General features: G+C 42.6%; 1 protein-coding gene and 1 pseudogene across 2 annotated transcripts; one reads left to right on the top strand and one right to left on the bottom strand.

Moving 5' to 3' along the window:
- Nucleotides 1-68057: 68057 nt before the first annotated feature.
- On the bottom strand, nucleotides 68058-136028 carry PGM1 (phosphoglucomutase 1). Of its 2 annotated transcripts, XM_063106919.1 has the most exons (12): nucleotides 135565-136028; nucleotides 101962-102124; nucleotides 101461-101607; nucleotides 99922-100047; nucleotides 97360-97550; nucleotides 95705-95859; nucleotides 93288-93403; nucleotides 83656-83791; nucleotides 81408-81591; nucleotides 78852-78986; nucleotides 74873-74982; nucleotides 68058-69149 (listed from the first exon to the last, which is right to left on the bottom strand). In XM_063106919.1, the coding sequence occupies exons 1-11, from the start codon at nucleotides 135808-135810 to the stop codon at nucleotides 74893-74895; spliced, it is 1689 nt and encodes a 562-aa protein (XP_062962989.1). In that variant the 5' UTR covers nucleotides 135811-136028; the 3' UTR covers nucleotides 68058-69149; nucleotides 74873-74892. The 2 variants fall into 2 exon arrangements, with proteins under 2 accessions (XP_062962989.1, XP_062962988.1); XM_063106918.1 differs by lacking the exon at nucleotides 68058-69149 and having other exon boundaries at nucleotides 74313-74982; nucleotides 135565-136027.
- Nucleotides 136029-138510: 2482 nt separating this feature from the next.
- Nucleotides 138511-140849, top strand: LOC134385051 (ribose-phosphate pyrophosphokinase 1-like; annotated as a pseudogene).
- The last annotated feature ends 3330 nt before the right edge of the window (nucleotides 140850-144179 follow it).

Here is a 144179-nt window from a genome sequence, read left to right as displayed (position 1 = left end):
GGAATGTGGGAGTCTTTCTTCGAGCCACCATTATCTCCACACATTCTCAGAGAGATTGCTATTATAATTCTCCCAGGCTCTTGACTTTTTAAAACACTGTCCCATTACACAGACAGTTCATCTGCTTTCCTCTCAAAAGAGCAGCATTCTCGGTTACTCTCTTTTCCCTTCAGAGAAATGTACTACACACAGATGACACAAATCTTTTGATCAACAAGCTTCCAAAGAGATATGAATTTGTTCTCCACAATCAGCAAGGAAGCTGCATACCATTTCTTTCTTTACTACAGATTAAGAAAGGTGGGGGGAATCCTAAAAATCCATGATGGGGAGGACTTCCTTTAGGAAAAAGAGTAAGAAAACATTTGCATGATCGTCCTAGGAAGTTGCAGAGAAATTGATCCCCCAGATTTATGCATAAAACACTGCAGTTTGAGCAGAGAGCACTTTGGGCTTTTCCTCTTGAATGCTGTATGCTTCTTTTATTATTATTTTTTTAATGTCATTGAACTCTGAGCTCTAGATTTATAACAACGTTAGGCATGTATTATTACCGCAGGGTTTTTCATCTCTGTGTAACTTATAGACTAGCTCAAAGAATCCCTGGGCTAGAGGGAATTATTTGGATTCCTGTTTACAGCTGAAGAAACTGAACAAGAGAAGCAAAGAATTTCCCACTGAGATACAGAAAGAGTCTGTTCGAGGGGCTCAGTCTTCAGGGTTCCAGAGTTCAAACGCCCACTCAGAACGCTACAGCAGGGGAACAGCCAGCCGTCTAAATCTAGCATGAAATGCTGGATTTTGTTACTCTCTCTATAATGCAATAAGGCATATTTGCGTGGGCAGGAACAGCAACAACAGAAAAATGTGGTCAGAGGGTAGCTATATCCAAAATCGTCTTTGTTATACATAATTGAATATGATATAAGAAACATAGTCATTCTCTTCTTCCACATACATTAGTAAAACCCTTGGTGCCAGAAACATCTAAATCCTTCCATTTTACTGTACTTAATAGCAACTTATTCTCACAATCTAAAAAAGAAATCATTTGAGTACAGTTGAACTGTAGACTGAATTCCTCTTGGAAGATGTGACTTTCGGTATAGGCAGCAAAAGCTCTTTGTTCATTAAAAAAAAGCTATGCTTCTTGGGCATCTAAGTTTATAAAAATTGCCAGTTGTAATACAGAAACTGTATTTCATGTGCAGAAAAACCCCATAATAGTGTTCCATCAGGTGTACCAGAGGTAACTAAGGGTAACAGAAAGAGAATGAGTTAGAAAACCAGGATAACCTTCATCTAGTACTGGGAAGTAATAATAATAGTCATAGTATCTACAGCTTAGTGGCCCCTCTATATGCATTTTCTGGATTAATCCATACAACAATTCTTTGAGTTCAGCATTATCACTTCCATTTTACAGATGAGACAGTTGAAGCTCAAAGAGGTGAAGTAACTCACTCGTGGTTACATTTAGTGCCTGTGTGGTCTTTTGGAATCAGGGAGTTTGGGAGTCTGAAAAACATTTACCAATTGTAGGGTGACCAACCCTCCTGGTTTGCTCAGGACTCAGGAGATTCCCAGGAGGTGGGATTTCAGTGCACACTAGGATGGCTGGTCATTCTATGAGTCGGGTGACCTTAAGAAAAGTACCTCCCCTCTCTGGGCCACAGAGGAATTTGGACTAGAATGATCTCGAAGTTTCAATGGAGTGCTGAAGTCTGGCTTCCCTCTCTGCAAAATGACGTAGGGTCATCTAATAATAACTCCAGGAACCCGTAGTGTCGTCTTTGCTCTTCCCATCTTTGTGACCGCACCATCACAGCAGAGTTCTTTCTCCTGGTTTATTCTGGAAAGCACCCTGTGACTGAGTCTACACAGAATCAACACAGTATCAGAATTCATAACAGCGGCTTTCCAGAATGGCCTGAATATGATGACCTCCTCTGGCCTTACCATCTGAGAGGGCACTTCACACACACCACGTCCAGTCCTCTCTCAGCCTCTGCTCTCCCACGATGCTTTCCTAGCATCACACAGGGTTAGTGGAAATCAAATGAGATCAGAGATGTGAAAGTGCTTCTGTAAACTGCAGAGATATATAAAAATGATTTTTCTTGTCGTCACATTTTATCTTCAGAACAATGCTGAGGAGCAAGCAGAGCGGGCACTTCTAGCCCATTTTATACATGAGGAAGTGGAGGTTTGGAGCCTAAGAGATGGGCCTGAAGTCACACAGCTAATGAAAACAGAAGTCCACTCATTCTTTTATTTACTCATTCACTCACTCACTCGAGCACCTCCTATGTGCCACACACTTGTGCCAAGCCCTGGGGGTGCATGGTGAGCAAAATCACAGTCCTTGCTTCGGGAAGCTTGCACTTGAGAAGTCAGAAAGGGACTAGATGTGACAGAGACTCCTGGGTGGCCTCCAAAATTTGTTCTTCCTTTCTTCCATGGTAATAGATTCTGGCTGGAATGTGACTACAACTCCCAGGCCACTTGTGTCTAGGCATAGCTATGCCACTAAGTTTTGACCAATGAAATGTGAGCAAAAGTGAGGCACACCTCTTCCACTGCCATCTAAAACTGCCCCCTTCCCGGTAGTCATAGTAGCACAACCAGGGCTGCTTTGTAATTGTAATCAGCAGTCTTGAAAGTCACACATTGAAGGTGGCCAAGCTGCCATCAGCACAATTCCCTGAATAACTAGAGTACAGCCACCTGCCAGCCTGAAACACTCACTGCAGAGTGTTACATGACAAACAGCCTCATTATTCTTTAAGTCTCTCTATATTGGTGGCTCTTTGCAATGGCAGCTGTTGTTACCCTAATTAACACAAATTACACTGAAGAGCCAGAGAGGGTTAGTGACTTGCCCAAGAGCACACGGCCAAGAAGCTGGTTGAAAACCCAAATCCTTTGACATTCGGTCCAGTACTCATGGACTCATAGAATCCAGGACTCATAGAATCCTGAGACAGGATTCTAGTGCAAGTGGCTTATTTGGGAGGTTATTTTGCGAACACTGGCTGGGCAGTGGGAAGTGAGATACAGAAGAAAAGAAAACACTGAGGCACATTTCCACCAACTGGTGCATCATCGTGCTAGGGAACTCTGGAAAACCACAGATCATGCACCCCAGAGTTATCCCACCTGGAGAGCAAGAAAGCACGGGTATTTATCCCCTCAGTCATTGGATGTCAGTGCTGGGGGGAAATGATAATTCTCCCTTCACTTCCAGCATGCAAGTACAATGAACTCCAGTGGCGAAAGAATGCCCAAAGGTTCACAGGATCTGGCAATTGGAGGGGGGGCCAGCATGCCCACGTAGTACAAGCTGGGGGGACACTGGCTGGTACTGATAGCACCTCCTCTGATGAGGAGACACTTGGGATGATTAAGGTAGCTGGGTCCTTTGTTGAATCACCCTCTAATAGAAAGTTATTCCTGACATCAACTTCCTATCTGTTTCCCTATAATGTTCCTGTTCTGAGGCCAAAGAGAAATAGATCCAACTTCTTGAATGTGACAGTCCTTCACAAGTTTTTTGGATAGCTATTATGACCCATTTCCACAGTCGTCCTCTCATGACATGGTCAGCTCTTTTGCTATCCTGGTATTGGAAAGAACATAGATTTAGGAGCCAGCTCTGCCACTTCCAAAGGGCGTGATCTTGGGCAAATTTCTTCCCTTGAAAAAAAAGAGAGAGAGAGAATAATGAAAACTGCATTTCACAATTGGTGTGAGGTTTAACTGAGACCATATAGGTTAAACCCTAGCCCAGTTTCCAGTACATGGAGGCCCCACAAAGGTGAGTTTCCTGCCAATGCCCAGTCAGCAGACTCTGGTTATGCCCCAGCTTGTCAGTACAAGATTTAAATATGACATCCAGAAATGGGCTTAAATACAGAATACAGAGGCACTATAACATTCCTCACCTTGAGAGGTTTAAAAAACTTGCTTGTCACTCAACCAGTTTCTGACAGGGTCAGGAGTAGAAAGGAGCTATTAGTGCATTCTGTATTAGTCAGGGTTCCCCAAAGAAACAGAAACAATGGATATATACACAGATACATAAGAGGGGATTTACTATGGGAATTGGCTCATGCTATTATGGAAGACAAAAAGTTCTACAAAAAGCCCTCTGCAAGCTTGAGAATCAGGAAAGCTCGTGGTGTCATTCAGCTGGACTCTGAAGGCCTGCGAACTGGGGAAGGAGAGGTGCCACTGTGTAAGTCCCGGAGTCTGAGAGCCTAAGAAGAGGAGTCTGTATATCTGAGTGCAGGAGAAGATGGCTGCTCCGGTTCAAGAAGAGAGATAGTGAATTCATCTTTCCTCTACCTCTTTCTATTCAGGCCTTCAACGAATTCGATGCTGTTCACCCACAATGGTAAGGACAGATCTTCCGTGTTCAATCCAGATTCAAATGCTAATATCTTGAGGAGACACAGTTACAGATACACCCAGAAATAATGTTTTACCAGCTATCTGGGCATCTGATAGCCCAGTCCAATTGACACGTAAAATGAACCATCACATACCCTAAGAATGCAGTCTCTTTTTTAGACAACTTTATAGAAATATTATTTCTTATGAGCTTGTACAACTAAAACCCCAAGGTCATTTCAGTGGACTATTCTGCTCTATCCTGCATTAGGTACAGTGAACTTTTTTAAACCTAAGTGTGGGACTTTCCATTGATCCCAGTTGGATTTCTTCTTTAGTAATTCCCTCTCCCCGCAACACCACACCTGCCTTTAGAGGAGACAAGACTACCTGAAAGAAGTCTATGATGCCTTCCTTGTCTCTTTGTTCACATCATCATTGGGTAGTACGTCCTCCAAACATAAGCAGGAGATGGGGGACATAGAAATCCATCTGCCAATCTTGCCACTTTCCAGCTGCTCTTTTAAGGGATGGGAACTGTGAGCCCACTAGATCGTTGTGGAGGATGTACATTGGCCTTTTCCTAACCTTTTTGACCTCTAATTCCACCGGTATCCGGAGGAGTAGCAGTTTAACAGATGGACCCAAGTAATGAGAGGAGAATCCTAAAACACAAGCTCTATCGCTTCTCGGCCTTTTGGCTAAGATCAAGTCTAAAACACAAGCTCTAGAGAATGTCAGAAAACCAGCCCAGTAAAGTAGCTAATGTGCTAGACTGGAAGGTTGAAGATTTGCTTTCAAGTCCTGTCTCTGTCACGAACTAGCCATGGGACTTGACCAAGTTTCTGTAACCTCTCTAGGATTCTATTTTCTCATCTAAAAAATGAAAGGAGTTGGCTAAAAAAGATAACCCTTTACATATGTTAAATAATAACAGCACCACATATGTCCTATCTTTCAATTCCCACAGGGAGGCTTTGTTGTTGCCTCTATTTTACAAATGAGGAAACTGGGAAACTGAGGCTGAAACAAGAGTGCCAATGATGAGATTGAACCTAAATCTTCTGACCACAAGCTCTGGGCTTTTTGCTTTTCACTACACTGCCTACCTCCCACGTTATCAAGTCCTAGAAACATCTCTTAGAAATAAGTCTGTACTTACTTAGAGTCCAGAATACACAGGAGGCTCTCTGAAAATCTTTTTCATTTGTTTTGGGCTATCTACAGTTTATGCCATTTACATGGAAGACAGCAAAATAGAATGATTAGGAGCATGGGCTTTACTAAGGGAAATCTGTACTCCCATGTTTATGGCAGCTCTATTTACAGTAGTCAAGATATGGAACCAACCTAAATGTCCATCAACAGATGACTGGTTGAGGAAATTGTGCTATATATATATACAATGGGATACTACTCAGCTATAAAAGAAGGAAATTCTGCCATTCGCAGAAACATAGGGGAGCTTGGAGAAAATTATGTTAAGGGGAATAAGCCAGGACCAGAAAGAGAAATAGTGCATGTCCTCACGCATGACTGGGAGCTGAAAAAGGAAGGAAGGAAGGAAGGAAGGAAGGGAGGGAGGAAGGAAGGAAGGAAGGAAGGAAGGAAGGAAGGAAGGAAGGAAGGAAGGAAGGAAGGATCGAAGGATTGAAGGAAGGAAGGAAGGAAGGATCGAAGGAAGGAAGGAAGGAAGGAAGGAAGGAAGGAAGGAAGGAAGGAAGGAAGGAAGGAAGGAAAGAGGGAAGGAAGGAAGGAAGGACAAAATAAAATATTTAACTTTCAGAAAGAGAGAATAGGACTGTGGTTATTAGAGGGGGTAAAGGAGGAGGAGGTAGGGGGTTAGGGAGAAATTGATTAATGGATACAAAGAAGGAGTACATTTTATAATGGTAAATATGCTAATTACCCTAATTCGATCATCAGTACACAAATACTAATAGACAACTCTGTATCCCACAAATATGTATGATCAATTATGTTTTAACTTTTAAAAAAATAGCAAAAAAGAAAGAAAGAAAAAAGCATGGGCCTTAGAGTCATTTACCAGCTGTGTAACCTCAGGCAAGTTAAAATCTCTGAGCCTCAGTTTACTCATTTGAAACCGGAAGTAATTTAGAAAATGGTGGTAATGAAAGAAGTTTTTCTCCCAGAATGTTGTAAAGATTGCTGGAGATAGTGCATGCCAACCATTCAGCTCACTGCCTGGCATAAAAAAGGGCTACAGTTACGATGGTTCTTGGGTGCATTGTGAAGGCAGTGAGAGGCAGTATAACATGGTAGTTAAAAGCGTGGAGCCCTGGGTTCAAATCCCAGCTCTGCCACATACTAGATGTTTACCTTGGGCTAGTTACTTACCCTCTCTGCTTTTGTGTTCTTATCTGTGAAAAGGGGATGGTCATAATATCACCTACCTTGAAAGCCTATTGTGAGAAGTAAATGAACTAATGCACTTAAGATGCTTAGATCAGTGTTTGGCACATAAAAAGCTCTTGCACATGCTAGCTACTGAGTTCCTCTTCCTCACCACATTTTCTTTCCTTCAGCAAATCCCAAGACCATGGTTGCAAACAATTGCAAAACTCCTTTGGAATATATCCTCATTTGCTTCAAACCCATGCCAAAGAAGCCAGCTCTCGTGATAGTCTCCTCACCTCTCACTTGGGGTTAGATCCCATTTGTTCTTGTGAGCGTGCACGATGCAATCATCCCTACTAACTTTGTAGGTTGCTGGTGCCAGGAGTCTCTCTGGAGCAAATAGCCCACTGGCAAGGGCCAAGCCATCTCTGGGGTGGACAGCAAGGGTTGGGAAAGCTAGCCGGAGTCAGCTGAGGCTTGTGCTGCAGGGCCCTGTGGAGTCAGAGTTACAATTTACAGATCCTTGACCTCCTAGAAGGAGTGGAAAGAGTGCTCTCTTGCTGATAGTAGGACTCCTCCTTAAGACTCCTCCAAGTGACAGCTGCCCAGATGGTGACGTAAGGTAGTTACATAGGGTTACAGCAGTTCTCTAGAGGCCCTAAATCTTGCATTCAGACCCTTCAGCTGGTTCCCCTCACTGCTAGTCCTTTGGCTCTGCTTGTTCCCCAGTTTTGATTCCTGCTTAGGGCGCATGTTTTCTGCTCTGCAAATGCACTCAGTGCATCTGGGAATGCACAAAAGCTCATTCCTTCAGCCTCTCAGACACTAAACATACCTTACAAACATGTGTCTTTCCATTGTCAAACAACACAGGATGGAATGTTTGGGGCATATGGTTTAAAGGAAACCCTAAGCAACAATCCCAATTAAAAATCACATCCTATCAAGAGAGGGGCTCAAATAAGGCATGTCTTCAGGTGGTGGTTGTGGTGATACTCAAGTGTGTCACACGCTCATCCTGTACACCGGTGGGAAGCATCTAGAACCTGGTGCCACCAACTCCTGAAGTCATGAGGGGCTCAGCAAAGCCATCTTCCTGAAACATCTATTTTATCTAAGGGAAGCAAAAATAAACCTTTACTTTTATATTAAGAATATTAAATATGTGTAATAGAAATATGAAATAATGTAACAGAATTCATAGTTCAAATGAATTTTTTAGAGAAAACAGAGGATTGAGTAATTATTTCGCATCTTAAGCTTTTCACTCCCCTCTGCCATAAGGAGTGATTCTATGGGAAAGTTTTTTAAATGTTGGGCCTTAGTCTTGGTCTGAAATGCAAGAGAGAAGGCTGCATAATGCAGAGGACAGAGCACTGGGGTGTGGGATCCAGAGACCTGCATGTGGTCCCAGTCTCTGTCACCTACTCGCTGCGTGACCTCAGCACTCGCCTCCAAGTCTAACAGGGAGTTTGGTCCAACAGGGATGTTAATCTTCATCCCGTCTGCCTCCCAGGGTTGCTGTGAGAATCAACGGAGACAATGCGTGTGAACAGAGTGCTGGAGACTGCAGAGTGTTCCACAAATGTAAGTTATTATGATTCGGCCTTGTTGTTTTTGGAAAGCTTGTTTCATTTCATATATCACATGTATTCTCCACCCTGTCCCCCCTCCAGCCGTCAGATCAAAAGCATTTGCCTTTCTCTTCAGCATGAGGAACCTCTGAGCTGACAAAAAGCAATGAGGTCACCAGGCTCGCTCTCACCCAGCTTTCCGTCTTGGCCATCGAAGAATCACGCTCCCTGCAAGGCTGGGCAGTCCAGCCCTTGCCACCCAGTTCAGGGGAACTTAGTCACCACTGTCTGAATTTCATTATGCAGGGCTCCAGACAAGCCGAGGGGAAAAGTGCAGAGGAGCGGGTCAGCGTCTGAAATGTGAGAGGGGCAGCAGTCTCTGAAGTGTATGGGAAAAGGAGGAAACTCAATACCGCTGCAAAGGGGAGAGGGAGCATTGCATCATGCAAAAATCATTGCCGGCGGTCAGCAGAGCTTACAGGTTTGGGGAGGCGGGCTCGCCCACTGACCCACTTGCAGAGGGGCTCTGACTGTTTTCTGTTCGAAAGTGAACGTGTACTGGGGCACTCTAATCCATCCATCTGGGTGTCCAGAGGGGCTAGAGATTGGATTCCATGCAGGTGGAGCTGGGGATGGAGCAGGCAGCTTGACTCCAAACTGGAGTTCTGAAAGGGAGCCCCAGAGTTTGCAGCTGGAGAGAATGGGCCCAGTTAATCCACCAATTATTCAAAACTACCGTTCACTAAGCACTTAATACATCCTAAGTACGTATTTCACTTGATCCTCACAGTAACCCTATAGGTAGGGATTATCATCCCCATTTTATGTACAGAGAAACTGAGGCTCACTGAGTCAAGTGACTTTTCCAAGGGCACATAGCTGGTAAGTGGCTGAGCCAGAGTCTGAGTCCAGATCTGCACAATTCCAGATTTCCTGCTTCTAAACTCTTTGCTATACCCCTCTCCAAACGGGAAGTGGAGCCATGTTGGGAATAGAATGGTAAGCACATCAAAGTATAAGCATGATGGGAACCAGGATGAAGGTCTGAATTCCCGACATGTGGATGACTTGTTTCTCTGGTCTGGAGGAGCATGAGTGTGGTTTTCTCTATCCATCTGTACTGTAAGGAAGAGTTGGCCACCTTTCCTAAGTAAGTCACCCATGGCTGGACCTCAGATTTTCTGTGGGGCTGGGTGGGGAAGAGGCTGCTGCCACTATTAAAAACAAATGAAAACGACTCAAGCAGGGACATAGGAAAGGGCATGAGAGGAGAACAGACTTCCTGTCACTGATGAGATTTGCCTTTGGTACTTTTATCAGCTATTTATTGCCACAGAATGCTGCATAACTAACCACCCCAACATTTAGTGGTGCAAAATTATAACCATTTATTATTTTTCACTCATCTAGGTGTTGGCCAAGCAACTCTGCTCATCTGGGATGGGCTCACGTGATGTTAACTGAGCTTGCTCATGTGTCTGCCAATAGTTGCAAGGTCTGCTGGAGAGGGCTGCTCTAGGATGGCTCAGCTGGGAATGCTCGGCTCTGCTTCACACAGTGTCTCATCTCCCAGCAGGCTAGTTCAGCACTGTTCTCACATCAAGGCAGAGGAGCAAGAGAGAGAATGGAAGTGTTCAAGTTCTTGGTCTTAGAACTGACCGAGAGGTCTTGTTTTCAAGACCGTAAGCTTGGAACTGATATGCCATCTCTCCTGCCACATTCTGCTGGCTAAAGTACGTCACAAGGCAGCCCAATTCAAGGGCTAGGGAAGTAGACTCCATCTCTTAACGGAGTTGCTGGCAAAGTTGCACTGCAAAATGCCTGAAGAATTGCAGCCATTTTTATAATCAGTCTGCCACAGGACTCGATATTAAAAGCAGAAAAAAGACAGTGACGTTTCCCAATATTCTGGACCATGCGCACTTCCCTGCCAGAAACCCTTTGTCCACTAAATGCTGTTTCCTTGTCCAATCTTTCTGTGTCTTGTTGGCACAATGATTCTACAATTGGGCAGATAAAATAATGTATCTCACTTCTCTCTTTAGGAGTACTAAAATTCAGACTGTTTACCCACTGACTTCATCTCTATAGTTTTTATGACTAACAAGGTTTTATTAGAAAGAATACTTAAACTTTCTCAGTGAGCCATCCCATCTAACCATACTTGTATAGGAATGCTGTCAAATTCCAGGAAGCAGATGTTCATTTAATAAAATGAATTTTTACTAATACTTCCACCCCACTGCTAATACTATGTTTGTGATCTGAATTTAAGACACTAAACTCCTGCAATTTATTTCCTACAATGTGGCTGAGATCATGGGCTCCCCAGAGGTATACCTTTGAAATCCCTTACATATAAAATTATTGGCATGATATTTGACATTTTTATGCCAAGAACTGACTGTTAACAGTGTATTGGGAAGAGCAGTGGGCTTGGAATCAGAAGACTTGGCTGGTGATGAAGTCAATGGAGCATCATGGTCAGGCGCACACTCTGATGTCCAACTGCCTGGATTTGAATTCTGGCTCCATCATATATGCTATGTAACCTTGGGCAGGTTACTTAACTCTCTGTGTCTCAATTTCCCCATCTATAAAATGGGGATAATGCAGTGCCAACCTCATAGGGATGATATAATTCAAATAAAATGTTGAGAGCAATGCCTGCACAGAGTACACACCACCAGAGAGTTGCCTGTCATTACTGGCTCTAACCCTGGCCGCATGGAAGACCTTGAGCAAGTTACCAAATGAATGTCATCATTTTTAAAATGGGAGAAACATTACCTGTCAAACCTACAGCATTCACCTTACTGGATCTTTCAACTTCAGACCCCAGTTGGGTTTTCCTGCCCCTGAAAGTCCTTTGGAACCAAGACTTGGCTCAGGCTGACCCACAAAGACAGGGCATTTGGAAGGGAGAGAGGGATCATTCTACTAGTTTTCTTTTATTTCCTTATCTCTCATTGACTCAGTGCTAGCACACTCTTCAGTACTCATGCTAGGTGCTATGCTCAGCTAATCTGCTCCACTCTCAGGAAGCCAGTCAAGGTACATGGAGGGGCTCCTTCTCACTCCCTGCCCACTTTCTGTTCCACCAGCCACTGCCATGGATTGAATGTCCCCCCAAAAGTCACTGAAGCTTGATCCCCATTGTAACAGTGTTAAGAAGGTAGAAAATCAGACTATGTCAGTGTTGAAAGGTGAGGCCTTTAAGAGGTGATTGGATCATGATGACTATGCCCTCATGAATGGGTTGATCCATTCAGAAGAAATGGGTGAATGGTTTAGTGGGTTGTCACGGAAGTGGCAGCTTTATGAGGAGAGCACATGAAGGAGCTCTTACTGTTCCCACCCTGTGATAGATATACCCTGTGTTGCTGTAGAGCCACCAAGAAGATCCTCACCAGATGTGTTCCCTGGACTTCCCAACCTCCAAAACTGTAAGAAATAAGTTTTATTTTCTTTATACATTACCCAGTTTCAGCTATTCTGTTATAAGCGACAGAAAACAGACTAACACAGCCACCATCTGAAAAGACAGAATGCCCACCCCAATTGACCTGTGGCCACTCTACCCCAAACATGTGACAAAAACCTAACCCTCTGACTCCATGGCTTCCCTGTCCTTGGAGTCATCCTTCCCCACCACGCTTCCCCTGTCTTTGACCCTGGGTCTGGGGACACTAAAGAGTGTGCAACATTTCCCAAGGGTTGAGAAACAACTTCTCTGTTGCTGGAAAGGGAAGGCATGGAGGGGCAGAGGCCATCAAAACACAGCAACATGCACTTTGATTGGGGGACCAAAAAGCAGTAATGTGCTGCTTAGGTACCTATACCAAGTCCTGGCGATGCTAATTACTTGACATTTGTTCAAAGTAGCATGTTCTTCTCCATCCGTACTACTGACACCTTAGTGCCACTCTCATCCTGACTCACCTAGAACATGGCAAACATTCCTTCCCTGCTCAACCCTCTCCCTTGATGCCAGAGAAAGTTTACTAATTAACTATTTCTCAGTGGTTCCCCAGCCCCTGCAGGATAGTCAAAACCTTGAATTTATGATCCTTTAAAGTTCATCTGTGGCCTTCCTTCACCCCCATGCCATGCCACTTTCCCATACACGAGTCTTGCTGCAACCAAATTGAACCTCTCCCCATGACCCTAACACACCATGCCCTTTCCCATGAAATGCCTCCTCCTTACCTTTATTCTCAGCAAACTCAGGCATCTGTCTATATGTCTCACCCTGAGGGTTACATAGAGTTGCCATGTGAGAAGCAACTTCATTATTGCATCATGGAGTATCTGCCCACAAAAATTTTGGGTTAAACCTCATGTTTGAAACAACTGTTGGTTTTATATGTCCCTGGCAACTTAAGCCAATGACCTGTCTCTCCCAAATGGCATCATAGATGTCTTTCTTTGTGCCTCAGTTTCATTGCTGTGAAGGATGAATATGTGTCAACTTGGGTGTTTTAATATTCCCAGGTTGGACATCTCCCCAGGTGCCCTTGGAAAAGTGTGCCTCTCTTGGTCAACTGCCATAAGAAATCTTTTTGCATGTCTCTTCTTTGGGCTTCAAACCTCTATTCCACACTGACATTACAGACTCTTTAAAAGTTCTCATTGAAATACATATCTGTAGGGTATAGCATTAAATATCCATACCTGAGTGCAATACATGATGCTTAAATCAGGATAGTTAGTATATTCGACATTACACAATGTAATCACTTAAAAGTTCTTTTTAAAAAATTCTTCCTGATATTGAATTAATGCTTTTAAAAGGCATTCAGTCAGTTATGATTTCTTATGTGGACCCATTGGGAAAAAATGATGATTATTTTGAAATACAATGAGCCCAGGGAGCTTCCCCATCCATAATATTACAGCAAACTTTAAAAACTGTAAATGTCTGAACTCAACTCAGTGAAATCTTCGGAATAAAATGTCACCCTCTGGGTTGAAATAAAAAACTGAGGCTCCCCTTCACCCTAGGCTTCCCATGGTGACATTTTTATGTCATATAGCCCTTATTTGAAGTGAGACCATCCTCAAACACACTTCAAACTGGGAGAAAGTCCACCCAGTCTTTTTCACAGGATGCAGTGTAGAAGGAATTGAATTGTGTTTATGTAGCTGCTGCTGATGATGATGGAAAACGATCCTGTGGACATGTGAAAATGTCAGGCTGGCTTAAAGACACTAAGTAGTGGCGGACTACCTGGCACATAGCAAGGCTTCAACAAATGCTCTTATCTGTTATGTGGGAGACCCACAGTGCAAAAGTGTACACACCCTGTCATTATCTCTATGAAAAACAAGTGAGGAAACATGTAAAATAAAAAGTCTGCTAGGAAATACACCAAAATGTTAATAATAGTTGCATTTGGGCACAGGAATTCTTTCCCTTTCTACTTTTCAATATCTTCTCATTTTTCTTTAATGAACAAGTATTATGTTTATCATGAAAACAGCATACGATGTTATTAAACTTTGGAAGATATTTTTAAGAAGCTCTACTCTGTCAACTCTCAGACTTTATGAAACAAATACTTTCCAGACCTCTGAAATGTTCTAAGAGAAGGGACATGAGGAAGACTTTATGAAAACTGACAGAGAGCCATCCTCTGGTGGTAAGGCTAATCGCCTTTTCTTTATTCCTCTCTCTCTCTCTTTTTTTTTTTTTTTTTTTTGGCAAGTAGGGCTAAATCAATGATTTGCAGCTGTGAAAGCTGCCACATTTCTTTTTCTTTTTTTTTTTTTTTTTTACCAAAAATTCCCATTGTCAAAGTTGCCTGTGTGTAATGAAAACATAAACATTTAGAAGTTTGTTATTATTTTTTAAGCAAAACAAAACTGAATTTATCCTAAAAAGCAACCAGACTGTGCGAGTCCATTTTTTTTTTAAAGTTCATTTTTTACAGCAGCAGATTTAGTAGCCAGAAACTGCTAGAATTCTCTTTACAGAATCCAAGCAACGTAAAGGCATTGACCTCAGTTAAACTCCTGACCAACCCAGCTAGCGAATAAAGTAAACAAAAATCCCACAACTAAAGCTTGATTTTATGCCCCAGCTGTGGGACAGGATGTGGATATTTTAAAACAAACAAACAAATGACAAAATGCAACCACCGCCACCAACTCCCAAGCATCAGAGTGTGGCCCCAGCTCCTTGGAGCAGCAGCACACATCCTTCCTTCTCAATGTTCTCCTGTGATAAATCCTTGATGAAAAGAGACACAGGGATCCTTGTCAGACAGAGCTGAGCTGGAGGTCACCTGGCATTAATTAAGAGCTTTGATGCAGGTGGTACGTGTGGAGGGACTTAGCACAGGTTGGTGCAGCAGGCTGACAACCTTGACTGAGGAGAACATCACTGTGCGATAGGCACGGTCCTGATATTTTGTTGGGAAAGCAAGAGGGAAGGGAGTTAAAATGATCAAGCACCCACCTTTTGGGGAGGGGGCAAGTCTTCTCACCTACCTTGTCTCATTTTATCTGCACAATAACCCTGTGAGGTGAGAATTATCATTCCCATTTTTCAGATGAGGAAACTGAGGCTTCAAGAGGCAAACTGACTTGAATGAGAGTCACTCAATAAGTTAGTGGCAGAGCCAGAAATAAAATCCAGATTCCCACGGCAATTGCCCACTAAGGATGAAATGGGAATTCCCTGGTGTAGATTTATTCCAGGAATCTCCCATATTAGGAATTGTCAGACCTGTTCCTTACCCAAAAGTTACCTGAGCCTGTGATGAAGAGGGTTTCTGAGTAGTTTAAGAAAAGGTAAGAGTTCTTTCTTAAATGGTACTTCTGCTGACAGTGTGCCCTATGTCAGTCTGTCACTATAGCAACTGTATATTCCCTGTAGAGTTGGTGATCAGGTCTCAGGAGATGAAGAGGGTGATTCTATCTTGTCTCTGAATCTTGTCACCAGATAGCACAGGAGCCAGTTCTTCTGGCTTAATCCTCAAATGGCCACAGCTCCCTTGGCAGGCTTTATTTTAGCCTGGAGGGTTATGGGGTTAGAAGATAATAGGTAAATATTTCAGGATCGACTCCACATAAAAGAACAGAGGGGCCTGGGAGAGGGTTTCCCCCAATCTAATCTGTCCCTGGCTGGACAACAGTCAATCTTTAGGACTGTGCCAGTTTGCAATAAAAGGACTATTTACTGCAAACTTTATCTCATTCTCAATAAGTGTTAAAATCAGGAGAAAATGCTTTTTGAAAAAACATATATTATGAGGAGATTTTTTCAGAAATAACATTACATTTTAAGGCACTCAAAATGATTTGTCTATTCTAAAGCCCCTTGTCTTGATGACTACAAAACTTTGCCTCTCTAGAATCTTGGCAGAATTTTAGACTGGGCACTAATTAATTTCGGGGGCAGGTGGTTCAGCATGTTGTCACTTGGAGTAAAGAGAGATTTTGTTCTTTTTGAAGAGAAAGAGCAGAGGTGAAATTAGATGATCTGAAATAGATGTAAAAATGTATCCCCCTGCAGCGGGCTTAGGTTCCCACAGCTGAACTGCTGATTCTGCAAGCAGGCCTCTGCTTCATAGGAAAATGACCCCTTAATTTTGGCTCTAATTTCCTTTTGGTTATAATTACCTGTTATTATAATAATCTTATTACCACACTACAAAACTCTAGAGGATAGAGAAAATATAAAAATCACCACTAATCCTATCACCAACCAATAACAACATTTTAGAGGTTTTTTTTTTTTCCTCTTCGAGTCTTTTTCCCTGTCTTGAGCTTCACTCATCCACTCGACAAATGTTTATTGAGCAACTACCAAATGTTGGACACTGTGTTCTTCTCTGTTGTGTAACATTGTGGTGAGTACGATCTTTTCTCTCATTATCACTAAATAGTATAAACAGCTTATATTTCTAGCATCAGAAAAGACTAAGACAACAGAAAATCACTCAAAATCAAACTTCATCTTTGAAGCTGAGCCTCTTGGGATATACTCAAGTTGGAAATTAACACATGGTCCGAGTCTGGTTGTTTCTTGTTCATTTGTGCCCTATAGAATGGGCTGCTTTAGCTGCTTGGAGAAAAATGTTGGTCACTTGTCTCTGGGCAGGTACACATCCCAGTCACACATATACCCTCAATAGGGAAGGAGAAACAGTCTTCATCTGATAGGAGCAGGTCTTTCCACTTCACACAACTCACGCCTTCTCTTACCTCCACTGACCTCAAGCTTGGGCAGACCTGAAGGCTTAGATACTGTTGCAGGAAAGAGCATAAAACCTCTAGGTGGTCTTTTCTGCCCCTTGAGCCATTGGAAGAAACAAGACAGCAGCCCCAGCTTGCCAATCTTGCCCCCTGTGACAGTCTGCCTGGAGCATCACTCCTGAGTCCTCGGCCCCCTGCACCTCCCACACTGGGATAGAAATGCAAAAGCCACCAGTCTTCTTGGGAATCTAACAGCCAGCCTGGGGTGCCCGAGTCTCCACCCCACCCCGCAGGAACTGCTACACTCTCTCCTTCTCCCCCTCCCCTGCCCCACTTCAAGGCCTTGAGCTGCTCCCCTCACATGTTCCTCAGCCCCCCACCCAAACCACCTGAAGGGGCTTGAACTGCTAGAAGGTGGAGAAACACTGGGTCCCCTCATAAGCCTCCTCACAATGCACAGGGGCTTATGAACACGAGGGCCCTGGGGAAGTGTGGGGTGTTGCCTCCTTCCCTCTCCATCACTCACAATTCCCACCCTTGTCCTTGTTCTTGGGTTGAAGCAGCACATGTGAGGACTGAAAAAATAGTCACATTAATAGAAGAGCCACAATGTCTCGATGAAGGCCATGAGTTAGGGACACTACAAGGTCCTTGATGTGGATCATCTCATTTAATCCTGGGGATAGATTGGTTGTTATCCCCATTTTGTACATGAGGAGATTTAGGCTTTGAGAGGTTATACGACTTGCCCAAGGTCACACAGCTACTAAGCGGAGGAGGTGGGATTTGGACCCGGGAAGTCTCCCTCCACAGCAGGGTTCCTAACCATTCTCCTGCACCACCTCCTGTGCCATTTACTTGGTACCTACTGCATGCCAGGCCATATGCTGGGCCCTTTATATGGGCTTCTCTCATCCTGAAATGGATTTGGGCCATGATGCTAAAAGACACCATCCTAAACATCATAATCCCAAATGATCAAAATCTCTAAAAATCAAAGTCCGCAGCATCTAAAATCCCCAAAATCACAATCCCGAAAGATTAAAATCCCAAATGTTGAAATCCCAATCTCTGAATTCTGGGCAAGAAATTAAAGCATTTTCTGGGGGGGGGGGGGTTGTTGTTGTTGTTTTTAACTTTTTCTCTCCCTTTTCTTTTTTTAGTGTTTTTTCCCTCACTATTTTAAATTATCAGCACCATTTTTTACAATTTGCCACGCTATATTTTTCATCTTCACACCATTTTTAAGCTGGAGGTGTAAATTGCATAAAGGCTTTTAGGGAGTTCTAATTCATTTTAGGCATTTTTTGCAAATTTGACTCCATGAAAGTTCACTATCACAACGTTGATTTTGTGTGTAGACATTGTGTGTGTATGTAAAAACACTGAAACTTCCTCAATAAATGAGATGTCCTTTTATACATCTGCATTTGCCAAAGATAAAATTTTCAAGACCTTGGGTCTTTGGACAATTGCATATGTGGTAGGGTCCCAGGGCAATTTTTGACTGATCCGGTCAAAACACTTAGGTTGTTTGCCACGGTATTTCAGATAACCACAGTTATCAAGCTGGGTGCACACAATTATCAACCATAGTAATGTGTGTTTCTACATCTTGCTTTTTGACTTATTTCAAATTATATTTGCCTGCTCATAACTCTTCTGTGTGACTGTCATTAATACACCCGAGTGTTTTTGCTTGCAAAAATATGTATTATTGCCTATTTTATTGTGTTAAGTGGCCTATGAAGTGTTGTTATGTTTTTATGTTTCTCAAATACATCTTCTTTTAAAAATGTAAATAAATGTCTTTTAAAGAATTGCTAAAATTATTTTTTCCAGAATTATATTTTCAAGATTTTTGACCTTTCAGGATTTTGATTTGGGGGATTTTAGAGTTTAGTGGTTTTAATCCTTAGGATTTCAACATTCAGGATTCAGGGATTATAACTGGCACTGCCCAAAACAACCCTGAGAGGGAGGGAGCAGAATCTCACAGTAGTAAGTAACCTTCTGGTGTCAATGGACTTTACCTAAGATCATTTAAATTTAATTAAGGTGACCACCTCTAATTTTGTACCCCCACCCTCACCCCAGGCTTCATGTGCCATAGTGCACAGAACGGGGATTTTAGGATGGGACAGACCTGTGTTAGAATCCCAGTCCTTCCACATAGCAGCTTTGTGATCTCAAGCCTCAGTTTCTTCACACATAAAATGGAGGTAAATGAAATTCCCTACTAGTGTTGCTTGGGAGTGGGTGAATTAAGTGAGATAATGCAGGTGAAGCACAATACCTGGTACCAGAGTCCAATAGATGGCAGCAGTTATTAGTAACAAACAGTTACTAATAAAGCGTGAGAGTCAAGACACACACTTCTTGGCTCCAAATATTTCCACTCTGACAGGAACGTTGCAGCTCAGGAGCCATGACAAATGTCCTGGTGATACAATCTGGGTTCCTACACAAGGGACAGAAAATCCCCTGTTTTTTGAAAAACTCATTGGCTTTTACAGGACGGGCCCCCAGAACTGAGAAATGTGGAACCTTTTCAAACTTTTCATAAAGGATAAACTTCTTTGTAGCGCCTCATCATAACCTTGCTGCAAAAGTTCAGTAGATGGGGCTCGTGGTGTGTTTGAAGTGAATTTAGAGCTATTTAATCCAACACCTCTCATTCTACAAGGGAAACATGGTATTCTGGTTTTGCTCCTTGCCAACTTGTTACTTTGAGCACTTTGAGTCGTACTGCCTACTCAAAAAATGAGGATTGTAATACGCCTGTCCAACTTACCTGAATGATATATTTCCTATGTTAAAGAAAAATGTATTCAATGATACTTGTTAAAGCACAGTAAGGAAGGCTTTCTTCAGGACCACCATGAGAGGTGAAGGGAGCTGTAATAGGATTTTGCAGTGGGGGAGGAGAGAGATTGGGCTCAACTCTGAATACAGCATGGGCAAGTGGGAATTTATAGTCAGGGAACAGGGTGGGGATCGACAGATGGAAAATTACTAAGAGGCACATCAGGAGTAAGGGGAATTCTGGCTAACCTGACCCAACAGGATTAGTGCTGCAGACAGGCCAGGCTGATCAGACATCACCTGGGAGATGGTGAAGGATGTGGAACCTGATTAGGTATCCAGGGTGGGGGATTCTTGCTAAAACTGGATTTTACAAGGAAGTACACGAACTGGCCCAGGAGAAGGTTCAAGAGCCTGACTACAGTTGGGTCAAGCAAAGAATTTTTGTCACCTAACATGCCTCCTCTCTCTTTTCTTCAATTTTCATGAAATGAAAAAGGCCCTTCTGTAGAGGTACTCTTGGGAGGAAAGCAAACTGTTTGACCCAGCACAACACAAATCCCAGGGATATTTGCATGAAAAAGGAAATGCAAAATTTTCAAAAGTGTGGGCACAGTGGGAGTATTTTGAATTGTGGATGATAGCAATGGCAAGAACAACTTTTTCCCAGTTCCATCTGAATAGGATCAAACCCTTTTCTGAGTAGTTATTTATGGTAACGTTAACCTTAAAATGGCTCCTAATTGGAAAGAGGACGGAGCCGGCATCAGCAAACCGGCCTCTGAAATTTAGTCTTGTCAACTACTAGCTCTTTGACTCTGGATGAGTTGATTGATCCTCTGAATCTCAGTTTCCCTATCTGTAAAAAAAGAAGAAAATAATACCTCACTGCTCATGCTGTTGTGAGGACCAAATAAAATAAAGGATGTGAAAGCATTTTGAAAACCCTTCATAGCTACAGAAATGCAAGACGTAATTATGGATTGTAATAATTAAAATCTAAGTTGTCATTGTTAACCATAATACTAACAGTAACCTCGATGTGTATTTAATTCCTGGTAAAAAGCACTTTCCAGAATGGCATCCAGCTTTGGTCTGTGGTCATATAGTTTACTAGTAAATACTTGCGTACGGGTGGCAAGCAATGTCCACAGATGTGTCTAAGCCTACAGCGACACCAGAGTCATCATTTCAGTGTCTGATTCCTTCTCTCTGAAAAACAGGAGAAAAGAGTTTTAAGAAATGGTGCACACTTGGCATGTTTGAAGAGCAGCAAGGAAGCCAGTATGGTGAGCAGAGTGAACAAGGGAGAAGGTGTTAGGAAATGAGATCAGAGAAGAAGGAAAAGCCAAGAACCTGTTAGGTCATTGAGAGAAATGTGGCTTTTCCTGAAAGGGAAGGGAAGCCATTGGAGGGCTTTCAGCAGAATAAGATGATCTAACTGAGGTTTTAGCTGGATCATTTAGGAAAGAGAGTGACAGCCAGAGAGGAGACTGTTGCAGTATCCTGACAAGAGTCATGGTGGTCCAGGGAGTAAGGGGAACAAGTGACGGAGCTCTGGATATGAGAAAGGGTGTGTAGGAGAGAACAGTGTCGAGGACGGTCCAAGGTTTTGGCCTGAGCAACTGGAAAGAAGACAGCAGAGCAGGTCTTCGGGAGACCAGGAGTTCTGCTTGCTGCTGTTTGGCTTTTAAAACATTGGAAGAATTATACTTTTGAGTTTGATAAATAAATTTTTCCATATGTGATTTTCAAAAAAGGCACACATACATAGAATATACATTATACTTTTTAAAGCCACTTCTCACCCATTGTCTCATCTGATCCTTAAAGCAACCTTGTGAGGTGGCTGCTACTATCCCCACTGTATCAGAGTTTGAGCAGAGAGGTTGATTCAGTGCGACTGATATAGAATAAGGGAGGTATGGTAGAAACTAGACCTTATGCAATTGTGTGGGCTCCTGGAGCAGTTTCTGTGTCAGTGCTGGTGGAGCCTAGAGTTGATACAGGTCAGCCAGGCTGGAAGTCAGAAAGAAAAGCAGGACATGAAGTGATGGAGAACAAGGATTAATTGGAACCCATGTGGAAAATATGGAACCCAGGAAGATAAACTGGAACCTGCATCTGTGTCTCGCCAGCCCCAACCTTCATGTTGTGGAGGAACTGCAGGAGAAGCTGTGGCCTTTACATGCAACTTCACACACCCTGGCCAGGACGTGAATAAGCTAAAGGATGATCTGGTAGGAGCCGAAGGAGCTGTGGGCCTGGGTACAGCCCCGCTCCAACAGCCTGAGCTGGCAATCAGCGACGATGTGTGCTACCACGGTGCCTGCCACCGCATGGCTGCTGCTGCTTTGCTTGCATCTTCCGAGTCTAGCATGCGTTTGTCCTGCTGCCAACTCTAAATCAGATCCACACAGGGAAGGGAATTCTGGGAAACACGATTCTAGCTTATCTAAGTTGACACAGTATAAAGCCACTACACCTACTTTACAGATGAAGAAAATGAAGACCCACAGAAATGACTCACCCAATCCGTTGCACACATTTCCAGCAGACTTAGTAGGACCCAGTTTTGCTGACCCTAGCCTACTGGCTTTAGCTGACATTTTGTGAAAGCTTGCTATGTGCCAGACCCTGAACTTTCTCATCCACAACAGCACTATGGAGTAGATATTGTTATCACCGGTTAATAGATGAAGAAGTTGAGCTCAAACAGGTGAAGTCAATGAACCAACATAACACAGCTGTGAAAAGGTAAGACAGATTCAAAATGTAGGTTGGTCAAACCACGAGCCCCACACTCTTAACCTCTGGACGTGTGGTCTTTCTCTCCACCAACCCCATGTCCCACAGTTTCCCAGAGTGGGGTATCAGGAGATGGCTCACACTAAAAGAGGCCCTGGCACCCCAGTTTCCCCTCTGTAGTCTGTGGTGCTGTCCTGGGGCTGGTTCCCTCCCACTCCAGGGACAGTGTAAACACATGGTAGGAGATGCTTCCATTAGTATGATTTAAGAGTTGCACTGCAGGGAACATGTGTTCCAAACATGACAGGGTGAAAGCACCAGAGCACGGGCTGTGACCTGGAAAAAGCCACCGGCTTGCGGCCACAGGACCACAAGGATAAAAGTCAAGCAAGTCCCCCCTTGATGCTGAGAAATGGCCCATGATTGCAAAGAGACCAGAAAACAGAGCTGGAGCAATATAACTGGGTGGAGACAGGGGACAGCCTACTGCTTTCATAATAAAACCTAAGATTTGTGACTTTAGAGTTACCAAACAACTCTACATTCATTTAATTCTCTTAATAGTAATAATAATTATAATAGCTGTATTACTTATTATAGCCTATTGTTTTAAGCATTTCACATAAATTAATTCAGTTAATCCTCACAACAAGCATATAAAGCAGGAAGTGTTATTGTTCCCATTTTACATATGGAGATACTGAGGCACAGAAAGGTTAGGTAACTTGCCCACAGTCACACAGCCCAGGGAATCTGCCTCCAGAGCTTAACTTCTCAACAGCCCTGTGAGGGAAGGAGAAAGGAAGGGAAGTTGGCAGAATTGTGGCTCCCATTTTACAGATGAGGAAACAGGTTTGGGATGGTTGAATAAGTTGCCTAAAGCCTCCCTGCCAAGCCCGGATTTGAAGCCAGAGCTGTTGTACTGCAAAGCCTATGCTCTTTCCACTCTGACACTCCATCATTTTAAGTTAGTGGCACATTCAGAACTTGAAACCAAGTCATCTAATATCTAACTCAAGCCCAACCACAGTTGCCTATGATTTGTTAGAAAGACTTATTTTCTCGAATACCCAAGAGGACTATTTAACTACTGAGGTCAGCCCAGAGGCCAAAAGCCAGGTGAACAGAAGGGTCCTCTCACATGGACCAATAGTGACCTTCCCAACTTGGAAACGTTTTTTTACGCCCTGGAGCCAGGAGAACAAACATAATCTGATTCCTGGAGATTAGGCAACCCCGGATCTCATCTATGGCCATAACTGTGTTCCCTTCAGTGTTCAGCCCCTTGGAGGCAATGATGTTATCACCCCCCTGTGATTCAACAAAATTTGTATGCCTGGCACTGGTTTATCAGGCATCCCTTCCATATGCACACATGACAGGGAGGACCCACATAGGGGAGTTCACACACAGTTCCTGCCTTCGGTGACTTTACTGAGTAGCTGGTGAAACTCCAGTTCCCCTCCCATCACCTGCCCCTAACCCCCAGATATCTAAATAATACCAAGAAACACAGCCACAGGAACCAGTGGAAGCTAGTAGGAAAATAACTGATAAGAGTTTCTTTTATCATTCACACAACGAATAATAACTAAAAATACATTGAGTTTCTCTTATTTGATGGGCACCATCTAGGCACTTTGGATGTGAATCACATTTAATCTTTCTAACACCCCTGTATGGTAGGTTTTATTATCTTTATTTTACAGATGAGGAAACTGAGGCACAGGAGGGAAAATGACTTTCTCAAGATCATCCTGTGAGATAGTGTTGATAATTTTAGAACCCAGATCTTCTGACTTCTAGTTCAGTGTTCCTTTAATCACATCATACTAAAAAAGGAATGCAAAGATCCTTGAATAAAGTACTTGCGCAAAGAAAAGATACAAAAAGGAGGTAGACAGGCAAATTAGTGGGAAGGTAGTAAAAGTACTTTACCTACCAGTGGAAGGCAGATGTGACAAAGACAGCTGCTGTCTAACAACAGTCCACATTCCCCTTCCAGCATGGAAAGACATTGCTGAGTGACGCCAGGCTGGAGTCTCTTTTCCCCTTGCATCTGGGCATGGCCGTGTGACTTGTTCTCACCAATGGCGCATGAACAGAAATGATATGTGTCACTTCTGCCAGAATATTTAAGAAGTGTGTGTGCCTTCTCTACTCCTACTTTCCCCAGCAACTGGTAGAAAGCACTGGATCCCTGCTTGGAGAAAAGCAGCACAGCCAATAGAAACACATATGTACTTGATGTGAGCAAGAAATGAACTGCTACTCTGTTGATTCATTTGTTTCAACGACTACCATTACCTTAACTAAATATAGCAGATGAAGCCAAAGTGCCAGGCTCTGAGTTGTTGTGGCACATAATTCCTTTCACTTCGCAGATAGTCAACATACTAATACAGTACGTATAGGATAACTGGCCTTTCTAAGAACTGGGAAGGCCCTTGGTAAGAGGCGAGGTCTTCAGTGGCCTGCAAGCACCTCCGGGGCTGAGAGCTGCCTCTTTGCTTTCTGCAGTAGACTCTCAATATGTGCTGGAATGGGATAACTCCAGGTTCTCCACACAACCAGAACGCCTGAATAGCTGCAAGACTGAAACTTAGTGGCAAATACCTTCAAACCAGTAACACGGGGAGTATTTCTAAAACATTTAGGAGAGAATCTGAACTAAGCCTTGAGCCTCTCCTAGCCAGAGAGACCAGACGAACACTATAGACAGCAATAGGGAAATACTTGAGAATTAAGTGACATTACACTTACAATAAAACAAAAGAAGAAATCTCTCAATACAATAACGTCGGGAAGGCCCCACCAGGGAAGGTTTCCTATGTGATGAATTGAAGTATTTCATTCCTTCTCCTAATCCATGACTATCCCTTGTATTCCCAAGGGATTTTTCTGGTGAGGAAGTTTTATGGGGAGAGCCATAAAATACCCTCAGGGAGAATTTAGGGTAAATGTTTTAACAGGGCACAGTAGCCAAAAGATGATACTAGATGTAGAAGGAAACCCAGATGATGACTGAGATGTCAGGAAATATAATTTTCTATTTTTATGTGGGGAGAAGTTTTTCCCTGAATTTCAGAAGCTGCAGTGAACTTGCCTCTCAGATAGTCTGTTTGGAAGCTTCAGCACAAAAGGATAGCTTTCTACTTGTTAGGCATGGGCATCTGGACCACTACATCTGGGACCTCTCAGCAGCCGGACTAGATCCCTCTGTCTAATTTGCAGCAGAATTCAAATTTTTTGACCAAGAAAGATATTCACTCACTTAAAGGCCTGTGTAATAAAATAATGCTAACTGTACGAGATGACGAGAGCTCTGCCGATCTTTACCACAGGTACTTTAAAGATATTTGTATTAGTTCATTTTCTGTTGCTTATAACAGAATGCCTGAAACTGGGGAATTTATAAGGAAACAAAAATTTGTTTCTTACAGTTTTGTAGGCTGGGAAGTCCCAGGTCCAGGAGGTGCATCTGGTGAGGGCCACCTTCTCAGTGGGGACTCTCCACAGAGTCCTGTGGCAACACAAGGTGTCACATGGCAAGGGCAGAGTGAAAGCACCACTAATGTGCTTCTTCCTCTTCTTATAAAGACCCTAGTGCCACTCCCATGACAACCCATTCATCCCTTAACCCATTACTCCTGGAATGAGTCAATCCATTCATGAGGGCATATCCCTTACAATCCAATCACCTCCCAAAGGCCCCACCTTTGAACACTGCAACTTTAGGGATCAAGCTTCCACATGAGTTTTGGAAGAGACTGACATTCAGACCATAGCAATATTTATTCACAACAATTCTGAAAAGCAGGTGTCGTTACTATCACTTTACAAACTTGTTAACTGAGGCATGCCAGTCATCCGTCTGGGAAATGGCGGAGTCTGGCTCCAAATTCAAGTGTAGCTAATGCCAAAACCCACTGTGCGCTACAGGTACTGCTTAGGTAATACCTCTCCTGACCCCAGATCCAACGTGCTTTCCTCCACATCACCACTGACTTGGGGGGAGGGAGGGGAGAAGAAAAGACATTTTTGCCTTAAATTACCACTCAGTGCCTCTACATCAGGATTTTGCTTTGCTGAAGGGATAGGGCTAAAATATCTATAATTTAAAGGGCCAGGAGATGCTGCATATACACAATCTCTCAGGAAACCTTTGGCCCCTTGCTTAGGAGCCTAGTTAATTCTGCTGCCACCACACCACAGACAATTGCATAGACTTCTATTTCACCTCTATCCTTATGAGCACAGTCCTAATTGTTCTGTAATCTTCTTTTACGATGAAGTGCCTGAAATACAACACTCTTGGCAGTTTAGAGTATAAAACTGATTTTAACACATTATTACATTTGGGGATTCAAATCCCATGGAAGCAGGTCAAATGTAGGTACTAAGCTTTGCTGTAGAATTCAGCTAGCAGAGTTGCACACATAAAGCTGCCTTTACGTTCCAACCTTTATGCCTCTAAGCCCAGCTAGACTGTTTCCCCAAGCCCCAGTGCTTGGGAGTGCCAAGCTCATTCTGGCTGGAAACCAAGTATGATTTCCTGAGTTCAGACCAAAATTGTTCTCTTCAGAACCCCTTGACATGTCTGTGTCACCCACTTCCCTTCCTAGGCCCCTCCAAATTCCTCTCTCTCTAGGCCAGCCCCTTTAAAGAGCTTTTTTTGCTCTGTTTTCTATCTTTGCCCTGCAGTATAATTATTTTAAAATTTTTCTATCCCTCAGGCATTTAAAACTGCCCATTTATACCAAATTTACGACAAAAAACATTATCCATAATCCTACCACTTGTCCCCGTCCTTGTTCATTTACAGACACAAGAGCTATGGAGTTGGTATAATCATACCATAGATACAATTTTGGCAGTTGCTATATTCCTTTATGGTTGGGATAGCAAATGGGTCTCATCTCTTGCCTTGACTCTGGTCAATCGGCTGAGGTGCTGACTTGAGAAAGAGCCTAGGTTCAGCAGGTAAGTATGCTGAGCTATTAGTGATTTCTGCATGGCTCATATCAAGGGGAGAAGGCAATATGGGAGCACACAGACACACCTGCTTTACTATATTGTCAACACTTGTGGTAGGTTGTCTGAAAACACGGCCTCCAAAAATTCTTCCCAGCCCTGCACAGGTATGCAGGTCCTGTCTGTTTTCTCTCCCCTTGAATCTGGGCTGCCTGTTTGGTTAGCTTTGACCAGTAGAATGCGGTTGATACTGTGACTTCTAGTCCTTACAAGGCCTTGCAACCTTTGTTTACTCCCTTGGGATCTAGCTACCATGGTAAAGAAGTTCAGATTAGACCAAATGAGAGATCTTATGGAGAGAGAGGGGGGCAGGACCAATCAGCCTCAGATGTTCCAGCCACCCCAGTGAGGCATTAAACATAGAAAGGAACCATCTTGGGTATTCAGCCCCTGCCAGACTCCCAGCTGAATGCATCCACACAAGTGACCTGGTCAATACCACATGCGCCAGAAGAACCATCCAGCAGAGCCCAGCCAATCCACACAATCATGAGAAATAATAAAATGTGGGTTTAAGCCACAATTTGGGAGTATTTTGTTACAAAGCAATAGTTCTGTAACACTTTTATCTTAATAGCTGATTTTTCTAATTTCTACCATCAAGTCACCTATTGCATAAAATCTTCCTTGACCCTTCTCTAGCCAAATGGAAACTGTAACTCTCTCTTTTGTGTCCCCTCTAATTCCTTACTTCTCATTGTTTATATGTCACTGTCTGGGTTTAATTCATATTTGTATCACCAACTCTGTAAGAGAGTGTCTGGCAGAGCAGTAAGAGCTCAATAAATGTTTCATGAATATGTGACTGACCACTGCAATGAGCCTTCCCTTTGCCTGAATATGCCTCCCTTCCCCCACTTCATGTACAGTACTGGCATGTCTCTCTCACCTCATCAAGTATCTTATCAGTAAGCACTTCCTCTACCACCATATCCAAAATAGCAACTTCCTCTCTCCCTCTCTATCCTTTTACCTCTTTTATTTTTTTCCATAGCACATATAACCATCTGAGAGCTTATATAACTATTTATTGTGTCTTTCTCCAGTAGAATATAAGTTCATAACATCAGGGACTTTTTTATTCAATGCTGTGCTCAGTACCTAGAGCAATGCTTGGCAACTACTACATGCACAACAAATATTCATTGAATGAATAAATAAATGAATGTATGTTTCATAACAAGAACAACAAATTTTAGTGATTTTCCCACTTTTCTTGCATTTCAGCTTGAGCCCTTATGGTGGGCATGATTAGTACACACCAATATCCAATTCTCCCCTCCTTCCTGGGCACACTGAAAACTACTTTTCCCAGCAATCTTGTGCCTAGGTGTGGTCACATGACTAGGTCTGGCCAAGGGACTCTGAGGGGAAGTGACAGGTAGCACTTCTGGGCTGAAGTGCAGCTGAGAGGGTGTGTGCTCCACACAAGCCCTTGCCTTGTCTTGTGTTGAGATGATGGAGCCACCAAATCAGAGGAATCTGGGATTGCTGAGCCACTGTATGGAGACCAGCTGTCCTGGAGAGTCGCCCGTAACCACAGGGGACTTTGCATGCATCAGAAATAAACTTTTGTTAAATTAAGCCACGGAGATTTTAGAGTGGGCTGTTACTGAAACACAGCCTAGCCCAATCTGATCAAACAAAGCCTATTTGGCTTAAATTCCTTTATGTTTGAGAAACAGAAGAGGCAAATGCAGAGGAAAGAGGGAAAAAATGAGATGTTTCCATCACCCAAATACTAATTTACAATTTCAAAGTACAAACATGTCTGCTCTGAGCCAGGCATGGTGCCAAGTACAGGCTAGTCCCTGAGAGAACAGGGATGAATCTGACTCAGTTTCTCCTGAGAGAGTTCATCTACCACTGAGAGAGACAGGCATGTTATGGAAATATGATGGGATACCACATGGGTATGGTGATACTATATATAAAGTGCTCAGGGCACACAGAAGGGGGGGACACTTTATTCTGACCGATTAGACACGGCTTCCATATTAAGGTCTCTCCGGGCTGAGCCAAACAAGGGCACTCCTAGAATATCTACAGGAGTGAGACTAGCAGGGACTGGACGGATGGTGGTCAGAGCAGACAAACAAGGGAAGCGGGGCAAAGCTTCTCTTCCTTCCTTGTCACGCTTGCTGCTGGCTCCTCTTTCCCAGTGCAGAAGGCCTCCTTTGGCTCTGCAGATCCTCCCCTAGGCCTGTCCCTACAGTCAGAGCCCTAAGCTGGTGACACTTGTCCCACCTGCTTTTCCATTGATTCACAGCCAGCTCAGCTTTGGAAGCAAGTGAAGAATCCCTTGAGAGGAGAAGAATCCAATAGGCCAATGCACAACAAGAACAGAAGTAACTTTCATTAATCCAGTGGCTACTAATAGCCAAGCATGTAAGACACATCCTATCTGATCTTTATAACAACTCTGCATCATGGAAAGAATTAGCCCCATTCTACAGATGAGGAACATCAAGATCAGAGAGGTTAAGTGCCTGGCTCAAAGTCACACTGTGAGTAAGTGATTGTATTGTCTGGTGGCTCTTGGAGGTCTGTATAGTACAGGCCTCCTCTTCTAATTCCTGCCCTGTGACCAAGCTCTGACTTAATATCTGACTTATTCAGCCTGCTGCTGAACCCTAGAGTTATTAATTCCTTCCTATGTGTTTGCAATGGCAAGGTAAAAACTTCCAACCACCTGCCATTTAATAAGAAGAAAAGTATTACTTTTAACTAAAAGGATGTGGTTATGACAGCAGGAACCAAGCAGGGTGGGTAGACCAGCTGATTGCAAGGGTCTCACAAACCCACGTTGCTTGTCTTCCTCCACCAACCTCATCTTGCTACTTCTGCAAAGTCCTTGAGGGAACAGCTTCTGGCTCTGAAGAGCAGCCAAGAAGGACAATTCAAAAGACAGTGTGCTGATGACAAGGTGTCCTCTGGGTCTACTGCCCTTGAACTTGAAGACTCCCCATCATTTCTCTGCCTGGACTGGTTTTATAGTTTCTTTAGGACCAAAAATACTTCAAAGTGGCTCCTTGTCCTTTATTCAGTAAGCCCAAGCATGTGATCCAATCGCTTCTCCAATCAGGAGTAATTAAGGAGGAGGTGGTGAAGTCAGCCATCTGGACTGCAGGTGCAGGTGGCCCTGGGAAAGGTTGAAAGGCTGCTGCCATCACAGCTTTGGTTGGCAGATGTACTAGGGAAGGACAAAGAATAAAAATGCAAGCATCAGCCAAAGGACAGAAGACCTTTGGAAACAAAGTATTTTTAATCCTTATATTTTGTTGAGACATTGTTAACCCAAGACCCAAGACATTTTGTTGGTCACAAAATTCAACTTTACTTGGGTAAAGGGCAGGGTAGACATGCTGTTCTAAGAGTTTCTAAGGACAAAATCTGGGGGCAGGAGGGGCGTTCGTCTTACTACGATTAAAATTGGGCCAAGACTTGAACCCAAATCACCCTTACTCCCAAATCAACACCAAAACCATGCGTCCTCCATTTTCCCCAGTGCTGCCTGTATCAGTGATGTGCTGAGAATGAGAAAATGTTCATTCTTCCCTTTCTGTGTCACAAGCTTCTGGGTTCTCACAGGGACCATTTGAGTGCAATGCTTTAACCAGTGATTTTCAATCTTTGATTTTGGCTACAAACAAACCAAAAAATAAATATTTATGTTTTTTCCAGGAGCGATAAATAGCTCACTGTGTCATAGGCACAGAGTTTCAATGCAGGGCAGGGCAGAGGGAAGAGGGAGTGTGTGGACTGAACAAGCCCCTCAGGTGATCTGGATACGTCATGGAGAGTAGTGCAGCATCTACACTACACAGATCCTGGTATCAAGCTATGGTCAGGGCTGGTCTTTGTGAGACAGATCTGTTTTGTTTCTCTTGTTTTTCTAACTTAAGTTTAAACCATTTTTCTTTAATAAGACAATTAAAAATAAACTCTAATTTCCTTGGATCATTCTCTGTTTCCTTTCTAACCTTGCTGGAAAATTAGACACAGCTGGGACCTACATGTACAAAAGGACATGGGGTTTGGGATCAGAGAGATCCAGACTCGAATTCCAGTTCTTCTCCAGGTAGAGCACTAAACCCCTTGAGCCTCGTTTTCCTCGTCTTTAGAACCAGATGATCCTATCAACTTTCGAGGAGTGTCTTGAATGCAATAAACAATAAATGGTGAGTTTTCTGGTATGCTGCCTCTCTCAGTGAATGTAACTTCACAAGAACATTTCCAAGAATTGGCCTAATGCATAGCATTGTCATTTGTAAAGCTGTAGCATATTCCATAACAATGCATCCTAATTTGCTCTGCCATTTTCCCAACACTGGGAATTTGGATTGTTTCCAGTTTTTCTTTCTTATGAATTGAACTGCTATGAACATCTTTAGACAGATGAATTTTCCCCCCTTAAGTTATTTTCTTGGAATAAATTCCCAGAAGGGGAATTACTGGGTCAAAGAGTAGGAACAGCTTTGTAGCCCTGATTATTTATCGCCAGAGGAATTCTCATTTTCTAAGAAGGCTGTCAGGTGGGAGAACCCTAAATATGTGGTAGATATTAGGGGCCATTTCCATATGCCACTGCTGTTTCTTCCCCAAGCCCTACTGAAAAACCATCTCCAGCCTCTCTCATCCTGCGATTGGCACTGAGTGGTAGGAAATATGGACTAAACAGAAAAGAAAGATAAAGACCTAGAATGTGTAGGAGTGTAGGGCTATGAGAATGAAGACTGATAAAGCTCTCTGCATTTAGAGATGAGGGTCTGATATGACCAATCACTTTGGTCTTGAAGTAAATGAGGCTGGGAGAAAACCCTTTGAACAAGTTAATGTTTACTGTTTTTATTCTACAAACACTTGTGAGCACTTCCCTTACATGTGCCAAACACTAACATTTATATGGCATCTGAACCTGTCTCCCGACCCCCTCTGTGGTGTGAGAAGGGTGAGGGGATTAAAGTTTGGCCCTGACTAGGGGCTTCTCTTGGGCTAAAATTCTGGGAGAGAGAGATCTTGCTTGAGAAACAGGGAAAGCAAAATTGAAGGTATGAATAGAGACAAACTAGAGGCAGATAATAAAACTGTGGTGCAGAATGCAAGTCAAGGACTGCTCTGATATGAGCAAATGAAAAAGTTAAGAGCAAGAGTGATGGGAGTGTTTATGAGGTTTAGGAGAGGACTGGGGGATAGATGGCGAACAGAGGCAACTTCCTAAAAGCTTTCTAATTGTGCTGTTTACATCTCGAATATCCTCACCAATATTCTTTTTTTGCTTTACCTATCAATAATCAAGAAAGCTGTATTGAAATAGTGAAGGATTTGTTAATGACTCTTTGTAAATCAAACCATTTTTGTTTATGTAGTTTGAAGTTGTGCTAATAGGTGCATATAGTTTTCAATTGCTATCTTCCTGACAAATTGAACCTCTTAGCATTATGTAGTGATTCTCTTTATTAAATGTTTTTTTCTTCAAAGTCTATTTTGTTTTGTATTGATTTAACCATACCAGCTTTCTTTTGGTTAATATTTTCCTGGCACGTTTTTTCTAGCCTTTGACTTTCAGATTTTTTTTGTTCTTCTGTTTTAGTTGAGTCTGTTATAGAAAGCATATAGCTGAATTTTGTTTGCAGTCTGAGAGTCTTTGTATTTTAACCAGAGAGTTTAATCCATTTATATTTATTTGATCACCATTAATTTGGATTTATTTCTACTCTTTTATTTCTATTTATCCTTTTTACTCACACTGCCTTTACATTTTTATACCCACCTTTCTTACCTTCTTTGGATTGACTGCATTTTTCTCAATTTTCCCACTACATGTTTGGAATTAATTAATTAAATGCTCAATTTCAATTATTTTTAATAGAGTTTAAATAATATTTTTACTTTTTTCTCAAAAAATATCATGACCTCAGAATGACTTAAATCTGATCACCCACTCTTCCAAGCTTGCATGCTATTTTTCTCTATATTTTAGTTCTAAGCTCTTTGTCTCCAACAGACATTAGACATCTTATTATTTTAAAAATTAAATACTTTCTTAGTTTTCTCTGCAAATTTACCAAAATATTTACTCACTATATCTCCTTGCACACTCCATCCATTTTTACCTGAAGTAAATTCTTTAAAAATTTTTAATAAGTGTCTACTGTTAGTAAACTTTCTGAGTTTTTGTTTTCCTTAAAATTTCTGTACTTTGCTGTTATTCTTGACTGAGAGTTTTCCTGGTTATGGAATTCTAGGTTATTTTATTTCAGCATGCTTTCTGGCTTCAATATTTTCTCTAGAGAAGTCAGTCATTGGACAAATTCAACAATGCAGAAAATTCAGAAAAGTCCTATCTTTTCTTTCTGACATTATTTCTTTCTCTCCACCTCCAAATATTTTTTTGATTTTTTTGAAGATTTGCCATTTTTATGTCTAGGTATTATGTATGTTTTGTTTATTCAGCTTGAAATTTATTGTTGTTTTGGAACTGAGGTTTGGCTTCTGTTGCATGCCTGGTCTCCAGGAAACAGACTCTAAGTAAAGACTGGCACACAGAAAGCTTCTTGGAAAGAGCTCTCAGGATAGGATCTGTGGAAAAAGTAAAGGAATAAGATTGGGAACAGGGTGAAATTGGGCTGTGAGTGAAAAAAAAAAAAAACTGCTTCAACCTGTCCTATGAGAAACTTTGGCATTTGAATAGCACTGAAACATTGTCCCAAATTGGGGCAATAGGGTTAAGCCTTCAAAACCCCATATCTGGAGAGTGATTATTAGGTATGGGGCATAAAGAAAAATTATGATTTGTAATCATGCATATGCTAAAAAAGCAAAAACAAAAACAAAACAAAATAAACCCACAGCAATGACTCATTAGGCTGAGGGCTGCCCTCAAGAAAGGTGTGTGACATTGGGCAAGGCAACTCTTCACCTGAGGCTATACACTGTCAATTGCCAGCACTCTTATGAGTACTTTGATCCTGAAGGTGGTAGGGGAACAGAATTGACTGTTGCAACACAGCATCCACTACAGTCCACCCCTCATGCTGCTCAGATCCACTTGTTTGGTGTATATCTTGAAAGCGAATCTTTTAGGATTCTAGTGAACCTATTTTTCTGGAGAAACTTAAAATAGGAAGGTTCATGATATTAATTACTATGCTACCTGCCGCATCTGGTCTCAAAAACAAAACAGATACTCAGCATCTCCTTCTTCTACTATCTAGTCCCCTCAGCCTCACCTACCACCCCTGCAGGTTAAGATGGCTTAGCTGGTGGGGGGACCCAGCCTCTCATCTTTGAGGGATCTGAACTCCTGGTCACCCTGCCCTTCTCAGGCAATGACTGCTACACTTATCTACTTACCACCAAAACTGGGCAAAGAAATATCAAGAAACACCAAAATGGATCACCTGGATGCCAAACATGTTTTTCCCTGTTTCCATTATGTAACATCAGCTCTACCACTTCCTGATGAGGAGGATGAATTATCCCTACCAGAAGCCTGAAGTGACCAGAGAGCAAGATGTAGCTTAAAATTTAATGGGGTTCTTGCTGTTTCCTCTGGTGGAAGCATGTTCCCCTCTGTGAGCTAACACCTCAAAACCTGTGGAGCCTAGAGTTGTGGAGTTGAAGCACAAATTCTGCAAGTGAATAGTTGGGAATTATGGTAAGGGGCTACTCCTACATAAACCCCTTGGTTCCCAGACCTGTGTGTTCAACCTACTGGGGATGCTACACCATCTCCATAGCTCTCTGCAGATTGGGCTTTTCTGTCTTGCCACTTATTATGATAATGCACCTTCCTTGCTTCTGACTGTCAAATGCCGAAATCTGGCCCCTGTTTTGGGGATCATACCATCCCTATTGGTTATTAGGAGCCCAGATCTCCTAGCATCAGCTCTGGTCTACCGACACTGAGCTTCTGGGTGATGGTGGTGTTCCTGTTGTCAGTGTGTTCCTCATTGCTTTGGCAAATGGTGTGTCTTCAGAGCCCATCTGTGGAATGTAATCTTCTGGTGGATTTACCAGCCTTACATAGTTTATTTATTACAGTACGGACACTTCTCTGGGCCATTAGATCTCTCCTTCAACATCTTCCATAGCAACTGGTATTTCAGCTTCACTTACTGTAGGTTACAGCCCTCTCCAACCTTCTAAGAGTCATTCTGGAAGTCTGTTAGCACTGTCTCCAAGGGCCCTAGCCAGGGAGAATGCTGCCATACCTATAAACTTTCTCTCGTCCAATTTTATGATCTGTCCCCCCTTGATCCAGTACTCTCAGAATCTACTTCCACAAATACTCTCCCAGCTTCGGCTGAAACATGTTGGCTAGATCCTACAGCTCCTCTGGGATATGGTTTCTTTCTTTTCTCAACAGGCCCAGTACTTTCCCAACTAAGGTGTATTGTGATTTAATCCTAATTTTTTTTTTTTTTTTTTTTTGTCTGATGGCTAAGAGGGGAGAAAATAGGCAGGTCATATATTACCTTGCAAAGCAAAGGCCTCTTCACTATGTACAAGTGTGGGGAGCACTAGCCTTTAATAGGGAGTAGTGAACTCCTGCAGGTGCAGAGAATTCAAGGGAATCTGGAGACTCAATATTTTCAAGTGCATCAACCCAGATGTCCTCCTGCATAATCAGGGTTTCATTCCTTCCAGTCAGGACTCAAACTTGGTGGAGTAGCCCTGCCTGAGTTCAGAAGCTCTAATACTCCTCGGATTAAATCCTGGGCCTGATCCTCAGCTCTTTCTGTTCTAGACTTCAGGAGATGAGAGTCTCTTTATATGCTGCTGAATATTTACCCTTAGCTTTTCATTATCTTTCCAAAGCATAAATTGCTCTCAGGCACATCCATCCAATTCCATTATCTTTATAACTCCATATTACCCAAACGCCTGACCCACCACTGTATTCCTTCCCCTTGTATATCTTGCCAGTTCCCCGTGGTGAACACTTTTATCAACTGCACTGCTACCTTGTGCCAGCAGCCATCTGGGTTCCACCTACCACCAGTGATGGCTTTCTTTTTGCCAGCTCAAAATTCAGCTCAAAAATTTCCAATTAACATCTGCATTCTTGGCTACTCCAAGAACCAATTGCTGCAGGTCAGATTTCCTGGGAAGCAGACTCTGAGATGGACATTAGTATATAGGAGACTTATTGGGGAATACTCCTAGAACAAACACCTTGATGGACATGAAAGAACAGAATTGGGCAGAGGGAGAAGTTGGCATGTTGGAGCAAAGGTCTCAGCTAATCCCAGGTGAAGCTCTGGAGCTTGGATGGACCTGCAGAGTAATCCTGAATTGGGGCAAGGAGGCTAGCTTGAGTCCCTGTGCATTCACCACTCATTGAATGCAGACTGCCCTCAGGAAGGGGTTGTGACCTTGGATGTACTTAACTCCTCCAAAAAGTTTGAAGTCAAAGAGAAGGAGAAAAATGGAGTCACAGCCTGAGGAAGTGGTGTGGACAAGGAAAGATTTCTTTAAATGAAGGAGATGTTTGCACTTTTTAGGCTAAAGGGAAGGAACTAGAGGAAAGGGAGTTTTTCAGCCATTAGGAGGTCTACAGCCTGGTGATGGTGAGACGGGGGGGGAGGTGATAAAGGAGAGGATCACACACTCTGCCTTTGTTGAAAGTGGCAACACCGTGAGAGAAGCAGCCCTGAAAACGATGGACCATTCAGGAAAAGTGATCTGTGCGTGAGTGCAGATGTGTGTGCTTAAGAGTTACCCATTAACCAATTGTGAGAATGGAGAGGTATGTCTGAAACTCACACAGTTGTGGGGAGACCTTGAAGGGAGCCAGATCTAGAGAAGAATCTGTGCTTTGAGAAAATTTACAATTAAAAAAATCTGTTGCATGTATTGCATCAGTATTTCCTAAACTTATATGACCACGGAACTTTTAATTTTCCTGGAATGCCTATCAACATGTCTCAAAACAGTTCTCAAAACATTCCTCAAAACACGGTTGGGACATGATAAGCTAAGAAATAACCTCAAAATTTTAATCAATCCCCTAAGGGCCAATTTATAGTCAGGACAGAAATGGAATGAAATAGGATGATGATACAAAACAAAACAAAACAAAAAAAACTTTCTTATTCAATGATGTGTCCATTTGGAAAACATTTACAGAGCATCTGCTATGTAGTAGATTCATCTGGGCACTAAGAACACAGAGATGACAAAGGCAAAGGCCCTGTCCTCAATGAGTTGGCAGCCTGTGAAGAGACTCAGAGGGGCTGTAAGTAAATATTACACTGAGTAAGTAGGTTCTTTGACAGGGAGGGAGACGCCGGTGGCCAGTCTGGAGCCTGTGCTTGTCCAGACATGGCCTGGACACCTCCCCTTGCTGAGAATGGCCCCGAAGAAGGACGAAGGCTGGCACTGGGCCTGGGGAAGGGGTCCCAAAGATTGCAGGGGGAGCCAGGATTTGGGGTAAGGATTTTCCTGGACCCACTCAGCCATTACCTGCTCATGGAATCTTGGCCCAGGCCAGCCTTTGAATCTCGCTGAGCTTCTGTCTCACCTGCACCACGAGGATATAATGATCCACACCTCACAGGGTCTCCGTGAGGATCAAAGATGAGAAAAGGGACGTGAAAAAATTACGCAAACTGTAAAGCACTCCTCCAAGAAGGATCTCATGACTTATTCCTTCACAAAGTACATTTCAAAGAAAGCTAAACAAACTCCCCCAAACTTTCCACACTCAGGGCTATTTTTATTTTGTGATTTTCCAAGCCTCAAAATGAAATTGAAATAAAAAAAAACTTCAGCGGCTGCTTTTTATATGGTAGTTTATAAGAGTCAGGATGAAATAGCAATCATGATAGCACAAGGCCCCAAGTTTACATTCTCAGAGGGAGGCTGAGAGCTGGGAGCGCTGATGACTTTAGGGAGGCAGCTGAAATCACTAACACCAGCCTGGCTCTAACTAGCCTGTGTAGTTTTAAGTGGTCTAATCAGTCCTGCTTTTCACAAACACAAATAAATAAAAATTGACATTACATCGGGCAACAATATGGCATGCCCTGTGCAATTAGAACCAGCTGAGTTTATGCACCCCACAGTTTACAGAGAAGGCAGCCATGCACTGCACTCTGGGGACAGATGTCTCTGTGGCTTCTTAACTCACATGTTCCAGTGCAGCAGTTCCCAACCCCTTGAGGGGATGCAGAGTTCTTTCAGATGGCTCCAGATCCATATGTTGCAACAGCCATGTCAATAAACTGGCTAAATACGGGCTCCCACGTATACGTAGGCATAATTTTCAAGTGTGCACACATCTGTTGGAAACTTTATTCTCTGGGTATTTTCTCAATTAACAGATACTAAGAGCACAACAACTGTGACGTGGGGGTAAAGTCTTTTACGTTAACAAAGGGTTCTCATGTTCAAAAGGGTTGGATCCCATTGTTCTAAAGTGACAAAAGCCCCAGAGTTTATTGAAATCAAGTTTGAGAATGCTGTGGCCTCATGGAAAAAAGGAACAATAGAGGTTGGAGAAAGGACAGGAACTAAAACCTGTTGTAGAAGTTCCAAAGCCTAGACCTGCTCTTGGAGCCAGAAGATTCCTCTGCACTATGATTTCTCTTCCCTAGTCACTCGGTCTCTGGTTTTTCAGCCTTGCCTCCCTCCAGAGGGAGGCTCCACACTCTCCAGTAGGACTGATCTCTGTAAAATACAAATCTGAATGTGACCCTCCCCAGCTCTAGTAACTCCCCCCTGCCTTGGGCACAAAGCCCAGACTCTCTCAAGTGGCTCCCGAGGCTCTAGGCATGTCCTATCCCACTCCCTTCCTCTCCGACCTCACCTCCTGCCCCTCCCCTCCCACTCTATACTCCAGCCCCCAGCTCTCGGCCTTCTTGAACACATCCACCCCCACCCCCACCCTGGCCTCTGCATGGACACGCATTTACCCCCTCACCTTTGCCTGAATAATGTCTGCTCTCCCAACTTCAGATCTTGGCCTTGGAAAGGTTTGCCAGAAATTCTCCCCTTGAGGCTGAGGTTGGAGTTAGTCACCTCTCCTGTGGATATAGCTCCCTGGAGTTGTGTCATGGAAGCATGAAATATGGCTAATTCCTTACCCATCTCTCCATCACAGACCATCAACCTCACAAGGTCCAGGGCTAAGATTTGTTCACTACTGTGTTTCTCTGGAAGGAGCTCAATGAATGTGTTCAGTGAACATCTTTCCTATTGTGTGACTTGATGAGTGATGTTCTTAGACAGCGGAGCCTCTAGCCCCATCCCCCCTACCGTCACATCAGCCCACATGGCCAACCACCTATTCCACAGCCCAGACTGTCCGTGGCACAGGTGCTAGCTCTGGTTCAAGGGCAGAGCAAAAACCCTCAGAAGGTTGTGGCATTGGTTACAAGCTCTTGGAAAAAGAGATGCATGAACTTTGGGTAAGAATGAAGAATGAAGAGTTGACTCGGTGGGAAAACCAGAAGAAGACAGAGAGAAAGTACTCATCACCTCAGCCCCTCTGGCTCTCCTCGGAGCCATTTGCTGACCAGGAGACTGCTGATATTCTCTCTCGGGGCTGTCCAGAAGCCATAGGATGCTAAGGGCGAAAAGGTTCCCAGAGAGCAGTAAGTTGATCAAATTTGCCCAACAAGGTGCAGAGCTCAAATGAGAACCCAGTTCTGTGATGCCCAGTTGCCTCCTCTTTTCCGAATGCAGTGGTGCTTCGGCTGTTTGCACACTGCCCTGGAGAAACTGCAACGAATCCCAGGAAAAGCATATGTGCCCTTTGGCCGGAGACTGCCTCGGTAAATACATATTGCTTCTTGGCTTGCAAAGCAAATATTTACTTAAAACCCACATAGCATGGTGCATAAGTTCCTGACAGCCCTGGGCAGTTTCTAACTCACTTATTGTTTATTTTTAATTTGTTTTTTAGTGCATATATTTTCTGCATTAGACCTAGGATAAACAGAATCCAGAGGCTGAGTGAACTGAAAAGTGGTTTAAAGTAAAAAACACTAGTCTCTGCCCATTACCTCTAAATTTCAATTTCTGGCAAAATCAAACAAGCTTAAATGGAGTCAGTGCTCCATTTAAGGGCAGGCTTCACAGCAATACCACATGCTGTCCTTTGGGAGATGGGCTGAAGAACCAAGTAGACACAAGTGGCTCACAGCACCGGCATCATATTGAGACTCAAGATGTCTCGGTCCTGGTTATGACCTTGGCTCTAACTACGTGGTGACCTTGAGCAAGTCACTTAATCTCTCTGCACTTCAGTTTCCTCATCTGTGTAATGTATTAATGATAGCTTTCTACTTAATTCACTATAAATAGACACCATTCCAAATTAAAGGTCAAGTTCAATATCTATCCACCAAGTATTTGTTTATTTATTTATTTTATGTTCTCTGGGCACACCGCCCTTCAGCCACCTTCAGGGGTTCAGCTGTCAGGAAGCTCTCTGAACCCCATCTCCACCAAGTATTTTTTTAAAGGCGTACTAGGGGCCTGGCTGCTCTGGGAACTGAGCAGACAGCAGCGAACAAAATGAAATACTGTCTTCATGGAGCTTGTATTCAGTGGATGACAGACAGATGATAAACAAAAAATAACTACTCGCAATAGGTCTGATGCTGAGTTCTAAAAAGAGAACTCACCATGATAAGGGAACAGAGGGTGATGGGGTGGGAGGTCAGTGAGAGGCTGTCTGATAAGGTGGTTGGGGGAAGAGGGTCCCAGGCAGGAGGAAGAGTGGGAGCAAAGGCTCTGGGTGGTAATGCTTGGAGCATTCAGGTAGGAAGACCAGGGTGGCTGGAGCACGGTGAGTGAGTGGAGAGGAATAGGAGATGGGGTCAAGGAGGAAGGATGGTGTAGTGTGCGTGAGCGTCCCTGGGGGTGCCGGGAAAGATGACCTAGAGATCCCCCTTGTAATAAACACTGGCCTGGAGTCTCACCTGTGTGAAGGGTCCCCTAGACCACAGTGAACACCATCCCAACCTGGACCACCTGCCTGGTTGACCATGGCCGTGTTCTCATTCACATGAGCTCAGCTCATGGACATTACATCACGTAAATTGTGCCTGACTTTTAGCCTTTCTTTAGATCAAAATACTGTGTTTTAGAATATTTCATCTGCAGAACTGGACATTGATGGGGCCCTTGTTAGATGCAAACACGAAGGATAGGGCAGCCCAGACATCTCTGCCTTTTTTCATGAGCAGGCCTTAGTTCTTTATGTGAAGTTTGGCAGAGGTTACCAGCCTCGATCCCTTGCCTTACTGTACTTTCCAAGAATAAGTGCCTTGTTCCTGGGTCTTGATCCGAGCCTAGGAACAGTTGGAAGCCCTGCTGGGCAGGCTGGAGCCATCTGCAGGCCAACACAGGCCAGGGCAGCAGGGCAGGAGCCCATGTCTGGTGGGTGGGCCGGTAAGGGCGGGCACTGTAGGGCTGATACAATAGGCCTGTCCAGGGCTCCACTGTGACAGGGAAAGCTTAAGCCTGGCCCAGAGAGCCCTGAGTAGGGTTCAGGGGGAAGAACAGGGAACATTTACATTAAGTACCTACTGCTTTCTGGGAAGTAGGTTAAGGTCTTTTTACGCACAGTCTCACTCACTAATCTGCAAAATAGTATTACCGTTCTATAGAAGAGGATACTGAGGTTCAGAGAGGCCAAATGAATTGCCAAAGGCCACGTAGCACTGAGTGGTAACTGGGAGATTAGAACTCACTGACCCCAAGGCTTGGGCCATGACTATTGCTTTGAAATGAATTACTTTATCATGAGACAGGGTCCTGTCTGGAGTTTGGTAGCTGAGGCAAGTCATCCTCCTTGTCATCTCAGGATTGTGGAGAAATGGCCAGATTCTCCAGACAGATTTGGGTTCAGGCGGGGGGAGGAGTCTGTGTTCCCTGAAAGCTCCACTAATCTGGCACTTTGAAAGGGATGTCCATGTCCTCGCCATCTGAACTCTCTCCTTCTGGGCCCCACTGCTTTCTGTGGTCTAGGCAGGGCCCCCGCACTGGGACACCTACCCCTTCGCATCCACCTCACACTGCCACCAGCTACCCAGGCCTGCCTCTGTGCCCCGCCGAGTGCGTCAGAAATGCCAGCCTCAGTCCCCGTGTCTCGCAAATCTGCCACACTGATTTGTTTTACTTCTTCCTTCTTCCTTCTTGGGCTCGTTGGCACTCTCTCATTCGCGGGTACCCTTGTTCTTGAAATAGCATCTGCAAATATGGAAATCTCTGCACTAGCCCCACATTGTTGATAGCTCTGGAGCTGTTTATAAAAATATCCCTGGCATTCCCTGCCCAACATGGTCCCACGTCATGCTCCACTGGCAGGCAAGCTTTGCCAGCCTGATAAGGAGCCTTTATGTGCCCTTTTGGGGAGTTATGACTCACATCACCAGCTTTCCTTCCCTTTCTAGAGTTTACATTATCCATAAAAAGGGTCAGTATAAAGGTCACGCAATTAATCCCAGTCCTGGCTTTTAAACATTCTCTGCAGGACACAGTTGAATCAGTGGTACCTTGTGGTCAACTGTTTTGATTAGAAACTAGTTAGCTTAACTGGGGACTCATTAGCTCAATGATTTATCCATTTACCTTGGGACTGGCTAGTTTAGCAAGGGGCTGGATATCTCAGGTAGGATCTGGTTGGGAAAATCATGGCTGGTTATCTGATACTTGAATTGGAAATTGTAGTTGGTTAATGTACTTGCTGGCTGATTAGTTCAACTTGTTATAGCGCTGGGCTTTGGAAGAAAGACCCTGATTTTTATCTCCCTGAGAGCAAGTCACCGTCACTCTGTCAGGTTCACTAACAGACTTCGGGCTTAACGCCAGGTAGCAAACATACAGGTGTAGAGAGTGTGAATGGATCCCTGCAGCACATCAGCATCACAGGAAAGACAGCTCTAAGCATAAGCCCAACCTTAGCTCGTATCTAGGACATTAAGTCCATGTCATCTTTGATCCTCAAGCAGGGCACCAATAGAGAGAATAGCGGTGAGGAGCACATGAGATCATGTTCATCTATGTATTTATTCAATGGCGTTTACCAAGCATCCAGTCTGTCCCAGACACCAGGTACCAGGAGTGCAGATAAGACAGTACTGTGCACATGTTTCATGATGCTTCCTGGCTGCCCTTGCAGTAAGAAGTGGTCGTGTGACCAAGGTCTAGCCAATGGAACACGGGCAAAAGTGATGGGCTACACCTCTAGGAGTGGCCTACAAAATCTCCTACGCGATCCTCCACAGTCTTTCTCTTGTCCTGTGTTTGCCAAAGCATGCAGAAGGTCAAGAAAAGGACTCTGAGCTCCCACAGGATGAGGGAGCCATAAAATGAATGGGTCCTGGGTACTTGATCACTGCATGGAGCAGAGGCCCCTCCTAACACCACACAGTTTGGACTCGATGTGAAGAGGAATAAACTGTTGTTGTAGTGAGCCCCTAAAAGGCAGAGAATGTTGCGGTGCTTAACCTCTCCTGAGCGATGTGCTGCCCTTCATGCTCTCAGCACACTTGCCTCTTCCTGTTCCAAGAAAGACAGGCCATCCATGGAGTCCTTCAACTCCCTGTGCTTCACCCTTGACTTGTCTGCATGTTTTCGCCCTTGCTTTTTCCATCCCCACCATCCACCAGGATGAATCTATCCACCTGGGTCCTGGATCCCATCCCCCTGTTTTGCATCTGCATTCTGTTGACTGTGCTCTGCCTAAAAAAAACAAAAACAAAAACAGAAAAAAACATATATTCAACTCTCCTCTCTCATTAAATAAAAAAGAGTCCATCCTAGACTTAGGTAGTTGGGATAAGTTACCCTCCTTCTCATCTCAGCAGTCTGGAGAGACACCAGATTCTCCAGATGTCTCTGGGGTTCAGGCAGAGGTCCATGTCCCCCACAGGACTCCACTGATTGGGCCCTTTGAATGAGATGCTTATCACCTTAAATAAAGCACATGGGAAGGTGTTTATCAATCTTGAATCCTCCTAAAGCAACTGACATATCTGTCTCTGACCTTTTGTGTCTTAGTCTATTCAGGCTGCTAAAACGAAATACCATAAAATGAATAGGTTATAGACAACAGAAATTTATTTCTCACAGTTCTGGTGGCTGGGAAGTCAAATGTCAAGGTAGATTTGGTGTCTGGTGAGGGCCAATTTCTGGCTCATAGACAGCACCTTCTTGCTGTGTTCTCATGTGGTGGAAAGAGCAAGGCAGCTCTCTGGGGTCTCTTGTATAAGGGCACTAATCCCATTCATGAGGGCTCCACCCCATCACCTAATTACCTCCCAAAGGCCCCGTCTCCTAATACTGTCACCTTGGGCAGGACATAGACATTCAGACCACAGCACTTGACAACCTAATTTCTGAAGAATGGGCCGCAGATTCTATTTCTACTTTACTGCTCATTGACTCCTTCACCCGCAGTCATCTGGCTTCTTCTCCCAGTGCTGTCATGATACTTTCATTCAAAGGTCACTAATGATTTCTAACTGTCATGTCCAGGAGACTTTTCTCAGGGCTCTTCCGGCTTGATCTTTCAGAAATTCTTGACACTTGACCCCCTCTCCTCTAACTCACTCTTGCTTAACGTTTTCAACTCTCCTCTCTCCTGTTTCTTTCTGTGGCCTCTAAATGGAGGTGGGCCCCCATAGTCTGCTCTCAGCCAACAATTTTCTCTCTAAATTCTCTTCTTTGGCCAGTTAGGCTATTACTAATACTACTACTAATAATAACTAACACTGCATACGTGAGGCAGGTATATTCCACCTAACCTTAGGAAGAACCCTATGAGATTGGCAGTACTATAACCTCATTCTACAGATGAGGATGTACATTAGGCCATTTCTGTTGCTTATAAAAAAATACGTGGAACTGGTAGTTTGTAAAGAAAACAAAATTTGTTGCTTACAGTTTCTGAGGCTGGGAAGTCCAAAGTCCATCTGGTGGTGGCGACAATAACCCAGGGGTCTCACATTGCAAGATGGTGGAAGCAGAGAGAGCAGAGAGAGAGACAGACTCTTTGTGCTTCCCTCTTAAAGCCCTCCAAACCATGCCTCTGACCACCATTTTTAATCCATTCACTGCATCATGGTCCTATAAACTAATCACCTCTTCAAGGCTCTACCTTTCAATTACCATAATAGGATTTCCCACCCTCTTAACAGTCACAGTGGGGCCCAAGGTTCTAATACATTTAACTTGGGGGACACAATTCAAGCTTTAGGGATTTTGGAGGGACATAATTCAATCCACTACAGGATGTCCAAGCAAAAGGTAGGGCTAAGTAGCCCATGCAAGGCCACACGGCAGGCGAGGGATGGAGCCAGACAAGGCCAGTGCTTTCCATGGGGTGCCTTTTTTCACACTTGCCCCATTTCAGAGCACTTGGCTTGGCAAGTAGAGGAAGAATTTAACCCCACTTGCTCCCTTAGCCAAGCCCTCTCATGCAGGGCACAAAGTACGAGTATACAAGGCACTTGTGGAGCCAGAATTCACACCCTGGCCTCAGACTCCAGAGATGCGGTATCAACCAATCCCCTATGCCCCTACTCACAGAGCATTGAGAGGATTAAAACTAAACAGATCATGGACGTATAGCACTTGGCTCAGAGTTTGGCACGTAAGAAGTACATGATATAAGGTGGCCACTATTGTTGTCATTATTATTCATATCACCATGCTCATCCACTTCCAAAGCTTCAACAAACTCATTCATCAAACATTTAATTATCTCTCATGTGCCAAGGAGTATGCTAGGTGCTGAGGTTACAAAGACAAGTAAAACACTGTTCCTGCCTCATCGAACTGAAAATCTAGCACGAGAGAAAGCCACATGAACAGTGAGCTAAGATAAAAACACAGCCAGTGCAGTAACAGAGGTGGTACAAAGTGCTGTGTGAGCACGAAGGAAAGAGGGCTATGCCAGCATGAGGGAGGGACAGGAACCCGGCAGATTTGGTGACAGCTTCAGAAAGTACATTTTACATTGTCTGGATCATTAGAGGCTGGCCCTTCTGGATCACTAGGAGAGACAATCCAGAGCAGTGAAACTGCATGAGCAAAAGTATGGAGATGGGGAAGTACATGGTGTATATGGCTTGGAGATTGCACTTGACAGTGGAAAGTCATTGAAGTTTCTAAGCGAGGCTGGGATGTAGTCAGATCTAGATCTTAGAAAGAAAGCCCTGGAATTTAGGGCAGGCTTATGCACAGAGTAAGTGCATTTTAAACATCTGATGGATGGAAGAATGAAAGAATGGATGAATGAAGGAATAAATGACTTGAAGGAAAGCTTGCCTCCTGCTGTAAGCGCTGAGACATTCGCACGTGAATTTCAAAGTCCTCTGGGGTGGTATCAGCATGTATGCTCATGTAGTTATTTTAATCCACTCTGGAACAAACTTGTACTTAGAGAATGTTAGCACTGAAAGAGTCCCTAATGGGGAATCATTCCTGTCCAATTCTACTGACCCAGAAGCTGAGGCCCAGAGAGGGAAGTGGCTTACTGAAGTGATTTGTTTTGTGATTTAGCCACAATTTTGGCTACTGCAGTGTGACCATCCTTGAGTCTAATGGCCTTTCTAAGTTTCTGATTTGATCAATCAAATCATTCAGGGATTCTATCGTCTCTTGAGCACACCTTTCATTATTCACCTCCATGCCTTACTTATCTGTCTGGGCCCCTGATGGAAAGCCTGTTTCTATATTCTTTCCAAAGACTATCCATGCTTGAAAGCTCTTTTCCTCCAGGAGGCCTCCCCGACTACCTTAGCATGAAGTGATCTCTTCCTCTAGTCATGGTTCGTGAGTACTTACTATGTGCCAAAAACTGTGCTTGGCAATTCACATCTTTTGTTACACTAAAACCTCACAAGAGCCCTAGGACATATGGGCTACTGTTATCCCCAGTTTACAGAAAAGGAGACTAAGGCACCATCAATATAATAAAAGTTAACCGTGCACCAGACAGTGCGCTAAATACTTTTCATGGATTACCTAGGTTATTCTCAACAACAACCGCATTAAATTTGTACTATTACTATAATTTCCACTTGAATGATAAGAAAACAAGGCTAGAGAAGTGAACTTGTTCGATTTCCATAGGGATTAGGTGGAGCAAACCCACATCCGTCTCTAGAGCCCCCTGGTTTCCTAGTGAGAGTGAGCATTAGGCCAGGGTCACCCCCAGCACAGGTAGAGCCAGGAACCAGCTGACCTGAAAACTCACACTTCATCCTCTGTTCAAGGCAGTCTTCCATTGCCTGACTGTCCATCCAAACTACTCCCTGGCTCTTTTCCTTGGTACTAAATTTCATATTTGTTCCCATGTTTTACTTCTCTGGCTGGATTGCAATTTCCTTCTGGACAGAGAATGTGCTTTCAAGATCTCATTATCCCTTGGGACTCCAACAAAGTGTCACCAACACATGGGTGCTTGTGCCCTGCTGATTAACTGATTGATTGATGAGACAACTCAACTATGGAAACAATCTTACATTTTCTCGAATGCAGAGATGTTTGTATAAATCAGCAAATCAAAGTTACAGTGCAGAAGCAGCGACTGCAGATCCTGTTCACTTTTTATACCTTATAAAGTAGATCCCAGAATAAAAACTTTAAATTTTTTTTTTAAAAAAGATGACCGGTAAGGGGATCTTAACCCTTGACTTGGTGTTGTCAGCACCACACTCAGCCAGTGAGTGAACCGGCCATCCATATATGGGATCCGAACCTGGGGCCTTGGTGTTATCAGCACCGCACTCTACCGAGTGAGCCACGGGCCGGCCCAAAAACTTTAAATTTAATGTCATGTGCTCAAATGAAAAATAAAAAACAAACCTTGAAATTTATATTGGAGATGGGTTGCCTTCTTTAAATACCCCTTTAGTCCCTAGTATACCACCAGGAAGTTGCTCTACAAATACTGCTAAACAATTGGCCTCAAAAGACACATTGTATCTTAACACTGAGGAATATTTTGTTAGGTTTTCAGTCCCCTAGACCCTTGCTATTATAGCCTAAATCCCATTGATTTTTACACTGGACCTGATTTCTTTATGTGAATTTTCTTCCTCACTAACATAGAACCTACTCCATGAGAACAGACTGTAAAGTTTTGAAACAGCTTTCTACGAGAAAAAAAAAAAAAAAAAAGATTTTACTGCCAGACAGACTTTATTTTTCCAGCTCCTACACAGGGAGGTTAGACACTTCCTGTTGGTTTCCTTTTCCAGGGCAGCTTTAATCCATCATGTTGTCGCCCCCTACTGGTGGAAAACGGAAGATGACTTGTTCTGTAAGATAAGGCTGGAGGACTTTTTGCCTTGTAAACCATTCGGCTGCCTTTGCACCTAAGAACATTTTGTTTTTAATAGTAAATCTGCCAGCCAGAGATTGGCACGTTATTCACTCACTTAAATAAAAATATTTCCCCAATTCTTAGAGCTTTCAAGGACTAACTATACTATTACTCTTACTTTAACTGTATCATATTCATAGCCTACAATTTCATTCTATGAGGGCTCCTCCTAAGGAATTCTATTTTGTTCATTTTTGTTTCCTTTGCAGCTAGCACAGGTCTTGAGACAAAGTAGGTACTTAATAAATGTCCTCTGAATATATGTATGTGCAAATTAATGAAAGCATGAAAGGGAGGGAGGGAGGGAAGAAGAAAGAAAAAGTAGAAAGAAAGAAAGAAAGGAAGGAAGGAAGGAAGGAAGGAAGGGAGGGAAAGAAAGAAAGAAAGAAAGAAAGAAAGAAAGAAAGAAAGAAAGAAAGAAAGAAAGAAAGAAAGAAAGAAAGAAAGAAAGAAAGAAAGAAAGAAAGAAAGAAAGAGATTTTCTATATGTCCCTCAGCTCATGGTAAATGCCAGAGAGCCACATTCAGTGTAGAAAATCATTTTGTCATCAATAAGTGCTTCAGAAATTTCAGCAGCAGATTCTAAAATCAGGGTAAAACCCCTTTTCTTCCTTTTTTTCCTTTCTCCTGTACCTGAGTAAAATTAAAAGCCTATCATTGTTTAAATTGGTGTCATTAGGCTCTCAGACTCTTAGGCTGTACTTTTCACTTTTTTCTTTGAGGTTCTCAGTAATTGCAGGGTAGCTGAGTTATTCGCTTTTCTAGAAGGCAGAATAAAGGGAACTAGCTGTGCATAATGGACATTTTCAGGTTGAGCTGTCCAGTGTCAATTCCCCTTTCCATTAGGAGAATACCTGGCATGAGTAATCTGGGAGGGACAGTGCCCTGCCTCCTTCTCCTGGTGACCCGGCAGCCACAGGCCTGGCATGTAAACCAAGACCAGCTAATTAAACACTTGTCCTAGACTTGGACTCATGTGGGGTTGGTAGAAAATGAAAGGTAACTAAAATTCTTTTATAGTAACAGTTATTGGCAGTAGGGGAACAGATAGGGTAGCTTAGGCAGGAGTAGCCATATCTGCATCAGGAGGCAAAGTCCCAGTCACAGCTCCCTGTAAATTACGGTGGTTGAGTTTCCAGCTTCTTGGCCCTCTGGAGGTGTCTTGGCTCTAGCCTCTGTTCCAAGCATGGTCCTTCAGAATTTCTGGAAATTCCGTGAGTCCGTATACTTCAAATCAATTCCTCTTTTAAGTTAATGAAACTAGAGTCAGTTTCTGTTACTTGCGTTTGAAACAATTTTAATTAATATGATAGAAATTAAGGGTAAAAGAGAAGAGAAAAAAGGAAGAGAACAAAGGAAAGAAGGGGGGAGGAGAAGAGGGGAGGGAACGAAAAGATCTTGGGGTTTTCTTCTGGTTGGCAAATGGGTGCCTAGCACATGCTCGAGCACAGTAGGTGCTCAATACAGTTGGATCAAAGAAAAGTCCCATGATAAAAAGTGAATATAGTGCAGAAGTGTTGTTTGGTAGTCTCTTTACCTGATCCCCATCTCAGCTCTAGGGGCCTCTAGGGGTCAGATAAACCTAAATCAGCTGGTTAAAATGCATAGTCTATAGACCAGCAGGAACCACCTGGCAACTTGAAGAAATGCAGACTCTCAGATCTTCCCCAGACTTACTGAATCAGAATCTGCACTTCAGCAAGGCCCCCAGTTGCTCTTGTTCACTTTACAGCTTGAGAAGCACCACTCTACAAGTCCGTGGGTAACTTACTTAACCTCTCAAGTCTCAGACTTTTCAGCTTTACAATGAGAATAATAATAATACAATCTAATCAATGTACAGAGTAGAAGCACATGAAATTGTTGATATTTAGCCATTTTGACCCATAGAAACAGCAATGCCATATGGTTCAGCCTAATTCCTGATTTTAGGATCAAATAAAATTCTCCACAGAAAGTACTTACCGCAGTGTCTGGCTCAAAGGTAAGATCACTGGTTAGAGGGTGGTGCTGATAAGATCAAGGTTCAGGGATCAATCCCCACAACGGCCAGCTGCCAATCATTAAAACTGTCCCCAGCGTAGGTTGTAGCAGAATTTTTTCAATTAAAGTTCCACATGCTCAGGACATGGGAAGTAAACTCCAACGATTCTTGGACAGAGGGGAGAAGGCAATGAGTTCATGGGCGTAGGGAGACAACAAATACGTAACTGAGTTCAATTCAACACTATTTTCCGTGAATCTGCTCTGGGCCAGTGACTGTGCTAGATGCTGGGGATGCCGAGGGGACCGCAGCAGACCAGAGTTCCTCCAGAGGGCGCCAGCCATGGATTTCGCACAAAGTCACCTCCACCTATCCTCTCATTCGGCTCTTGCAAAGCCTCGAAGCGGCAATTGGCTCCCTGTGTAAATGACAAAACTAAGGCGGAGAGGTTAGCACATGTCCAAAGCCAGCAGCTAGCAGATGATGAAACTAGACTTAGAATCTGGACAAGGTTAGCCAACCGTTGTGCCCGACTGCCAGCATATGTCAACATGGTGGACTGGAAGCTTCCTGAAGGCCGCAGCGCTTGGACGCATCTTCTTTCTCTCAAATCCTCTTGCGTTTTTTGGCCCCGCCCCAGGTCACCTCTTCTCACATCCAATTCTAATTTGATTAAACATTGCCTCCCACACCAAATGCCTTGGTTCCTAAATGAGGGACTACTTTTAATCCTGGGTTTAGGATGCAAACACAGTACCGTAGTCCCCATCCTCAGGGCATACTTGCAAGATCCCCGGTGCATGCCTGATACAGCAGCTAGTACCAAACCCTGCATTCCCATTTACTACACACGAATTTCCTTTCATTACTCACAGTTTTGCAGTTAGAAGATTTGTTCTTACATAGATCTTAGCAACCATAGCATACATTTTTTTTTTCTTTCCTTAAATTGAGAACTATCATCTTTTCACTTAAAGGGAGCACTCTACAGCTTCTCTTTGGCATATCCAAATGCCCAGCATTACTCCTCTTGTGCTTAGGGACCATTACTAAGTAAAATGAGAGTTACTTGAATACAACAAACACTGCAATACCAGCACAGTCGGTCTGATAACTGAGACAGCTACTAAATGACTAAATGGTGGTAGCATCGACAGCATGGATATGCTGGACAAAGGTGTGGTTCACGTCCTGGGCAGGACAGAGCAGGACAGTGCAAGATTTCATCAAGCTACCCAGAACAGTGCACTGTTTAAAATTTGTGAATTTTATTTGTGAATTCCATTTATGGAATTTTCTATTATTTTCATTCCCTGGTTGACTATGGGTAACTGAAGCTGCAGAAAGCAGAACCGAGGATAAGGGGGATGACTGTATGAGCCCGGCAGCATTTCGCGGACATCTGTAGAAAGCGTTCTGGACTTCGGTGAGTGATACCACGTTGCCTCTCCAGCTTCAGCTGGTTATAGAATTTTTAAGTCTTTTCTTCATCTCCATCCCAAGGGAGTCCCAAGACTCCAAGTCCAAGTTGTCTTATAGTTGTATCCAAAAATCTGGGGTAGGGGGGACTGGTTAGCTCAGTTGGTTAGAGCACGATATTATAATGCCACAGTCAAGGGTTCAGATCCCCATATTCCCCCCCAAAAAAGGTCAAAAACCTGGGGCATGGAGAAGTGCCTGCCCTTGGGTGCCCTGCCATTCCATGTTGCACCCATGAGTTACCTCGTCAGCCTATGCTGTGGCCATGCTAAAATGGGTGCAATTGTGGATTTATGCATTTAGTGGAAGAATCTAAAGTGCCTGCTGTGGCCAGGCACTGTGCTAGGGGCCTCGGATACCACAGCTGTATCCCTTCAGGCCTTCCCATTTCAGGGTGAACCTGCCCAACAGACTCGCAGACTCAGCATTTGTATCTCTTTGCCTTAGAGTTTTTTGTTTGTTTGTTTGTTTTTAATGGGGGGAACCTGCTGTGCCCTTGCACAGGACAGGACAGACAAGTTCTACAATTAACATCCCCTAGGGCAAAACTGTACCGGTGATTTGTGGGAGCTGGTGTATAAATACTTCAGCTCCCACATTCCTCAGGTAGGTATTTTACATTTGCTCCCAGCCTTTCCCCACTGGGGTCAAGGCCTAGTTTCCTATGATAGTAAGGTAATTAAAAATGCATTCTTTATTGGCTGCCCTCCCCTCTCTGTCTCTCCTGCCTACTCCCCTATTGGAGTTGCCCAGATCTTCTCGTAAATAAACCATTTACACTTGAAGTCTGCCTTCTAGGAAACCCCAGTCAAGGCAAGTTGTGTACAACACTTACCCCTGTCCTCAGGGACACACCAGGGACAATCACATGCTGTGCTTTGAAATCATTATTCTATAATTATTTATTCAGCAGTTATTATGTGGGGCTTGGGATTTCCTACAGATACATATCATAAATAAATACTGATTTTCTATGACTAAATACTACTTACAGAAACAACCTAATTCCTATTCTTGTCTACTGGCTGAAGCAGAATTAATGTACAGGAAAATTTGCCAATATTTCCACCCTTTCTAGAGTTCTGGTTCTCTCTTCAGTTTTCTTTGTTGACTTTCTGAAGTGGACTTCTTAAGGAGGCACTTTAAAAGTTTTTTTAAATTAAATGATAAGTCCCAAGTTCCCAGTAAACAGCACTAACCATGCATTTTTTTTTTTTTTTTTTTTTTTCATTCTATGGTTTTCAGAACTTTAGCAGATGGTGAGTTTCACAATCTGTGAGTTTCACAAAACCTCAACAGAGACTGACCTGGGCTACCAAGTGTTTTTCATTTCCACCGATAGTTGCCATCTTCTCCAGTGGAAGCAGAACCCATTTATGTTTGCCAGTTTAATCCAGTGATGTATCTATCGCCTGTGTAACTCAGCATCCTGGCCGGCTGCTCCCAGGCCTCCCCTGCAGGCATCTTCACCTGCCCTCTGGCTGCTCAGTCTAATCTGCCTCCCTTCAGCATCCTTAGTTCTGGCAATAAGAAACCCTGGTGGACAAAAGCTCTGGGGCTCCAGGACAGGTGCCAAGGTGAGCCTTGTACACTATTCAGAATTAGGCCATGACTTCTGTGGCTGCCTTCCTTTCCACCTGACCCTTGTCCCTTCCCCACAACTTGGGTGGGAGAATACTGCTGCCAGAACAATCTGGCAAGAGTCACAATGCTGGAGAGAATCCCCGGATGTGGGCAGTCTTGCTGGGGACCAGGAGAAAGCAGGCATGTGGGAGCCGAGCCTGCACAGGCACCTCCAGGATGTCCTGCACAGCTTCCTGGCTCCTGTTTTTCCTGAAAACTGAGGCAAGTGGATGAAACACTGAATCAAATTTGACCTCATCTATTTAGGGGGCATCTACTATGTCCCTAGCACCATATGAATCCCTATGTAGGGAGGAAGATGGTTAAGATTCATACGATGTGGTCTATGCATTTGAGAAATTTATAGACTTCTTACCAGAGAAATGATTTCTATACATTAAACAATTAATTAGCCTAAATCTCAAATCTCAGTTGTAGTAATGACCATCAATCCCTTTTTTTTGGCAGGGGTGGGGAGAAGGAAGAAGCAACAGGGAGAAGAGAGAAAATAACTTTTCTTAAGTATCTATCACCTACCGCATCCTTTACATTCAACTTCTCATTTAATCTTCCAAACACCTTTGGGATAGATATTATCATTATTACTATTCTAATTATTATTATTATTTCCATTTTACAAAGAAGAAAACACAGCTGAGAAAGAGCAATTTGGTTATACAAGTATTAAGAAGGCAGAGCTGGGTTTGAAGCCACATCTGTCAAATTCTAACTCTTTTGTTCTTATTATATTCAGTCCAGAGTTAGACTGAGTTAATTTGAGTTAATGTAGTGAGAGAAGACCTCAAGGACGATGAGGAATTTGAACGGATGTGAGAGCTGGTAATGTTTGGATGAGCAGAGGAGGGAAGTTGTTCTGAATGCGGGAAATAATATGAAAGGTGACGTGGTATGGAAAAGGATGAGTGACATCCAGCACCTACAGTAGGCTTGGTGCATGGAGGACTGTAGGACGGATGGGTGGATGGAAGAAGGGGTGGGTGAATGAATGAACAGACGGGTGGGTGGGGGGGTGGGGGGGTAGGTGGAGGAATGGATGGATAATGCCACTGCATATATGGCATGACAGCTGCTTATGAAATGTGAATACAGAAATGGGAGTCATTTTTAATAAGCATATCAAGATCTCAACTTGAAAAACAATGTTGTCCCTCAAGAGTGTCAGCTCCTAGAGTCTGTAGACATTTTGCCAGGAGGGTTTTACCTGCCTTTGTAGGTAGGATGGTGCATTAGTTAGGATCAAAGACTTTAATTTGAATTTGTACTTTTCCATTTCCTAGCTGTGTAACTTTAGGCAAGTTTCTTAACCTCTCTAGGCCTTGGTTTCTTCATCTGTTTAATGGGGATAATACCTTACAACATTCTTCAGAGGGGAAAATGAACCAATGCATGTAAAGTTCTTAACACGGTGCCTGGCATTCAATAAATGGTAATTAACTTTAAAGATAAATAAATACTGTGGAGCTGATTAATCTGAGGCCCTTTTGTGGCCAAGAGCCTACCTAAAGAGCATGACCTATCATTTGTTAGAACCGTTTTCAGGGAGACAGAAGTAGTCTAGATGAATGTGTGCTAATTAAGGCTTCTAAACAAACACAGGACAGGTCTGAAAACAGAATTTGGAGCCACCCAGATTCTAAAATCCAAGGATAGTTCAGCAGCACAAGGATGTCAGGGACTTTGAAGATAGTCCTTTTGAAATCTGAAAACACCCATTGTTTACTCACATGGCAAATCAGTGGACAGCAAAAGAGTCACATCACTCCACACAGACCCCTCAGGCTGTGGTCATTGCAGCTAGACTGTGGCCACAGTGTGAAGCCACGACAGAATTTACCTGGGGTACAGGACAAGGCTAGGGGCAGATCCAGGCTTGTATAGCCTGAAGCTCATAAGAATATGGAGACCTTCATCCAAAAAAGCAATAAGAAACTCTATTACTATTGCATATTTTACAAAAGCATATGACCAACGTGAACGCATTGCTAGGGTCCTTCCCAGGGCCTTGGAAGAGGCTAGCATGAGTGCGGGACCCTGAAGCTTAAGCTTCACCAACCTCATGGTACATCTGCCTCCAGTCATGGGAGGTGTGCCCTGCCTCTAAGCAGGACTATGTTTACCCTCAGTAAATGCCATCTAGTCTTGCATATAGACCCACAGAACCTCAGTACTGAAATACACTTCAGAAACTATCTACCTAGCCTACTCATTTTATATATAAGGAGATTGAGAAGTAAAATGTTTTGGTCAAGGTCACACAGACAGAAATAATTACAGCCTAAGAGGCAAATGAATTCCATGAGAGAGAAAACACCTTGGAAAGTTTAAGTATGCAAATCTAACTTATTCTTTTGTAAGTGGATATTACCCATACAAATGAGAACATTTTTTTTTAAATGGAACAGCATAACTATATAGATCTATAGTCTAAAAGCAGTTAAGAGTAGCTTTTAGTATTATTTTTCAAGTTTATGGCAGGGAACCCTTAAGTTGCTTTGAAATTGTCTACCACAATTGAACTATTCATGCATCCAAAAACTATTAAGCATTATCTTAGTTTGGGTACCCCTGAAAGCAAGAGCCCAGGACAAAGATTTGGATGCAGGGAGTTTATTTGGGAAGAGAGCCAGAAAGCAGGAGGGAGGGGGCAGGGACAGTAGGACAGAGAAGGAGGAACAGCCAGTAGAGGGTGTGAGCTAGTTACTGCCAGAGATTCCCTGAGGAATTGTGTAGAACGCACCTCAAAAGAGTTCCCCTGAAGACTGAAGGCTTTTTATCCATCAACTCCCACTTCCCATTTGCTGAAGGTTGTCCCACCAGCACGAACTCCCCAGCAATTCTGACCTCTGCCTGTACCTTTTTCTTTTTCTTTTCCCTTCCCTTTTCTTTTCAAAAGCCCTAAGAAAATCTTAGTGAGTAGCACACACAGAACTGCCCACCACATCTGCAGCTGAACTCACAAGTGGGCTAGGGGATGTGGCATGGGACATCAGGAGTACTTGCTACAAATACCAGCTACATCTCAGGAAACAATGTCTGTCCAACCCTGTATTTTTAAACCAGCTAATCCACCCACATGGTCCGAAGAGCCATGAACATACACCTCAAAGCCACATGTCAGTCATTCAACAGATACCAGTCACCTACCTGCCATGGCCCGGTGTTGTTTTAGGAACTGGACACAGAATAGCGAGCAAGACAGACTGTGTTGTTCTCTTTCAAAAGTTCGTACTCCTGAGAGGTGGAGGTGATAAAGAAAGAAATGAACAAACAAAGCACAGTAAAATTGTTTGCTGTAATAGATACCACGCATGCTGACAATTGCAGTATGGTGAAGAGCTGATGATGAAGTAGCTACTTCAGAATGATTAGCAGGGAAGGCTTCTCGGAGAAGGTGGCATTTACATTCACCTGAATGCCAAGGAGATGTCATGAGAATATTGGCAGGGGGTAGGGGATGGAGGAGATTCTGCAAAAAAGAAACCGAGTGCAAAGAGCCAGTCAGAAAGGAGCTTTAAGTGTGTGGGAACCGATAAAAGGCCAGGGTGGCTGGAGTGTAGAGAGATGAGGTTGAAAAGGCAGGTCGGGGCGAGATGCTGTGGGGCTTATGAGCGGGAGACAGAGGTTGGATGTTATTCTGAGTGTGCTGTGAAGTCGAGGGTTTTAAAAGGGGAGTGACATGTTGTGATTTTGTTTTTAAGAGTTCACTTCGGATACTGTGTGGAGAATGGGGTGGGACAGGAATGGGGTGAACGGAAGCCACTGCGGTAGTCTGGGTAGGGGGGGATGGTGCCTTGGACTGCGGTGGCACCAGGGGAGAAGGGAAAAGCGAAGAGTTTCAGGACACGTTTCTGAGGTCAAACTGATAGCACTCTTGGTTGCATCGAATAGAAAGAATTGAAGGATTACTTCTAGATTTTTGATTTGAGGATCTGGATGCCTGGGGATTATTTGTGGAGTTGGGGAAAACCAGGTGTATCAGTCTGGGTTCTCCAGAGAAACAGAATACGTGTGTGTGTGTGTGTGTGTGTGTGTGTGTGTGTGTGTGTGTGTGTGTGTGTGTGTGTGTGTGTGTGTGTGTGTGTGTATCCTATCACACATACACTGTTAAAAGAAAAACTTTAGAGAAATTAAACTTAACAGAGTTTAACTGAACAAAAAAAAAAAAAAGAAAGAAAAAAGATTTGTGAATCCGGCGGCCCTCAGAATCAAAAGAGATTGAGAGCGACCTCAGGGCTGCAGCATGGTCAGGTAAGATTCATGGACACAAAAGGGACAGTGACGTACAGGAAACAGAAGTGAGGTACCGAAATAGCTGCATTGGTTACAGCCTTATTTGCATCACTGTGAACCTGGTTTGAGCAGCTGGCTGCCTGTGAGAGGTTGAAGTACGGCTGCAGTGATTGGCTGAGACTCAGCTATTGTTACAGAAGCACACTCCTAGTTGGGTTTTCCGTATGTTTACATCCTAAGTTAGGTTGTTGTTTGCATGTAAAAACTCAAGTATGTGAGTACAGAGGCTTTCTCAGGCCAAATTTTAGTTTGATTTAACTATACATATATCCTTTACACATATATAAAGAGATTTCCTATAAGAAATTGGCTCATGCAGTTATAAGGAATCCAAGATCTCCAGTTGGCAAGCTGTGTAACTGTGGCTTTTCAGTAAAATTTATTCTCTGTTTAAATTGTCATTCTTTCAGTAAAATCCCATCACATAACTTTCTTCCTACCTGCTCTTTTAAGGTAGATCTGCTTCTGGCTCAGAAGTCAGGAGTTGTGTGCCTATGGGTGCTTTTCAGGATCCTTGGAGTTAGCTTGGCCCACACAAGCCAGGCTAGGCTGGTCGAGCCTGCAGACCTTTCTACTGAGCCTGCTCAAATGTCTGAAAACCCCAGATCCCACCATTTTCTGAGCCTGTAGAGGCATGCAGATGCTGTGCATCTGTGCAGATTTTTGCTCCACCCCTAACCACTTCCCTGTAAATGTACCATCTTTCCCACCATGGGCAAGACAAATTTGAGAAATATTTCCTATCTTCTCACTTGGTCACCTTGTGAATAAACCTTTTTCTCGAGTGCAAAGACCTGTGCCATGGTGTTTGGCTTTCCCTTGTGTGCAGGCAACAAACCTTTCAGTTCCGTAACAGCTGGAGACTAAGGATAGCTGATGTTATAACTCCAGTCAAAGTCTGAAGGCTTGAGAACCAGGAAAGCCCATGCTGCAGGTTACAGTCCAAGGCCAAGTCCGAAGGCACGAGAAGACTGATGTTCCAGTTCAAAGAGAAAAATAATTCTTTCTTACTCAGCTTTTTATTCCATGCAGGCCTTCAACAGATTTGATGAGGCCCACCCATGTTTAGGAGGGCAACCTGCTTTACTCAGTCCCCAGATTCATGTTAATCTCATTGAGAAACACCCCCCACAGATGCAAGCAGAAATAATGTTTAACCAAATACCTGGGCACCCTGTGGTTTACTGAATTTAGTTTGATTATACCCTAGTTTAGAGGTGGGCTTCTTAGACTTTAGTGCCTTCAGATCACCTGGGAATTCGGTGGGTATGGGGTGTGGCCTGAGATTCTGCATTTCTAGAGAGCTCCCAGGTGCTGCTGCTGTGCTGATCTGATCATAGTACTTTAAGTACTAAGGCTCTAGGGCAGACATGGACGTTTCTAGGTAGGCCTTGAAAAACATAACTGGGTCAAATAATTGGACTAAACAGTGGGTACAGCTAAGTTCATTGGGTTTCTTTACTTCGAGGACTTCTCAGGATTTCTTGCCTGCTCAGATGTCTTGTGACTCTAGGAGGGATCAATTATAGTCATCCCTGGGTATCTCGCAGGTACCCAAATCCACGGAAGCACAAATCCCTGATATAAAATGGCGTAGTACTTGCACATAACCTAGGCGCATCCTCCCTATCCTTTAAATCATCTCCAGATTCCTTATAATAACTAATACAAGGTAAATTCTATGTAAATAGTTGCTATACTATATTGTTTTTTAATTTGTATTATATTTTATTGTCATATTGCTGTTTTTCATTGTTTGGGATTTTTCCCCCCAAATATTTTCTATCCATGGTTGGTTGAATCTGCAGATGCGGAACTCACAGATACTGAGGACAACTGTATGTGTAGTGGGTCCCGAATTCGTTTAACTCCAGGGTCCTTGATCCCACATATTTCAATGAGTAGGGTTTTTTAAGTTACACATTGGGAAATGCTTTTCTGGTAACTCAATCCTTACCACTTGCTCTCAGCCCAAGACTTGAAGGAGAATTTTTAACAACGAGAAGGGCAGGATACTGTGTTCTTGGCTTCAGAGCTGGACTCTCCCTTCAGGCAAAGACTTGAGTCAGAGAGATTAACAGCTCTGGAGACTAAAGGGTGTGTATAGTGTAGTGGTTGGAGTAACACAAACCGAGGTTTGAATCTTTGCTCCACAACTTACTGTGTAACCTTGAGTCAGTCATCTTCTGTGAACCTTCATTTCCTAATCTGTAAAATGGGGATACTAGTATATACCTAACTTGCAGGATTATGGTGAGAAGTAAATGAGTTGCATACATGTACAGCAGTCAGTGTGTTGCCTAGTACACAGTAAATGCCCAATGGCAGCTCTTATTATTACAGTGATTCAAAAGTCACATTTCATATGCACCCCACTTTTTTTTACTGCAGTTTTTTATTTCAAGAGAGAGGGGGAGAAGGACACAGGGAGAGAGAAAGAGAAAGCGAAAACATTCGGCTTGGAAGAGAACACATGCTTTGAAGCTGACAAGTATAATTTGTCTTGAGACTGCCAAGCTCTTGAGTTGAGCCTTCATACTGGAAAAAAGAGACAGGCGAGATTAATCTGGGGCCTTCATTACTTACTCCATCTGGCCAGGCTTGGCACAGCCCCTTCCCTCTACAGACCGAGTCCTCCTCCAAAAGCCTCAGCAGAGTGGTCTCTAATGGGTTCTGACACGGCAGGAATGGGGCTCACACAGCACAGAGATAAGGGCCCCTGCACCAGGGCCAAAATGCTTCCAGCGCCATGGCCCAGATGCTCCAACCACAAAAGAAAGAAATGAACTGAAAAGGAGCCAAGGCCTCTGGGTTGGGGTGAACCCAGGAGCACCTGGTTCCCCACAGTGGGAGCCGCAGGGGCTGGGCTCATGTGGATGGGACCCATGATGGGGCATGTTCCAATGACCATGGGCACTTTTTAATCTGGCTTTATAGTCACACTAGGATAGGCAGGTGCTAGGGGAAGTGAGGAAGGTTGTTGTTTTTAGACATTGCTAGTAAAAACATGCTGAGGAGGCTTTCTCACATTCCCCCCTCTGCACATGTGGCCCAGTGGTGGGAGCTGTGGGGGTGGGGAGAGGAAGGGAACTGGTGTTTACTCAGCATCTGCTATGCTCCAGGCACTGTGCCTGCGGTCACCACACTGTTGGCTTAATCGCTCGGCACAAGACTGAGAAGTAGATATTACTGTTCTTTTATTGGGAAAAGGTAAGGGGTTTATCCTGGGTCAAACAGCAAATGATAGAGCCAGGATTTGAACAGAGGACTGAGGGCTTGCCGGTTAGCTCAGCTGCATGGAGAGCAGTCTCATAACACCAAGGTCATGGGTTTGGATCCCCGTACCAGCCAGCCACCAAAAAAAAAAAAAAAAAAAAAGAACAGAGGACTGTCACCTGTGGATCCATGTTGATAGTTGTGCTAGTTAGCACCTGCAGTATCGGCCTAAGGATTTGAGAGCACCCACCATCATGAGTAGGTAGGGACAGTCTTCCACAGCACCAGGAGGTACCAATTCTGGGGCCTGAGTCTTCTCTCATAAGAGACTAAAGTTTAAAGCCTGAGTAGGAGCCTTTGAGCCACCCTTGGAAAGACATTTCTTGAACTGAGGACCAAACCAGATTCATCAATGGGGGAAGGCGGGAGGTTGTTTATCTTGGATTGGGGGACTGCAAGTCTCTGGAACAATAGCTCTGCCTTTGAGCTGCTTTAAACGCACAAATCTTCTTCAAAGAGCTGGCCCTGGGACTTGGCTTCCATTGGCTCAAGGGGTCAAGGTCCAACTCCAAAGCTCCCAGGGCCCCGGGGAAGTAAGTTTGGGGGTCAGAGACTATGCAATACTGCCATCTCCTGGGAGCAAGTTCCACTCTGGCTTGGTCAGACAGAAATCCTACCCAGAATACCTGACTAAATTATGCAATAGACTCTCTACTGCCCCAGGGAGCCTTCTGTGGTCACATAATGAATCTGACTGCCAACATTTGTTTATTAGTTACAAAGCCCATGGAGATCAAAATCACGGGCTTCCAAGTCAAACATTGAATCATTCGGTTTATTTTCCACTTGACAAATGTTTACTGAGCACCTATTTTGTATCAAGCACTGTGCTAGGCACTTAGTACACAATGATGATCAAGACAAATGGTCCCTAACCTCATGAAGCTTATAGTCCAGGGGAAAACTGTCTCATTGTAAACTAAGAATTTGTTCATTTTTACTGCAATGAATGCTTAGAATGAAATGCACAAGGTGCTGTAGGAATATACAATGGAGAGGAGGATGGGGGGACCCTGGCCTAGTCAGGCAGTTAGGGAAACCTTCCCTAAAGACACGATTTATATGTAGACACCTGAAGGATGTGTAGCCAAAAACAACATGTGTGAAGTTCTTGAGACAAGAAGGAGCCTGGCACATTTGAAGGACTGAAAGAAGTTCTGTATTGACAGGTCATTGAGAAAGAGGGGGAAAAGTGGTGTGAGGTGAGGGTGGAAAAATAGGGAAAAATCAGCTCACACAGGGATTTGGTCCCATATTGGTCAAGTCTCTTTTTGTAACATGTGACGACATCCTAATGCATACTAGTTTAAACAAAAAGGCATTTATTGGTTCTTATATTTGGAAAATCTGGGGTTGAAACTTCAAGGTATGGCTGGATCTAGGGGCTCAAACAGTATTATCAAGACTTTCTTTTCTGCTAATTGTCTTTGCTTGTTTCTGCATTTATTAATTGGCCTCATTTTGTCCTACACAGATAGGCTCTGTCAATCTGGTAGGCAAATAGTCACTGATATTCACCAGGCCTACCTCCTTATAACCTATGAGCCAAAGGGAAGAGAAAGTTACCCCATTACCTCCAATTTAGAAAAAAATAAAAGTCATGGAAAGACTTATCAGGCCAGCTTGGGTCATATGCCTACCCATTGGACCAATCACTGTGTCCATAGGGATGTGGTACAATGATTAACCCAACCTGGGCCCTGTTCCTACTCCTGTATCTAAAATGGGGGTAGAAGTCAAAGGAGGGAGCAGGTCCTATGACTGACAGCCAGGATTCTTCTTCCCGCTTGTGTCCAGAAGTGTATCAGTGGTAGCCCTTCTATCTGCCTCATTTCTCTGGCTCAGACCTTCTGCCTCCCTCTCAAACTAGTTTGGGGTCCCCTTTAGTTATGAGGCCTCTGGCTGCCCCCAGCAGCAGTTTTTCTGCACCACATAGGCCCAACCTGGCCTTGGAATCTTACATCCTGGCATGGCCTCACAGGGATGATGTCCCTCTCAGTTTGCCCTGGCCCTGCACACTGGACCAGGACAGAGGGAACAGGGAAACAGGGAGCAGGCTCTGGGCTGGTCAGGCTGTAGCACCTCACGCAGGTGGCATGGCCTTGCGGAGCCTGGGCTTCTCTGACACCAGAGCCACTTCACCTACTTGCTGAGAAGGCCCAAGTCGAGCAAGTGCTAGAAAGTGGGTGTGGGAAGCCCCTCCTGACCTCCCCCACCCGAATGCAGAAGAGCATCCTCTGACTGTGCTCCAGGAACCTGAATTCCTTTTCACACTACAGCCTGTGGTGGCCAGGCTGGCAGCACTGAATACTGGCGCTGAGTTCTGAGGTGGAACTCAAATAACTATCTGACTTAGAAAAACAGGTCCAACACAGCAGTCTTTGTGAGAAGAGAAAAGCCCTGAGAAGGCCAGAAATACTAAGGGAGCGGGTTGGCAGCTCCACCCTGCCCTGCAGGGGGAGGACAGACAAAGGCAGGGCCTTGACAGCCATTGCCAGGGCAGGAGCCTCCACCTGGGCCCTGACAGGCCAGGAAAATAACCAAGGTGAGGCGCCCTTCCCAGGCAGCCCGAGGGCACTGAGAGAGGGCAGCAGCAGGCCCCAGGAGCTCACACGTGGGGGTGTGCCTTGTAACAGCAGAGACAGAAAGGCTGGCTCAGGCCCTGGGCTGTGTGCCTGCACAGGTGCCTTTGCCCCTCCGTTCCCACAGCTCTCGGTGCACACAGACCTCCACCCCAGTGCCTGGCACAGGGAGTTCCCACTGTTGGTTTAATTACGTTTGTTCTTGGCTATAGTTCAGTGGCTGGCCCATTGTAGGCACTTTGTTAATAGCTGCAAATGCACTATTATGGACTTGCACTTTCTAACTGTACGCAGAGGAGGCTGAACCCCTTCTCTAAAGGTCTTTCCTTTGCATACAGCTTAGAAGTGCACGTTTGGAGACCAGGGATGAGTTCAATGTCTAGCGACACCACCCACGGGTGGGAGCTTGCAGCAATTTATTTAATTGGCCTGTGTTCCCCATCTGTAAAATGGAGATATTACAGTACTCACCTCATGAGGGTGCTGTGAGGTATAGTGAGGTCACCTTTGCAAAGCACTTTAGCACCATGCCAGGCCCACAATCAGCAAACCTCAGACTGAGTCTATTTAGTGTCCACATATGCTTAGCTTCATAATTCATTTGCTCACTTAGGCCGTCATTAACTGAGTACAGAGAATTCAGAGCACTGTGAAGACACAGATGAACAGAACAGACTTCGTGCTGGAGGAGCTCACAATCTAGGGGTATTTGCTTTGTGTTAAAATAAGAACTCTACAGACACAAAAGGCCACGTATCATACAATTCCATTCACATGAAATCCATAGAGACAGAAAGTAGATTTGTGGCTGCCAGGGGTTGGAAGGAGGCGGGGAGGGGGAGTAACTGCTAATAATGGGTACCAGGTTTTTGGGGAGGGGTAGGTGAAGATGTTCTGGAATGGGATAGTAGTGATGGTTGCACAAAACCTTGGGAATATACTACAAAACAATGAATTGTACACTTTAAGAGGGTGAATTTTATGGCACGTAAATCATATCTCAATTTTTACACAGGGCTCTAGACTTGCCTGCCATTTACAGCTACCTGACCTTGGACAAGTAACACAACCTCTCTGTGCCTCTTTCTCCTCACCAGTAAAATGAGGATAAAAATAATCATCTCATGGAGGACTGAGGAAAATAATTCACTCATCATGCTGACTTTACAAGTGTGATTTTCATCTGCAGTATCACAAAATCATTCCAAACTGCCAATTCACCAAGCAGGACCCGACAAGAGTAAGGCCCACTACAAAAAAAATCTTTGAAAAACATACTTCTTAGGTTTTGTCACATCACACAGCACATGATTGACAGAAAATATCCAGATTATTTGGAATCTATTCTATCCCGTTACTCAAGCTCTAACTTCCAAAGGAAAGCAAACAAGAGCTTGACCCAATTAGCTGGAGCATTGACTCAAAAGTTAAATTTTTCAAAAAGACTAAAGCATCAGGGCATAAAAAAAAAAGAATTCCATCTTGAACTAATGGCAACTTGAATTAAAATTTCAAAATATATCATTTCCAACTATATTTAATCAATTTTCTCTACATTCCCTAGAAGAGCCCCAGGCATAAGGCCATACTTGGTGTTAGCGCTAATTATTACACCATAGGAAGTTCTCTGTCAAAGGTGGGGATAAATTCAATATGAGTGAAATAAGTGCTGAAGAAACATGAAAAGAAAGGACCAATTGATGGTGGGAAGGAGTTGAGGGTCAGAAAAGCATCTCATTCACTCATTCATTCATTCATTCATTGGTGCTTCGCAGTAATGACTGAGATGAAATCTGAGTGTTAGAGGTTAAGAGCCAGAACTTGATCTCCTGTGTTTTTTCTGAGCCCTGTTACTTACTACCCGTGTGATCTTGAACAAGTTACCTAAAATCTCTGCTCCTCTGCTTTTTTCATCCAGAAAATGAGAATGAAAACCATACTGCCTCTATTGTTATGAGCATTAAATGAGTAATGTTAAGTGTTCAATTTAAAAAAATCCTGACAACCTAGTGGGATAGGGGTCAGAACCAGATTTAAATTGACTTAAATCATGAAGAAATGTGCATTTTTCTTGCCCGTTTGAATTTGTAGACTCACTACACATCTATTGAGCCCCTATTCTGGGCCAGGCATTGAACTAGACCTTCAGAGACGATCTGTGAGGAGTGTGAAGTGGCATGGCCATCCACAGGAAAGAGTCTTACTCCTGGGTGGATAAATTAAGCAAATTTGTCCTTGTCTTACTTCAAATTCCCAAGAGAGTCTGACTATTCTACCTCATCTTTTTGAATCAAGCCACAGGTTATAGGTTATAGGTTGTTGACTAGCCAGTGGATTGGCTGCCCTTGAGTCAGGTGCTCATCACTATTCCAATCAGCTGAGGCCAGGAAGTGAGATAGGGGCTCATGGTACAAAGCGTGGCCACGGCCCCTCCAGCAGAAGCTAGTTTCCTTTAGAAGGAGAATTTGGTGGAGCAGAAATTACAACATTAGTATAGCAGGGAAAAGTTTTCCAGCAAATGGAACAGTATGTGCAAAGTCAGACCAATGTGGAAAAGAATGGGATACTTGGGGAAATCACAGGGGTGGAGAATGGAGACATTGGATCGTGCCTGGAGATAAAGCTGGGAAGAGAGGCTGGGCAGAGGCCGGCTGGGGTGGGCTTTGTCTTCTTGCTCTGGAAGCCTGGACAGTCTTTCCTTGCAGAGTGGGAGTGACGGTGGCAGGAGTCATTATCCAAGAAATGCTCACTGTGGGGCTTGCTCTGGGTCAGGGATGTACTGGGCACTACATTGGGAGTCCCTGGTCACTGCTGTCAGAGGTCACCCCTAGCTGCCCCAAAAAAGATATTTTGAAGGTAATCCTTCATTCTCTGGAAACTACTGTATATCAGAAAAGAAAATCCGTACCAGGCCTAAGATTGTTATCCTTAGGCCTGTTTGCAAGGTTGGCCCATTGTTGGCATCTGGGAGCTTGGATTTCTGCAGGGTTCTCACCATTCCCTAAATAGGAGTGGCTCAAAGTGCCTAAACTCTTTGTGCAAACAATGTAGTTTATGGTGAACACCTGCTTTCCTTCTGGAAGTCTGGAATTTTGTTGTTGTTAGGCAGAGGATGACGACATGACCAGCTCCCAATAAAAACCCTGGGTGCTGAGTCTCTAATGAGCTTTTCTGCTATACTACATTTCACATGGGTTATCCCAATTCATTGCTAGAGCAATTAAACGTTTCCTTTGTGACTGCACTGGGAGGACTCTGGGAAGCACGTGCCTAGTTTCCTTTAGACTTTGCCCCACGTACCTTTTCCCTTTGCTGGTTTTGCTTCATAGCCTTTTGCTGTAATAAATCATAGCCGTATGACTAAAAAAAAAAAAAAAAAGAAAAGAAAAGAAAATCTGCCTTGAGTGTGGAAATGGGAACATTAACATGAATTCAAAAGTTCTGAGAGGTACTGGTCCTTACGATGCCAAGCACTCCCCCAGCAGAGTGACCAGGATGACACTAGCTCAGGAAGATTGTGCAGATAGGGGACCCCCAAATCTTTCTTCCCTTCCATGAATCAGCCACATTACAAGGTCTTATCTGCTAGTGACACTTGGGACCCCTGAACTTGGACTTCTATTTTAAACTAGCCTTGCTTGACCTCTTCCCAAGTATCAGTCATGTAAATGTGTCTCCCCACCACCACCACCCATCAGTCAAAAACATGGGCACCAAATTATATTACCAGTTCATCTTGCTAAAATCATAATTTTTAAAAAATTAGAGCTGAATATAATTTTACTTTCCAAAGGAAATAACTGAGGTGTTGACTTTAGTTCTAGATATTACTTGGACTTTAGAGCCTGACCTGGGTTCATACCCCAGTTCCACGATTTACTAATTTCAATCTTAGGCAAATTATTTAATCTCTTACAGTCTTCATTTCCTCATCTGTATGGTGGGGCTAATAAAACCCACCTTTAGGGTTTTGATAGGATTAAATGACATACTGTAAAATAACCAAAAAGGTGGTCAATATATATAATTATGATGATGATTTATCACTAATAATAATAATTGCTAAATGTCATGTTTATTGCAAATCTACCTATTTCACAGCATAGTTGTGAAGATCAAATTAAAGAATGAATGTTGAAGTGCTTTGAAATGTGCTATACAAACTATAGGAACCATGATGTCAGATATGGGAGACTGTTACAGCCGAGGCTGCAAAGTGGCAGGTAGGCAGAGCCAAAGTGAGGAAAAAACTGGAGTCAAGACCTTAAAATAGTGAAATCATCCTTTAATTTACTTCTGAATTATTTTTAAAAAACAGTAAAATTATTTTATTAGTGTTTTGTGCTATTTCCAAAATCAATTGTGGTTTATTTCATTTAACAGTAACCACTAATTTTCTCCATATCAGGCACATATTTTTCATCAATTTACAGATTATCTTGTCTATTTTCAAATAGGCTTTCACATCCACAAATGTTAGTTAAATATTTGTAAAACTAAGAAAGTATGAATATTCCTCACAAACGGCAAATAGGTTTTTATTCACATCCCTGCTACAATTGATTAATATTTGTTGTTTAGCACATTGTATTGAAGTTTGTGACATATCTGGGCTTAGCAGAAACCGTGCAGCAATTGATTCGTTATGTCTGTCATGGGCATGGAATGAGGTGATAACACGTGTCCATACCTAGATAACTGACAGATGGATGCTGCTCTGGATTGAATGCCCCTGCTAAGCTCATTGAAACTTAATCCCCACTGTAACAATGTTAAGAGGGTAGGAAGTCCTATTACGGTAATTGAAAGGTGGGGCCTTTAAGAAGTGATCAGATTGTGAGGACCATGCCCTATTCAATGGATTAAACCATCAATGGTTTAATGGTGGTCCTGGTATAGTTATGATGGCTTTATGAGGAGAGGGAAAGAGAAGTTTAACCCTTTCCGTTGCTCAGTGATTTTTCGCAATGTAATGAATGCCCTGCACTGCTGTAAAGCCACCACCAACACGGCCCTCACCAGATGCATTCCCTGGACTTCAGACTTCCCACCCTCTAAAACTGTAAGAAATAAATTTTATGCCTTTATAAATTACACAGTTTCAGGTATTGTGTTATGAGCAACAGAAACGAACTAACAGAGATGCTCTTGGTGAAAATAATTCTGAATTAAATTCATTCTCATGCCTACATGACCCAGAATGGTATATTTACTGGGAGAAAAACACTAATTTGAGAATTGTGACAGACTATATTTTCCAAAGATGTCTACAATAGCTCCCATCTCACATAATCTTTTGCAATGAGTTCTTGCCACTTCCCCAAGAAGAGATAGAGTGTAGTCTTCCTCCTCTTGAATCTGGGCTGGCGGGGGTGAGTTGATGGTAACCAACTGGATATGGCGGAAGTGATGCTGCATGACTTCCAAAGCTAGGTGGGAAAGAAAAAGACAGATTCTACTTGGCGTTCTTGGTACACCTGATGTTAAGAAGCTCTCTTGGAAGCCAGCACCGGGTTGTTAGAAACCCACACTACATGGAGAGGTCATCTGCTGGCGTGAGAGTTAACAGTCCCAGCTGAATCCAGACTTTGAGTCATACCAGACATATGAGTGAAGGGGCCTCCAGATGATTCCAGCCCCAGTCATCCGGGCCATTCCTAGCTGATCCAATCTTCCCATGTAAGGGGCCAACATTGTGGAGGAGAGACAAGTCATCTGCACTGTGCCCTTTCTTATTTCCTGCCCCACAGAAGCTGTGACCTAACATAATCCTGCAAAAGCTTAACACCACTAGATTTGGGGGTGCTTTGTTATGCAAGGGTATTTCAAAAAGTTTATGGAAAGATTCATATTATCTTTTAATTCTATTTTTCCACAAAGTTTTTGAAGTACCCTCGTATAGCAATGGTTAACCGGAAAAAAATCCCAAACCCCCAGGGGTGGGTGGAGGTGGTAGGTCTGCTCTCTCCATCACAATTGTGTAATTCTGCACAGGCCATATAAACTCTCAAAATTTCCATTTCTGTATCTGGGATAATAATAGCCCTCCTATCATATAAAGATGAAGTCAGAAGGCAATGGAGACAGAGCCTTTCCAAAACAACACTGTCATGAAAAGCAAACATTGCTACTCTTAACTGGCCTTCCTGTCAACTGGACAGCTGCACTCAGTGAAAACAGTTATTAGCCCACACCCACGAATCCAGTCTAATGGGTCTAGGGGAAGCGTTCATATTTGGTGAAAACCAAACCAAAGCTCTCAAAAGTTCCTATAGGACAATCAGACAGACATGAGATAGTTCCCTGCCGACAATGATCTCACTTCTTTTGTATAATGACACACCAACTTATGGGAGTGCCTCTTGTTCTGATAAAGGAACCAAGAAGAGCCTCTCAGCCTTCCAGAAGTGTATGCTGTGTGCCCTGACAGTGTGAGGCCCAGGGCCTGGGTACCCGCCTTAACCCATCATGGGTTCCCTTCCAGAAATCTGCTCAGAGGGGAGTTCAGGGCTTAGGCCTGGCTTTGTTGATTGTATTCCTTGAAGAAAAATAACCCCTTTCTGAATTCAGAACTCTTCCCCAGCTACACCCCCAATTAATTTTTGTAACAATGGAAGATAAAATACTTTTAAACATTTAAACTAAAAGTTGAATTCAAAGTAATAATTATATATATCTCCCATCTGGTGCCAGTACCCGCTCCCTGACCCTCTCCCCTGGATGCTTTTTCACTTTCCACTTCTGAACCTTTACGAAAGAGTTCCTGGTTAGCAGGTTACTAATTGTGAAAATTGGTCAAGTCACTTGTTATCTGTCAAATTAAGATAATCCTACATAATATGTCAGGGAGGTCACAGCATAATGAAACACTCTGCCATGCGGCTAGTAGGTTTCATTCATCAATTCCAAAAACATATAAAGAGGTTTTTGCTATGTGCCAGCCATGGGGCTAGATCCTGGGTAAACACTAGTGAAGACAGTCCCTGCCCTCTTGGAGTTCCCAGGGCCGTAGGAGAAAGGGAAAATAAACAGGTTATTGTATTAGTCTGTTTCTGTTGCTTATAACAAAATACCTGAAACTGGGTGATTTATAAAGAAAATGACATTTATTGCTTATAGTTTCTGAGGCTGGGAAGTCCAAGGTCCATGTGGTGGTACATTGCAAGATGGTGGAAGCAGAGAGAGCAGAGAAAGAAAGGCAGACTCTCCTCTCTCTTCTTTTAAAGCCCTCAGAACCACGCCTCTGACCACCATTTTTAATCCATTCACTACTGCACGGTCCTACAATCCAATCACCTCTTCAAGGCTCCACCTTTCAATTACCAGAATAGGATTTCCCACCCTCTTAACAGTCACAGTGGGGGCCAAGTTTCTAATACATAAAACTTGGGGGACACAATTCAAGCTTCAGGGAGTCTTGGGGGACATAATTCAATCCACTACAGTTATTAACATCGAGTGTGGTGAGTGCCATGAAGGGGGACACAGGGTGCTATAGGAACTCTAGAAAAAGCTCCCAAACCAGACATCGTTGGCTCAGGAAAAGCTTCTGGGAGGAAACGATGTTTGAGACCTGAGGAACAAGTAGGAGTTGGGGTACAGGGGGCAGAGAGGAAAGGTGATTCAGGCAGAGAAGAGCAGGTAAGGAGGCCTGGAGGAAAGAGAGCATGGTATTTCCAGGGAACTTCAGGTGGTTCCGTGTGGTGGAAGCATGGAATGTCAGGCAATAATCAGAGAGGAGATGGTTTGTAAGTGACACACAGGTCATGTGGGCCTTTGTTACATAAAGGCCTTTGGACTTCAGTGTTTGGAACAGCACTTAGCTGATGTGGAGAATGAACCAGAGGGGACAAGAGTAAACGCCAGAAGACCACGAGGCAGCCCTGCCAAAACCCAGGAGAGGTGCCGTGACGCCTGCAATGTGGACTGTGGGCAACCCCCTCTGCTGTGTTTAGACCGCAGACACACAAGGGTGTGTCTCTTACACGTGCTAATATGTTTCCTGGAGGATTCTTATATGGCAAGGCCAGCTTCTGTCTAATGAGTTAACAGCAAATGCAGAAAAAAGCATGAATAAAGTTTGGGGCACAGGAGGCAGAGTGATTCAGTCCCCAAAGCCTGGCCTTGAAGGGCCAAGAAATGACTTGCCCCAGCACTGTGCTGAGCTTGGCTAATTTTCTCTATGAGGCAGGGCCCAGCCCCTGCAGGCCTGGCCATCTTCTGGGCCTGAGGAACCTCCCTAACAGCAAACTGCTTTTCCAAGCTGAGAGCTGAATTTCAAAAGAGAGAGGAAAATTAGCTTTCAGAGTTGAGCCCCAAACAGTTCCAATCCAATTTTCTCACTGTAATCCCACCACGCCCCAAAGAAATCAAGCCTGACTCACAGACCACATCAGTCCTGGTTGGCTAGGAAGCTTGGCCACCTCTCCAGGTTCTGCCTCCCGGCATCCTCAGGGCACATGTGTTGGGGTATCTCTCTGGAAGGCACAGAGGGAGGAAGAGGCCCTTACCCACCCCCACCCCCACCGCTCCCTGTCTCCAGCCACCTCCCTCTTCCTCTCCTGAGCTTTTTGCTCCTAAGCTGTAGCCAAGTGGGGTCAGGGAAAGCAGCTGAATTATGTTCAGCGACAAGGAGGACATTTTTGAAGCCATTCCAGGGGCCATAGAACTGGGATTGTCTGCAACTGATTCAACAGATGGGGAGGCAGAAAAGGTCATGGGAAGTGAACGAGAGTCAGGGTCACAATTCCAAGTCCACCACGCGGTAGCTGGAACCTGGGGCGAATTACTCAAGCTTCTGTAGAGCAACAGTTGCTTTGGTTCTAAAATAAGAATAATAATGTCTTGCTTGGAGGGTTACTGGAAAGCATCTAGTCCAACACCTGAAACAGAATGGGTGCTTGGAAAGTATGGATTCTAGCAGGAGGCTTTTCCTGCACAATTCATAACAATACAGCTTCTATTTGTGCTAGACTTGATTCCCCAGCTAGTTTTACTGGCAGCTTAAGGTCAGTGACTGTGTGTTATACAGTTGTCCCTCGGTATCTACGGAGGATTGGTTCCAGGACCCCTGAGGATATCAAAATCCATGGATGCTCAATACCCTGATGCAATGGTGTAATACAGTTGGCCCTCCGTGTCCACGGGTTCAATTGAAACTCACGGATATAGAGGGCTGACTGTATATCCTTTCTTTCCCAAGCATCTCACACTTAATGTGGGCCAATACATATTTCTTGACTAATATACCTAGATACCAAGATCCCCAGGGGGAACACATAGTGACAAACTAACAGAGTCTCTGGCACCCAAGGTACACAGTATCTTCCTTTAATAAGTAAAATACAGGGGCATCTGCACACCTTTCTTGCACCTCATAGAGGCAGTTTAGAAGTAGCCAGTCAGTAGAAGAGACAACACAAAGTAGTGGTGAACTGTGCAGGGCTAGAGCTGCACTTGTCTGGGGGCATCTAGTGCTTGCCAGTGGTGAGTAACTGGACCTCATCTGTAAAATATGAATATTCAGAGTACCTACCTCATAGAGCTGAGGGAGCATTTAAAGAGCATATGGAAATTACTTAGGATAGTGCCTGGCCTGGGGTTAACGTTCTATCAGTACTCCATCATCATCATCATCATCATCATCATCTCCACCATCATCACCATCATCAAAGCACAGTTCTGTTTCCTGGGCTGGATTCCCTTGTTAAATGGAACATTGTTAAATGGCAACATTGGAAATCTCACTTTAGATAAAGATCCCACCACCTGTAATGGTGAGTCTGCACTGGATGGGGGAAGGGTGCAGAGCTGGGTTGACTTTCTGGAATTGCTTACATGGCAAGGTGACTTTGTGGAAATGCCTTGAGAACCATAAAATGTATTACAAATATTAGTATTATAGTTTTTGTTTTTCTTATACTTTAAAATCTAGAAACAATAATGTAAATATAATGCTAGTTCCCACTTATTGGATGACCTACCATGACCTAGATACTGTGCCCACTACTTTTCACAGGTCTACACCCCATAAACTGAGAACTATTTCATCCTCATTTTAAGGATGAGGGAAATGATATTCAAAGGTCACTCAAGATCTCAAGAGTGGGGTTCAAACTTGGGTTTGTTGGCTCCCAGATCTATGATTTTAACTACTATGTTATACTTGGGGGTTGAATATAAATATTCTAAGATGAATAAGATGCCAGAGAGTTCAAGATTTCCAATCAAATGCCAGCAATCCTGCTTTCGGTTCTGAGAGTTTTGCCTCCGTCCCTTCGATAGGCATATCATGGCATCTCGCATCACAAGAGACCTGGCAATGCTCTGCTATTTAAGATTTCCTGATAATCATCTTCCTTTCCCTTGTTCCAAGTTAACCACATCAAGCTTAATTTGTCTACCTTGGAAGGATCCAGAGCAGTTGACCCTACTAAGATTTAAAATTACAATTCTTGAGACCATTTGGTTTCCTGGCTAGGACATCAAAACAAAATATAATACCCTCCACCCCCTCCTCCTCAAAAAAAAATCTGTTTTCTTTCTGAAATCAAAAAAGCACTCTATAGATAAGAAAAAAAGACAACAAGAAATAGTAGCTTCTTTTCCTTTAATATCCCAAAATATCTGTGTGAATGGGACTATGTTGCAAAACAAGGCAGAAATCTGTAGACAAGTACGTCTCACTCTGGGGAAGGAACTCATTGGAGAGAAGGCACCAGAAATTGCATCTTGTTGGATTACATGTAAACAGTAAATGTGGGGAAAGAGTCACTAAGGAGAAAGGAACTCACATTGTCACTTCATTGGCACATCCTAAGGATGAACAATGACCTCTCTCGCTGACACTCCACCTCTGCCTTACATCATAGTGTAAACAGTACCAGATGCTAAGGACACAAACACCCGCACAGCGGCAGTGCAGAAGGGCACAAGAGGGAACTGACATAAGCAGAAGCCCCCGGGTCCTCTTTCCGTCTTTCCCACACGCTCCCAAGAGCATCTCAATTGGCAGTGCCTCAGCAAATGCACCTGTCATCAACAACTGGTTAGTGGGAAAATCAAATCCTAAAAAGCCTGGTTGAATACATGTTGTTTCCATCTACGCTCTTCAATCAGATGACTTGGACGGGTTCTGGGTGGAGGGACGTACCGCATCTCTGGCCCGTCTTCTTAGGTGATAACCGTGGGTGCAGTGCGTCCTGTCCTTTCCTGGAGTTGGGACACCTTCAGAGCGATGGAAATAAGGGGGGCCAACATGACCTGAGGGAGACACAAAGAGAAGAACCTTCTCCATCACTTTCTTTAAGCACAGATCCCTAGCTCCAGCGCTAACTTTACCTCTGAGCTCCAGAACCATTTGTCTGATTGCCTACTCCCAGGTTTCCAAGGCCTCTTAGACTCTACAGGTCTAAAAACAAATACATGTTCTTTCCCCCAACACCTAGTCCCAGCATTCCCTATTTGCGTGAATCAACACCACAGTATATCATGTAAAGTGAACACCTAACAGTCATTCTTGACACCCTCCTCTCCACCAGCCTCATGCCCAGTCTATCAGCAGGACTAAGACTTTTCACTTCTGAATATCTCTCAACAGCACCCATTTCTCTCCATCCCATTGCCATAACTCTCACCAAGCCAAGGTTCTTTCTCTTAACTAAGTGCTGGTGCCTCCACATCTACTTTTGCATCCTCCAATTTGTTTCTTTTGCTGTACCCAAAGAAATCGTTCAAAATGCAACCCTCCCTTCCCACACCTCTCTTAAAGGGGTAAAAAAAAAAAGAAATGAATTCTGCTGCTTAAATAAATATTTTTTAATATTAAAAATAAATAAATAAAACTACTGATCTGGTCAAACTGCCCATTTTACAGATGAGAAAACTGATACCCAAACAGGTGAAGTGCTTTGACCAAATGACTCAATGGCAGAGCCAGGAGTACATTTTCTCCTGCTAACTGTTGCTTTCTCTCATCTAAATCTCCACTAACTCATTACATGTGGGTGAGAGGGAGAACTAACTCCACCTGCTGAGATCACCTTGCCGTTCCCTCTTGGGGTTTGGACAGTCCCAACAAAGTGCTAAGGCTGTGGCTCAGCAGCCTCAGAGTAGAGGAAGGCTCCTCCCCTGCTGGATAGTGGTACACCTGGGCATTGTGGGAACCCCAACACCCTTCAGTGCCATCCCACTTCCTGAGGACCATGACTCAGAAGAAATGTATCTTTCATTCATTCTATGTATCTACCATGTGCCAGCATTCATCTTGAGGATAAAAAGACAATTAAACACCATTTCCTTCCTCCTTTCCTCTGGCTCTATTTTCCTAAGGGTCTATGATGCGCACCCCATTGCCTTTGATCTAAGTTTCAGGGATGCCAACAATACAACAGGGATCTGGCAATGATTGAAGTTGAAGCCTGGCCACTGGAAAAAATGTAAAGGTGAAGCATTCTTTCACCTCCCCTTTTTGTAGTAAAAGCATCTCTACCATTCATGAAGTATCTGGTCAAATTCATAGACACAGAAAGTAGAATGGTGGTTAGCAGGGACTGAGGAGAGGAGGAGATGGGGAATTGTTGTTCAAAGGGTCTAGAGTTTCAGTTTTGCAAAATGCATAAGTTCTGAGATCTGCTGGATGACGATTGTGCATATACATAACACTACTAGACTGTACACCTACAAATGGCTATGATGGTACAGTTTATGTTATGCATTTTTTTTTACAATTTAAAAAAAAATTTAGACTTTTAGAAAAAGAACAAACTATAAGAGCTGCTCTTTCTCAAAAGTTAATCCTATGTGGCAACAACAGTGTTTAAGCATTTTGCATTCATTTATCTCCTTAAATCCTTATAACAACTCTATGAAGTAGATATTATTCTGCCATTTGGCAGACAAAGACTTGGAAAACTGAAGCAACTTACCCAGGGACACACAGATTTTAAGTGGCAAAAACAGAATTTAAAACAAGCTCTCTCTAACTCTGAAAGCTGTGCTCAAAACTGCTATGCCAGGAGTTTCCAATGAGTTTCAAAGGAATTTAATTAGGAGTTAGAAGAAAAAAAGTCTTTATGCAAAAATAAGCACAGAAAATGCTATTTATTTTATTTTACTTGTATATTAATTTTTAATAAAAATCGTGTATATGTAAGGTGTACAACATGATGTTTTGATACATATATAATACATATTGAACTGATTACTACAGTCAAGCTAATTAACATCAATCTCTTTACTCAGTTACCTTTGTTGTAGTGGTGGTAGTGAGAACACTTAAAATCTACTCTCAGTAAATTTTAAGTATACAATATGGTATTACTAATTACAGTCACCTTGTACATTAGCTCTCTAGAACTTTATCCTATGTAACTAAAACTTTGTACACTTTGACCAATATCTCCCCATTTTCCCTGCCCCTCTGCAGTCCCTGTTAACCACCCTTCTATTCTCTGTTTCTGTAAGTTTGACTTTTTTTAGATTTCACATCTAAGTGAGATCAGGCAATATTATCTTTCTAGGTCTGGCTTATTTCATTTAGCATAATTTCATCCATATTGTTGCAAATGGCAGGACTTCCTTTTTTTAAAAAGAGGGATGGGATAATATTCCATTGTATAGACCACATTTTCTTTATCCATTCATTTGCTGATGAACACTTAGGTTGGTTCCGTATCTTAGCTATTGTGAATAGTGCTACAATAAACATGGGACTGCAGATATCTCTTCAAGGTACTAATTTCAGTTCCTTTGGATATATATCCAGAAGTGGGACTGCAGGATCATATAGTGGTTCTATTTTTAATTTTTTGAGAAACCTCATACTGTTTTCCAAATGGCTATACCAATTTACATTCCCACCAACATGGAACAATGGACAGCCTTTTCTCACCAACACTTATCTTCCATCTTTTTGATAACTGCCATCCTAACAGATGTGAGTTGATATCTCAATGTGGTTTTGATTTGCATTTCCCTGATGCTTAACAATGTAAAGCACCTTTTCATACATACACACCTGTTGGCCATTTGTATGTCTTCTGTGGGAAAATGTCTACTCAGGTCCTTAGGCAAATGCTGTTCAAATGGATGTCTTAGGGGCTGGCCCGTGGCTTACTTGGGAGAGTGTGGTGCTGATAACACCAAGGCAACGGGTTCGGATCCCTACATAGGGATGGCTGGTTAGCTCACTTGGAGAGTGGTGCTGACAACACCAAGTCAAGGGTTAAGATCCCCTTACTTACCAGTCATCTTTTAAAAAAAAAAACAAAAACAGGAGTCTTTACTACAAGTCTTCTTGGAGACTTTCAGGTGCAGTGTGTGTTGTGAACTGCCAGGAAGGGGCGAATGCACAACACTTCCTAAGTTGTTTTGGGCTGTGGGTCTCTGGTTGGGGAGCATCTGTCAGGACGAGTATTGTGAGGAACACACTTGGGGAAACTTCTCTGTGCATCACTGCTTCCCCTTGGTTCCTCCATTTTGGTGGCTGTCCTCCAAAGTTCTCTGTCCCACCCCTGGCTCCCAGGGTCCTCTTCACTCTGAGATTCTTCTGGAGAATCTCTGGGGGTTGCTGGGGAACCCAACCTCCCAGGCTACAAATCTGCAGACCTTTCCATGTAGACACATGAAACTGCACCCCCTCAGCCCCACCAAATCTAGAACCAGTTTGTGTTCAGCCAGAGCTGGGGATCAGACCAAGAAAAGTGAGAAACAATCAGTGGCAGACAAGACACTAGATGAGGGGTCAACTTAAAGATAAGTTATCCTGAATCTGCCACTTACCAGGAGTGCAAACCTATTAACTGTGCCTAGGATTCCTTATCTGTAGTAGGGAGAAAAATAGAGTCTACCTCATCTGAGCATTAAATGAGTACCTCCATGTAATGGGCTTAGAATAGAGCACAGCAAATGGCACATGTTCAGATAATCATTCATTATTATTATTATGATTATGACTGTTGTTGTCTATTATTGTTGTCATGACATACTGAAAGAGACACGGAGGAGAGTGAGCATAGCTGGTGCTCTGTCAGATCATTCGAGAAACAGGTGTTACTAACACAAGCTCAGTGGAACCACTATCATTCTCTCCAACAAAACAAACTAATCAGGGCACAGGGCTCGAGCATTACCTGGGGGTCCTGGTTGATCTTGGCGGTGTCCTTCTCATAGCTATCGATGTACAGCCGAATTGTGGCCCCTGCACTCCCGGTGCCGCTCAGTCGGAAGATGATGCGAGAACCATCTGCAAAAATGAGCCGCAAGCCCTGGAAAAGATAAACAGAGATTTTTTCCTCCACATGCTGGAAGGGAGATTGAAGGCTGGCAAATAACGAGGGGTCCATTTGGAGGCCTAATTCCACCCATACTTGATCAGTCGAAGGATTAGGTCCTTGATAAATGGCAGCAGTTGAGTCTCTTGAGTCTGCCTTCTGTCAGCCTCTCTCCACATCCAGACAATGGGGGCTTAGCTAATGCGGGAGAAGCATTTCACAGGGTCAGGTGGGAGACCTGGTCTGTGATTCTGGGTAACAGGAGGGCTTCCCTCCCCTCCCCACTTCTGTGTGATTTATGACTAACCATTCCAGTTTGAAACTGAATAAGTATAGCTGCAAGATGCTGAATTCAACCCCCAAATCAGGAGGGAAACAGGGACAGAATGGGCTGAAACCAGAGCAGAAGATGTTTTAGGCAGACAAGGGGAAGAACTCTTTCCAAAACACTGGTAGAGAGCCTCAGAGAGAGAACAGGAGGCCACGTGTCCCAAATGGCACAGACCAATTATTCCTGACCCATCGAGCAGGATCCAGTGGTCAGTTTCCTGCTGATGCCTGATGATTCAAAGTGGGGTCCATGTGAGTGCAGTGCCAAGCCCACCCTTCTCTCTGCTGCCCTCTCCTTTCCCTCCCTGGGAGTAGCTCTGGTAATCAATGACCTTCTCACTTTCAGAGGAAAAAGTTGGGGGCTCTCAGGTATAGATTCCCTGGCCTGAGGGAAGAAGTCTGGGCCAGGCGGTTGCCTGAGGACCCTCAGTCTTTAAGAGCTCATCAGTCTAGCAGAACTTTGCACAATGCTGAAGACTGACTAGAAGGAAAGACACTACTTGTCCCGTGCTGTTTGCCTCCAATCCTGTGCCATTCGTTACCATTTGTTAGTGAAGACAGCAGATGAGACACACGGAGTACATGCCCCAGTTAATCACCACAGAGAGGATACAGTTCATTTCCTCTGACCAATTCTTGCTTTCTGGAAACATACAAGGGTTGATTTCCTTGCCCTACAGCTTTGACTTGAAGCTTCTAAATTCTTTTCACTTGATTGCAGATTCTATATCTACTGGAGAACATTTTCTCTCCTACCTGGTCTTCCATCTAAACGCTCAGGTTTTCTGATTCTAGAAAGTGGAGCTACTGCTTTCTTCCTTACAGAGCGCAGTGAGCAGCCCTGTACTCATGCCAACACCCCCAGCACCCGTACCTCTGCTCCCCTCCCCACCCCACCCCCCGCCCCCTAGCAGATGTCACATGCAGTACAGAGTGGGGGGTTACTTTTCCTGAACTTCTGTACTCTCTCTGAAAGCTTTCCTACGAGAGCTTCTGATCGGCTCTGCCATCCCCTAGGCCCCACTTTCTCTTTTTCTACACCCCTCTCCCTCTCAATACCAGGTCTCTCTTGTTCTAACTATCTCAAACATAATTGACAATCATCGTACTGGACCCCAAGTTCTCACAGATGGTGAAAAGGCACAAGGATGATAAGCCACTTGTGATAAAATTTGGAGGAAGGCAGACTCCAGAGAGAGGCTTTAAATAATTCCCACAGCCCATCGCCTCCAAACCCTGTCAGATACCTTGAGAAGGACCAGGCCAAAAATATGGGTCTATCAGGAAAAAGCAAACTGAAAAGGTGTGACAGAATCTTTGCCTCTTTTTTATCTGTTTCTAAATTACCAGAGGAGTCCATTCTGTGATCACAACAATGGGCAACAGAGCCAGAGGCGGGAGGAACTTAGGCCCTGAGTGTTTGTGAGAAGCCGGGAGAAGGCCTGAAGCATCCCCGGGTGCCCAGCACACAATGAGGGAAACCCTAACAATTCTGTCTGCATCTAGAGACAGTCCAGGTTCTCAACTATGGTGTCTCGCTACGCACCGCCACTGTCAGGTGGGCTGGGATAATAACAGTAATGTTTCTAAGTCTTACCTATTTTTAGGGGATGCCTTACCTATTTTTCTCTTCTTTTTTAAAAATTAGAACATATGAAAGAAACGTGTGTGATAATAACACTCTCACACTGTCATTCTGCTGTAATCACTTGGGAGAAAAGAGGGGAGTCGATATCTAAGGCCCCAGTTCACCACTGCGTTTAGATTCCAGGCTCCTTCCCACACATACACTTAATACACGGTTTGCATATAATTCCAGAGGGTGCAGAAATCCTTCTGAGTCTACGCTAAGAAGCTCAGAAGGAAGGCATGGGGGATTGCACGGAACCAGGGCAAAAACCATTCTCCCTATAAGTGCATGTGAGAGTCACATGTGACTCGGCAGAAAACCAGTTGAGAACAGCTACCTTAGAAAAACAGAGCACAAAAGGAAAATGACAAGGGAGCCTTTTTCTTTTTTTCCTTGAGACTTCAGAGATAAGGCTCTGAGGACTCTCTCCCACATACACATAAATCTATTCCTACCTGATTTCTTGAAATGCTTCCGTCCACCGGATCACTGTATTCAAAGTTATCAGCTTTCTCTACGGTGTAAACTTTGTCATTCACAGTGAACTGTTTCCCCACAAAGGAGCGATCAAGCATCAGGGCCTCCAAGTCCTTCATCATTTTGTTGGCACCCTCAGCTTCCACCTCCTCATAATCGTACCTGGAAGAAGTCACGAAGTTGAGCTCAAGGGCTAACTTCAGATCATTCCAAGGTATGACAATCAGCACTTTTGTCCCTCAGTTGTTTGGCCCTCCCACCAAACTATCTAACTTCAGAACAAGCTGGCAAAAAAAATATGGGCTTGTCAGTCAGTGGCGATGGAACAGGCCAGGGATAAAAGAAAGGGTTTGGAGGATTTCAGGGAAGGGTTACAGCCTCTGAGTAAGCAGAAAACACCCATGCTGGCATTTCTACAGATTAAGATGCTTCAAACGCTGTGGAGAGATACCATCTCACATTTAGTCACCACATCCTGAGGAGGCAGAATTAAAAGCAATGTTATCTCTACAGAACTCTACATCAACAAGCACATGACTCAGGCACTGCTCTTCCAAACTCCTTGAGCTTTTTTAGGTGACTGCTGGGACTGCTCCCAGTCTGGGAACTGCCTGAGGTTGCTGACATTTTGGCTAAGGAGAATTCTAGTCTCCACAGGAGCTTCCTAAAGCAAGGCCCAGTGTTCACTGACCACATGAAGGAGCCCAACACTAACTCTTAACATCTGAAATGCCTCCTTCCTTTCAGTGGGAGTGGATTCTGGTCCAGAGGAATTTGGACTCTTACAGGTGGCCTTTCTTGACCCAGTGGCACACACCTCTTGAGTGAGTTATTTTTTAGAGGCTCCAGACAGCAGAGTATATATTTACTTGCAATAGTGAAACAAATATGATATGTGCAAGAGGACACCTCTGAGACATCAGAAATACTGGGAATTCAGGCCAACCTATTCTGGCTCTAGGATTCTATGAATTAAGGACAAAACAGTCCCCTTAATCTTGGAAGTCAGCTCTCTCCCCCAGTTAAAATGACAAACAGCAAGAAATTACAACCAGGTGTTTGTGCTTTACCTCTGTGACCTTTGGGTGTTTGAGGGAAATGTTTTATATATCCTAGGCACAGAGGGGTGTCATGGAAAGAATCTGGGTGGTGAAATCAGACAGAACAAGCTATGAATCCAGCCTCCATCAGTTATTAATCGTGTGACTATATAGGCCAGTTGACACATCTCTCCGAATCTCAGCTGCCTCATTAATAACGTGAGACAATACACATAAAAGTGCTTAGCACTTTTGTTTAATAAATGGAGCTATCATGGAATCATAACTAATCAAAAATGCAGGTTATAAGGGTTTGATTTGTAATACTTGGTTAGCAGTTTCATTAGATAACTAATAAAATTACATTAAAAAGTTTTTATATGGAGACTTTTAACTAATTCGAGTGACCCTTTCTCTGAACAATCCCTCCTAACCTTATTTCACTTTGGCTACTGTTTATTTCGTAACTCATTTATTTATCTACTCAAAACATATGTACGCAGTGTCTACTATGAGTTAGGTGTTTGGGGATAGCATGGAGCACATGGTATTTTTCTTACAGATAAATTTATCTAATATCCTTTTTTATGGAAAAAAATTTCCATAATTTTGGTGCCCCAGAGTTTACAAAATACTTTCAGACTCTTATTTCACTTAATCCTTTCAAAACCTGGCCTGTTATTCCCACTTCTGCAGATGAGAAACCTGAGTACAGAGAAAGGTTAAATGACTTCCCAATTAGTAAGGGGCAGAAATAAAATTCTAACTATTCTTCTGAATCCAAATCCAGTGTTGTTATCATATCCACCTAATGCATACATTTAAAAATGCTTAAAAAGCATTTATTCTTTTGATTATATTAGCTAAATTTTCTAAGCCTCATTCTTTATGGCTGACATAAAAATTGACTTCACCTTGATCCTGGGCCAAATTATTTTTAAAATCCCCAATTGGGCTGGCTGGTTAGCTCAGCTGGTTAGAGCACAGCCTTATAACACCAAGATCACAGGTTCAGATCCCCTTACTGGCCAGCTGCCAAAAAAAAAAAAAAAAAAAAAAGCATTGGTAGAGGCTGGATAAACTAGGGTTTTATTATCACTTAAGACAGCAAAGATTTTGTATGCACGAGAATTCTCTCTGCCCACTTCCCCGCCTTACCTTGTATCCCAGGCAGGCTGGGGCTTACCTGGTAAAGAAATTCCGGCCATACTTTTGCCAGTGATCTTTGAGAATGTCCTCCACACTATGCTTGCGGGTGGCTAGGATGGAGAGCCAGGCAAGGACAGCCCACAGTCCATCTTTCTCACGGATGTGGTCAGAACCTGGTGGGGTAAACACGATGCAGTGAAAATGGGATTTCTCTAAATCACTTGGGGATAAACTCAACAGTAAGCATGCAGAACCAACTAAAAAAGTCTTAACACTTTACTGAGGACTTGAGTACATGGACGGAGTCACATATTGAGTAAAACAACACAATACTGAAAAGAAATTGATGTTTCCCGAAGTAATTTAGAAATTTAAGGCAAAAGCCAATAAAAATGTCAGTGGAATAATCTGGTGAAACTTGATATATCAATTATAAAGTATTATTATGAGAGGAGAAAATAAAATAAAAAATAAACAAACAGCAGAAGACCATGACCGTTATACATGATTTTCGATAATTAAAATAGTCCAGTAGCAATAATGGAACAAAAGAGAGGGCCTAGAAAGAGACTCAAGCTCATATGAGGCTCGAGTATATGATAAAGGTGTCACTTTGAAGCTGTGGAAAAAGAGTGGAATAATTTTTAAATGGTGTTTGGATAACTAGATAAATGGTTTAAAAAAATTTAGTTCTTTCCCCTACAAAACACCATGACAAGAAGAATTCCTGATGGATTAAAAATTTTAATGTAAAAATTGAAAACCTTTATGTACTAGAATACCATCAGAATAGTACAAATACTATTTTTAAATCTTAGGGGTGATGAATACATGTAAATTCGGTATGCAAAAAGGAGAAAAGTTGATGTATTTGTCTACTTAAAATGAGCATTTCTATACAATAAAACTGTTATTAGTAACTTTAAAAGGCCATTGACAAATTTTAAAAAATAGACATATTTACAATTGTAAGATAATGTTTAATACAGTCAATATAAGAAAAATTCTTATGTATTAATGAGAAAAAAAGCAAAACCTCAATAGAAAAATAGGTCAAGGATATAAATAAGCAATTCACCAAAAAATAAATACAGGTAATGAATTAACATAATGAAAAGCTGGCATTATATTTATGAAGAGAAATTAAATTTAAACCATAATGAGAAACTGCTACTTTCTTGACAAATGGCCACAGATTTAAAAATGAAAACACCCAGTATCAGGGAGGTATAAGGAAAATGGGATTCGAACATGATGCTGGTGGGAGTGGACAGACATTGGTGTAATCCTCCTGGAAAGCAATTTGGCAAAATATATGAAAGCCTTTAAGATGGACCTACTCATAGATCCAGCACTTCCAATTCTAGAACATCTTTCTTTAACCAATAAGAATTGGTTGAATAAACTATGACACATCTGTCTTCCAGCAAAGGTCCTTGCTAAACCAATAAGAATTGGTTGAATAAACTATGACACATCTGTCTTCCAGCGAAGGTCCTTGCTAAAATCTTTACCAATATTAAGAAACTGGCTCTTCTGGATGTTTACATGCATGAAGACCCTTTTTCAAGAGCCTAATGTTGAGCAATGGAGCAGAACTTTCATTTTTGGACTTTAAACTCCTATTCTGGGAAAAAAAAAAAAAAATAAGCACACTACTTTGAGCTCTATTTTCTGATTTCTGAATAGGTCTCCATAATCGTGCTCTGCGTATTGTCATATTTTGAATTCTTGATGTGCCCGTCTGTCCTCCTTGACTTCCCAGTGGGTCTTATTCTTTTTGGAACTGTCAGAGTATCTAGCACAATGCTGGCTATGTAGCAGGCATGTGGTAAGTTTGTTTTCTTCCCCTCTTCATCCTTTTAGACCCAGCTCAAGTGTCCTCACATCTTTGAGATTCTCCCAGCTTCTCTAAGTAATTATGAGCTTCTTTCTTTTTCTTTTCCTGTAGCGACCTGCACAAAACATCTCGGTGGCACCAACCTCAAGCCTCAGTCATCTGTTTATGAGCCTTTCCCCCTATTAGCCATGCACTTCTTGGAGGCATCTGTTATTTAACTTTGTAACTAAGTCTGGTGACCAGTATAACACATGCAATATGGTAGATAATTCAGGCACTCCTTCCCAATTAGTTAATACGTCAATTAATTAATTTACTCCAACATTTTCTTTCTTTTTAGTTCATAAAAAACAAAAGATTTTTTCTTTTAAAAGGTTTCTCTTCAGTGAGATACCACTTTAATCTTACTCTTTTATTTTATTTATTGAATCAAAATAGATTACACATATTTTGGGGGTTCAACATTGAGATATGTTGATCAAATCAATATTACTAGCATATATATTGTTACAAATCGTAATTATTCTTTATGCCCCTTGTCCAATCTATCCCCATCCCCCTCTACCTCCCCCCTCCCCAGTCTAATTACCCAGATTTCTTCTCTCTTTCTGAAAGAATAATGGCTACTCTGTTGATTTGTTGCCTAGATGATCTGTCCAATGCTGAGAGGTGTGATCAGGCCCCCCAATATTATCACAGAGCAGATGCTTCTTCTGTCACTCTGAAATGATCTTTGTGGAGAGAGGCATCCTCTTCTTTTCTTTATCTCTGCTGGCGACTCTTCTTGTGTCAATGCACTCCAGTGGTTGGCGGACCATCTGCATGGTGGTTGTGGCATCTAGCCGCTTTCGCAGTAGCCATGGTTATTGTGGTGGCTGTGGTGGGCTGCCCACATGGAAGTGATGTTTTTGGCATGCTCCTTGGCGCTGGTGGTGTGCCTGGTTGTGGGGTGTGTCTGGCACTCCATGCCTTGGGTCCCTGGGTGGGCCACAAGGCGCTGGCGCAGTGTGCCTGGTTGTGGGAGGAGGGGTCCAGTCCCTTTGTCCATGCCTCAGGTCCCTGGGCAGGCCCCGAGGCACTGGCATGGTGTGCCTGAGATACCACTTTTAGAAGTAACAGTCCTCAAAACCTGGATGCTGGCAAAACTAGATATTAGGCAATATTATGTAATTTTATCATCTATAGACTTTTATTTGCCTTTACTGCTATTTTAAGAAAAAAAAGCTAGCTCTTCGCTCCTCACGACTTCTACAAATGATAGGTTTTGGCAACAGTTCATCCTAAGAAGCAAGATTCTGGCATCTTCCCCAATATACTGGGAATTCATGACAGCAGTATATAGCTTGGAATTATTTATTTGTGCTCCACTGTGGTTTTTTTCCTTCCTTTTTTAAAAAAAAAAGTTTTCTTTTTCATTTTTTTGGCTAGACTGAACGCATAGGAAGCAGTGTTCCTATGTGCTTTTCCTGCTGTAAATAAAAAACTTGTTTTTTTCTTTTATGTGGAAATGAAAATAAAATCTAAAACTCTTACCCAGCTCTGACTGAGTTACTTGAAGATAACTAAATCACACGTCTAACATAAACAAAACCCCTGCCTTGGGTAACATAAACTTTCTACTCCATTTGCATGATCTTCAGTCTCTTTGGATATTCTGATTAATCTCATTAATCATACTGGATGTATCAAAACTCCAGTTAATTCAATTAATACTCAGGAAGACTGGGTAAACTTCATTTCCTTCAGTGTTCTGATGAATAAGGACATGTCTCCAGTGGTGCATGTATGTGTGCCTAAAGCTGCTGTTTTTGCAGCTGCGGCTCAGTAGAAAGTGCCTTATACTTAAGAATCAGAAAAACTGAATTTGAGGCTCTGTTACTTATAAGTTGTTTAAATTTCGACCAGTCACTGAACTGTTCTGAGTCTCAGTTTCTTCGATTGCAAAATGGGGATAATGCTTACCTCTCGTACAATTGTGAGAAATTACTGTGATAAAGCAACTGGAAATATTTTATAAACCAAGGTAACAAATCATTACAAATAAAGGGAAAAAGAAAACATTAGTGTAAATTAATATGTTGCCCACTGATCTTTTCAAGCTTTCAAAACTAATGTTCCTTTACCCTACATATTAGGGAAGAAAATGTTAGAATATAATCCAATATGCTCTTTCCCGTGGGCAGTGGGAATACAGTATTCTTTCCTCCTTCTTTATTTTCCCATAATAAACATGAATTACTTGTTATATTTTAATTTTAAAAAATTAAATAAAAAAAATAAAAAGAAAGTAATAAAAAAAGGAAAGAATCAAAACGCAAACAAACAAACATACAGTAAAAGAAGCCAAGCTCACCTAACAGTGAGAAGGGAAGACACCGTCCGCAGGGACTGCTAGTCCTGGCAGACACACAGGTGGTGGTGACTTTGCACTGGCTCCCTTCATACTTGCTCCAGCTCAGGGACTAACTGAGCACATGGGAATTCTGCTCTTTCAGCATCTTCACACACCTGTCACCTTACTTCAGCCTAATCAGCACCTTGTGAACTGGGCTCAGTCAGGGCATACTCTGGGTCTCAGCCAAGAAAAATGTCAACCCTTTCTGGGGAAGCCGGGAGCGAATGGTTTAGAGATTAGGTTACGTTCACCAGCATGGGCATCTCAGGAACTGCCCCAGCTTCTGCCTCTCCCGGGAGACAGGGCAGCTGAAAAAGAGCTACACAGAGTTCTCTGAAAGTGCCAGTGCTGGTCTTTTTCTCTCTCTCTTTATCTATCTATTTCTCTCTCTCCTCTGACCCCCTGAACATGCTGTTCTCTCTGCCTGGAAACTGCCACCCCACAGACACATTTTAACCTGGCTAACAGCTCCTGCAATCACTTTGAATGACTTCACCCTCATGCAGGATGCATGCCTTGCCCTCCTCTGTGCTCTCTCATTCCCTGTGAGCATACCCCACCCTAGGCTATGAGTTGTAGCCTCAGCTGGTGCCTGGCCTACAGGCAGTTCTCAATAAGGCTTTGCCCAAAGAATGGCCAGACCCCAGCAGACCAGCTGGGAGGCTCGGCAGATCTGCTCCATCCACAGTCCTGTCCTCTTTGCTTTCCACTGCACAAATGACTTCACTTGGAAAGGAAGGAGAGCTCTTCAGGAAGCCTTTTCCAGACCACCCCAGCCCCCATGGGGCTGTCCCCAAGAACTCCCAGACTTTCCACTTAGCAATTACTCCTGCACTGCCTCCTGATTGCCCTGTAACTTTGTTTCCTTTCTGTAAGGCACCTTTGGAAGAAGCTAACAAATGCCCGATGGGCAGAAATTGTGTCTTAACACAAACATTCATTTTACACTCAACAAATATCAGTACCAGCATGCTCCAATTACACAAGAAAATACCAAGATGAATAAGACATGGTCCCCTGCCCTCAAAGATGAGTACAGACATACAGGTGAGGGAGACAGACATGCAGATCGCAGTTTAACTGAGTTAGTTATAATTGGGGGATAAGCCTAGTTCTATTGGGGTATTCTGTCTGGGATATCCCCAGACGTGAAATGCTGCAACCTTCCCCTGGGGGCTTTACCTACAGGGAAATGTACTCAAGAGCTATGCAAGTCAGAATGGGCAGAAAACCAGGTAGAAAATCTGATCCTCTACACGACAGAACCAGGTTAGGCACCCTGGGTATCAAGCTCCCAGAGCACCCTGTACTTCACCTTCTGTCACTCTGCACACTTGTAAAACTACCTGTCCAGTGTCTGACTTTCTTCCCCAGACGTGAACTTAGAAGCCCTCCACAAGGAGGTCTTGCTCACCGCTGTGTCCCCAGAGCCTAACCCAATACCTGGGATATGGTCAAAGTTTACTAAACATTTGAGGAATGAATTTGTGCAAAAAAATACAAACATAAAGGACTTTTCATAAGAAATTAAATTTAGAAGAAAGTTATAAAGCATTAATGCTGTATTTCTTCAAGTTATCACTCCTGTATGATGCATCATCACTAGAACCTTTTAAGGATGGCAGAGGGAAAAAAATATTGCTAACCTCTAGACCTGAACAGATCATAATTTTCTGGCATAACTCCAAGTGATGCCAAGTTCATTTTTAACCTAGTTTCCTATCCCTCTTTCCCAAGCCCCCATCTTCCTGAGGAAGGGTTTCTTTCAAAAGCAGTGGACATGCTATAGTAGTCAATGACTTCACTTTCAATTTCCAACAAATCCAAGATGGGACAGAACTGACACTTTGCCCTCTGCCACTGTGTATTAGCATGTACATCATTATCCACTGTCAGGAGTAGAAAACAGCTTTGCTCCATGAGATCAACCAAGAACAATGGCTCATCTTGTCTAGTTCTGGTCCCCGTTTCTGACTCTAACAAAAACCACATTTATCCCTGGCATTTGTAATGCTGATGACTGAGGAAGTGTCTTAGCCTCTGTGGTTATGATAATCACGTAAGGAAGTTGCTGTGTCTCCACCATGAACAGACTAATGTATAATTGGTAATGTTAGTAATAGTACAGGCCTGTTCTTTAAATGCTAGTGGTTTGTTCCACTTGGTGAGCCAGTTCTTCTGAAGTCTAACTCCTTTGCACCTCTTTGCAAGTAAGCTTCTTTTCTTTTGTAAAGCTCATTTCTTTCCACAAAGACCTTGGGGTCCCCAACCCTGGACGATGGAGTGAGGTGCAGATTCTCCATTGAGGTGGCTGTTTAAGCAGGTAAGCATTGACTGGTCACTTACGGTTCCAGCATCACACAGGAAAGGACATCAAATGACTTTTAAAGTTCTTTCCTTTCCAACAGCAGGATTCTGTTGGTTTAAATGGAAGGTGCCAAGTGAACAGTGCTCATCAGGTGTTTACTGGGAACCTGCTCTATGCTGGCCTCTGTAGGAGGCTCCAGAGACACGATGGAAAACAAGACAGATAAGATCCCTATCTTCATGGAACTTGCAGTCTAGTGGAGCCAACAGACATTAATCAAGTCATCATAAGTAATTGTAAAATCACAGCTGCAGTGAGCACAAAAAAGGAGAGGTATGTGGTGCCCGTGAGAACCAATAATCTGGGGATTTGACCCACTCCGGAGGGTCCAGGAGGCTTTCCTGAGAAATTACCCCTGCTACCTCCTGGAAAAATACAGAAATAGAGTACCCTGCACTCAATTAAGCTATAGAATTCAAATATGTTAAGGCTCAGAATCACTAATGTCCACCCTGAGAACCTCTGTGAAGGAACTCTTGGAAACATTCATCAGCAAGGGATGTGGTAGGTGGAAATTAACTCCTCTGTAAATAAGGAGATCAGGAGTTTGTTTAAATAAGTTCAGCTGCACTCGTTCACAGCCATGGAGACCATGGCTATGCAGCCTGGTTTTTAAAATGTTTATCCCAGAAACATTCACAACAATTTTCTTTTTTTTTCCCAAGAGAGGAAAAAAGAGCTTGTGGATTATTCTCATGATGCATTCTCTCTTTGGATATAAAAGATATCAAAGGGAAAATAAAACCATGGTTGGCAGGAGGTATTTGTTTAATGGGTTAATAAATAAGAACAAACTTTAACGACGAAGAGACTAAAGTCTAATACTTTGGTTCAAAGAAATCAATTCCACAAATAGAACATGGGGGACTTTTTTTGGCAAATGCTCCTGGGTAAAACCTTTAAGGGTTTAATTATCCACAACCTTACATGGGCTAAACAGTATTATGAAACTTCCAAAAAACTAAGTGAAAGTTATATCAAGAAAAATACAGTGCCCAGATTACTAGAAATAATCATCCCACCCTACTCTTCACTTGCCAGGACAACCCTGGAAGATTTGGGCTCAGTTCTGGGCATGACTTTCCAAGAGGGGCACTGGTGAACTCAGAAGCATCTAGAAGCAGGCTCTGGGTCTATAAACAATGTGAAATGAGGAAATACTGGAGGAACCATGGATGGGTAGCCTGAGAGCTGCTTCTAGTATTTGCAGGCCTGCCATGTAAAAGAAGAGCAGCTTGGGCTGTCCTGTCTTCAAGGCTGTTCGCAACCAATCACTACCAGGGACACCAGGAACTCCTACTTGGCTCTGGGGCTCTGATCCCTCTTGCCCAATTGCTTCCCACATGGGTCTGTAGGACAAGATGTTACTGGATGTACTACGAAAACAAAAAAACCAAAAAAACAAAACTACACACATATATATACATATGTACATATGTGTATGTGTATACACACACATACATGTAGTGGTTAACCATGTTTGGGCAAAACTGTACTAACAGTATTCCTTACAGTAGAATGTTTTGGAATCTTCAAATGCTAATATCATTGCAAATACACAAGATATAGAAGTGTACTCCAAGTTTCCCAATCTTTTTTGACTTCCAGAAACTTCTTGAGAAACTAGCATTATTCTATATATGCAGATATTAGGCTCAGCATTGATATAGGTACATGGGGGCAAGAAACTAAAGGTTTAGATACAGTGCCTGCCTTCGAAGACATCTTCATCCAAAGATAAATGGCTGACACAAAGCCTGGACTGGATAATACTGGGGGGAATTTCATGGGAGAAGACCACCTCACAGGTCCATTGGGCATTCATACGGTATTCTGCAGAATAACATGGCACCATCCACATTTCATGATACAGGAAAGGACTAAACAGTAGCCTTGTAATCTTTCATTAAAGACTAGAACTTTGGGAAATTGTCTAGCCTTCTATGAGGGCACTGTTCAGTCCCAAGACTCATCTATCTTTCTTAATACCTTCCAATTCTATCAAGTCAACTCATTACCAAAGAATATTTCTACCTCCTTAAGAATATTAAATAGCTTAGAACTTTGTAAATATGTACCTCAAATTTACCAGTTCATGCTACCTACCCTACCTCAGGACTTGTAGGAAAGAAAATGAAACCAGTATTCTGTTCTGTGTAACTAGCATGAATTGCAACTCAATTGCAAGGCTGATAGAATGCCTGGTTTTAATCCCCTTTTCTTTGCTAAAGGGCCTAGAAGTCAGTCTCTTTACTTCAAAATATTCAGTAGAAAGAATAGGAGAAGAGATGTAGCCACTTCAATACCAACATAGCTGGAGACCAACAGGTAGGAAAGGGCCACACGCCTGAATGGATATTTACAAAAGAGAATGACGTAGGCGGGATGGGGTAGTAGGGTGCTCGTGAAGGAGGTGAGAGTTCAGATCAATATTTAGACAGGCAGAGAGGAGAGAGAGGACAGAAAGTGGCGTCCAAGTGTCTTGGGTCACCCCCAGAGTGCACCAAGTTCCACTCTTCCACTGTACTAAAATTTGCACATATATCCTCATGCACAAGGATGTATTTTTAATTTCTTGGTCACCTAGTAACTTAGTTCTATCCTAATGATCTCCCTTCATTTAGCCTTGATAAATCATAAAACTTGGGCCAATGAAAGAGAAATATTTAATGCTGTGCTGAAACTTCCTCTTAAATAAAAACGAAAAACTGACTCGCTCTGCCAAATGAAAACATTTATAAAGGTTTCCTTGATCACTCAGGGAAGAAAAATATGTTTATCAGTCTGTTTAATCCCTACAGACACAATGACCACGCCGCCAAGGAGGGCCCCAAACTTCCTGTCTCAGTAGATGTGATCCTCTGAAAGTAAGGTTAGCCCTCCTGGCTGAATGTGCTCACTGCTTTTCAAATGTGTACACTTCATCAGGGTTGCTATAAATAAATTGTGTCTTGATTTAGGACACATCAGCTACCGTTGCTATTTCAGTGCTCCCTTAGCGGCCTAAACTTTCACTGGAAGTAGTGGTTATGGGGAAGAAAATGCTAGCACAGGAGTGCGACTTACCCGTCCCAAAGCTTTCCTCTCCACAAAGGGACAGTTTGCTCGCATCCATCAAATTCCCAAAAAACTTCCAGCCAGTTGGGGTCTCATACAAAGCGATCTTTGTAGCATTAGCCACCCTTCAAAGGCATGAAATCAAAGTTACATCACAGCAGGACTGTTAGCATAGCCATGCGAGGAATGGAAACGGGCAACCGTTATTGTAATCAAGGGTCTCATTTAGCACTGCTCAGAGGTACACATAATTCTAAGGTTGGTGGAAAATCATAAGAGAAAACTTGTGCACAATGGGCTATTATATGTGGATTCAGAGGAGGGGGAGAAGAGGAAGAAGAAAGAATTAATTCAGATCATGGAGTTCAATATTTTAGAAGCAACGGTAGTAAAATGTGCAGGGCTGTTTTTTAAGCTATTGAAACACATGTGTTTTGGATACAGACTGCATCTATAACTATTTTATAAAGAACAAAAGAATGGTGTTTTGATGCACTTATAATCACAGATCATAGACTATTGGATCTGGGAGGTCAGCATTTTGCAGAGAAGGAAACAGGGCCCAGAATGTGATGTGATCAGACCAAGGTCACACAGCCAGGCTGACCCACTGCCCAGGATCCAGCTGCCCATTAGTGTTCCTTTCATCTCATCAGAAGGCCCCACTTGCCCCAGCTTCACCCACACTGATCAGTGATTCCCTTCCCCTCCAACCTATCTTTTTACTTCTCCAAATATATCTTTAGACTATTTAAAACCTTTGAGTGATTAAAAAAAAAAAAAATTCCTTTCCCTTTGAACTGGAAAAGGTACCTGACAAGTTTCATTCACTGTGAGATTTGCTTTCCAGAATTCTTGCCTTATTCCTAACAAAGCAATGTCATATTTGGACTCTAACATTTTGAAAACTGTGAAAATATAATAAACTTTTATCTGGTTAATGAGGTCTTTCGGTTGCAATTTTATATGAGGACTATCAATTTTTCCAAAAAATTGGAAGCAAACTTGGATGACACAGAAGATATTTCAGGACCTAATAGGTCTAATATATGATAGCATGGCCACAAACCAGCTCACAACTTCAGATGTAGGATCTGGAGGCAGAAGCATCGGGTTTTAATTCTAGCTCTCATTGGCTGTGGGGTTTTGGACAAGATTGTTAACTTCTCTGATTTTCAGTTTCCTCTTTTTTAAAATGCAGATTGCTGTGAGGATCAATTGAGATGGTAAATGTAAAAAGCACTATATAAACTACAAACCACTATCTGGATGTCAGTCATTATTTTCTTGTTAACTGAAGTGTAGTCAGCACCAAATTTGTAACCATCTCCCCCCCAACAGGAAACTATTGCCTGGCCCAGTGGTTGGGAGCAAAGGCTCTGGGTACAAATTCTGACTCAGCCATTTACTAGTTGGGTGGCCTTAAATTATATAACTTCTTTATCCTTTTGTTTTCCCACTAGCAAAATGGGGTTACCTATAGCATTTATCTCATAGGTTTGGTCTGAAAATTAAAAGATTTAAAATATGTAAAGTATTTAGTGTCTAGGACAATAAATATTAGCTATTATAAGAGCCTACTTTCCTCCCTGGCTTGATCCTTTACTCATTCATTCATTCATTCTTTACCATTCATTCAGCAAACACCCCCTGGACACTTGACATGTTCTAATTAATATTTTCCCTGGTTTTTGGTTATTTATTACTTTTATTTTTCAGTTGTTCTAGATGTGATCTCATAAACCACCTTAAAGCCTTTGCATAATGAAATGACATATGATAAATAGACAAATATACAGATAAGCAAATCTGAGATATCAACTACCTACTATCACTGGTTTCTTTCTCATAAAAACTAAATATAACTTTTTTTAAACCTATTTGAGCTTTCTGTTTTAGATTTTGGACACATGAACATTTACTGTGTAATCCAGTTCTGCTGAAACTCAAAAATTACTTCAAATTGCTCTTTCACCCAAACTCTGTGCACTGCTAAAGGAAAGTGATCCTCTAGAATGATGTCTTGAGTACAACGGAAGTGCCATCCATTCATTTATTCATTAAAATTCAATCATTTATTTCTTTAAATGATATGTGTGTGTGTCCTGCTACGTGCCGGGCACACTATGGCCAGGCAGAGTCTAGGATGGTGAATAAGACAGTCCTTTCTCTGCAGAAGTACATCGTTAAGCAGAACCTAGTGTGGAAAGTGCCAGGATGGAGGAAGTGCAGGGGCGAAGGCAGCAGAGGGGGGCATCGGATCCTAAAGACTCACCCATTCCCTCATACGAGAAACAGCACATATGAGTATTATGCATCAGATGCCTGTGCTGAAAGGGGAGAAAGAGTGTTCCAGGGACAGTGGAAGGCATGGTGAAGACCAGGACGATCTGAGACAGGAGGGCCAAGCAGATGGAGAGACCTACCGGTCCAGGGCACTGCTTGTGGGCATGCTGCGTGCAAAGCCGCGGACCCCGGTTTTCTGGAAATACGGAATGCTGAAGATGTTGGCAGAGATGACAGCCACAGAGTCAGAAGGGTTCACAAAGAACCCGTGCTTGCCCAGAATCATGTTTCGATCCTTTGGGAGAAAGGAGATTCGAAGGAAGACTTTTAACCAAACTACTAAAGAAATCCAACTGTCTTCCATGGGGGTTTTATAAGATTTAAAACTATAAAATTTAAAAGTGATACATTTACTCATACTGGGTTTTAAACACTGGATTCGATTATTAATGGATCTGTACATTACCACTGGGCCAAAGGCACCTCCATGCCAAAGAGTTAAAACTGTTTCCAATTAAAGTACAAGCACAAAGTCCTTTTGAGCCGAATACTCTGTTCTGCCTCCAAAGCCTGGCTAATTTAACCTCCTAGACCTTTTCCAAGCTCTGGAACCAATCACTTCTCTCCCAGAGGAGTGGAGAGAAGGCAATGAGAGAGGAAATGTTGGCTATTTACACAGTTTGGTAGGTCCACCAGGCATCCTTTGAGGAACAAAGGCAGATTTCTTCAAGGAAAGGCTTCCGAATCATGGCCCCTCTGCTTGGTACTGGACCCAGCAAAATATGCTGCTACTGGGCCGAGCCCGTGGCGCACTCAGTAGAGTGCTGCGTTGGGAGCACGGCGACGCTCCCGCCGCGGGTTCGGATCCTATATAGGAATGACCGGTGCACTCACTGGCTGAGTGCCCGTCACGAAAAAACGACAAAAAAAAAAAAAAAAATATGCTGCTACTTCACTGCTTCCTTGGTGCCTGGCACTCACACTCAAGTAACTGAGAGTGTGGAGGAAAATCTCCCAGCACGGACTGCATCAGGAGGATGCACTGCAAATCAATGTCTGCTAGGAACCCCCTTAATTTTCCAAAATTTTGATATATGAAAAATTATTTTCAGGGTTTAGTGGATTCTAGCTTATGGTAAAGAACAATAGCCAACAAATGAAAATATATTTTCAACTAAGTAAAGGTAAAGAGTGCCTACTATCTGTGAGATACAAGGGATATAAACCTAGGACAGGTTTATTGCCTTAGTCAGTTTTTTAAGTTTATTTACTGTCTGTTACACAGTAACCAATGTAAGTCAAACAACTTATTTATAAAAATGTTAATTGTAGAGAAGGAAAAAAATGTTAATTTTATCAATAGTCTTCAAAGCAGCTATAAAATTATAGTTTCATCGCTCAGCTAATGTCAGTGAACAAATGGGTATATTATAAGACCAGAACCTTTTCCAGAGATTAGATAAGTAGCCAGCTGCTGGTTGGGGGCAGAAACCTACCTTAGGACAGGTATCTAGAACTCAACCAGCTCATTACATCATAACCAGAACCTAATCACCCTGCCTCACTTAGCAAATAGGAATGTCTGAAATTAAATGCATGCGTTACACTTCAATGACTCTTATTTCTGCTCAAGAGTGTCTTCTAATAATTTAGTTCAGCCCTCAGGTTCAATGAGGGATCCTTGACAATCGCTCACCAGGCTCCCGGGGCCTGGGAGAAGCAGCCCACTTTTCCCCCCATCTGCAAAATCGGGCCTGGCCTGCATCAGAGTTCACTCAGATGCACTTGTACCCACCCCATCTCCATCAAAGGCAGCCCCAAAATCATGCTCTCCTGACTTCATGGTCTCCACCAGGTCAGCTGCATAGGTGAGGTTGGGGTCAGGGTGGTGGCCTCCAAAATCCTCCAGAGGAACACAGTTAACTGCCGAGTTTGCAGGGGCACCGAGTTCTTCACAGAGGATCTTCTTTACATACGGTCCCACAACTACAAAAAGCATGAAAGAAAAGTAGGAAGAATAAGAAAATAAAACTTATTAAGTGTGAGAAAATAAAACTTATTAAAGTGTGTGGGGCGATGTGGACGTATTCTGGGGAGAAGAATAGCATTAGCAGCAATGAGAACGTGTGAACTGTATTCAGGGGTTAGTGGAGAGGTAAGTCTGACTTGGGTAGAAGGTTCTAGAAAAAGGAATAATGCAAGATTAGATTGGAAAAGGTGGGGCCAGTGAAGGAAAGAGAGGAGAAAGAGATGGGAATTAGCCATTGTAAAGGCCCCTCCACACACCTGTGCCAGGTGCTTCTCAACTCTTTCCTCCGTCAGTCCTTCAGCAAAGCCCACAAGGTGGTACAGCTTAGTGCTTACAAGCCTGGACTCTGGAATCAGAGAGTCTGGGTTCAAATCCCAGCTCTGTCCATCACTGGCTGTACAACTTGGGGAAAATTATTTAATCTCTCTGTACCTCAGTCTCTCCCATCTGCAAAATGAGGATAATAATAGTAACTACCTAACAGGATTGATATGAGGATTAAATGAGTTGTTAGTAGGTATGCAGCACTGAGAACAGTACCTGGTACATATGTTATAAATGTCTGCATTATGTTTATCACCTCTAGTTTATAGATAAGAAAACTGTGGTTCTGAGATGATGTGCCCAACTTACACAGCTAGTAGGAGTGGAAACTGGGATTCAGAGCTCTTATTTTCTACTATATTGAGCTATCTGAACTAGTTAAAAAAAAATACAAACAAGCAAACAAAAACCAGTTACAACAAAAAACAGGAGAAACCAGTCATACATATTTACAGCGACATTTTGTATAACTACCCACTCATCTCTAAAATCCTGAGAATGTGTTTTCATGAAGAAAGACACTAACCCTGATATACAGAGGTCAGAACGGTATAGAATACGCGTCTCCTATTCGGGGTCACATGTTAAGCAGGCTACTGGTGCCCCACAAGATGAGGTCAAGGTAGCCAGGGCTGTGATGCACGCAGAACCAGAGGCATGAGAGGAACGACAGAAAGGTCTGGAGAAAAGAAGTCTACTTCCTGACCAGCTTCTCCTACCCAATATCCCATCAAAACCCCATTCTCGAGCTGGCCCAGGCTTCTCCTCATTCCCCTGATGTGACATCTACTTATAAGTCTTTATGCCGTTGCTATGCCACTGCCCCTGCTGGGAATGACCACTGCTTGATTTTCCACCACCCTAGATCTTTCTTTCATAAAACTGAGTTGGCTGCCACTTCTTCTAGGAAGTGCTTCTTAATACCCTTAGTCAAACTATGCCTTCTTCTACTACCCAAAGAGAAAGCACTTGAAATTCTACCTAACCCTCATTTTGCCAGCCTGGCAGTCATTAGTGTTTTGCCCACTTCATCTCCCCAAACATCGAAGCCTCTTTGAAGGAGGTCACCTGTCAAGCCCCTGCCTGTTCCCCAAGCACACATGTAGCAGGTACTCAATACACATCTGTCGACCGGTTTCAAATGACAGAATCACTTTTGTCTGAATAAGAAAGGAGACCCATTCTGTGGGACTCCAGAGAGCCAGCTAGGACCCAAAGGGAGAAGCTTCAGAGATGGAAGATTTCAGCCCACCCGGAGAAGATTTTCTAACCTTGGTGTGCAGGGGAGCAGGAGGCCCTGACCAGCATCATCGAAAAGGTTCAAGCACAGGCAGAAATCCACCCCGACCAGGCAGGTGTGTGCGTGCATTTCTACACGAGGGAGAATCCTTGCCACTCTAAATTATTGCGAAACATATAGACAACCCACGTGCTCAGGAATTCTCATATTCCCGCATGTGAGAAAACCCCCATGGTTGTATTTCACAACTGACCTGGCCACACAACCCACAGAGGAAGAAGAGAGGGAGATACACATCCTGTTGTTCCTGAATTTAATCCTCAGCTTGCCCTTGCCATCTTCTAAGAAAAGGAGCTTGTGGGGGCGAGCGAGTGGGGTGTGGGGCTCAGGAGCATGTGTACCTCATCCAGCAAATGACCGCCCCCTGCGGAAATACATGGGGGCATAGGGAAGAATGTCAGGTATCTTCTGAGGGGGAGGGAGCGCCCACAACAGTTGCATGTTGCTCAAAAACTGATGCTTAATGAGGAAACACTGACCTTCACACTAGCTTACCATGAGCAATGTCTCTACTATTTTTGCTGTGTACAATTAGATTTTTATCTGTGTGAATTTTGCTCTGAAATGGCTGCAAAATAATTCTGTTTAAAAACCATCAAACAGAGAGAGAGACTTGGGAAAAGTCTTGTTAAAACCTCATAATACCCATAGAGAGCAACTTCATATCCTTGAAAGAGGGGGATTAAAGAGAAATGACTCCATACCTCCATGCATGGCATCGATGCGGATCTTTAGCCGGTTCGGACCAGAAAGTATTTCTTTCAGGGCATTGAAATCAAAGATGTTTCTCAGCATCGCAGCATAAGCCTCCACCGAATCCACAATTTCCACTGTAACAACAAGCAACATTAAAAGATGGAAGAACTAAACACATTTAGAAATATACTCTGAAATGATTACACTGCTGTATCCTACAATAGCTATTTTAAAAGCACAATTATTGAGTAGCTCTGATATAACAGCACTGTTAGATGACATCTTATTCAATACTAACAATTTTCCTGAGTGGTAAATGTTTCTGGTCCTATTTTATAGATGAGGAAATTCAAGGTCAAAAGGTTACGGAACTTGCCCATACAGCTGGCATGGGGCACACAGGGGACTTGTGACAGAGGCTGCATACATGCTGCTACTCTGACACACCGCTTCCCCATTCATCTCCATGAGAGACATATTCTAGTGCCACAGATAGAAAACATAGTGCCCACTTTCCTTTCCTTTCCTTTTTCCAGGTCCATTGTCATTAAGACTTAATGGTGAAAAGCAGAAAAAGATTTTTTAAATCAATCACTTTCCATATATACTGCTAAAGGAATAAGACAAATCTAAGAACTTAGTATTGTTGTTATTGGATTTTCCAGGATTCTGAACATTTTCAAAACATGAAGAGTGTTTTCTGAACCCCAAGAATGTCTTTGAGATGTACCAAAGCAACTGTCAGCTTTCGATGGGAAGGTTCAAACCAAAAATGCATTTCATAAGGTTGCAGTCCAGAGGAAAGAATATATTTTAGGGCAAAGTCAAAATGCAAGTTACACTGCCAACGATCTCATCCTCATTTCATTAGTATAAATAAGTTTATAAACATTTATTCCATCAGTCATTGCAATTTCTCAGCATTCAACAACAAAATGCTAATGCTGCCTATGCAGGGAGTTTCAATTTAGTCCCCCAAAATGGTTTGATTGATTTTAAAGAATCAGGGAAAAAAACCAAAAGCCCAGGCTTGGGAATGATTTACACCTGAGTCTGAATCCTGCTTTTTTTTTTTTTACCACTCCCTGACTACATGACCTTGACACTGTTACTTGACCCCTCTCAGGCTTTGTTGTCTCATCTGTAAACAGTGGATACTGATAGTACTGCCTTCACAGCGCTCCTGTGAGAATAAAATGGAATAACGCGTGTAAAGAGGCTGGCACATAATAAGAGCTCAATCAGAGTTGCTATGAATGTAATCTTATAGGTATTCCAGTCAAAGCTGTTTGTTCTACAGGTATGAAAACTGAGGCCTAGAGAGTTAGACTTACCCAATGTCATACAGCTGATCACTGGCAGGGCCCAGAGGGCTGAGGTCTCTAAACTCCCAAACCTAACTCCAGACGTGCTAATTAATTAACGCATGCAAAGCTTAGTGACCACAATCTTTCAAAAGCTGAAGATCCATTTTATTAAAACCTTGAAAGGAAAATTGCTCAAGTTGGAAATAGGAGTAGGCAGAAAGGGAAGGAAAGTAAACATGCCTGTGAAAGGTTTGAACTTGTTTTCCAGGTCAAACTGCTGCTTTCCCAGAACACCAAGGTCTACTTTCAGGTCAGGACAAATTGCATATTCTTCAATTGTCTTGCTGATTTGGAAAATTTTATCAGTAATTGCTTCTGGAGCAGGACCTGGAAATCAAACAGCAAACAATGAGTCATTTTGTGCAGCTCACATGAACATACACAAAGAATCCAAAGCTCATCAATTCCTCTTCATTAGCACATCTACAGTTGCATCACTCAGGCAGCAAAGTATGAGAATTTTTCTAAATGAAAATATCATGTTAATGATGATTAGCACATGGCTCTTCATATTTAAATATTGCAGAATGAGAAGCATTTCACTATCACTAAAAGGAAGCAAAGGACTCTCCCCCACCTTACAAAGGATCAGAACCAGAATCCTGGCTTCCCAACGCTTCAGGTATTGGTTTATCCTACTGAAAATAAAATTGTCTGTCCTCAAAATGACAGCAAACTCACCTCCATTAGAAATATTAAATTTGATTCCAAAATCTCCATTGGGCCCTCCTGGGTTGTGGCTGGCTGTCAGAATGATCCCACCAATGGCTTTGATTTTCCTGATGATGCAGGAGACAGCAGGGGTGGAGAGGATTCCATTCTGTCCAATAACCAAGCGACCAATCTAGGAGAAGAAATCTAGAACACTTTAACATCAGTAAATCCAGAGCTACCACACAGAAACACCAGAACAACAGGCAGATGGACAAAGAAATATTCTATCAGACCAGAAAAGGTTTTCTTTAATGAACATCATGCAGCTTGGATGTCTCCAGCATATAACCGAAGCAGAATCAACACTGTTGAACAAAGCCATTCCTTCAGATCATTTTTGGGACTTTGTAGTTTTAGAACAGTGTGTGGTCTGGGGTGCTGGCAAGAAAACATAGCATTTTCAAAACAGAGCCTTTCCAGATCAGGTTCACAATCTGGATACATTGAAAGATTGTGAGAAAGCCCACATTTTTATCCAATTCGATCATACTTTCAACACACAATGAAAGAGAGGATATAGATTTAGCTAGTAAAAGGAACTCTACTCAAAGAGCAGGCTTTCGTAAATTAAAATTTTTAAAAAGTAAAAAGGGCAAACACAGCAAGAACCTTATAAAATGCATCTTATAAATTTATCTTTCCAGTCAAGCTTGGAGTTTTCATATAGTGGGTTTCCTCAAAGCAGGACACACCTACCAACATGAGGGTGTACCTGGGTTACCCCCTGGGCCTCAAGCAAGACTGCTGGAAGCTATTACTGAGTAAGCCAGTCAGACCACCTACATGAAAGGGTACAGGTGGGCTTTTGTTGCACCCTTAACTCACCTTCCCATATCACTCAGATGGAATCAGCACAGCTCCTAAATCTTCCTTTGCTAAAAGGACAGTAATTTATAACTGTTTCGACATGACTCAAGTTGGAAAAGAAGGAAGTTCTGTCAGTTCCTCTAATATACTTGGAGGAGATGTGACCACTATATAAAAGACTTATAAAATGGGGAGTTTGTGCATTTCCTCCACTCTCCCTTCTGAGAGAAGAGAGGGATGGGAATGTTTTAAATTTTTCCATTTATTTCTTTTTGCCCCACTCAAGATAAATATGGTTGAAGAAATGACTGGAAGGTAGAAGGTGTAGTCCTAATGTTGAAAATGCCAATGAGATACCTGGAGTCCCTGGGGAAAGTTTGTCTGGGGCTGTTAGCTTTGTCACCCTCCTAGAGGTCACTGAAAACTCGACCGCCTTATAATCCAGCCCCTCTACTACCAACCACTTCCCAGGAAGCAGTTGGTTCATTTCAGTCAGCTCTCGGCTCTCATATAAGGGTACTTCAAGAAATTTGTGGAAAAGCAGAATGAAAAGATAATACGAATCTTTCCGTGAACTTTTTGAAGGTCCTCACATGTCTATCTCTGAAGAATATTTGTTATGTCCTTCCTCCCCCAAGAAATGGTAGCCACCAGGGTAGGTGCTGTAAGTAGGCTCCTTTACAGACCAGAGAATCCTGCAGATGGTGTGCAGTCAATGCTGATGATTATTACTGAGCTGCAGAGTTGTTTTTCTACATCCCATGGCACTTTCAATCTACTCTCACATTTGCTCCTCCAAGTACCATTGCATAGATGAGGAAGCTGAAGTTCAGAGTTGTCACGTTCCTGCCCATTCATTCATTCTTATACCCATCCAACAGCAAGAATAACAAGCATGGATGGAAAGGTGCTATAGCAGATGCTGAGACAGATGACCTCGCAAGGTCATACAGCCAGTTAGTGGCCATAGCTGGGGAAAGCAATGAAACCTCCTGACATAGTGGGAATGGTGAATCTCACTCTTCCAGCGGTTTCCAAGTGTGGTGTGCTTATGATAAGAATAAAAGCCGATGTTTGGGCAGTTCCAGAATTTCCATGGGAAGGGCTTGGGGGCGGTAATTTAATCAGCCTTTGCACATCAAGCACACCAACTTTCACTTAGAATGTGTTTATGTTTGGTATGGAAGGACAGGTTGATGAATATTAACCACCCAAGGCACACCTTAATTCTACCATTCATTATGGTATGATCTGCAGTCAGCAATGGTCTCTGGCTAGGGGGATTATGCCAGGGAGTAAGAGTAAGAAGGGAAGTCGAGAGATAGAAGCCAGGGAAGTCTATAGTAGATTCTCTCTTGAGCCCAAGAAGAGGCACATTTGGCCAAAGTACTCCCCTTCCAGAGCAGACTCTTCCTTGTGAATCGCCCTCAGGAATATACCACTCAATCTCACATATGGAAGATATCGTACTATTGCCCTCCTTCCCCTAATGATGCCTGCACCGTTGTAACAGCTCCTAACTCAATCTCTCCTCCATCTCTCCCACCTGAACCTTCCTTGCTCTAGCTGGGCTGAATCCATCCTGCCTACTCAGGCCAACCTAGTTCATCTTTCTAAACCATAATTCTGTGTCTCTTCTCTACTCAAAAACCTTCCCTGTACCATATGATCCAGAAATTCCACTTATAGGTATATACCTACAGTATGGAAAGCCAGGACTTAAAGAAGTACTTATATAACACTGTTCATAGCAGCATTATTCACAGTACCCAACAGGTGGAAACAACCCAACTGTCCATCAATAGATGGACGGGTAAACAAAATGTGGTATATACATACTATGGAATATTATTCGGCCTTAAAAAAGGAAATTCTGACACATGTACAACATGGATGAACCTTCAGAATGTTATGCTAAGTGAAATAAGCCAATCACAAAAGGACAAATACTGTATGATTCCATTTGTACAAGGTATCTAAAGCAATCAAAATCATAGAAACAGAAAGCAGAATGGTGGTTGCCAGGGGCTCAGGAGAGGGAGAAATGGAGAGCTGTTGAATGGGTACAGAGTTTCAGTTTGGCAAGATGAAAAAGTTCTAGAGATATGCCGCACAACAGTTTGAATATAGTTAATTAACAGTACTGAATGGTATACTTAAAAATGGTTAACATAGTCAATTTTATATGTTTTTATCACAATTAAATTTTTTTAAAAAAACTGGTCACTGTATTCAAAGATGACATTGCTATCTGTGGGTATGTTTGTGATTGAAAGGATACAGGATAAGTGTTCTTTCTAAGATTCAAAAAAAAGGGAATGAATTTGTGACACATGCTACAACCTAGATAAACCTTGAAAACATTATGTCAAGTGCCAGACACAAAAGGACAGGTAACTGTATGATTCCACTCACATGAGGGACCTAGAATGGGCAAATTTATAGAGCCAGAAAGTAGAGTAGAGGGAGGCTGGGCTGGGGGAGGAGAGGAACAAGGAGTGATTGCTTAATGGGTACAGAGTTTCTGTCTGGGATGATAAAAAAAAGCCCTGGAGACAGACAGTGGTGATGGTTGCACAACACTGTAGATATAATTGGTGCCACTGAACTGAACACGGAAATGGTTAAAATGATAAATTTGATGTCATGTGTATTTTACCTTCCCTGGCTCCCGAGCTAGAGATGACCCCCTCGGCCTGGCACAGAGATTCCATCATCAAAAGGCCTCACCCCCCTCCCCCACAACTGCCTTCATCATAAATCATGTCTTGCCACCAAAATGGTACCAACATTTCATAGTCAAACATGGCAAGAAGCAAACTTTTAAATGTTTCTTTTAAGTGAAAATATGGGTTGGTGTTTCCTTGTTTCATAAAAAACCAAGTTACCTGTTCTTTGTGCTGCTGGTCACACACGGGTTCTGCTCTTGCCTCTACACTTAGCTCTAAATTGAGAGCTCTGGGGAACAAGTGAGATATCAATATTCTAACTGGGGCCCCCCAATGTCTTATTTTATGCATTAAAATGTCCTGTAAAAGCAGAAAGCTCTATGCAAATAAGAACGAAGAGACTTCTAATGAAGGCAAATTATATTTCATATTCCATAAATGCACCAGATAAAAGTGTACCTAAGGGGAAAAGATGAAATGATCTCCAGTTAGCTTAGTGAGCTGAAAAGTCCTGCAAAAATTGACTTTTGGGTGGAGCCGGTACTGACAAAGGTGAAGACAGAACATTGACTTTTGCCAAAATCTGGGGCAATAATTATCCTTCCTATAAATTTCCTCCCTGTAGTCCTACCCACAGAGGGATGTTAAAATAGTCACAATTTAGGATGTGTTAGAAAAAGAAGAAATCAAACTCTTTAGAATTTCATAGGATTTATCAGATTAAAGTGCTTTATCAGTCCACTAAATGTTTTAAGTAATGCAGTTGGGCAGCATGACTGCTTTAAATGCAATGCTATTTTTAATAAGGAATGTCCTTGAAAAGACTTGAAAATATTGCTTGGGCTGCCACAGCTCTAACAAATAGGCAGTTACCATATTTAGTCAATTACTATCACTTAAATGTATTATTTAGCAAACCTTGAAATGGTAAATCTGAGAAAGTCTATAGGGTCTGCCTGAATTACACATTCCTACCACCTCTTCTACATCCTTCAACTCTACACAAAAATGAAATGAAACCAAATATATCACAGCAAAGGGGACAGTGTATCAGATCCACTCAACAGTCTAGATATATGCGGAGAAATAATGTTCCATTCATTCACTCTCAAAAGATTAAAAGCATCTTAATACCATTCCCTTTGCAGCTCTCCTCAGAGATGAAATTTATGGCATGTCACATTTTATCTTAAAAATGTGTATGCTTCATAATAATTTCATATTTGAGTGCTTTATCAGCAATTTTTACATGAGAGGCATTCAGATTCTGAAACTCAGTATCAAAGGAAAACTCTCATTATAAACAATAGGATCTACAAACACTTTTAAATTTAGTTTGGTGGTATGCTTTGTTTTGCTTTGTTTTAATTTGGTTCTTGCAAACATACCTGCTTGGCATATTATCAAAATAGACTGAAAATGAATGCCCAACACATTTGGTTGCAATGCTAGGTTTTATGTTCTCAGAATCAGAATCTCTTCCTGAAAAGAAATACAACAGATTTTTTAAATTTATGGGTACTGAAGGACTGTGTGCTCCAAATTATTGCTAAGCATTATCTAAAACACTAAAAATACATTTTTGGTCCCAAAAAGGAATTTGCAGAGCAAAAAACAACAATGTCCTGATGCCCACCTTCCTGTCAATCACTGGGCTATGCAAATTGTTAGATTATCAAGATCAGTGCTTTCTGGTGCAATATTCCTTCTGATTTGCTTAATCCAGCCAACACAGTTTTTCATGATGCAGAGCCTCTTTAAATTATATTCCTTACAGGAGTTATTATCTCTACCCTGCTGCACAAATTCACTGCACACAGGGCTTCTTTGTGTCCAAGGTCATTATAAGCAGGTTCCCCTGTAACAGGTCCTCTTAGAAGGCTCACACCTAACATTTTCCAATCCCCTCCTACCATTTCTGCATGACTACCAGGATCCATAAACAACAGCATGCCCTGGCTTTTGTTTTCCTGTTTGACAAGTGACTGAACTTCAACAAGGAAACCATTGAAAGAAAACAAAATCCTCCTCTCTCCACCATTCAGCTGAGCCCTCTTACATAGGATAGGGTGCCCCTTGAAGCTAGTTAGAATGTAGATAAAACAGCTTATGGCTGAGAGTGTGTTTTAAATGTCTAAAAAGCAACAGGTAATTTTTCAAACAACAGGGATAGAGCACAACACATAAGAAGCTAAACTTACATTCCAATAACCCAATGTGATTAGTGTAATTTCTAGAGTATTTGCACAATATACCATCTCTGAAGTCACAATAAAACTTAACTATACGTTAGTAGAATTGAAGTGTATACCATATTCAAATCTTGATACATCTGTATATTTCTGCAAAATTAAGAAGTTATTTGGAGAGCCGGAAATGCAACAATACTTATCATATACCAACCCCATTGGCGGCTGCCATCTGCACTATTGTTTCTATTGCTGATTTATTAAAATACCGCCCATCTCCACCAACCACCAGTGACGATCCCTGGCGATCTTTTAGGTCTACGGAAAAGAATATACTCTGGATGAAATTCTCCAGATAGCATGGCTTTTCCTCAAAATAATAGGTTTTCTTCCGTAATCCACTTGTTCCTGGTTTCTGGTCATGGTAGGGAGCTGTAGAAAAAGTCAACAGTGGGAGAGGACCTTCTTCCATTTTTCTGTATGTCCCAGAAATCCATTCATCAAAATCACTCATCTTTCATTTCCTCCACTTGGCTTAGTAAGGGTATCCAGAAAGCAGTCAAGAGTCCCCCAAATAGTCGGTCCAACCTGAAGATGCAATGGTGTTGTCTGAGCAACTGAAATAGAGGTTTTGCCTGAATGATCACTCTCAGTGAGAAAGCTCAGTTAATTCCTTGTTGTTGTTGTCCCTTGTGGAAAAGTTAAGGGCCACACACCCACCCACACACAAAGTAGATCTTCAAAGTTGTTTTGATGAATACACTTCTGCCCACGTAACCAAGTCAAACACCCTTCAATTATTTTTGCCTCATTTCCCCATTAGGGTAGAGAGAGCTGCAAAGAGTGCTGCACGCAGCAGATTTCAGTTCCAAACACCAGATGGCTGCCAGACTCCACTCAGAGCCCAGGCGAAGATGGAGCTATTGTAGTCCCAAGAAGCAGGCTGGTGAGCAAGACACCCTGGTGTGGCCCTCACTGCTCCTGCCACCCCTTAAACCGGAGCCTCACTGTGCATTCATCGCTGAGAAGGCCGTCTGCAGCTAAAATTGTTCCATGCCATCTAGCAAATTAAAGGTCAGTCTTAAAATGGAAGTGAGGGATCTCAGTTACCTCTGGTTTCCTTACATCACTGTCATTTTGATACCCAAGGGATTTTTTTACTTCCCACATGCAATCCCAGTTAGAAGGAAAAAAAAAAAAAAAACCATCTAACAGAACAGATTTATTCATTGGCCGCCAAAGACTTAACAAAATAGTATTCAGTTCTACAAGAATAGATCCATGCAAATATGTCCTGAATGACCAACAGCTTGGTCATTCCCTTGAATTTACAGAAAAGTGGGAATGAGGATGCACCAAATCCTTGAAAACGTAAGCAGAACAGGGGGGAAATATATATACATAATTTGTGTGTGCGTGCGTGTGCGTGCGTGCGTGCGTGTGTGTGTGCGTGTGTTGTGTTCTTCTGAGTACATGAGGTTGGATTAAGTTATTGTTTAGAAAATAATATGAACATAAGATTAATTTAAAAATTTGTTCTGTTTTAAATAGATTGGACTGTTTTGCTTTTCTGGTAGCTGGATGGTACATGGATCCAAACCCTCAACCTTGGTATGACCAGCACCACATTCGAACCAAGTGAGCTAACTGGTCAGCCCAGACTCGACTTTCTTACAGCAGTTTAAGTACTTTGCACTTGAAGAATCTAAAGTGTTTAAAAACGTTTCACCTGAATAAATGTAATACCCAATCCCACTTGATCCCTGAGATTTTATTAATAACCTGTTTAATTACATACATGTGTACTTTTTATCTGGTTCAGAAGTTGCCAGTTAAGAACCTCCATGGTCAAGGTTTTGATAAACATGTTAAGGTGCTTAAAAAGTAAATCAGGACTAGTCACACCACATGTTTGGGGAGTTTGACACACACCAAGGAGTCAAGGTTGTCAAGGGAAAAGTGAAAAAAAAAAAAAAAAAGGGAAAAGTGAGTCACCTCTTCAGAAACAAAATCTGAGTATCTTTCTACTAACTTGTCAAGCAAGGTTCGAAAAAAGACAGGCACTGGCAGCAGCTGACTGCCTCTCTGTGGGGGTTGCTCTGCACAGAACCAGCAGAGCTCATGGGACCATGAGCAGAAGGCACGCCACTGGCAAGGGAGCCTGGGCCCCTTCAAATGGCAACTGGGGCTCGTCCATGTACAGGGAACATAGCATTAAAACAATTCACAAGACACATCTATTAAGTTGAAAACCAGTCGGCCAAAAAACAACTACCTTTTGTAGCTTATTTGGGGCTCTCAGCCAGTTTTTAAAAGTAAAATTCTTTAGAAATTAATTGAAAAAGCAAGCTTGCTTTATTAACAGCTTAAATACCCACTGTTTTTCATCTTACTACAAAAGCATTTTTTTAATTCATATTTTTTAAGTTCTGTGCCAAGTTTTCTCTGGTTTTATGTAGGCTTGCAAATTAGGCTGGCATATGTGTCTTGACATATTCAATAATACATCCAGATTTATAAAATATCATTCCAATAATGTGTTCACTGAAATAAGAGAGCAACCAACCACATAATTCATAGTTTTCTTAATGAGATCTCGAAGTCCCAGTAGAGTCAGGGGCACTTGGGCACGAGGTTGCTCCAACATCCCCAACTAAAGTTTCTCTGACCACCCAACAAATCACATTCCAGCATGTTCTCTGCTGGTGGTCTGCCACTCTCTCGGTGAAGCTCTTTCTGAAGCTGGAACTATGAGAGTAACGTTTTGAGCAACTACATACGCTGGGCACGGTGTTTGTCAATATGCAAAATTAAACCAAAAGGACACAACACTTGCCCTAGAAAAGCTTCTATTCTAAAAATGGGCCTGAGTCATAATTTTATGGACACTATAGAACTCAACACCATATAAAAATATTACCAGAAGAAGCAATGTTAGATGGACTGTGAAGTATAGTAAAAAAGAAGAGGCATTAAAAACATTAAGCTTCCTAAGATGCTCAGACTAAGTGGGGCAGCTATTAAGAAACTCATTTGTTTTAGCTCTCCAGCAAAGGTTGAACTTCATCTTCAGAAACGTTACTGTCGAGCATAGCGAACCCAATTTGGCCTAATGAATTCGCCTGCATTGCCAGTACTCCTTCACAATGACACAAATTACATTTAAACCATATGGGGGATTTAAGGATTACTCCCTTCAGACAAGGGACTTCCATACTGGTCTTGGCTCCAATCAATTTCACTACGGCAGAGTTATGAACCCCTTCGCTCCCAGGCTCAGACTCCAACCCCCATTCTCATCAGCAGTGGTACCTTCCTAGCAGAACACAGCAGACACCGTAGACTTGCCGATCCTTTGTTTATTCTATCTTTCTTTGTTTCCATCAGCGAGTATTTATTGGGCAGCTAACCACTATGTCCCAGGACCCATATGAAGGCTTGACCCACGGCCTGAGTGGATTAACCTCTTCATGCCGAGTTCTTTTTTAGCAAATGCCACAGAAGTGGACATAGGGGATGGAACTGCTAACCCTATCTCTAGGCACAAGTACTAGAAAGCAAGCTACTAATCTGGCTAAAAGCAGCAAGGTTCATCAGACTGCCAGTCCAGGACCTTGTGCTTCTGATGGCTGCACGTGCCTGCCCCTGAGTGCTTGGGGTGTTTGTCACCAGTGGTGGGAAACAGTCATTCATTTCTCCAACCAGTAGTTCCTAAGCAGGTAGTTAATGCCAGCCCCATGCTAGGCATTACAATACTGTCATCCCTTAGTATACACAGAGGATTGGTTCCAGGACCCTGCTGGATACCAAAATCCACAGATGTTAAAGTCTCTTACATAGGTGAAGCATTTACATATAACATATGCATATCCTCTCATATACCTGAAATCATCTCTAGGTTACTTATAATACCTGATACAATGTAAATGCTATGTAAATATTTGCTATACTGTATTTTTTACTTGTATTATTTTTTATTGTTGTATTATTATTTTTTATTGGTTTTTTCCCTGATATTTTTGATCCATGGTTGGTTGAATCCACAGATGCTGAACCCAAGGATATGGAGGGCTGACTACATAATAGAAAGAGCACAGACCAAGCAGCCAGACACAACGAAGCCTCAAACCTTTGGATGTAAAATATATGAGAGGTATAATCTTGAACAAGTTACTTAACTGATCTGAGCCTGTAAAATGGGGACTGCTCTCAAAAAGTTGTTCTGAGAAGTGAAAACAGGTAATATGTGAAAACACCTAGCACTGTGCCTGGCATCCAGTAGATTATCAGTAAATGATAGCCCCCTTGCCCCTCTGAGGCTCAATTTCCTCATTTCTGTAGTGGGATAATACCAGCCGCACAAGGTTTTTGTGAAGCTTACCTCACCAAATGTCTAAGAAAGACTTTGTGAACTAGAAAATGATGTAAAGGTATCAATTATTATTTTATTCATATTTTGAATAGGGGTGGGGATAGAAACAAATGTGTATGGGCCTTTGTTCTCAAGAAGTTCACATCAGAAAGGGACCGTCACAACATGGTGGCCTCAGTGCTGTCCTGGAAGTGCATTTACAGAGCTGTGGCTCTTGAGAGGTTACATGACAGGGATTAGACTGGAGAGATAATTGGGGCAAGACTGCAGAGTCTCATGAAACATGCTAAAGTTCATTTTGTAGAGACTGGGGAGCTATGAACCCTTTTAGACAGGAAGGACAATATGTTTTTGGAAAGTTGACTGGCTGGCGGGGGTGTATCGAATAGCTTGCAGAAGGAGAAACTGGAAAAAGATTAACCAAGGCTTTCAAAAAGGATTCCATTCTTAGCTGGGGTGGCACAGAGGGTCCTGGTCAATGTGATCTTGTCCAGTGCTGGTCCTCTGCCGGCCTCCTACACACAACTTCAACTTTGAGTTGCTGGGCCAGTTTGAGCGCTATTAGTTTTTATCCTCCAACATAAAGAGACTCCCTGGACAACTTCTTTCCTCTGACCCCTTTTCCACACTGTGTCTTCTACTTATTCCCTTTCTTGTCTGAGAACTGTCCCCTACCCCACCCCACAAGAGCGGACCTCTGGGGCCAGCTTTCTACTATGAGACCCTGACTGCAGGCCATGATCACCAGGGGTGGACCCCTGACCAAAGCGGGACCACTCATATTTTCCCTCCTTGGAATCTAGAATTGGGACTCAAAAAGTATACCAGTCAGATTCAGTTAGCCCTTGAACCAGGAAGACGGGTAAACTCGGGAGCTGTGGGGCAAGAACAGTCGTGTCATGAGAAGAGCCACAGAATTGTTCCTGACAGCCCGACCATACGTGAGGATACGTGAGAGCTACGCAGGATCCAACTCTGGATCATTTATACTTCTCTCAAAGTTGTGGCCCTGATGTATGGGAAGAATCAGAAAAGAATTCTGAACAGAATCAAGCAGAAAACAGGTTAGATGACTCTTTTCAAGTAGGTAGGGGCTGCAGATTCATCAGACATGAAACTGAGGAGCATGATCTAGAAGGCCAGTGCTGCCCTATTGGCACTGGCCTTCCAGACCAGTGTGGTTCCACATGCAGATCCCTGGCCAACATGAGCCACACCCAGCTGACAATATCATCCCAATTCAATCGGAAAGGTGACTCTAATCGCTTGGGGTGAGAGAATGGTTTTTTTAAGTGGGTATTTTTAAAACATAGATTTAGAATTAAGTATAGAGATGATGAAGTATATCTCATGATATACAGATAAAATAAATCAAACTTATAATATTAATGTTTTTGGAGTAAGTTTGGGGGAAATCTAGATATATTTTGGTATTTTATGTGTATTTAAGAAATTTGGGATATTAGCTTATCTAATGATTAGCCTTGTGATTCCAGTTCATGATATGCAGTTGAGTGACCATACGGCTAACAGGCTCTACCAGTCACTATGTATGTGACACCTTGGACAAGTTAGTTAACCTCTTTGTACTTCTATTTCCTCATCTATAAAAATGGAGATAATGATAGTTCCCCTATATCACTCGTTGTTGTAGTCATGATTGAATGATTGAGAAAGTTCTAAACCCAGGGCTGGTATAGTATGCCCTACACACGTATCTGAGGTTATCCTTATTAGATTATATGAGAGCAACTTAAATACTTTAAAAGTATTGCCTGTTAGACAAAGAACTTTAAAAGAAAATAAATATTTGATTTACAAATTTGAAATATTCACAGGAGAAAAAAAAGAAACATTCATGGGAGTTGCAACAAATGCATTTGTAAATAAAATCACACAAAAGCCCCCAACTTCCACTGACAAGCGGGTCAGCAGAGGGGGAGAGGAAAATGAAGCAAACGTGCTGAGATAAACAGAGACAGGGGACGGAGAGTAGTTGCCTGGGCTCCTCCCGCCTCAGGCTCTCATAAGGCCCAACTGCCCACTTGCCCTGGCTTCAGGGAGATGCCCCACTAGCCTCACGATGCGGTCCTCTTGGAGGTGCACTGTAATCTGACTGGGCTTCTGTTACTTGCAACCACCTACACCTCTTCACAGTGTTGACCAGGGTTCTGTAGTGCCTGGGTCCTGTCTGCCAGCTCTGAGTCAGGAGCCACCTCTATTCCATACGGGTGGAAAGAAAAAGAGGAGAAACTCCCTCCCCTTCTTCTCCTTTGAGCTCCCTCGCTCAACAGAAAGGAGACAGGCAGACAACCTTTACTAACTGGGAGGCCTCGGGCAAGGGACTTAAGCTCTTGCCTCCATTTTCTCACCTTTAATATAGGGATTAAAAATAATACCTACTGCATAGGTTTGTTGTATAAAGATACAATGAGTTAATAAATGTAAAACACTGAGCAGTGGCTGGTTCCGGTGCCTTATGCACCCTACATAAGCTTTAGTACTGCCCTGAACCTGAAAATACGTAGCTGTTTCATACCCAACTATTGGGACAGGCCATTGGCTACATGCATTTTGGTAGAGTTAGGAAATGTTCTTTAAAGAAAAGGAGGAATTACATTAAATTATGAAGAAGGTATAAAGGCAGAAGAATTACAAGGGCCAAATGGCTTAGAATCCCAGGTTCAAAAAGACTCCTGAAGCAGATTTTGAAATAAAAACAAACAAAACAGCTGCCTTGGAGCATGTGCATTCTTTAGCACATGTCAGTCTGTTGTCCATCTGTTCACTCATCCATCTATCCATCTAGTCAACATTTACTATATAAATCAATTAATTGCATTCATTTCATCAGGCCCTGTGCACCACTGGAAGATGACAGAGACTCAAGCTGCCAAGAAACTTTTGGTCTAGAAGGAGAGATAGATAAGTCAACAAATCATTAAAACATAATATAACAAGTGCTCATCTGGGAGCCTGCAAGGGAGCTATGAGTGCTCAGGGAAGAGAGAGAAGCTGTGGACGGCGTTCTCCATCTACACAAATGCCATTCTTAATCCATTGGTTAAGTTTCAAAACAATCTCCCCCATTTGAAGATGCACGGGGCTTAGAAACCCCATTCATACAATGCACATATGAATAAGACTCCTATTTTATCAGAAATGACCAATATTCAACCATTTTGACACAATTTATATGGTTCATATAAAATTTTTATCAGTATCTTTTACTTTTGGAGCAAATGCAAGAACATTTTCATTTAAATGCCTTAAGAGTATTCATTTGGAGCCAGCAAAAGAATTTGCCACATTCTGGCTGTTACCAGCAGCAAAGTATTAAAATTCCTTGGTAGAAAGAAGTCAAGCTAAAGAATTGCTTTATTTTCAAACATTCATAGTTGTAGGTTTCCCTCTTGTGGTGGAAAATGGAAAAACAAGAAAGATTTACTGCAGCCTCACAAGGGGCTGTACTGATGGGTTTGTGCCTCTCTGACCCCCTCCCAGAGCTGCTGCTTGCACAACTCTAGAGGACTCCTTTTACCAAGATTACAATGGGAATCATGCCCCCCTATGTTTTGTGGCAGGCTGTGGTTGGCCCTCCATCAAATAATTAAAATATGGTGGTATTCTGGGCTTTTAAGAAATGGTTAGGTAAGTGGTTAGGTTATTCTCTCTCCATCTCGTCATTAATGTCTTCTTCAATTACACGGTCTGGCCAAACTAGGATGTCTAGCTATAAAGGAGAGAACGAAGGTGGCACAAAGAGGGGACATCCTTTTCTTTTCTTTCATTTTTTTTCTTTTTTAAAGATGACCAGTAAGGGAATCTTAACCCTTGACTTGGTGTTGTCAGCACCACGCTCTCCCCAGTGAGCCACAGGCTGGCCCAGGGGGACATCCTTTTCTATGGGGGCTTTGTGAGCCTGAATTTCTGTAAAATGGGGATAGTGAAACCTCCCTTAAAAGATTCTGAAAGTAAATGAGGAAAGGCATGTAAAGTGCTTATGGCAATGCCTGGCCATATAGCAGCCACTCAATGAATGTTACCCAAATGACCAATAATAGAAAGAGGTAATGGTAAGGACTGATCACATCCTTCTACCACCGCCTCTGATCTCAAAAGCAGGTAGCCCAGTCAGAACAGAATCGATGCCAGTGCTTGGTCTGTGTGATAAATACTGATCAAACATCTCCAACGGGCCAGGCACCAGGGGAAGGGAAAGGTGGACAAAAGGGGTCTGAAGATGAATCAAGCCCAGGTCCTGCTCTAACCAGAAGGCTCTGGAGTCAGACAGGCCTAGGTCTGAATCTTGGCTTTGCACCTGCTAGCTGTGTATGCCCTTTTGGGCCTCAGTTTCCCTATTTGTAAAAGAGAGACAGTGATACCTGCTTTAAAGGTTGTTACATGGTAGGAAATACAGTAGGTCACGATGCACTGGGCAGTGTTTCAAGTGCTTTACAAGCTTTAACTCAATCTTCACAACAACCTCATAAGGTCAATACTATTATTCTCAGCCCCTATCTTAGGGATGAGGAAACTGGGGGACACAGAGGTCTGTCATCTGTTCAAGGTCCAACAGCTGGTAAATTGTGGAGACGGGTTTTGAACCCAGGCAGTCTGTCTCCAAAGATCATGCTCTTAACCATTGTGCTGTGTTGCCTCTTCTAAAGAAATATGGGCATCTGTGGGAATTCCTGGGATGAGCAGTGGCTCAAGGGGGCAGCAGCAAGGCTCTCTTTGGCCTTAAGGCTTAAGTGAGAGCAAGCCTTCAGGAAAATAAAAAGTTGGACCTCAACATCAAAAGTCTGGGAACCCTTGTACTACAGTTTTAGATAAGTCTATTTAAAATGTCTGCCTTAAGGAATTTAGCACAGTGGAAATCCAGGTTTGAATTTCAACTCTTGATACTTTTTAGTGTCTTGATGATCTTGGGCAAATCACTTAACCTCTATTTCCTCATCTATAAAACAGGGGTCTATAGACCAATCTTTTAAGAGTTGTTGAAAACATTATATGAGATCATGTAAAGTGCTTAGCACAGTGCATAACATTACATGTAGGTTTTCATGCACACTTAATAACAACCCAGCTACGTAGGTATTCTCACTATTCCCATTTTACAGATGAGGAAACTGAGGCTTAGAGAAGTTATGTGACTTGCTTAAGGTCTTACAGCTAATAGACTGAGAAGGCGGGCTTCAAATACTGTTAATGCCAAAGCTCAAGCTTCTAATCATTGGGCTGTATGGCTCCTTTGGATGATCAAGCTTGTTTGAACTTGGAGAAAATTAAGAGGAAATAGATCCCAGGTGACTCCCAAAGGGATATTGCTCAAGTGTAAAGTATATGAGCTTTCGTGTCTGCACAACCAACCGCACTTGATGGACAGAGCACAGGTGTAGTGGTTGAACTGTGCACCCCCCCCCCAAAAGATATGCTCAAGTCCTGACCCCAGGTACCTGTGAATGTGACCTTATTTGGAAATAGGGTCTTTACCGATATAATCAAGTTAAGAGGAGGTCATACTGGATAGGGACAGGGCCTAAATCCAATGACTGGTGTCTTTCTAAGGAGAAGGAAATCTCGAGACAGAAGCACAGACACATAGAGAAGAATGCCATGTGAAGTCAGAGGCAGAGATTGGGGTTGTGCTGCACCTAGAACTGACAGCCACCACCAGAAGCTAGGGAGAGGCAAGGAAGGATGGTCCCCTAGAGCCTTCAGAAGAAACATGGCCCTGCTGCCACCTCAGTTTCATACTTGTTACAGCAGACAGCAGCCCTGTGAAACTAATACGACAAAAAAGTGGTTTAAAAAAAAAGACAAGCCCAACTCCAGGGATAGCTGATCCCTTTACAGCAGGTGACAGGTCTTAGGGAGAGGAACTCCCCCCCATGCAACCCCCCACATCTTTTCTTTGCCCCAGAGTGTCTGGCTCTTATCACAAAGTAACACAGCATGTGCCAAGGCTCAGTATATACAAACAGGCTACTTCCCTTGCTCAGTGGTGAGGAGAGAGCCTGCATCTTACCCATTTTTAACCTCAGTACCTGGAATGGGGTACTAGATGGTCAGTAAGTGTTTAAATGAGTAAACTGTCAAAGTGAGAGTGTTAAATGACCTCTGTGACTAGCATTTCTGATGAATGGAGACAAGTTTGTCCAGACAGCAGTCATTAGAGGTCTCCCTTCCTGAGACCAACCCCAGCTAGAAATCTGCTTCCCCATCACAGATGACTTCCCAAAGCACAAGGCATCCACAACAGAGGGCACTCTGCCTGAGAACTGGCATGTAAGTAGTTTCTGTAGCACACAGACTTGTGCACTGACAATTAGGGAACAGAACTAGAACTGCAATAATGAAGGAAATCGAGCTAGTTAGTCTGTGGCTGAGGCTGAAAGTGTACCACTTCCAAGCATAATTACAGGCAGAGAGACGGAGGAGAGGTCTTCATGGTGCTTTTCAATGTGGTATAGAAAAGTGGTGAGTCAGAGCTGGAGAGAGATGGTCACCAAAGTATAAAAGAGAAAAAGACGGTTACAGCAGACCCAGTATCTCAGCCACTTCAGTAATAGCAGAGTGAGATCTGCAGGAAACAACACGGCCACACTGCAGTGTGGCTAATTTTGGTGGTAATTTTTTGGTTGTAAATGTGTAACTTAACTTATTAACTGTACATCATTCATTCTAAATATGGATTTGAATCAATCAACCCGTTAGAAGGCTTACCCTAATAAAGACATCAGATCACACGCAGACTGTTACAATCACGTAACCTGCTGGTTAAAGAAAGATGGAGTCATGGCAAATTGATTGAGCCTTAATACGTTACTGAACAAATACTGTGACCCAGTCCCCCTTATAAACAGCTTTTTAGGTTTGCTAACCTAAGTCTCCAAGATCCTCCCTTCCCCTCGGTGTCATAATTCTGACTGGGTCTTTGGTTGGCCTGTGTATAAAAGCAAACCTTGGGGGTTAAGGACCTACATGGTGGTAACCCAGTCATTGGCTGCCTCACCATCCCTTCTCCCTTCCTGTGATGCAGAGTTAAGATGAGTCCTATTTTAATGTCTAAGGCTGTGTCTTACTTTCCATAATGGCCTCCTTGTTTTGCATGTGCTGCTCCCTCTACACAGAATTTCTTTCCCATCCCTCCATGGCTCCACTTTTTCCTGGCTTCCCTTTCTTTATCCTTCAGGACTTGACTCAAATATATCTGCCTTGAGAAACTTCATCTGAGCATCCCTGCCTGGGGCTCCCAACACAGCCTAACAAGGCACTTCTCACACTGTATTGAAATGCCCACTTGCAGAGACTGTCCTATGCACTTCCGTATGCCCTAAATGAAGGGTACAGTATTGAGCAATGGAAAATGCTCAGTAAATATTTACGAAATGGAAAGCATCCCCTCAAATATTGTTCAGGAGAGGTTTCTGGAACAAGTGAACCCAACCAACCATTTACCAGAACCACTATCCTAAAACCTTAGCAGGTAGATCTGGTATGCAAATACCAAACACTGTGATCAGTACTTAAGCTACTTAGGGACAATTTTGCTTACTTTTGGGCTGGTTGCTATGTTCTCTTGAGATGAGACAGCTGAGTATCAGGCTGATGACATAATATAGAAAACCTAAAGTTGTGTAGAACAGGTCCCTCTCCCCCTAGGCTCTGGGCATGAAACACTCTAAGTGAGAAAGACATTTCTCTTCCGAAATTTATGGGCTAGCAGGTGTGGAGCTTCTTAATAGGTCATTGGCAAATCTGGGAAGAGAAGTGAAACTGAGAAGGAGGTAACTGGCTGGGGGACTATTAGCAACGAGTTTAAAGGGTCTGTATTTCCTATCAAAACCCCCAAGTGCCCAGTGTAGCAACCTGCTTATTATGATTATGTTCATGGCATCAATTATGCAGGATGATTTCCTGTGCGTTATCTTCTTAAGCAATTTGCCCAAGATTAAACAGCTAATAAATAGCATATCCTAGAATAAAACTCAGGTCTGACAACAAAGATTATCTACACTGCAACAAAATTCTACAATAAAAGATGTAACTTTGATATTCTACTAAGATCCTCAAAATGGCATGCTGCATGTACTTTTTTGGTTATTCTTTAGCACATCTGAGTTTTGGACTTTGAGAGATGCTAGATAAAACTGCAAGTACAGATTTGTGTTTGGCAGGAGGTTAAATTAGTCCAGTGGGGTGACTTTCCCAAAGCAATAGTGGAATTTCAAAAACAATCATAACTCATATTTGGGTTGACCTTAGAGTTCCCAAAACCTTTGCATGTGCATTATTTCATTCAGTTCTCATAAAACTCTCTGTTAAAGCAGATATTAGAATTAACCCCATTTTACTGGTGAGAAAACTGAACTTAAGTTATGCAGAATACATGATATTGCACAGTTAATTGTAAAACTGAGATTTGAACCAAAGTCTTCAATTCCAACCCACCACTACAAACTAAAGTTATTTCGTAAATCAAAGAGCCACCAAGTGTCCTATCTTCCATTTGGCATTTTGTCAGAGAGAGTCTATAGAAGCACTATGGATTATGGAGCTCTGAAACCTTCTTGTCAGTTATTACCATTAGTGCCCATTTAAATAAGGTAGCAGAGCTATTACCTATATGCATTAATTAGTAGCTACACTCTGCCCCCACCCTCACTTTACCCTTGGCTCATGTCTCCCTTACTCCTCTGCACTTGCCTCCTTTGGAAAAAGAAGACATCCCTGGTCTTCCCTTCCACATCAAGGTGGGGTTGGGTGGATCTCCTCTGTACTCCTATAGTTCCCTGAGCTTCTCCTCTCATACTAGTTGTAGTAGGTTGGATGGTAGCACCCACCTGCACCTCCAAAAAAAATTATGTCCACCTAAAACCTGTGAATGTGACCTTGCTTGGTAAAAGTCTTTGCATATGTAAATAAGTTGAGTATATGAGTATGAGATCATCCTGAATGACCCAGGTAGGCCCTGAATCCAGTGACAAGTGTCCTTATAAGAGACAGCAGACAGACACACAGATGAGAAGGCCATATGAAGGCAGAAGCAGAGACTAGAGTTAGGCAGCCATAAGCTAAGGAATGCCTGGAGCCACCAAAAGCTGAAAAAGGCAAGGAAGGATACTCTCCTGGAGCATTTGAACTGCTGACACCTTGGTTTTAGACTTCTACTCTCCAGACATGTGAGAAAATAAATTTCTGTTGTTTTAAGCCACCCAGTTTGTGGTCATTTGTTACAGCGGCCACAGGAAGCAAATATACTAGTATTTAAACCATATTTTTGTAACTACACATGCATGTTCCTGTCTCCTTTACTAGCATGAGCATCCTGAGAACAAAGACTTTGTCTTGTTCATCTTTGTACCCCAACCCCCTTGCACAGTGCCTGGCACACACAGATTGTTCAGCATCATTTGTCAAATGAACAAATCCATGTGTCCCAGAAGATTCACAGCAAGGCCAGCATATATTTTTTGCAGCTTCCCATCTGCAGCAAGACATTGGCCTGGGCCAGGTAACCATTTCACAGATCCATCCTGAAATATCCACTGCTAGGTCATGACTCAAACCAAGTGAAGGCCTCAAGTCAATGGGCCTGTGACTGAGATTTACTGCAACTGTGAAAGTTAGCCTGACAGATTAAATTCAAGGAATATAATGTGGGGACAGAGATAGGACAGTACATCTAAGCAGTGAACGTGGTGGCAGACACAGAAAACCCTCCCCTTGGCCCATCTACGTCCCCTCCCTCTGCTCTCCAATGGCCTCAGTATTTGGAATAATCATAATTGTTAGAATCACCAGACTCTTCTGTTTATACTAAACACTCACAACATCAGGTACTACAATAAGTGCTTCAAAATGTTTATTTCATCTTCAAATGAATCTTTCAAAGCAGATATTATTACTCTTTTTAATATCATATCTACATACGGGGAACTGGGTATGGTGAACTGTGTGACAAGTATTTTTCTCGTGGATTTGACCACAAAGAGCTTGAAGCCAACTAAGGAAGTCTGGCTTTCATGACAGGTGCCAATCTTACTACTAATTCCATCTGAGTTTCCTACACTATTTCCCTTATGCTTCATTTTAAAATCTTCCTTTTAAAATGTATTTCATCTTACTCCACAGAATGCATTTTTCAAAAGTTCCCATGGAGATGATATAACATAATAGTTTTATTACTAAATCAAAAGGCCCTTCCCCGTCCCCACTCAGTTATGCCACTCTGGCTCCATTTTCTGGCCTCTGTAATCATGGCATAATCTCTCAGAGTCCAGGTGGGCACCAGCTTAATGTCTGGGTTTCTGTTTTCTGTGGCTTAGCGCTGACAAGACTCTCTTCCTAAGTTAGGGCCAGGTATTTAGCCATTTTGTCTGCTTGTGTTTTAACAAACCCTCCCACTGTGCCCTGCTTCTAAATGTTTAACCAATACATGTTTCGATGTTCACCAGAATGGAAGAGAACTGTATCCCTAGGCCACTGAGTAGGCTGCAGAAAGAAAGCAGAACGCCAGATTCTCCTTCAGCATGAGCTGTCTTCTAAGATCCTCTCTACAAGGCAGGGTGCCTCCACGGTATAAAATATGGAAACTCATTTTAAACAGTTATGCCTGAGTACATTCATCTCAGCTATTGTTATCTCCTTCAAAACAATCACCTTGGGAAGCAATATATTTATTCAAACAATGCTGATGTCACACTAATTCTTTTGGGGGGGACTGTCTTTACTGTCTGCAGCACTTTCTTTGAAAGTCCTCAGTCATACCAAATTTCATCCTTTGAGAATAGATTTGAACTTTGGAAAAAGACAAAAATTGGCTGGAGCTATGTCTAATGAATAAAGTGGGTGATCAAATCTTGTTACATCGTTTTAGGTGAAAAATGAGGCATGACCATAAAATAATGTGACTGGTTTTCCTAGGTGACCCATAAACCGACTGGCTGAAAAATAATTCCCATAGAGGAGTTTCAAAATGCTTTTTGAGCACGAGACGCATCACTGGGGTAAGTGTACAGTTCCCAGAGTGGTGATTTGGCAGGGTACAAGACTAATTTGGATATATAAGTTCAAATATGCTTGTAAAAAAAGAAATCTGATTGCTTACACCCATGAAAAGGAAGAAACTATTCTCCTGGAGAAATTTCTCTTCCTTTTTTGGACAGCCTGGTCTGCTTTGGACAGAGAGTCTGCTGAGAAAAATAGATTCATCTCCTGTAGAAAGTCTTCAGGGGCCCCACTACCCTCTCCCACATCCCCACCCCCACCCCCATCCCAGGCTGGCCCTAAGCTCCCACAGCTGACTTTTTCTTTGGGTATTAATTCTTATAATACCTAACGGCGATTGTCTGGTTTTTTACGGATCAGTCTTCCCCATTCAATTGAAGACTCCTTGACAATGAGGACATCTTCAACTCTGAATCTCCAGTGCTAAGGACAGTACACACAGAAGCGTAGGACACTAATTCCACAAACCCTTTCCACCCTTGCTTCTCATGCTCCTGGGGCTTCACCTGCTAAATGTAACTTCTCCTGCCTGTCAACTGAACGGGACATTTGGTCCATGTAAAATCCACCCACAAAAATGTATAGAGACTGAAAGCAAACTAATGGTTGCTTAAGGCTGAAGGGGTAGGGGAAATACGAAGATTGGTAATATATGGGGTTTCTTCTAAGATCATGGAAATATTCTAAAATTAGATTGCAGCAATGGTTGTATAACTCTATGAATATACTAAAAAATACAGAATTGTAAACTTTAAATGGGTGAATTATATGGTATATGAGTTATGTCTTCAATGAAGTCGTTTATTTAGGAATTCCCCCACAACGGGAATGTTTGTGCTTTGGTTCCTTTCTGAGGTGGTGGTTGGAATAACTGATAGCCAAGGTCTCTTCCAAAAATTTAGTTACCTATGTAAGATTAAGTTCTGTTTTTGTTCTGTAACTCTACCACTTGAAAACGACTGACTGACTTCTATCAAATTTGGAAGGAATGCTTAGGATAGTGTAACTGTTGATCATTCCCTGATATCAATTTTCCCCTTCATTTAGCTTGGCAAACTCCTGATGTTTAGCTTGACACATGGCACCCAGACTCAAACTGATATTTCCCAGCCTCAGGCCGGACCGTGGCTCACTCGGTAGAGTGCGGTGCTGATAACACCAAGGCCACGGGTTCGGATCCTATATAGGGATGGCCGGTTAGCTCACTGGCTGAGCATGGTGCTGACAACACCAAGCCAAGGGTTGAGAGCCCCTTACCGGTCATCTTTAAAAAAAAAAAAAAAAAAAAAAAAAAGATATTTCCCAGCCTCCATTGCTGCTAGGAGTGGATATGGCAGTAGGAGCCTTCTGCCACCAGATGGGCAGGCACAACAACTTCAAGATGGCAGAGCCACAGACTGAAGGAGGCTGGGTCCCAGCACCATGGACCTATCACACTAATCCCAGTCTGTTTATACCAGATTATTCCACAAGAGAGAGGAAAAACTTCATCTTGTTTAATCTACTGTTGTTCTGAGTCTCTGTTACGACAGCTAGCCTATATAATTATACAAATTATTTGAGTTAAAATACGGGCTACATGGTATACATCAAATTCACTCTAGGAGGCACCTCAAACAGTCATCCTCCAGATGAGCCACAACTGTGCTACGATGGGAGGACCAAGCTTTGATGCGGAATAACAGAGGTTTCAAACATAAGCCAGTTATAAAGCTACAAAGACAAAATGTTCCAGATTGCAAGTGTTGAATTATGCTTGAGATGCTTCTCTTATGTACAAGTCTGAGTAGCAGCAGGAATTTGCAGTGTAGTCCCATCATACAAGTATTCATCTTGCACAAACTTAACTACGTATAACCGACAGGGAGATGAAGAAGAAAAGAGTGAGATTTAAATGGCGTGGAACTCTGCCAGCATTTTACTCAATGATCACTTGCCCTTGCTCAGTCTTAGTCCCCATAGGCCTCTCAAAGTATGAGCTTCTTGCAGTGCTGAGCGTTATTCTGGTATTTAAAGACACACATATAGTGTTCGACTTGTCATTTTCCAGTGTGGTAGTTTCCTAAGGGATGTTAAGGATGATTGTGACTACTCTGAAGTTGCATTGTCCACTTTAACTCTAGAACCCTTCCCACAGTAAAATGTGACTTCCCCGATTAACCGAACAACAGTGATTTGCCCCATGGGCCCAGGGAGGCCATTTGGTCCTAGGATTATGTTCTACTGGCTCAGTTTCCATTTTTTATGCAAACCATTAAAGAAAAAAAAAAACAGTTGTGCCTTAGATGCAGATTTTCCCTCTTCTTTTAACACTGTGATTCTATAGGCTGGTTTTAATTCAATCCAATAGTGAGAAAAGTGGCTTCCACCAAGTAGCAAGATCTGCACACTTCTCCACTGCAAATACTCATCTCCTGCTTAAGACATTACCCAGATTGTCAGTGTCCGTAGCCACTCGGTGGGAACCTAGCATTTGGAATACGGTCTGGGGGGGTCTTTATGTTCTCTTGTAACATCTCTCACACTCTAGGAACAGCGGAAGCAGTTCCCAGTCTCTTTCGTGACTTTGTGAGCTGGAATATCTGAAAGGTTTGTTGTAGACAGGAAATGAAGCAATGCATGTGGGGATATCTTGTTAAACATAAAGCATGAGGTGTATTTTTAGTGCTGTTTCTTGCAGAGTTATGAATAAAAATATGACCTACCTCCTCAATATACCACTCTCTCTCACCTCTGCTTCTGCCTGGAACATTCTTCTCTTCACCTTGAGGTCTGGGTTCAGCTGTCACTTCCCTGCTCTCTCTGCCTGAATCAGGTGCACCTCTTTCCTGCTCTCACAGCCTGCCTTGCTCACTCCGATGACAGGGCTGTGCACCTTGTAGCAGTTGTTGTTTACTTGTCTGTAGCCCACCCAGCCTCCGACACAAACCTTCTCAACCTCAAGTCCTAGGTGGGTGGGGGCTGGGCCTGTCTTGTTCTCTGGAGACAGTATCCCAGGAGACAGTATGGTTTAACTGATGAGCTTATTTTGAGCTCCCCACCAGTTTATGATCCTCACACTAGCTGGTTTGGCCCCCAAATGGTTACTACACCATGCTGATTAAGCCCACTGGACTCATACAATGTAGTAGCCATTTCAATTCACACTTATAGGGGACTAGTATTTGGTTGCAAGTACTTTCATCACTTACCTCAGAACCTGGGAGGAAAATATTCCTTGGGCTGAATCAATCACACTCAAAGCGGCCAAAAACAAATTCATGTATTAGTTGGCAAAATAAGCCAAGTGGTATATATCTATAGGAAAACAGGATCTCACCCTCCCTGCATGTCATTCACAACAGTTTAAAAAGAAGAAACCCAACTTAAATCGGGGAAGATTTTTATTAAGTATAGATAGTCAAATCAACCCATCATGGTATAGATTGGTATTTCCCCAAACTGTTCTATTTGGGGTCCTCTTGCAAACTCATAGGGCTCCTTTATATGTTAAAAGCCCTGAAAGTCCTACTTAACATTGCCCAATCCAGTTTTCCCAAACTTTTAACTAGGATATTATAATAATCCCCAGAACTACTTACTTTGGGATATACTTGTTTATAGAAAAGATCAACTGGATGAAATATCAGAAGCCCAGAGTCCCAGTTCTGACACTAGCAGGTTGGACAAGTCAACCAAATCCTTCTGTGGCCACTCGTCTATAGCATTTCATCTTTTCAGAAACATTTTGGGGTACTCATGAAGAAGGAAAAGAAAAGAAAATGTTTCCAATATGAAAAAATAATGTTCAGGGTTTGTGTGATTCATGATCAAATCTTTATTGGTCTGGCTTAATTGGCAGTCCCCGCTGTGGTGATTGGGAGAAGCAACAGGAAGGAGAACGTTTCAACAGCTGAATTAAAAAAAAAAAAAACCAGCTTATATCCATCTGCATATCACAAGGCATACCCTTCTCACTTTCCAAACAACCCCTAGGGCTGCCCCTTTGTAATCTTTTCCCCTTTGAGGACACCAGGTGAGAAAAGTTTTCTTCAGTCTTCCCAACTGAAGCCCTTGGTGAGCCCTCAATTACTTACAAGTTGAATATCCCTAATCAGAAAATCCAAAATCTGAAATGCTTCAGAAAACAAAACTTTCTGAGTACTGACATGATGCTCCAAGGAAATGCTCATTGAAGCATTTCAGATTTCAGATTTTTGGATTAGGAATGTTGAATCGGTATAATGCAAACATTCCAAAATCTGAAAAAATTAAACATCTGAAAATACTTCTGGTCCCAAGCATTTCATATAAGGGATACTCAACCTGTACTTAAAACACACTCTAGCCATTTTAAAAAGGTGGATATCAACTGTGAGCACAGCTTCAAAGGCAACAGAATAACTGAATATGTTTGTGTGGACTTCAAGGAGATTTAGAGGAGAATGAAACAGTTCAATCTTTCCTGCTTCACTTTCTTAGAAGTGTAGCTCACTCAAATCATTCTCCTGAAAGCTCTTCTAAATGCCGAAGGGGTCTAGACTACACCAGTGTAGCACAGAAATCATTTTGAACTGAAGGCATCTGAGAATAGGCTTTTTACTAAAAACTCCCTTATGTGCCTTAAAAGCAGAGCATCCTAAAAGAACTCAATTGTCATAAATTCCCTCCCCAGGAGTTTCATAACCAGGGAATAATGAATCTGCTGGGGCCCAGAAAACGATACCCCAAAAGTATGGCAATGTTGCATGCTGAACACTTTGAACTCAATAGGAAGGTCTTAGAAGATGTCTTAAGACAATTGAAAGAAATTCCAGGGGGAGTTTCTCCCTGTGCTTGGGAGAGGAGAGTAAAAAACAAGAGTAGATTAGAAAGTCTTAAGACCTTCTTTCTCCCTAGGAATCTCATCAAATAACCAAAGAAGAAAAGGGGCTAAAAGTCCATTATCACACCCAGAAAAACTTTTCATCTGTTCTGAGGTCAACACCTAGCGATTACCTGGGAGACTTTATCTGCATAATAAGACAGCCTTTGTTCACAGTGAAGTTCCACCCCTCACCTCCTCACCACCTCCCCCAGAGCTCAGAGGAACTTTATCCCAGAACGTTAATCTTTGAGCTCATTCATTCCCCTGAAGATCACTTACTACCCCTCACCATCGCCTACACTACCATTTCCTTTTCCCCTACAAAGAGGCTATTTAAGCTTCAACCACCTGGCCCTTCTTTGAGTCTCATATTTGTAAGACTCCCATGTTTGCAGGCACCTCAATATATATGTACGCCTTTTTCTCCTAGTAATCTATCTGTTGTCAGTTATTTCAGTGAACCTTCAGTGGGCAGAAAGAAAGCATTCCCTCCGCCCCTACAACTCTTAGTACCACACCTAAATAGACACTGTTACAAAATTATCATATCTCCCCTCTGTTCTCTTAAGAGCCAATTTGTTTTTCTTAAAAGTCATGTTTTCCAGTAGGTACCCTTTTCTCTACCTTCTTCCCCATTAAGATGGCATCGAAACCCCAAATTCTAACTGCCTCCTGTCACATTTTTCTGTGAAATCCAGTATACATGAATAAAGATGTCTCTTTGTTGCTAATCTGTCTTTTGTCAGTTTAATTTGCAAGCCACCAATTATATATCCTGAGAGTAGATAAAAGGCTTTTTCTAACCTATGAGTCCAAGGGAAAAAAACTTTATTGTTAAACATTTCATCAATGGTGATTATACCTCTTAGTATACCAAGGTAAATTATAATACAGTAATACTTGTAATATATTATTTGTAGAACTTCATAGTATATCGGAACCCTTTGTACAATGAAAATTTACATTACACTTGTTTACTTGGAGCATAACTTCACAATGTTAAATGGTTACATGTGCTCAGCCTTTACATTTAACTCTCTGCATGGAAGCCTTTTCACAGATATCTACCCGGTTCACTCCTTCACTTCATTCAGATCTCTGCTCCCATGAGGTTTATCAGAGAGGCTTTCCTCAATCACAATAAAAACAGCAGCCCACCCTATAATGCTCTTTCTGTTTACCAGATTTTATTCTTCTTCAGAGCATTTATCTTCATCTGACACACAGATATATCACCTGTCTCTCTCATGTACAACCCTCTAGTTCTGCAAGAGCAGAAACTTTGTTTTGTTCATTGCTATCCCTAGTACCAGAACAGCACACAGTGGTGTGAGTTATCAGTACCAAAACAGTTATTATACCCTAACAAAATGGAGCCAGGAGGCCACACATGTATGCCTGTGACAGGAACTGTGCAAGGAATTCCTCAAAACCTCAGTACACCAGGTAAGCTGTTTGCACAAGAACACTTGCCTAACAGCTGTCTCCACCAACAAGCTAAAGCACCTGTAACCAATGGTCTCTGTTTCAAAACAGCTTAGGTGGACGTCTCCTTTCTGTCTGTAAAAGTTTCCCTGTGCCCCAACCTCTTTGGATGAGCCTATGAACCATCATAGCACGAGTATCCCAGACTGCAATTCCCTGCTATTCCTGCACAAACTCTTTGTTTCGGAGAGTCAGTCTCTCTGTCACTCAATTTAGGTTGATAGTAGGTGCTCAATAAACATTTTTGAAATGACTCACTCTTCCCAAGATAACATATCACTCTTCCTTATCCAGTTTGCGTACTAAAAAAGAGCTTTATTTTGAAAAGGGAGAATGTTTTTCTTTTTAGTTTTTAATGTTCCATGGGCATTAGATTTTATTAAGAAAGAAATAAAAAGGAAAAAAAAAGATTTAGCAAGAGCATCAGTGAAGACAAGAAAGAGAGAGAAGCTCCCAAACAATTTGATCTAAATATTTTATGTAACAAAGATTGTTTACTAAGTGCTTGGCTCTAAAAAAACAGTCCTGCCCATTCCCTCTTTCTTGCCTGTCTCTGAAAGGTGGCCCCATCCTTCTCTCTCCTGAAGGTGGCCCTACCTTTTCTGTCAACACACTATCCACTCATCAAGACACAATCCAACTTCCGCCTCTTCTTTCTGCAATCCAGAACGTTCTCTCCCTTCTCTGAACTCAGCACATTTTCTAATTCAGTTCTTTGTATGTGTATTTCTTGTGTCTTACCTCCTCCCCAAACTTGTATACTCCTGGATGGAAAAAGACAATTTCTTACTCATCTTGATGTTCAATGCTAATTCAAAATCAGAAACTGTAAATAAGGGGAGAACAATCACTCAAAAGCCCGTCACAATTAGAAAACTTTTTAAAAAAACATGTGAGTTACAGCTTATTAAAAAGTGACCCCAATTTGTTTTTCTGACAAGTCATCCCTGCCCCAAGCATATCAGGTTTTAGGTAAGGATAGTAAGGTGACTCCATCTAACACCAATGACTTAGGAATCCTAAAAGTCTCCCCCTCCTACTCAGTGTTCTTTTGTTTCCTTCTCAGTAAATGTTGTGAACTGTAGCCAGAACTATAGCCTTCACCAATGTTTGCAGCCAGGCCTCATGAAAGTTCAGAAAAGAGTGATTCATCCCAAACAGGAGAAAGGAGAGTTCCTCCACTGTAAAGCGAAGTTCTCAAAGCCCCATTGGTTTGGTCTGAGGACATGAGACACTTAATCTCTGGGTCATGTATTTCAGGGCCATTTTGGAGAAGGAAGCACCTTACACTAAAAGGGGATCATGTGTTTAGTATAGGGGTTCTTAGCTTAGAATGCTTAGACACACACACCCCGACCCCAATAGGTCCTTGGGTAGAATTCAACGGGGTCTGTGAATATGAAGGGCAGAACAAAAAATATTTTCACAAACCTCTTACAGAAATTTAGCATATCTTTCAATTATAAGTGTAGGAAGCAATCCACAGTATTACTCCTACTACAATTGCTACTATTACTACTACTACCTGGGACCTTATCATCAATTGAACTCACAGATATTTTCATATCACATCACAGTTATCTCAAAACACTAGATCAGATATCTCAAAATATCATTTATACTCATAGTTACACTGAAGTAAGGTAGTATTAGACCCTCCACTAGATCTTGTTATTTAATACATCAATAAAGAAGCACATATCTTGCTATATCACAGATTTTAAATATTTTCATAATTATATTTAGTATAACTTTTGTTTTGCTTGTAATCCTTTGTATTGTTTTATTCACTTAAAAATAAAATTATTCTGAGAAGGGGTCCATAGGTTTCACAAAGGAATAGCAAAGGAGTCCATGACAAAAGAAGCCCTGTGAATGGATGAAAAACTGCTTACTTGTAAGTTCCCATGAAGGTATCTATCTTATTTTGCTTAGTATGGTGAATGCGAAAAACAAACTTCAGTTTCTCCCACTATACTCTCACAACACATTTCTTATACCAGATGTGTGGGATTTCTCCCTACATACTAAGCAATCAATTTTCCAGCAGACACACGCTGGGCGTCCTGTAATTCAATTCAACACTGTCTACCTGAAGATAGTGTCAGATCCCGCCCTCCCCCATATGCCAGTCGCAAGCTATAGATTGTTTTACCTGTGCTTCTGACCAGCTGGCTATAAACTGGGGTCCCCACAACCCCCTCCTTGGGTTCAACTGATTTGCTGAGTGGCTCACAGAACTCAGGGAAACACTTATGTTTACCCATTTATTATAAAGGATATTACAAAGGATACAGATGAAGAGATGCATAGGGCAAAGTATGCGAGAAGAGGTGCAGAGCTCTCATATCCTCCCGGGGTGCACCTCCTTCCAGGAACCTCCATGTGTTCAGCTATCTAGAAGCTCCTCAAAACCTGTGCTCTTGGGTTTTTATAGAAGCTTCATTACATGGGCATGATAGAAGCATGGACAACCATGTAGGAATGTGATAGGACATAAAGGGTATGATCTAACACTAACAGACTGGGTGGGGAAAACCAGCAAGGCCTGTCTGTTCAGGTTCTTCTTGGCCTCTCTGTGCAGCATTTCTTCCTCCTGGGTATGGGGCAGGACCCCTTCTGAAATGGGGGTCTGATGACCTACGGTCAAACAAGGTAGGTCAGAGAATTTCTTTATGGCCAGCTCCAAGACAAACGTGGGAGAATGTTAGAACAAGCCAGGAACTGTAGATGAAAACCAAAATACACATATCATAATATCACAGATGGTGATAAATTATTCTTCAAAATACCCATACATTATTTACTTGTGAGTTAAAACTCTCCCCAATTCTTAACACTGGTCGTTTGCAGGTCATTGGGCCTAGAAGTAATTTTTACAGACCAGGCATAATTTGAACTAGGGAGTCTGCACTGGGCATCTCTTGGGACTTTTCAGTAACATGGGCCAATAAATTCCTTTTCTGCTTGGACAAACCCAAGTTAGGTTTTTGTCACTTGCACCCAACTGGGTTCTGACTAACATGGAATACCTCTATGTTGGATGGGGCTGTTGAGGGTTAGAGAAAGGTGGGAAACAATGATGATATCTATCCAGGGGGGGTAATATCTGCATTAGGTTGGATTAATTTAGTGTCCTAATATCAGCAGAACACTGATAACATAAGTGTCATTTTAACAGTTTCCAGGTAAGAAGGGGCTGCCAGCTACTTTTTTAAATGTTGTTTCATCTAATTCTGATGACAGCCTCTCTAGGTATATGTCATCATCCCCACTTTTTACAGATGAGGAAAAAAAAAGATCAGAAATTAAGTAGCTTGCCCAGAGAACAGTCCCCAACTCCCATGATTTTTATTCATTCTGCCTAGAATTCCTCCCATCCAGTAAAGCTAGCTTAGGCACTCCAACTCATCCTTTAAGCCTCAGTTCAGCTACCCCTCAATGAAGCCTTCCTCACTTCGTCTTCCCCTCCCATGCTCTTGCCCCTACAACACCTGGCACATACCTCCATCATAACACCTAACCCATGGTGCTGTCTGCTTATTCTCGTCTACCTCCCCTTCTAGACTAGGTCTTTCCTGATGGCAGGCATATCTCAAGCACAATGTCTAACACAAAGCAAGCACATAATAAATGTTTGATGAGAATAAATTTATCGGTCACCAACTATACACTGGCTTGCAGTTAAGTGCTGGAATACAAAGGTGACTCACAGTTCAGGGCAACTGAACAAGTATTCATTGAATGCTACATTGTCCTAGGTATTGCAGAGACCCATAAAACACAAGATTCTGTCTTACAGAAGCATATTCTCTAGTGGGGAACTACGACATGTAAACAAATAATTTCAATGGAATTTGATTAATCTATTCTAGAGGTGTCTATGCGAAAAGAGCACTTAACAGGCGGAAGAGAGCAGCGAGGAGGGGGTGTTGTGGAAAGCTTTCTGAAGATGCTATCTGAACTGAATCACACCAGAAGAGGAGTAGCATATTTAAACCCCTCATGAGGAGAGAGAGAGAGCATAAAAATCACAAAGCAGCAAATTGAGGACAGAAACCAAGGGAACAGCTAAGGTGTAGGCAGGGCAAGCAGTCCAGGAAGGAACTTTCAAAGTGTGAATAGAATCAAGAGAGACTGATGAAGGCAAGGGGATAAGAACTTTTTAAAAAGTGCAAAATCAGCAGTGCCAAATGCACCAGAAAGGTCAAGATAAGGCCTATAAAGTGTTCCATGAAATTAGCAATGAGAAAGTCATCAGTAACTTTGCAAGAGCACTTTTAGTGCAGTGGTACAGTGGGCAGAAGCCAGACTGCAGTGAGGTGGTGAGTGAATAGGTGGTGAGAATCAGATTGAGAATGCAGAGAATTTTTACAAAGGTTGGCTGAAAGAGGGAAGAGAAATACAGCAGTAGCTAAAGGGTGACAAAGTTTTAAGAACTTTTTTAAAAAAATTCTTTCCTTCCCACCCTAAACTATTCCCAAGTGGACAACTTTCTATTTGGATCCCTAAAATTCCCACAACGCTGTAAGCTCCTTAAAGACAAATCTTATGTCTGAAACATCCTTTTATTCCACACATTTCTCTGTACATGGTATAGGCTCAATATCTTTTGAATGAATGAATGAAATGCAAATTCAGCACAGGTTGTAACAGGGAGATGAAGGGGTCTGCTGGGACACAGCAATTGTTTGTTCTACTTTCATGGGAATTTGTAGATGTCTGAAAACTCAGGGGCACAGAGAAAACAAATCCAGACAATCTTCCCTCATTGATGGTTATAAATATTTGACCCAGGGAGACAGGTACGGTTAGGGGCCAGTTTAGATTTTGGAGACTGGAAAATAGATCTTTAGATTCAAGAGTACCTTCATTTTCAGAAGCTGTTCAAGTTCTTGGGATCGGCACGTCTGTATTGCATTCTCAGTGATGCCATTACAGTTCTTGTAAATTATTTAACCTTCAGTGTTCTCATTGGCAACTTAACACCATAATAGCATCTACCTCTTAGGGATGTAGGAGGATGAATGAGATACGGCAAATGAAGTGCTTATCACTGGTAAAATAGCACTCAATATGTTAATAAAATAAACAAGGTACTACTAAAATGAATAAAAAATACTACTAAAGGAAATGAGTTCCAGAAGAGTTGGATATAAATCAAATCTTATTTTAAATATAAATAAAACTTGCTTCTTAAAGAACTCCTTTTTTTTATAAAAGTGAGTGAATAATTGGCCCCAATTTATCAATTTTCATAAATCCACATTTCCATATATCAGATTTACTGAAAAACCTATTTTAAAGTTCCACCTACGGAGAGGGCTGCCCAATTAAGTCAGTTAACGTTCCTTAGCCAGCGGGCGGAACCAGGGTGTTGCATTAATTTCCTTGCCTGCCACGACTGCCTGCGTGAGAGCGCCCTTGGGTACGTTGTTTCTGTTCTAATAAAAATTCTGCTCCACCACCCTCGGTGGAACAGATCCCGAGCACCAGTGGGCAAAGACTAGGTTTTTTTTTTTTTTTTTTTAAAAGCCTGCACCCAGCAAGCAGGCCGCACAAAGGCAGGAGCGAAGTCCCAGCGCAAACGAGGGGCTGGGGAGCGAGGCTTGGCACCCGCCCGCTCTGATTCGCCGGCCTGACGTCCCGGTGGGTGGGTACTCCCGCCACCCTTGCCCCGGAGCGCCGGGCTCGGAGCCAGCGGGAGGCGCCAGTCCCAGCCGAGAATAGTAAGCAACCGGGCGGGATGCGAGGGGTCTGAGCAAGGCGGCGCCGTCTAACCTTTCCCGGTTAAGGCGACTGCCCTCGGCGCTGTAACTGTATCTGCAGAGGCAGCAAAGGTCACTGTAAATGTCAGAGGCCTCCGGAGGAGGACCAGGACGGGGACAGGCACCGTCAGGGAGGGGCAAGAGGCAGAGGGTCGGGCGGGCCTCCCAAGGTCAATTCCGACTCCCCGCCCCCGGGAAGTCAGACAGGAGCGCTGGGGCCCCTTGGCCACTTCCCCATGCCGTGTAGGCGACCTCCGTCGAGCCTCCAGGCCGGAGGAGCGAGCGCAGAGGAGCGGGGGCGGAGACTGGAGCGGCAGTGCACGGACTCGGCCCGACCCTGAGCGAGACAGGACGACACGGGCCGCACGTAGCGCACGCGCCCCGGACGCACGCCACCGAGGAGCGGGCGCTCCCTTACCCCGTTGGCTGCGGCGATGCGGACGATGAGCTGGATGGCGTCCTTCATGTAGAACCTGCCGTCCCCGCCCACCACCAGGGTGGCCTCCTGCCGCTGCGCCGGCTCCACGGTGGAGATGATACTTTGGATGAAATTCTCCGCGTAGTTGACGCTGCTCTGGAACACTTTCACCCGCTTCCGCAGCCCGCTTGTGCCGGGCTTCTGGTCCGGGTACGCCTGGGTCTTAACAGTCACGATCTTCACCATGGTGACGACTCGCTGCCTGGGCCTGAGCGGACGCTGCGAACCGAGGGGCGGCCGCGGCTGGGGCTGCAGCTGCTCTGCGGCGAGGGCGCGGGCGGGTGGGGGTACGCCTGCTGTCTCGGCCGCCCTCGGCCCTCCTCCTTAAAGGGACAGGGCACAGGGCCCTCCCTCCGCCGCCAAACCACCCCCGTGCAGGTCCGGCCGGGAGGGGGAGGGGGAGCGCCCATCCCAAGGCCTCCTGCGTAATGGGTGGGGCGTCTCTGATTTACCCTCCCCTTCGTAAACCAATCCACTATAAAGCGATCCTCAACTCCTCCCCTAAATGAAGGGCAGAGTTTGGGGTAGGGACCGGGCCATAGGGCAAGGACGTGAGGCAGGGTGGAAAAAATATACAGAGTATAATAATTTCCTGTGGTTTGGCTGTATCAGGTGTAAATAACATTGTGGAAACCTGTTCTGAAGGACGGAAGTGCCAACTTCAGATACATTTCATGACTCATTCTTTCTATTTTCTCCCCCAATGTCAGGAAATATACCAAAATATGTAACTATGTAACAGTGATTACCTCTGGGTCATGAGATAGGGTACTTTTTCTGTGTGAATGGCCAGTAAGTACAGGGATCTGAACCTTTGACTTTGGTGTTGTAACACCCCCACTCTAACGAACTGAAATAACCTGTCAGCCCTTGAAGTGCCTTTTAAGTGGTAGTCCTCATGTTATTAGTGTTATTCTTTACCCTTTAGATGGTATTCATTCATTCATGTGTTGATTCATTCACCCTACAAATATGTTTTGAATTTCAACTAAGGGCCAGCTCTTTGAAAGGTTTTAGGTGAACAAGTCAAAATGGTCCCTGGTCTCACAAAACTTGCAATATTTTGGAGGAGACAGATACTGAATAATAAATCATTACTGTGATAAGTGCTACAAGAAACTATAAGGGGTGTAAGGGAGTAAATAGAAGGATCAAAGATTGGAGGGAGTCAGGGACAGTATCCTGGAGGAAGTGATGTGTGGGCTGAGGGCTCGAGGGATGAATAGTAGTTGGCCAGGTTAAAAAAGAGGAAAAGCATTTAATTCCAGGAGAGGGAATGTTAAGGCGGAAGGTTTAAAGTAAGAAGGTATTTAGTGTCATCATGGACTTCAAAGGCAGCCAGTGTTAACTGGAGTGTAGAACTGAGGAGTAGAATGGTGGGCCCAAACATATTGGGCCTTCTACATGGAGTCAAGTATTTGGATCTTTATCAGGACAACAATGAGTGACCAAAAGAGTTTATTTTTGGTTTTGGTTTTGTTTATTGAGGTAAAATATACATAAAATTTAGCATTTTAATAATTTTTAAGTATACATTTGGTGGCATTAAGTACATTCACATTGTTGTGCAACCATTACTAGTATCCTCCATCTCCAGAACTTTTTCATTATCCCAAACTGAAACTCTGTAACCATTAAACAGTAACTCCTCATTCCTCTCTCCCTGCTGCCCCTGGCATCCACCATTCTACTTTCTGTCTCTGTGAATTTGACTGTTCTATTCTAAGTGCAACCATATAATATTTGTCCTTTTGTATCTTGCTTATTTCACTTAGCATAATGTCTTCAAGGTTCATCCCTGAATAGTACACTAAAAAGGCTTTAAGCAAAGGAAAATTGTAATCATAATAGCATTCTTAAGAGATCATTCTGGCTGCTGTGTGAATTAATAAAAGGAAAAAAAAAGTGGGTGAAGTGAAATTAGGAGGCGGATGGAAAACTGGTGGACTTTACTATGTTGAAGACAATGGAGATGGACTGAAGTGAACAGACTCAAGATATTTTCAGAAAGTAGAGTCAATTGGATGTAGTGATATGTATAGGGTGAGTGAAAAGGAGTGGTGTCTTTTAACAACCTGGGATTGTGGTTGGAGGGTGATATGGCATGACCTTGAATTGTTTTGGACATGTTAAGTTTGAGTTCCCAGCGCCGCACTCTCCCAGAATGTGCAGGGTTTTTTTTTTTTGGTTTTTTGTTGTCTTTTTTGAGACCGGCCGCACCGCACTCAGCCAGTGAGCGCACCAGCCAACCCTATATAGGCTCCGAACCCGCGGCGGGAGCGCTGCTGAGTTCCCAGCGCCGCACTCTCCCGAGTGCGCCACGGGGTCGGCCCCTTGGACATGTTAAATTTGAAGTGCCTGTCACACATCCAAGAAGAGGTATAGAATAATGTGTTGAATATAGAGGTCTAGAGCTTAGAAAAGACAATTGGCCAAGTGATATGAAGTTATAATCCATTAGCATATAAATAGCATTTGAAGACATGGGAGTGGATGAAATTCGCCATACAAAAAATTATAGAGTACAGAAAGAAAAAAAAAAGTCCAACACCAAGCTCTGAGAAACTCCAGCATTCAAAGGTCAGGAAATGCAGAATGAAAGACAACTTATTTAGAAACAATGACCCAGCAGGAAGAAGAGTTAAATATGTCTTTGACATGCCATACAGCCTTCCATAAACCTGAATTCAAATCTCTTATGTTACATTAAAAGGCAAGGCAGGGCTGAGCCCGTGGCGCACTCGGTAGCGTGCTGCGCTAGCAGCGCGGCGACGCCCCCGCCACGGGTTCGGATCCTATATAGGAATGACCGGTGCACTCCCTGGCTGAACGCCGGTCACGGGGGAAAAAAAAAAAAAAAAAAAGAAAAAGAAAAGAAAAGGCAAGGCAGATCCACTTTGTGAGCAAGTTGACATTTAGGAGCCTTCCTACAAGCCAAATTACCTAGAATTTGGTTAGGTTCTATCTCAGTCAAGGAACAAGCAGTTGGCAATTCTGTAAAATTGCCAACGGTAATTCTGAATGATTTCTCTGCCTTATGCAAGTGTGTATAAATGGGAGGTGGGTTAAATCCTGGTTGGATAAATGTACAGGAAGATGGTGAGGTTGCAGTGCATTTAGTATTGTGTCTCTGGGCAGATTTCAGTTCAAGTCTCCACAGCAGCAGTGATTGCTGGGCGAAGAGTTAGCTGGGCTAACATGCCCAATATCAAGATCTTCGGCAGCAGCTCCCACCAGGTCTTATCCCCCAAAATTGCTGACTGCCTGGGCCTGGAACTAGGCAAGGTGGTGACTAAGAAATTCAGCAACCAGGAACCTGTGTGGAAATTGGCGAAAGTGTACATGGAGAGGATGTCTACATTGTTCACAGTGGTTGTGGTAAAATCAATGACAATCTAATGGAGCTTTTGATCATGATCAATGCCTGCAAAAGATTGCTTCAGCCAGCAGGGTTACTACAGTCATCCCATGCTTCCCTTGTGTCTGGCAGGATAAAAAAGATAAGAGCCGGGCTCCAATCTCATCCAAGCTTGTTGCAAATATGCTTTCTGTAGCAGGCATAGATCATATTATCACCATGGACCTACCTGTTTCTCAAATTCAGGGTTTTTCTGATATCCCAGTGGACAATTTGTATGCAGAGCCAGCTGTCCTGAAGTGGATGAGGGAGAACATCTCTGAGTGGAGGAACTGTGCTATTGTCTCACCTTATGCTGGTGGAGCTAAGAGAGTGACCTCCATTGCAGACTGGTTGAATGTGGACTTTGCCTTGATTCACAAAGAACAGAATAAGGCCGATGAAGTGGACTGGATGGTGCTAGTGGGAGATGTGAAGGATTGGGTGGCCATCCTTGTGAATGACATGGCCGACACTTGTAGCACATTCTGCCATGCAGCTGACAAACTTCTCTCAGCTGGAGCCACCAGAGTTTATGCTATCTTGACTCATGGAATCTTTTCTAGTCCTGTCATTTCTTGCATCAACAATGCATGCTTTGAAGCAGTAGTAGTCACCAACACCATACCTCAGGAGGATAAGATGAAGCGTTGCTCCAAAATACAGGTGATCCTTGCAGAAGCTATCAGGAGAACTCATAACGGGGAATCTGTTTCCTACCTGTTCAGCCATGTTCCTTTGTAATAGAATAACTTCTGAGGCTTTTTAAAAATAAAATCGACCCTACCCCCTGTTTTCCCTTGGTATTTGATGGCAAATTCAGCAGAAGACCCAGTTTGCTCCAGTGTAGCTTTCTACATCCCACATCAGATATATTAGAGTTTATCCTAAATTGGGGAAAGACAGATTGAGATTAACTGCTGGGATTTCTTACCTGCATTGTCTCATTCTGGCTTCCTTGATAATTTTGTGAGCCTTGAAGCTTTAACTACAGCTCAGCTGCTGCAAGATTTCAAACTTTTGAGGGTGTTATGTAGGGGTGTGATTTGAATGTGATTGGGAAAGCTCAGACTACTTAACATGCAAATGCTTTGGGGTTTTCTTTGTTCGGAACAACTAGCAACAAAGCCAACCCATGTTGGACAAGTTCTCTCAGGTCTCTGCTAAATTATAGCAAGAGCCCTGGGCAACCCTAAACCTAGTCCTGGTAGCTGAGCACCCTGTAAGGCAGGAACAGGAAGCTCAGCTTGAGCAGCTGTGAGATGGGGGTCATGGAGGGAAGTGCAGGGGACACAGCAGCACAGTGCAGCAAATGTTTTTTGGGAGGAAGAAGCCTGATCCATCACCATCTGGTTGACTACATAGCTTGGATTGTCCTTTGAACCTATTCCTTTTGATTTGTTTTTGCCTTAGGCCATCTTGACCTTTTCATGGCCAAAAATTCCCTTAGGCCCTAATGATCATTGTATCATAGTCTTCCCGAAAGTAAACTCTCTTCTTGCTATGTAATTGCTAACATTCACACTAGATGATCTGCTGTAGCTTAATCTTCCTTAGCCTACAACCACCATGGTAGTAGGTTTTAGGTAGTTGTTGTACTGCCTTTTGATTAATTTAAGTATTTAATTTTCATCTTCCTTCTCTGGATCTGTTTGGCCTCTCAAATGACCTGAAATTTCTGTTAAAAAGATTGATGTTATTGTCTCTTGTAGAGGAAACTAATAAAGTGTTGGGGGGGAGGTGATAAATACATAAATAAATATGATGTTTGGTCAAATTCCATTTCCCAGTACAGTATTTATTAAAGACAGCTTTATAATGGGCCACAATAATCAACCACATTGTATATTGACAAAATAAAATAAAATTTTTTTAAAAAAGACAGCTTTACCCTCACCCTTCACAAATCATTATTTGTATTCCAATTGTAATGATTTAAAGAAATGTATTTACCATAGGATATCAATCTTGGATGACTGCAACAGATAATAAATGATATGTTTGCAATTTATACTGAAAATCCAAGATGGTAAAGTGGGTGATCTAGGGTATTAGCCTTTTAATGGTTATTAGTTACATGGCTCACACAGAAACTGATAGTCAAAATAAGAAATACCAAAAAGTAGTTTATTAACAACATGTAGACAAAGCCTTAGAAGGCACCTGTATGGCACACAATAAAAGCATGTATCACATAATTGTTATAAACAAAACACAACTCTGCATTTGTGTACACTCATAATCCTAATCTGGTAGTGTCAAGGGATGATGGAGATCTATACTGAGGAATACTGGGATTGCCTCCTGTTTAGGACTAGAACAGTCCCCCAAGTCCCTCTCCTACCCAAAAGCTCTACTAAGCCTAAAAGGTGATGTCTCAATTAAGAAAATTCTGTTGGAATAAGTCATTTATAAATAACCTCCCACAAGATTTTCAGTTACTTGTAGCTGGCAAATAACTGATCGATGATTCTATATGAACCTAAATTAATGCTGAACAATATGACAAATGTCATTTTAGCCCATTTGCTAAGCCTGAATCATAGGTTCTTCCAGACTGCACATTTAGTTTACTATGTTAAATCTGATCTATTTGTAATATGCTCAAATTACTAGTTCCTACATATAGAAGGCAATATGAAGACATTTAATATCTATTTGTATCCATAACTTATTCAGGTGTTTAAAGCTCTTATCTGAATAAAAGTTAATGGATGTCTGGAAGCTGTGATTCTGAAATTTTGTTCCTGTGCCAAAATAATAATAGTTTCTGTACTCATGTTTCAATGTCAAGTGGTTATTCATAAGGCTATATATATGTGAAAAGGATTGATATATGATAAATTGGACTTTTTCCTTTTGGAATCTTCTATAAAGGATATCTCAGTCTGAATTAATTTATATGAATATTTGATATGCAAATATTAATATTTTAAATGGCAAAAAGATAAAAATTTTAAACATACAGATTGTGAAGGACATTTTTCAAGAGATAATGAATGTCTTTGTTATCTCATTTCATCAGTGATCTTGATTCCTTGTTAGATGCTCTCGTAGGTTAAATAATGGCCCCCAAAAGATATCCATGTCCTACTCCCCAGAACCTGTCAATATTACCTTATATAGACAAAAATGACTTTGCAGATATAATTAAGTCAAGTGTCTTGAGATGGGGAGATTATCCTGAATTATCCAGGTTGGCTCTAAATGCAATCACAAGTGTCCTTAGAAGAGAGCGACAGGGGGAGATCTGACTACAGAACAGGAGAAGGCAACATGACCATAGAGACAGAGATTGGAGTGATGTAGTTACAAGCCAAGGAATGCCAGCAGACACCAAAAGCTGGAAGAGGCAAGAAATGTAGTCCTCTCTAGAACTTCCCAAGGGAGTCCAGTCCTGTCACCATTTTGATTAGGGCTCAGTGGTATGGATTTTGAACTTCTGGCCTGTGAGAAAATAAACTTCTGTTGTTTTGAGCCACCGAGTTTGTGTTGATTTGTTGTAGCAGCCACTGGAAACTAATAGAGATGCTTTAATTTTATGGAGGAGTATGAACCAGGGAACTTATGGCCCGATTCTCTCGAGGCCTAAAGCATCATTTCAGGTGGCCAGCAAGAAACAGGATAAGGTAAAAAAGTCTATCCTAAGGCTCTACCAATGAATAACTGACAGAGGAATGAATGCATATCAGATGTAGCACAAGTAAAGAAAGGAATCAAGAAAATCATGCAGGTAATTATTTCCAGATTACTATTTTGTTTAAATTATCTAAATAACTAAAGTAAAAAAATGTCTTTTCTTGAATCATCTAAGAAACAGAGTTGTCTGTTTATCCACCATGTAGAATTGGCTGCAGTATACTGTGAGTGTTCTGTATAGCACCTTAAGATTCTGAACACTGCCTATCAGAGCTAATGTAGAGCTGATGTTAGCAATTTTTCCTCATGGGAGAAGTGTTATTCTTGTTTCCCTTGATATTACTGACTTTTTTAGCTTCTGTTTTATATTTTTCTAAATTTTGAAGGTATCTTCAAAACAGTTTATATTTATCACCTTCACTTACTCTCCTTTCATCCATGTATTTCCCATTCAAACCATCTATCAAATATTCACTAAACATATAGTACAAGATACTCAGGCCCCAGATTTCTCACCTAAAATAAGATCCCTGTACTCGAGGAGTTTAAAATAGGGAAGTCCAGACATGTATACAAATTGATAAAATATAAGATACAAAGTATGAATTACAAAAAGATACTGATTTTTAAAGCTAGAATTAGAATAAAAAGGAAGGTCTTAAATTAATAATCTAAGCTTCTATTTTAAGAACTTAGAACAAGAGCAAATAAACCCAAGAAAGGGGGTAATGAGAAGATGGAAATAATAAAGGGCAGAAATCAATGAAATAAAAAACAGAAAAATAAGAGAAAAATCAATGAAACTAAAAGTTGATCCTTTGAAACAATCAATAAAACTGATAAACCCCCCAGAATGACAAAGAAAAAAAGAGAGAAGACATATTTTACTAATAACAGGAATGAGGGGATAGCACTACTAACCTCATAAACAATAAAAACAAAAACAAAAAAACCCTCTATGCACATAAATTTGACAACTTAGATAAAATGGACCAATTCCTCAAAGCCACAAACTACAAAAAGTCAACCATAAACTGCTAAAAAATAAACAGATAAACTGAATGATCCTATCGCTGTTAAAGAAATTGAATTAGTATTAAAAACCTCCTCCAAAAGGAATCGCCACGCCCAGATGGTTTCAATGGGAAATTCAAACATACATTTAAAGAAATAATATCGATTTTACACAATCTTTTCCAGGAAACAGGAAAAGGGAGCATTCCCAGCTCATTTTATGTAGCCAGCATTAATGATTCCCAAATGAAACAAAGACACTATCAATGAGAAAACTAAAGACCAACATCCCTTATACACAGTAACAAAAATGCCTAACAATGTATTAGCAAGTTGAACCCACAGTATATAAAAAGAACAACATATCACAACCCAATGGAGTTTATCCTGGGAATGAAGGGCTGGTTCACAGTTTGAAAATCAATCAGTGTAATCCACCATATTAACAGTCTAAAGAAGAAAAACCATACAACTATATCAATTGATGCAGAAAAAATATTTGACA

Source organism: Cynocephalus volans, chromosome 8 (genome assembly GCF_027409185.1).
Source record: "Cynocephalus volans isolate mCynVol1 chromosome 8, mCynVol1.pri, whole genome shotgun sequence".
Taxonomy (NCBI): Eukaryota; Metazoa; Chordata; class Mammalia; order Dermoptera; family Cynocephalidae; genus Cynocephalus; species Cynocephalus volans.
The sequence above is the reverse complement of the archived record's forward strand: the minus strand, read 5'-3'. Positions and strand labels throughout refer to the sequence as shown.

Coding starts and splice junctions, on each gene's coding strand:
- PGM1 (XM_063106919.1), bottom strand. CDS start 135,810: ATGGTGAAGATCGTGACTGTTAAGACCCAGGCGTACCCGGACCAGAAG. Junction 95,860..97,359: donor CTGCCTTTGATGGAGATGGG/GTGGGTACAAGT, acceptor TTTCTCCCAAAG/GATCGAAACATGATTCTGGG. Junction 93,404..95,704: donor ACAAGCAGTGCCCTGGACCG/GTAGGTCTCTCC, acceptor ATGCCTTTGAAG/GGTGGCTAATGCTACAAAGA.